Genomic DNA, 144179 nt, shown 5'->3' on the forward strand with positions numbered 1-144179 from the left:
AGCCTTAGGGATCAAACTGAGTATGCTCTGGTCTTTGTAGTACACGTGTGCAAGTAGTGTTAGTAGGTGTTTATATCATACAGGGAGTGGGATGCAAACTACTGACCTCTCCCGTGTGTTTATGCTATACCGGAAGCTAAGTACTCATGCCTACCGGTGTGAAGACTCGGGGATCAAACCGAGCTGATTGCTGTAAAATGATGGGCTCTGGGCCCTGTAGTATACCTGTGGAAGTAGTGTTAGTTTGTGTTTATATAATACAGGGAGTGGGAAGCGAAATACTCACCCCTTCCAGACTTAAGACTGCTGGATGAAACCATGAGCTCATTGCAGTAAAGTCATGTGCTCTGTGTAGTATTCCAATGTAAGACATAGTAGAATGTTATAGGGGGACCTTGGGGAGTTTTTACACGGTGCTGGAGAAGACAGTTGCCTTGCTGTCTGCTCCTGTTGGTGGGTGTTTAAGGTGTCTTGTTTTCCTGCATTAAATCTACTTATCAGATCCACTGCTGTCTGCCTCTTCACTACATAAATTTAGCAACGAGCAGGAGAAGGTAAAAAGAAGCAACACTCACCAATACTTCAAAGTTGCTTGTGTTGTGCTGAAGACCCGTTTTCTTCGTGTAGCTGTTTCTACTGATCCCAGGGTCGTCGGCCCATTGAACTATGTCATCCAACCTCTGGTAGGATTTATATTTTTAGAGTTTGAGCTTCTTCTTCCTCTTCACTACACTCTCGTTGCTGTACTACACGTGTGTAAGTAGTGTTAGTATGCGTTTATACTAACCAATGCATCATGGTCCTAGGGAACACGACCTCCCAGGCGCAGCTCATACAATGTCACGAGGTGTGCATCGGCAGGACATTTGTGTTTGCTATTAGAAGGCGGGTGTATGGCTTCCACCTTGTGATAGCAAATCCTTGTTTGACTTTTTGAAGCGAGAGGAGGAAATCCTCGTATCGCTTTAATAGAGCGGACCTGGATGGTAGAAATGGGTGAAAAAACGCGGGGTCTCCCTTGTTCATTTAAATTAGGCTCCTGGTGGGTAATGTACTGTGGCTAATCCTAATATTATATTGTGGGGTCTCTGTAGGACTGGGGATCTTTATGTCACATGCAAATTAGGCACGGAAGGGCACAGAGATGTTTCGTAGCCTAGGGGATCGCCACCTTCTTGGGTATTGTTTACTAATTGTTCGGGTGGCTTCAAGGCCAACTGAAGTCCGGGAATCACCACCCTCTGGACCTTTACTTAAATATGTAGGGTGGGCCTCTGAAGTCCCTGAAATCGCGGTGGTCCTAGGCAGTGACCTATTGGTTCTGTAATCACACGGGCATTTCTCATGGTGTTATAAAGTGATACACTCATAGAAAGAACCTTTGCAGTTGTAGAATTACGCAGGCTTCATTTATGTATTAGTTTATATTTAGTAAGTGCACCAAAAATTTAAAAATGTTTCGTCTCATAACTTCCTATAAACCGACGATTTTCACAGTAAAGTATAGACAAGTGTTGTCAGAAAAAGAAGATATAATCACAAATAAATGGAAACATATGTTTATTTGAACAAACAACAGTATAAAATGAAATACATGAGTTGGACTCCTGTGGAAGCAGCGTTCAAAACCTGCAAGACAAAAATGAAACATAAGAATGTGTGCCATGTGGAAGAGGTAAAGAAATGAAAGGACGATAGTGAGAATGGGAGGGAGTGGGTGGAAGGGACAAGGGGAGGGAGAGTCAAAAGAACAGAGGGAGGAAGAGACAGGGCGTTAGCCTCCTGTACCCAGCCCTCAGTGTTTGCTCTCCCGTCACCCGTTTGTCTAGGACACTGGGGTCCACGAGAAAGAGTGTGGTCCAGAAAGTCCTTAAAATGAAACATATGAATGAGGCCAGAGATTACATTATTAGCTACGGGAAAATTGCTTGCCTGTACCTGTGCACCCAGGGGGCTGCACCCCAGCCCCTTCCCCCAAACTGTGCTCAATTCTAGGTCCTGCGCACGGAGGCTTCACTGCTCACCTGCCCCCATCGGTGTGTCCAACGACGTGTTCGTGCAAGCTCCAAGTCCAGAGATTGTTTTTATGGTAGGAGAGCAGGTCTCTGATCTGGGGCGGTGACTTGATACCACAATGGAAGGTGTCAGAATGCCCAGGGTGGCATTGCAGGGTCCATCAATTCAGTGTCTGAAAAGGGAGAAATAATTTACTGGTGGAAACATCTGGAGGTAAATGAAGGTTTATTTCAAACTTAATCGAAAACAGCAGTTGAGTGCATCCTTCGTTTTAGAAGTACGATCTACTAACTGTTAGTGGTAATCGTGGTTCCAAGAGGAGTTGGAGTGCACGAGAATACACAAGGTTAAATAATAATATGTTATAGGAAGGTTCACATAGAAAGGAACAGAGCGCATGGTAGAAGCATAATGTGAACCTATAATGCAGTGGCGGAAGGCTGTGTGCATGTACACTAGTAATGAGCTCACTAAAGTGCCCTAAAAGGCAACACCGCGTGTCTATAGGGCAGCACGGCCCGCTAGCTTAGGCCTACAGTACGGTGTAGCAGGTCCTTAAAATGAGACAGAGATGTGACTGAATGAGGTCAGAGATCACATTATTATGCAAGGCAACATCGCTTGTTCGCACCTGCGCACTCAGGCTGATGCACCTCACGCAGCACCGCACTCAACACGTGTCTGTAGGGCAGCCCTGTCCGCTGGCTCAGGCCTACAGTACGGTGCAGCAGTTCTTTAAAAAGAGACAGAGATGAGACTAAATCAGGTCAGAGATCATATCATTACGCACGGCAACATCGCTTGTTTGCACCTGCGCAGCCAGGCTGAGGCACCTCACCCCTCCCGCAGCACCAGGCTCAATTGGAGCCCCTGTGCACCCAGGCCCCACTGCTCACCTGCTGTCATTGTTGTGTGTGCAAACACTACGGGCAGCAGTGCTTACAATTCAAAATGAGTGTTGATTGCAGGATGGTGTACACCTCATGGATTCCCTTGGAAACATGACGTCCAGTAGGGTTCACAATTGATGTCCCTTTTTTTTATTGCGCATTGTGATATGCGAGGTGGATGCGGCCATATCACCTGAGGCAGCGTGGAAGAACTGGGGTATGTGGAGTTGTCATTATCCTATTTATACGTACCCAAAGTGGGCTGGCCAGGCGTACGCCAGGCCAGCGTAAGAGTGTGAATAATTATTCTGGGGACCTAGCTGGCCAGGAAGTGTACTTATGTATGTTTTCGTTTGTAGTTTTGATGTCGCAGTATGCGCAATTTACATTAATGTAGCATGTGTCGGGAGTACGGCAACTATCGCTAATGAGATGCTGTTCAAAAAGATTGAATTGCGAATATCACATGTCGTTGTTAAGGTTGTGGATAGGAGCAGACAAGCATGTCAATGTTGTGCGGTACTATTGAAAGTGTTGCTATAGCAAAGCGCACACTTGTGAATGTGCTCGGATGGAGGGAGCATCAGCAATGAGGCTACGTCATACACAGTGACAACGTTCATTACAGTCAAGCAATGCATGTCAAACCTGAATATGAAAGTCTCATATATGACACACTACTATACTGATAAATCTACACATTGCTGTTTACTGTTGGTCACATGTGAGCTAGGATGTTCACTCTGCCCGTGGCTTCTGATACTTCTTAGAGTCACCAATACCCAGGCCGAAAGGCAGCACAGTAATGCACACACACACACACACCAGGGGCATTGTGTAACACACATTTGTTTTTACGATGTAACGTTTGAAATGCATGGCCATCACACGTGGAAGGCTAATGTACAGACCATGAATATTGATCAAGATGATTGTTGCATGTTGTGTGTAGTATAAGATATGTGTACACAGCAAAACAACTTTTCAAATAAGCTCTCTAAGCAGTAGAGGTGTGTCTCATCAAACGCTGTAGAGAGAATGACTAAAAAAGGGGGGTCCTTCAATTGTTACAATGGGAAATGTTATGAAGCAATCAAATGTTTTTTTAAGGTCACATGGCAATCACGCACCGAGCGCGCAAGGATGCCGCATCTGACGCGATTTTGGCAAAATATATTTTTCATAATATACGTTTATTACAGTTAGAAATATATAAATGTTTAAAATATTTTTGATTACCGCTTGCTGTCATATACTGTTTAAAGTTATTTAGATATACTTTTGAGACATACGTACATGACGTAACGCGTGGCTTGGTACTCCATACCCGTTGGATACCAAAGTAGCAGCTGCAGCAACTTCATGCGTATATCATGTTCCACGGGATGCGGTGTCACTAACCCGTCGGATACTAAATGTGTATCATTTACAAGTTTAATGCGAAGGTAAAAACCCAGGCAAATTAAAACAATTATCTGGCAAAAGAAGATATAATTGAGAGGAAACACAGCAGAAGGAGAAAGGCACTCAAACAAACTATGATGACATGAAAAATGTAATTGTACTTATAAAAATTGATATGAACATATTCAATGATACAGATTATTTTAAAAAAGTTTAAAAAAAAACACAATTCTTCAATCCAATTGATATACAGTAATCAGGGAAATATTAGAGCATTGTGGATTCCCGAAATTAATCGAAGAAGCTGATTCCTGTCCTTCAATCCAATTGATATACAGTAATCAGAGAAATATTAGAGCATTGTTGATTCCCGAAATTAATCGAAGAAGCGGATTCCTGTCAAAGCGTTTCGACACATACATTGTGTCTTCATCAGGACAATTTCAGCAAAATTCTAGAGTTAAACAGATAAAAAAAAAATTTAATTTAAAAAAAAAAGAATTTTTCCTCCTTATGTCTGATACAATACATTCATTACTATTCAACATGGGGGTATTATCTTCTGTTGCCAAAGGGATGGTAATTTAACATGATACATCGCTAATGCAGAAACATATATATTTTGATTCACAGAAATGTTGGTACTCAACAGAGTGGTCATGTACATTCTGGAGACTAATATCAATATTCAGAAAAAGCCATATAGTGGGAAAAAGAGCAGATTTTAGATAGAAGCATTGATGAAGAAAAACAAGTCGAATGAGGGGTCACTGGTGCTCTTTTCTTAACTAATTTTAGATTGAATTCCTAAATTCTTATATATTCACCTTACACTTCCTATGAATGTCACCAATTGATGTCTCTGAGTGACACTACCTACTAATTATTTTTAAGACATATGGCAATCCTATTTTTAAGTTATAGACAAAGGATAAATTAAACCTAAATTATTCATGCTACGATTTATCTGGTTCTATGGATCTTACCTTTAAAATTGACAAAATGAATTTTCTGGAGTTAAAAAGTTCTGACTCGTAAAGATGGAAATTTCGTCTTTATAGCTACATAAAAATAATAACATGCAAAAGAACAGGTTAATATATTTTAGATTTAAAATCAGGGTCAACACTGTCCAATCGTGCTTTTTTATCTATTTAATTTCTGTCTTATAGTGGTACTCTTTAGATTCTCTACATGTATCGTTTGCGAGTAGGCCCCAGATATAACACAATTCCAAAAAAGCAATTAGTCTAGGCATATCCTCACATTTCCGTACTCTAATTACCTGTTTAATATAATAATGAATGGCAAGACGGTTTTGCTTGCTATGATTTAGCAATATGGCGGATCGGATTCATGTGGTGATGGAACTTGGTACGCTACCAGTATGGGAGTGCAGTTTTCTGAACAAAATAAAACCAAAGAGATACATATTTTTTTGGGAAGATATAAAACATTACATAATTTTTAAAGCTAAAAAAAAGGAGAAATAGAGTTCCAAAATATTTAATAATATAATAGAAAAATATAGGTTTTTATAAACATTAAAATATGAAATTATCATTTAAAAAACCTTTGAAATTCACTTAAAAACCATAGGTTTTACAGACGTTATAGTTAGGAATTAGCATTTAAAAAACCTTAGAAATTCACTGAAAAAAACATAGGTTTCAGGGATTTTATAGTTAGTTGAATATCTGGCTCATATAAAACCAGAGAAATTTGCCTGTTATAGTTAGTATATCACATCACTCATGAAATGGTCAGTGACATCACTGATGACATCACTGATGACATCTCAAATGACATCACTGATGACATCATCCACGAGAAAATCTCTAAAATACAGACTACTATTTTTGAAACCATACACACAATAATGCCAGATACTACATACCATCCACTATTTCCAAGGTCTGTACACACATCCAGTCACTTATACATGCAGTTACTCATCAATGCAGTACTATAATATGCAATCATACACCATTACATACAGTAACACTCCGCTACTCATCCATAGAGTTACACACCTAGTCAGTCATGCAAAGAATCACATAGCAATTTACTTATGTATACAGTTATAAACACACACTCCGTTATTTATACACACACCACATCACTTATTTATGCAGATAAACACATACTTACTGTCTTATACAATCACTGATACAAGCAGACACTCATTTGTACATCCACTCTTCAAATAACTTACTCTCATGTATAGTCATTTATATACCCCAACACTCACATATACTGCCTTAAAACATATGTAATTACTCACACATATACCACAGAGACATTAATTCACTCACCAACACACCCATACACACACTAACTCACCCATACAGCCCTTCCCAGATGCACTTTTGAATCCATACAACCAGTGAATCACACACTCAGACATCTATGCACAGATTCACACCCCCCACCCTCCCACACAGACACTCAGGCACCCACACAGATACTCAGACAACAAATCAATAACCCATATAGACACTAATGCAGCTGCTGACCAACCCATGCAGCCGCTTACACACCAACTGAGAGACTAATTCATACTTTCACACAGTTTAGTCACTAACCCATGCATTTAGTAATACACGTTCAATCACTCACTTATACAGTCAGTCACGCACCTACTAAATAATCACTTCAGGCACTTGCAAATCCCCTCATTCTTCAAAGCATAGATATATATGAAAAATATTAAAACTTTACAGAAACAAACATTCACTGGATGATGTCATCAGTGATGTCATTTGAGATGCCATCGGTGATGTCATCAGTGATGTCATCAGTGATGTCACTGACCATGTCATGAGTGATGTAATATGTGACATCATCACAAGTGCATTGCGGGGCGTGAGTTATAGTTAGCTCAACTAAATATAGCAGGCAAATTTCTTTGGTTTTATATGAATCACATTCTCAACTAACTATAACGTCCCTGAAACCTATTGTTTTTCAGTGAATTTTGAAGTTTTTTTTAAATGCTAATTCCTAACTATAACGTCTGTAAAACCTATGGTTTTTTCAGTGAATATATATATATCTATCACCAAACAGCCCCAAGGAAAGCGCTCCTCACATAGTGGGTGTCGATGTCAAGGACTGGCTGGTCCTCGTATTTTCATGTAAACACCCAAATACTTCCAACAGGGAAATCGCCGCACTTCGAGGAAATTGTATGTTCAACCAGGATTTATTGCAATTGTGCAAATAGTCACCACTAACCACCACCAATGCATTTCAACCTGCAATAGGTCTTGCGCGCTTGAAAAGTCGAGGTATATTGATCATTCTTTACAAGAACATGTTCAACATCCACCTTCCTTTTTGTTAGACACTGGTGACATCCCAGATAGAATATATGATATAATTTGGGATGATGCCTATGAATTTATGACTATGAATGTCACCACGCTATATAGGAGGATTTTACATTAGGACAGTTTAAGTGCAACAAAGCATTTCCTAGACAAAAGGCCTATCCACCTTTCTCCACCTTTATCAGCATACACAGGTGCTCCTCCAAATGATGGAATGGTGTCTAAAGAAGAACTTTTTTTATTTTTGGAAAAGAGTTATACAGACAGATAATAGGAACTGCTTTTCCCCTGCTATGCCAATCTGCAAATGGGCAGGTGGGAGCAGCAGGTTCTTGTGGTGGAATATGCCCAGGAATGGGCAGAAAACATGGTCCTATGGACCCGTTTCATCGATGGTTTGTGTATCTTATGGAGGGGTACACCAGAATAGGGCAAAGGAGTCTGCGGAAAAACGTAATGATAATAATCATAATTTCACCTTCACTAGTAAAATTTGTACGAATGAAGTACACTTTCTGGACCCAGTAGTGTTTGTAAAAAAGCAATAAAATACAGAAAATCCACAGCAGGAAATACAATCCTCCATGGAAGCAGCTTCCATCCACCAAATCTCATAAATAGCTTCCATATGCAGACAATCTACGCATTTGAAGGAATTTATTGCAGTGACGACATTACATTAGCAGAGGTTCAGACAGAACTTAACGGCAGGTTCCTAGATAGAGTGTATTAGCAAAAAATATTAAACATAGCACAAAAAAGCAAATTCAAAAACACGAGATACATTACTGTTTCACAGAAATGAGAAAAGGGCGAGTAATTCAAAAAGTAAGGCAAATCATATCTACCCATTGTAACCTAATGAAAAGTGATCCAATAATACGAAAAACAATGACAAATAATCCTCTTCTAACTTTTAGAAGAGCGAAGTCCATGCAGTATGAGCTATTTGTGAGTAGGCCAGAAATGAGAACATCTGATTCTTGGTTGGGACAGGGATTCCAGAAGTGCCACAGGTATAAATCCTGTAAACATGGTCACAATATGAAAATGTTTCCATCACCATTACTCAATTCCCATTAAAACTACATCATGCTTACAACTGTGGAAGTGATTATATGGTATAGATACTACAATGTTCATGTACCAAGATATAAGTAGGGAGTGCAATTCATATGGTGCACGTAAGAATACCTCAGCACCCATGTGCCATAGCTAACTGAGACAAAAGCTACCATGTGGCCCAACATATCCATGAAAAGCATAATGGCGATGGAGCAGATCTCATGTTAGACTCAGCAACGAAAAGTGAGAGAGGGGGAAAAAGGGAATAAAGTCTGAGAAGATTGTGCTGAAAAGCAAAATACCTAATTGTCAAAATTCAGAATTGTATGTGCATTTGTAATGGTCAGGGGTAAGTTTCTGTACTGCTAAAAGTAGTCATGAGTAGAGTGTCTAGTAGTGTTACATAATTGGAATATATTGGCTTTATTTTAGTTTACCGTTATTTTATTATTCTTTGCACGTTGAGTATTTTTTTTAATAAAATGGCTATTCAAAACACAATCAGGAGGCACAGTGTATGATTACAAGACATAGGTAACCATGTGGAACATAATGGAACCAGCCATGGTGGACAGATATTAAGGAGTCCACAATTGAAGTAATTCCCCACTTGGGTTAAACAAATGTTGAAATGCTGTTTTACATTTTCTACCTCAATCAATCATTCATGGGTTTTTTGAGCTTGACTACTCACCCGTAATGGTCTCAAGGCACGGGGTGGGGAGGAACAAGGTCCTAGGACTCAAATAGAAGGAGTTGATATTCTATGTGGCACAATGACAGAGTGGTCTTGTATACAGGAACATGACACCAATTGTAATTACACTTGCCTATAAATGAATCATACTGAAGTGCAAATAGTCAACAAAAAGCATGTAATATTTCCTAACGGCATCAAGAATTCAATCATCTAAAATTAGAAGATATGAATTGTAATTTATGTTTGCACAGAGCACTTCAATTTTTTTCACAGAGAGAAAAATGTCTTCTTTGTCCACCACGCTGAATAGAGTGACATAAGTGCCTTTAAGTAAACATGCTAGATGGCTAAGACACTATGCGAGCAAGGTGGTAAGCTTCCAGCAACATAAAACGTTTGCAACGGATTCCAAGAGTGAATGAATGAATTCATGTTTTTGTTGTTTCAATTAATTAAAATTGTTAAAAAAAACTGGGTGTGGGGTCCACGCACCTTCTTCGATCATTAAAAAACATAATCATATCATATCATTTAACAAGTCAAGCAATCACAAAGCATGACATTAAGAGACCAAAAACATTAGATATATATTGAGCGGTTTGAAGCTGCAGTCAACCTATAATCCATGGCTCGATCTTTACCTATGAGTTCTTTGAGCTGTCAGGCAAATTTCACTAGTTTGGCAAATTCCATTGGAATCTCCAAATTAAAAAGAAGTTTCATAGCATCTGAGCAGGTGTGAGTGCCATATTTTAAAAACATAGGTTTTAGTAAAGTGCAACGTGCATGATTCAGTTGGGGGCAGAGGCAAACCAGGTGAGCCATAGACTCCTCGTACTGATGACACAGTCTGCAGGTGGTGACCAACTCTAGTGGTTTCCAGCTAATAATTATAACTTTTATTGACAGTACCATGAGTCTGACTAACAGAATTTGCTTTAAAATCGTTTTGTTCAAGGCCGAGTCAAGATATAGCTGTCTCAGTTTATCCTTTTAGGAAGTAGCTAATAGCCCAAAATTGCTGGTGGAGGAGTCTATTAGCCTCATGTTGTCTTGCTTAAATTGTAGTCTAACTTGTTTCTTTAAAATGGTTTTAAAAATCCCGGGTGGGTGAATAAAATCCCACCAGTTGGACAGGTCAAGGTGCAGCTCAGTGCAGGCAGTAAGAAGGCCATAGGCCCAGGAATTTTTACGTTTCATGAAGATTTCCTTCATGGGCAGGTTTCTGAAAAATCGGTTTAAATGCTCGGCAGTTGGCAAACTCCATAGTGTTAATTGATGCCGGAGGCAATGCTAATTGGCCATAGGTAATTGAGGGAAGTAACTTAGTTCTCATGACCTTTCGGATGAGCTCAGTTGTCAGGCTGTGCAGTTTGGAGTGGAATTTGCAAAGTGCGTATGCCACCACCTTAACTTTTGATTCTATTGATACGATATGTGCTGTGGACTTGCCGTTGCTCAAGATCCAAACCTCCAGATAATTATATTCAGTTATTGTTGCTATTTTCAAATTGCCCAGTCTCTATTGATGTTTGGGTTTGTTGGCGTATTTTCCAAAGATTACTACCTTTGCTTTGCTTGCGTTTGCTATTAGAAATTTTCATTGTTGTATCTACTTAGTGCATCCAGTGCTCTTTGCATACCCGTCTTAGTGTGGACCATTAAGACAATATCATCTGCATATTGCATTAGGAACACTCTAGCCGACCCAATTGTAGAAGCTAACAGGTTGGCTTTTGATATTGTTTTAAAAAGGTTTGCAGTATATAGATTGAAAAGCAGGGGAGCCAGTACATATCCTTGTTTCAACCCTCAGTCCGTGTGCACTTTCATTGTTGCTGTGCTCATGATTAGTTTCACCCACACCCAGGTTCGGGCTTAGAGGGCAATGATGGCTTTCAGCAGCATGGTCGGGATCCCCCAGTTTTGTAATTTTAGCCAAAGCAGATTCCTGTTGATACAGTCGAACGCCGCAGAATAATCTATGACGCATGCAAAGAGCGGGTGCTGTTTTTTTCTGGGTGGACTGTTCTACCAGATATGCTAGGGCTAGAATGTTGTCCAATGTTGATGCTCCTGCCCTGAAGCTAGATTGATGAACTGGTAAGATTTTGCTCTCGTTAACCCAGTTTTGCAGATCTTGTAAGAGGAGGCTTGTGTTTCCCTCTGTCTCGATATCCAGTGTTGGTGCCTGTTTTGGAGGATATCTGGTGGATACAGATGCAGGAGTGAAATTCATATATATATATATATATATATATATATATATATATATATATATATATATATATATATATATATTACCTACTGGCGGTCGCCAGTAGGTATATATAGTTAGGATTTTTTCCTTATGGGATTTTTGAAAATTCTATGTCTAATAACTTTGGCGTTTGTGGACGGAATTGGCTGAAATTTTCTGGAAAATGGAACATTTTGTTTCTGAGCAGCCCCTGAAAATTTGGGGGGGGTTCGTCTAGGGGGGGCCGAGAAAAAAGGGGGGTCCCAAAACGTGTTTTTAACATTGAGTTTTCCATAGGGCGGTTGGCCTCACTTTTAGCCCGAACGGCTGAATGGATTTGCACGAAACTTGGCAAAATTGTAGGGACTGGTAGCCCGATGTGCCTTTTGTAGGTCTCAATATATGTGCTCCAGTGGATTTTGAGAAATTAACGTTTAAAAAAAGATATATATCTGTAACAGCGGACCGGGCAGCTCCCCGGTTCGCGGACCGGGCCGCGTACCAGAACTTCGCGTAGCGAAGCTGATTGGCTCTCCGGTGTCTGTCAACATTCTAAACAGTCCGGAGCGGCCGCCATCTTGTCTCTCGGTAGGATTGAGAGACAAGAGGAGGCCAAAACAAAGGTGGAAATAACCATAAGGGGGCATAGTAGATCCTCCCTGACCCCCTAGGTTTAATGTGGAGGCTTTAAAAGGGCCCCGCGGGGCAAAAAAATAAATAAATTTTTTTTGTTTTTTTGCGTGGGTAGCACCCGGTCCGCGAACCGGGAAGCGTTCTGGGCAGCGTACTACAATGAAAAATGAATGAGAGACTTTTCAAATGCAGTATGTTAATTGATTGTTGGTTTTGTTGATTATTTTTTATTTTCTTTATTTTTTAAGCATTTTTTTTTATTGTGATTGTGTTTCATAATTTATTAAACTTTCTAACATTTCATTGTCAGAAATTTCATAATTATCATGGAATATACATTGTAGTCTCTGAGGGTGTAAAATGTCCTCATTTGCAAGGAGGTTATCTACTGCTTGTACACATTGCAGTAGTTCATTGTCCCAAGTTTCATCGAAAAATTCAATGTCAATTTGATCAATTGTATCAATCAATTCTTGGCTGCTCTCTTGCAGGTCCATTTCAAAAGAAACTTGGTTTTCGCCTTCCATTTTGCCTGAAATTTGGATTAAAAAAAATATATTAGTAGAGATAGGGCAATGTTGGGAATAATTTTAGATAGGCATTTTTTATCAGTGAATTTATCTTTGGGCAGTGTATAGTATCAGAGTGGAAGTAGGAATATAAAAAAGTGTATGTGATTTAACGTAAGTAAATTCATAATTATACAAGAGAAGCCTAACTCCATCCATAACTAGAACAGAGAAGTCTCTCTAAATCTATAACTACTACAGAGGGATAGTATATATCTATCAGAAAAAGTTTACCATATTAACTTATAGTGCACAATATACTTCAGTTTTAAAAATAAAAACTTACCTTTAGAAAGAAGTTGAAGGAATTAGTGAAAATACTATTGAAATGTACAGCAAGAAGTAGTAGTCAAAATGGCTGTGTTTTCTTCTCTTCCTTTATATATATTCAGGTATATAACCAATGAAATGTCAGGTAAAAAAAGTAGAAAATGAAAGTAACATTTTCATTGGTTGTCAATTCCAACACTTCAGATGTGTTTTGTGAAGTAATTTACCTCAGGGTATTTAGAGAGGTCTACAGGCTAAATGACTAAATGGAATTCCAATCAAATTTGTGAAAATGGTAGGGATTGGTATGTAGTATGAGCTAATCTATATTTGGTGAAATTGTCTCCAGTGGCTTTTCTGTGAACTACTTTCCCACCTTTTTTGATGGTGCGCTTCCCAGGGAGCGACCCGGTACGCGAACCGTTGAGCGCCTCGGTTCGCGGACCTTAAGCGTTCCGGGAGTCCACCATTTTGTGTTTCGGTCGAATTAAGATACAAGATGGAGGGCAAATATTGTTCAGAATGGGTAGAAGGGGGCACGGTAGAGTTATCTTGACCCCCTAGGTTTTCTGAGGGTGGCTGAGGAGGCTTATATGTGCGAAAAAAAAACATTTAAAAAAAAAAATTTCGCGAGGTTAGCTCCCGGTTCGCGTACCGGGTAGCGCCCCAGGGAGCGTACTTTGTTGAAAATTAGTGAAAAATGTTAGAGTAAAATAATAATTGTGAGTGATTAGATGTAGGGTAGCTCTGAGAAGAGCTTTTGGGTTTATGGTACATTTAGGTACTTATAAGTAGGTACCAATGCACATTCTTAAATTCAGAGTGAAAATTCTGTTGCCCTCATCTGAGAAGTGAACTCCATCTCCTCTGTAGATATCTTGCATGTAGTAACGCAAGTTATTGTTGTACAGGGAGCCCATTCCATGGTCTCTCATGTAAGCTGAAACAAATTTGTTTACATGCTTCCTCGACTTCTCAATTTGTGGACAAAATTGGTTTGACCACCTCCATTTCTGTCTTTGGCATATATTTGAATATACCAAGGCAGTCTGAGGAAAAAGTGCCATTAATTGCTCAAAGGTGTCCTTTAAAAGCATTTCCAGACCTACACCAGTCAAAGTGCCCAAGTCATTACCTCCACAGTGCACAATTAATAGGTCAGGTTTGGGCAAATGCATAAAGGTTTTCACCAATGGTATCAATTGGTGACATTTTAATCCTCTGTGGCCAAACCACTTAATTTCCACATCTTGTAAATTGAGGTTAGGTAATTTCCTGTTTTCAACGTACCTTTGAGCCCAGTGAATATAACTATGTCCAACAATCCAGACAGAAAACATGGTGAGAGAAGGTTCTCCTGCAGTCAGATGAAGTGTGGCAATGAAATGGCAGTTGAAAAAATGAGAGTTTAAAATGAAAAAAACTGTGGAGTTTCTGTGTTCATGAAGCAGTAACAGTGATTGGTGGATTTTGATTGCTGAAAACAGAAAGTTAGGGTGCACGGATGTGTTCTTTGAAAGATGTATTTTGAATGGTCAATAAAAAATCATTAAATGAAAGAATGCACTGGATATGCAGGTGCACTGAGAGTTCAGAGTTCAATTGCAACATTGTTGTGTGAACTTGCAAACACCAGAAGTCTTCCAAGAGGTGGTTGCCATGCAGAAAAGGCAGAAAGGGCAGAGGGGGGAAGGGTTTTCATTTGAAAAAAAGTGAGGGAAGAGTTTTGATTGGGTGACATGAGAGATATGTGTGAAGAATTACAGCATTTCTGTGCTTTTGATAGCTGCAGACTCTGGAGTGCATACCTTTTGCTCTGCTGAAGACAAATTGGTGTGTTTCTGAGACTGTTTTCAAACTCAAAGTATTTGCTAAGGTGAGAAAATATTTCTTTAATTTAGATAGAGAATAGTGTGCTTTAAGGAGAAAATTATGAATTATGTGGCGCAAATTGCTTGTAAATATGCTCCCACATGTGCATGGAAAATTTAGATTTTGAATGTTTGTGTTACATAGCCATGTTAAAAGTGATACAAACATGCTGCAAAGGCAATCAAAAAACGCTTTTATGTGTCTTAAGGACATTTTAAGTAATTTTCCCATGTGCAGTGTTTTGAAATTATGATTTGAAAATCGTTTTTGGGGAAAAGGAATTGTTTTTAAAATGTATGACAGGGACATAATGGTGTATGCTTCTTTATACGGCAATTGACTGTCCCTGATGTTATTTTTCCCATTTTAATGTAAGACTTTTCTCTGTGGCGCAAGTTGCTTGTAAATATGCTCCGACCTGTGCATGGGAAATTTAGATTTTAAATGTTTGTGTTACATAGCCATGTTAAAAGTGACCCAACCATGCTGGAAAGGCAATAAAAAAACACTTTCATGTGTCTTAAGGACATTTTAAGTAATTTCCCTGTGGGCAGTGTTTTCAAATTATGAATTGAAAATCGTTTTTGAGGTAAAGGAATGTTGTTAAAATTTATGTGCGCCATATGCCCCCAAATTTCGTTTTCAGGGGTGCAGCAGGGTGTTCTTGAGACACCCCTGCACCTTTGGAAAAATTCCTAATTTGCGATGAGCTAATTGCTAATCGCAAATTGCACCTTCATTCCTATGGGCCTCCTGCTCCATGGAAATGAATGGGTAATTTGCAATTAGCAATTTGCTCATCGCAAATTAGGAATGGTAAAGAATCGCTATTTATTCCTTAAAATTCGCTATTTTGGAAATGCAAAATAGTTATATGATACATATGGCGGTTGATGTCTAACAAGATAAGAAGCTTAGGGATACATTTATGATGACTGGCGCAATGAAGTGGACATCACTTACTTCATTGGTAGAGCTTTACATGTATTATGTCCTCTGTATTCTTCATCAAGCGTAACTTTAATCTGCAATCCTGAGTAGGCCTCACCTTAAACAAACCTCTGGATAGGCCACACCTTATCGTCATCCTGAATTAATCATTTAAAATGCTAGGGACAGATTTATGATAGGTGTATGCCTCTTTTGCGCCACTTACAAAACACTGTCCACGGGGAAATGACTTAAAATGTCCTTAAGACACATGAATGTGTTTTTTTAAAGCGTTTGCAATTTTTTGGGGTGACTTTTAACATGGCTATGTGACTCAAACAGTCAAAATCTAAATTCACCATGCACAGGTGGGAGCATATTTACAAGGAATGTGCTCTATGGGGAAAGGTCTTATAATGTAATATGGGAAAAATGACATCAGAGACACTGAAATGCCTTATAGAGAAGCATACACCATTATGTCCTTGTCATAAATTTGCAAACCATTACTTTTCCCCAAAAACGATTTTCAAATCATAATTTGAAAACACTGCACATGTGGAAATTACTTAAAATGTCCTTAATTCAAAATTTGCTATTCCTTATTTTGCGATTGCACTGAAGGATTTGCAAATTTTGCGATTCCTTAAATGCAATGTATCAAACAAAAAATATGTAAAAAATGATATTAAGGATTTGGAAACTACCACCAACTTCTAGTTTGTGGTAATTTGCGAATTCTTTTCAAAAAGCATTTTTTTCCAAACAACAAAAGGTGCCATATGACGCCTATACATGTCCTTAGGGCATGTATGTGTGCCATATGCCCCCAAATTTCTTTTTCAGGGGTGTAGCAGGGTGTTCTTGAGATACCCCTGCACGCTTGAAAAAATTCCTATTTTGTGATGAGCTAATTGCTAATCGCAAATTGCAACCTTCATTCCTATGAGCCTCCTAGCCCATGGAAATGAATGGGTAACTTGCAATTAGCAATTTGCTCATTGCAAATTAGGAATGGTAAAGAATTGCTATTTATTCCTTAAAATTTGCTATTTAGGAAATGCAAAATAGTTTGATGGTACATATGGTGGTTCATCTGTAACAAGATAAGAAGCTTAGGGATACATTTATGATGACTGGCGCAATAAAGTGGACATTACTTACTTCATTGGTAGGCCTTTACATGTATTATCTCCTCTGTATTCTTCATCAAGCGTAACTTTAATCTGCAATCCTGAGTAGGCCTCACCTTAAACAAACCTTTGGATAGGCCACACCTTATTGTCATCCTGGATTAATCATTTAAAATGCTAGGGACAGATTTATGATAGGTGTATGCCTCTTTTGTGCCACTGTGCGTCACTTTTATGATGCAGCGGCGGTGCTAATTTGCAATTAGCAATTTGCTCATTGCAAATTAGGAATGGTAAAGAATTGCTATTTATTCCTTAAAATTCGCTATTTAGGAAATGCAAAATAGTTTCATGCTACATATGGCGGTTCATCTGTAACAAGATAAGAAGCTTAGGGATACATTTATGATGACTGGCGCAATAAAGTGCACATTACTTACTTCATTGGTAGGCCTTTACATGTATTATCTCCTCTGTATTCTTCATCAAGCGTAATTTTAATCTGCAATCCTGAGTAGGCCTCACCTTAAACAAACCTCTGGATAGGCCACACCTTATCGTCAGCCTGGATTAATCATTTAAAATGCTAGGGACAGATTTATGATAGGTGTATGCCTCTTTTGTGCCACTGTGCGTCACTTTTATGATGCAGCGGCGGTGCAAAAGATTTGCTATGAGGCGACAACATTACAAATTGATGCATTTAGGCAGATATGTCATGGTGTAAAAAAAACGTACCACATGAAACCGATGCAGCAGTGATGCAAAAGATGCACCATGTCGCAAGACAGGCCTCACTTGGGGCCATATGTATCAAGCTAATTAGCATTCGCAAAGATCAAAATTCTACGAATTTCGGCCTTTGCGAATGTTAATTAGACAAATGGTATGTATCAAACAAGTTTGATGCAAAATAAGGAGTAGCAAAATTTGCTATTCCTTATTTTGCAATTGCACTGAAGGATTTGCAAATTTTGTGACTACTTAAATGCAATGTATCAAACAAAAAATATGTAAAAAATGACATTAAGGATTTGGAAACTATTGTGGTAAATTGGTGGTAATTTGTGAATTCTTTTCAAAAAGCTTTTTTTCAAAAAAACAAAAGGTGCCATATGACGCCAACACATGCCCTTAGGGCATGTATGTGTGCCATATGCCCCCAAATTTCTTTTTCAGGGGTGCAGCAGGGTGTTCTTGAGACACCCCTGCACCCTTGGAAAAATTCCTAATTTGTGATGAGCAAATTGCTAATCGCAAATTAAACCTTCATTCCTATGAGCCTCCTAGCCCATGGAAATGAATGGGTAACTTGCAATTAGCAATTTGCTCATTGCAAATTAGGAATGGTAAAGAATTGCTATTTATTCCTTAAAATTAGCTATTTAGGAAATGCAAAATAGTTTCATGCTACATATGGCGGTTCATCTGTAACAAGATAAGAAGCTTAGGGATACATTTATGATGACTGGCGCAATAAAGTGCACATTACTTACTTCATTGGTAGGCCTTTACATATATTATCTCCTCTGTATTCTTCATCAAGCGTAACTTTAATCTGCAATCCTGAGTAGGCCTCACCTTAAACAAACCTCTGGATAGGCCACACCTTATCGTCATCCTGGATTAATCATTTAAAATGCTAGGGACAGATTTATGATAGGTGTATGCCTCTTTTGTGCCACTGTGCGTCACTTTTATGATGCAGCGGCGGTGCAAAAGATTTGCTATGAGGCGACAACATTACAAATTGATGCATTTAGGCAGATATGTCATGGTGTAAAAAAAACGTACCACATGAAACCGATGCAGCAGTGATGCAAAAGATCCACCATGTCGCAAGACAGGCCTCACTTGGGGCCATATGTATCAAGCTAATTAGCATTCGCAAAGATCAAAATTCTACGAATTTCGGCCTTTGCGAATGTTAATTAGACAAATGGTATGTATCAAACAAGTTTGATGCAAAATAAGGAGTAGCAAAATTTGCTATTCCTTATTTTGCAATTGCACTGAAGGATTTGCAAATTTTGTGACTACTTAAATGCAATGTATCAAACAAAAAATATGTAAAAAATGACATTAAGGATTTGGAAACTATTGTGGTAAATTGGTGGTAATTTGTGAATTCTTTTCAAAAAGCTTTTTTTCAAAAAAACAAAAGGTCCCATATGACGCCAACACATGCCCTTAGGGCATGTATGTGTGCCATATGCCCCCAAATTTCTTTTTCAGGGGTGCAGCAGGGTGTTCTTGAGACACCCCTGCACCCTTGGAAAAATTCCTAATTTGTGATGAGCAAATTGCTAATCGCAAATTAAACCTTCATTCCTATGAGCCTCCTAGCCCATGGAAATGAATGGGTAACTTGCAATTAGCAATTTGCTCATTGCAAATTAGGAATGGTAAAGAATTGCTATTTATTCCTTAAAATTCGCTATTTAGGAAATGCAAAATAGTTTCATGCTACATATGGCGGTTCATCTGTAACAAGATAAGAAGCTTAGGGATAGATTTATGATGACTGGTGCATCACCAGGGATGTGTCAGTCATCCTGCGCCGCTGTTCCGCCACCCATGGTGTGCTGCATTTAGAATGCGGGGCATCATGGGGCAAAAATGGCACAGATGCGTGACGTATCTGTGCTGTAAAGGTAGTGATTGCTGGAGTTGTATCGCAAGTGCGATGCAGCTCAAGCAAGGCTCAGGGGTGCCCCATCTCCACAATGTTGCGTCAAGACCTATGCCTGCTTAAAGCAGGCGCAGGGTTTTGACAAAGCTTTCTCCTATCTGATTGTAAATACGGCACACCATGGGTGGCAGAGTAGTGGTGCACGTTAACTGGTGCATGCCTGGGGATGTGCCATTTAACATAAATCTGCCCCTTTACATTTAAGTATGTGCAGGACACACAGAGTCGGTGAGGCTTATCCAAGGTTAAGAAGAGATGAGTCCTGTTCACTGAAAATTTAGACATAGTCTTCACCTGCTCAGCATTGCTGGACATGGCTAAATAATAGCTGCAAAATATTACTCTTGTTAAACAATTTTACTATTATAATCTCTGAGATTTGTCTCTTACTCTGCAACATCTCATTGTTGTTATCTTTCTTTAAAGATAAAGACAACCTCAACATGAGCGACAATCTGCAATCAGTTGATTTTGACCTCATCATTGAACTTGTAATTGAAACATCAGTGGATGTTGATCCCTTGGATGATTTAAATCCTGAGGATGAAGAAGAGCGTGATGAGGATGCAGATTTGTCCGAATTATATGACATAGGATGGGAAGCTGACCTGCTTGAGCCTATGGAAATATAAACATTTATTTTTAAAATTTATAATTAATAAAAAGTAAAAAGGTAAACCGTTTAATTTAAAAATAAAGACACCTTCAAAAGCAGGTTATGTGTAGTGTCTTCAATAAAATATTAAAATATGCTCATAAAATTAGATCAGATTCACATATAAAATAGCACAGGTAACATAAATATAAATGTCATTTCTTTTCTGCTATTTCTGTATTGTAAATTTGCAAGGACTAAAAAATCTTCTATTTAAAATGTCAAGTAGTGTGTTAAGTTTTTGATCACTGTTATTGTTTTACTGTTTGGTAATAATGGTTAATAACATTTTTTATTATATTTTACCACAGATTCAACTGCAGATCATTTCAAGATTTCACCATGCCAACAATAGAAAGACAGAGAAAGGCTGCAAAACGTCAAAGACAGCAGGTGAAAGAAAATAAGCAGCAGTCCTCTAACAAAAAGATTTGTCAAGTCACGAAGAAAGCACCGGGTAAGAGCACAAAATATTTCATAAGAAATATGTGTAGTAAAAAAAATATTACTACAGAAAATGTTTAAGTCCATAAAACGAGAAGGAATTCAAATGGAAAGGAAAGGCCAATCAAAAATGTTACTGCTAGAGCAAGAGATAACTCTGTGCATGATAGTAGAAGGAAACAACAGTTTGGGGAGATTCGTAAACGAATGTTCCGCAACAGGATAATTGGCAATTTGTTAAAAAATATTAAGAAAGGTCAACAGAAACTGGTTTTTTATAAGAGAAAAAAAAAAGTTGAGAAAGTTATTGATCAGGCATTTGAAATTAAACGTAAGTTATTTATTTTGATAATCAATAGAATTAGGAAGCTAAACAAGGCAATTTATGATTTCAAAAGAAATAGTAGATGGAAGAGAATAGTTAATCGTAGTAATTTTTGTGAAGTTTTTTCTGGAGAATGGATGCATAGTTCAAGCTGTGAGGCATTTTTTAATGAGGAGAGTTATTTCCAGGATAATGATTTGGTGCATGCAGTTGACACCAGTGGTCGTGCTTATGAAGTGAAAGATGGTTGTCCAGTTGAAAAAGAAAAACTTGTGACAACAGAGGCAGAAGAGGTGTTAGGTAATGAGGTTTTAGGAAGACGTGCTAAGGGTCCTGTGTACACCTGGAAGTGTAGTAGTATTTGCAGTGTGCGACAGGATTCCATCAATTTGCTTTGTGATTTTGTACGGTCATTTAATAAGAAAAGTTTGAAGCAGAAAATAAGGTTGTTGCAAGAATTAGATCCTTGCAGAGTAAGAGAAGTGACAGGTTTGCATGGTCATTCACTGGCTTGTCTTTCCAGGAGAGTATGCCAGAGTGTTTTTCATCATTTCAGGATGCTAGCAGTGCATCATAATAAAGTGAGGAAATTAGTTAGAATGTTGTATTATGCTAAGAGTCCAGCAATTATGCTTAAACAATTATGCGCTGCTCTTTTGCATGGTTCTGAAATAGATGTGAAGAATATATGTGAAGAAATTGAGTTTTGTTACTTTGGAAGTAAAGAGGAGAATGTTGAAATTGAGCAAGAAGAAGAGGGTCATGTGGAAGATAGTGTACAGGTTTCCAGTACAGATAATTTCCAGAGGGAAATTGCGACGTTTGAGGTGAAATCAAGTGAGAGGCCTAATTTCCCTTGTGTGTGTTGTCGACGCACTTATTATAAGAATCAGACTAAGTTAGTGGATTTATATGCAAAAAGTGAAAGGGAAAATAATAGTGAATGGAAGGATTTCGCAACATACTTGATGGTAGAAAATTGTTTTGATTTGGGATTGGATCAACGTGTGTGTAGTTATTGTTGTTGCAAATTAAATCAAAACCAGATGCCTGCTAGAGCAGTTCATAATAATCTGGAATTGGTTGAGATTCCTTCTGAATTGAAGGATTTAAATACTTATGAATCTATTTTGATTCAAAGTATCCATCCCTTTCAGGCTATTGTAAGAATGGAGCCAAAGACAGGGAAATTGCCTCCATCAGATTTACAGAGAGGATTAAAGGGAAGAGTTGTTTATTTGCCTCTAGATTTGAAGAAAAACATTAACACAATTGGAGTAGAAAAAGTGGAAGAGGAACCTCTGGTTATCTTAGTTAATGGGGTTCCGACAAAGAATAAGAAAATATGGCAAGATTTAGTAGATGTTAGGAAAGTTAAAAAGGCAACATTGTATTTGAAAAAAAATAATAAATACTATAAGAATGTATATGTTGCAGAAGAGGAAGTAAGTGAGGAAGAGGATAGCGATTTGTGTGCTGGTCAAATTGAGAAAGTAGAACCCTCTACTAGTGAAGAAATATATGAACATTATAGTGTTCATCCTTTGCATTCCAAGGAAGTCATGGGGAATGCTATTGAGTTGTTTCAAATGAAACAAGCCAAAGGGAGTCCCATTAGTGTTTGGGAGGAAAGTTTGGAAGCTCGGTGTTTCCCACAGCTTTTTCCAACAGGTCAGGGAGGAAGATATGATGAGCGACCTCATCAAATTCCTGCTTCTGAATACCGGACTTTGCGATTGTATGCAGGAGATGCTAGGTTTCGACAATGCATTCCTTATTTGTTTTATCTCCTGTTTGAAAGCGATCTGTCTGGACTGTCATATGCAGTGAACCACATCTTGAAAAGTGGTATACACATGCAAAACATCTCGGCAAGTGACTTTATGGATAAAGTCAATGTCCAAGACAGTATTTTGGATTCTCACCTGATTAATCTCATGGCGTGTCAGCGTGGTACTAATGAGTACTGGTACCGTCGTCATGGTGATTTAACATGTTTGCGGAGGAACTTAGGTACTCCCACATGGTTCCTCACTCTGAGCTGTGCCGAGTATGGCTGGGAAGACTTACTTGAATTTCTACGAGAGGCAAATGCTAACGTAGATAACATCGAATTCAAGACACCCGGAGAACTGTGCTCTTTGGATCCAGTCAATGTATGTAGGTACTTCAATCATAGATTTGAAGCTATGATGTCTTTCATCACGAATAAGAAGAATCCACCTCTTGGAGAGGTGTTGGATTTCTTCTGGAGAAAGGAGTACCAAGCAAGAGGTGCTCCTCATATACATATGTTGCTGTGGATCAAGGATGCACCTAAATTTGGAACGGATCCAGAAGACTCAGTGATGAGTTTCATCCAACAGTATTCTACGTGTGCTGTTCCAAACGCAAAGGAGAAGAAAAGCCTAAGAGAAAAAGTTCTGCGTTTCCAAAGCCATCGATGTGGAAAGTACTGCCGTCGTAAATTCCGAAACAAGGACAAGTTCTACACTAAATGTCGTTTCGGCTTTCCACGACCGGTGATTTCTAAAGGAAGAGTAAACAGTTTGATGTCTTCGCTGCGACACAATGTCATGAAGAAATCACCTAAAAACACTTACAATTTGAAGAGGAACGAAGAGTCCAAGTACATCAACGACTACAACCCGGTGATTTTGTCCATGTGGAATGCTAACATGGATATACAGTTTGTGGCTGATAACTGTATGGCTGTGGCTCGGTATGTGACGTCTTACATCACCAAAAAAGAGAAGACAGAATTGAAGGATATGTGGGAGGACATTTCCCATGAAAAGAGCCTCAGCAAGAAGTTGTACAGTTTCAGTCTGAAGATGTTGTCGCATCGAGAAATCGGAGCGTACGAATGTTCTGACTGGTTGTCTTCAGCAAGTCTCTATGCCAAGTCCAGGAGTATCGTTTGGGCGAGTCTTGGTCTTGCTGCAACGCGTAATCGAGTTCTCAAACCTGTGCGGGAAATTGAGTATTTGGCGGAAAAGGAGCCAAACAGTACCGACATTTTGAAGACCAACATGTTGGATACATATTATCCAAATCGAAGCATTCACCTCGAGAATGTTTGTCTGTATGAGGTTCTTCAAAATTACATATTCAAGAGGAACATCAAAGAAGATACTGAGAAAGGAGTGTATGCTGTAATAGGAAGTGAGGGATGTCTGGTCAAGCAAAGAAAATGCCACTTGGTAAACCATCGAAAATTGAGTGGCGAATCTCCTGAAAAAAGGAGTTTTTCTATTTAGCACTTTTGCAACTTTTCAAGCCTTGGCGTGCAGAAGAGGAACTGCTTGGAGATTTCCTCTGTTACGAAGACTCTTTCAATGCCGCCAAGGAGACCATAGAATGTCCTGCTTTTCCCAAATATGTAGAAATGTTGAGTGCGGAAATTGAGCAGGAAGCAACGATTGCAGCCGAGATTGCCAGAGACAGTTCTCAGGACAGTCAGAGTTCTGCTTCATTGAGTCAGGATCCACTAGGAGGACCTGTTATTGAAAATGAAGCTGCCACTGCTATGAATGAAGTGGAAAGAGCCATGGCACATGCTCAAGAGGATGCGGTTAACTTAGAAGAGTTGGAAAGACAACTCAACGTTGAGCAGAGGAAAATATATGACGAAGTTACCATGCAAATTGATCATGGATTAAGTCATGATAAGAAAGAGTGCTCATGTACGTCGTTGAAGCCTGTCCGACTGTACGTGAGTGGAGAAGCGGGAACTGGAAAAAGTTTCCTCATTAAAGCAATTACATGCTATTTGCAGGAAAGGACAGAGTCATCGCTGTCTTGTATTGTCACTCCTCCAACTGGACTGGCAGCACATAATATTAAAGGGATTACTTTACATCGTTTACTGATGCTGCCAGTGGAGCATGACAACAAATTACAATATCACAAGCTATCTGGAGATGCTTGTTTTGAAGTTTCAAGAATCTTGAGGAAAATGAAACTTCTTATCATTGACGAAGTAAGCATGGTTTCCAATGTCATGCTTGCCTTTGTGCATTTGAGGATGCAAGAAGTTCTCAAAACAGAGTATGATGTGTTATTTGGTGGCAAACACATCATTGTTTTCGGAGATCTTCTGCAGCTGACACCAGTGAAAGGGCAACCTGTGTTCAAAATGCTCACGCATGAAGATACCAGGAAGTGCCTAGGCAGCATTGGCAACGTCAATATATGGTTAAACTTCAATTATGCTGAACTGCATGAAAATATGCGTCAGGCGAAGGATGAAGTTTACAAGACTATTCTACAAGATGTTAGAATTGGAAAAGTGACCGAGCATGGGAAAGAAGTTTTACATGCACGATTACTGTCAAATTTATATCCAGAACAAGATGTTGTGCCTGAGAATATTTTTCAGAAAATTACTGAGAAGAAATCTGGAATATGTTTGATGCCAACTCTTGCAGAATGTGCCAAATTTAACAACAAAATGTTGCATTTAGAAAAGCAAGAGATTGTGAAACTGGAAGCTATTGATAGAGTAGAGCATATGGGATCAACAATTATTTTGTCTGAGAATCTGAAAACAAAATTGGATTCATTAGAGAAGAGTATATCTAAAACTGCAGGTTTTGAAAAGACTCTGAATGTGTGCTTGAACTGCCGTATAATTTTAAGAAGGAATTTACATGTTGAAAGAGGTCTGGTAAATGGATCAATGGGTAATGTTGTTGATTTTGTGAAATACAGAAATAGAGATGGAATTGAATTTTTAAAAATTAAATTTGATGGCATTGAGGAAGTACAGCTAATTGGTCGTTGTTCTGCTAGATTTTTGCTTGTAAAAGACTTATATGTTCGCCGTAAGCAGTTTCCTGTTTGCTTGGCATATGCGGTGACAATTCATAAATCGCAAGGTTTAAGTGTAGACAGTGCATTGGTGAATATTGGCAGTTCTGTGTTCAAGGAGGGTATGGCATATGTGGCATTGTCACGAGTTAGAACTTTATCGGGATTGTACTTGATTGAGTGTGATGTCACAAACATTTGTGCGGATCTAGATTGTGTTAAGGAATACAATAGGTTAAGAAGAGAGTATGCGCCACATTTGCCTCAGTATCCTTTGTTTGAGAAACGTGTGGTAGGCCGGAAACGAAGAAATGTGACCAATACTGGGGAGGTTGTAGCAAAAAGACAAAAAGTCAATGAACCTAAAATTACAAGCAGAAACAAAAAGGATTCTGTTGAAGATGTTGTTGGTTTTCAGTTTGAAAACAGTTCTGGTGTCAACTGCTATGCTAATGTAGTGGTTAATGTTTTGTTTTCTCTAGAAAATGTAAAAGAAGAGGTTGTGGTCAATTCTGATCAAAGATTTTGCAGTTTGTTAAATTCTGTGTTAGAGAAATGTAGCACTGATAGAAGAAACATAGAAAGTGTGTCTGAAATTCGAAATCTGTTAGACAGATGTTCAGGGCAAACACAATTCTCTCAAAATATTCAGCAAGATTGTCAGGAGTTTTTAATGTATATGCTTGATGTATTACATGCTGAAGGTGTAGATGTAGATCAGCTGTTTGGGCTTTCTTATCAATGGCAGCATGACTGCGAGAACTGTATGGTATCAAGTACTACTAGTGTAGACTCAGAAAGATTTATATATTTAACTTTGCCAGACAGTAAATCAGTCTCTTTTAATAAGCTAGTAAAAGCAGCTGATCACAACATGGAGTGTAGCCAATGTAAATCTGAAATGATGTCCACATTATTTATACGAACATATGGCCAGTATGTAATTTTAATGTTCCAACGATGTAGGCCTGATGGAACAAAATTGACAACTTTAATTAAAAATTTTGTAGCTTCGCAGTTGTCAATATCAGGAAGGACTTTTGTAACTGCAGCAATTATATATCATGACGGCCCTTCAATAACATCAGGACATTACACAGCTTATTTAAAGTCTAGAAATGGCTGGTCATTCTGCAATGATTCTGTTTTAATTTTCAAAAAAAAATTGCCGTATGACCTTAAAAACTCTTACCTGGTGTTTTTAAAACCAAAATTTTAGGGAAATAATCTCAGGATATGCTCTGTGGAATTTCAAGAAGTTCTAATGGCTCCTACACAATTTGGCCTTGAGGATAAGTGTAGTTCAGAGACATAACTTCTAACCATAAGACTGGACGTCATGGAGAAATACGTGCACTTTGAATGAGTTCAGAAAAACTGTTTCTTTTTATAAGCTAATTGAAGCAGCCAATCAAAACATGGAGTAGAGGGAATGTAAGTCTGCAATGCTGTCTACTGTTTTACATTGCTTTGTGATTAAAAGTGATGTAGAGAATTAAATAATTGTAGTAGTCATAGAGGTAGTGTAAGTCTGCTTCATAGTAAGCAGTATCAGTGTCATGGGAAATGTAGAACATGACTGAGCAAGAAGGGGAAGATATTACTATTCCAGGATTGTGAAAATGATCTTCAACATTTTAATTCTGAAAGTTGCGGAAATGCCAAATGACGGGATTGGCTTACAAGAAATCCAAGAGTTATAAATGGCTCTGACCAGATTTGGCCTTGTGGAAACTTGTGGTAGAGAGCAAGAAGTCATTTATTGCATGTAACGTGTTTTTAAAAACGATGGAGATTTTCTTTCAGAAAGTGGCGGGCTGAAAGTAATAACAGCACAAAAGAGTGTAAGCTGTTCATAGGACATCCTTGGACGTCATGGAAAGTAAGTTAACTTTAAGGAGTTCTGAATTTTGATTTCTTATGTTGTATGGGTTTTTTAAACACAATCATTTTGATTGTGTTTTTTTTTCCCCGCTGTTACATGATGAATACCTTCAAGTCACTGTTTTTAGTGAAATTTGATACATTCTGAGAACAGCAAAAATAAACCATTTAACATGTATAATTAATGTTCTACTTTTTGTACTTATGATATACATTTAGAAATGTGAGGTAGATATGGAGAAACTGAGGCTTCTGTAAGTGTCAAAGTTAATGCTTACAGTGCTGCACTTCTGGGTACTGTTTTTTTTAAAAAACTGAATAGGCCTCACCTTAAAGAAACCTCTTGAAAGGACACATCTTATTTGTATCCTGAAAGAATCATTTAAAATGTTAGACACAATTTTATGATGGCTTTACATCTTTTTTGCGCTGCTATTGCATCACTATTGTGAGACATCAGCAGTGCAAAAGATGCACCATGTTCCAAAATAGGCCTCACTTCATCAGCATCAAGATACTGTTTGTTTAAAATATATATCTTTAGGATTGTGTAGGGGACGTATAGCAGCAGAGGCTTCTGTAAATCTCAAAGTTTTTGAAAAACTGTTTCTTCTTGAACCTTTTCCCTTGTCTTTTCAAATTTTTAAATACATGTTTTAATATTTTTGAAATGTTTCTTCTCTCTTTTACAGATTGAAAGTATGAAAAAATATTTGAAAAAGTTAACAAGAATTATAAGGTAAATGTTTTCTACTCTTTTAACCCGCAATCCACTGCTGATGATGTCATTGACTATGTCATGAATGATGTAATAAGTGGACATGACTTACTTCATTGGTAGGCCTTCACATGTATTAATGCATACACTGCTGCACTTCTGCGTACTGTTTCATATGCTGAACTACATCTGCACTATGAGATACCTAAGCAAAGGCAACACAGGTGATGTGATTTTGAAATGAGCAAAAGAAACTCCACGTTTTTCAATTACATTACTTGTGTTTTCTAAGTTTACGGATGACATTGTGCAGATGAACTTTTGGTCTGTCTATGGACACAGAAGAGGTCTGGCCGTTGTTCAAGAGTGAAGTGGACATGTTTTACTTCAATGGTAGGCCTTCACATGTATTATCTCCTCTGTATTCTTCAACAAGCATAAATTTGATATGCAACCCTGAGTAGGCCTCATCTTAAACAAACTTTTGGAGAGGACACACCTTATCGTCATCCTGAATCAATCATTTAATCTATCACATTTAACATCTATTAGTTCTACTGCTTCATTTCTTTAATCCTTACTTTCCTGCGTTTGCTACTTCTCTCATTCCTTTCTCTATTACTTAATTATTCTACTCCTTCCAGTATTTTTCTCAGTCCCTCTCTTCTCATACTTCTTCATTATTATTCACTCATTCTGTCTCTATTAATGTTACTGTTTCTGAATGATCTCAAAAATTTTTTAAAACAAGAACAGTAAGTATAAGGATAGGAAACAGACATTTATGTTACAAGAAAGACAGCTATAGGAAGTAAACAAAAGATACTGTTACTCACAATCCACTGCTGATGATGTCACTGACCATGTCAAGAATGATATAATATGTGACATGATCAGAAGTGGATTGCGGGTAACAGTATGTTTTCTTTACTCCCTGTAGCTGTCTTTCTTGTAACATAACTGTCTGTTTCCTTCCCTTATACTTACTGTTCTTTTTTTAAAAAAAAATTTTGGGTTCGCTCCTGGTTCGCGTACCGGAGTGCGAACTGGAAGCGAACTAAAAGAAATAGAGGTTGGCAGAGTTTCAAAAATTCTACCAATTTTTTTTATAATGGGGAGGTAGTTCTGAAAAGAACTTTTTTTATTGGTTTTTGTTGTTTTAAATTTTTTTTATTATTTTTCTGAACATTTTTTATATTTTTTTGTTTTTTCTGAACATTTTGTAATTTTTTTGTTTTTTGGGGGGAGGGGGGAAACAAAAATGATTCATTGAAAAGGGCTCAACAGGAGCAACGAAAAAAAGAAGAATTTATTTTTTGGGGCGTTTCGGGCAAACATGATTTTTGATAGCTCTCATTATAAGAGTAATGCTACTTTCTCGGTAGCAAAGTGTTTGGCTGCACCACATGCACACTTGCTTTACTTCCCCCATGTCCATTTGAATGTTCGGGATCACCTCCCTCGCCTCTGGTCCCGATACTTCTTTGACAACAGATCTTCTCACCATTGCCAGGGGATTTTGCTGTTCATCACGAAGCTGGGCAGCACTATAATTATTTGGGTGCCACCTACTCATATGCCTGTGCATCGTATAATTTCCGAAGCTGTATTTCTTGTCAGTGCCCCTTGAAAGTCGATCGTCGCAAATACGGCAAAACACATATCTGGCATTGACTTTTTTTTGCCCTGCTGGAAATTTAAAAAATTGCCAGATGTAGTTTTCTTTTCTATTGTACCTCCTGGGCTCCTCTGGCAAAAACTCAGGCTCTTCCTCCTCTTCCTCCTCTTCTTGATCTTCCTCTTCTTCAAAGATTGGTTGAGCAGGTGGTCCTTTCTTCCCTTGAGGAGGTGGGGGTGGTGGTGGGGGAACACTAGCTGAAGCAACAATGGAAGCCATTTCTCTAGAATGTAAAAGGGTCTTTCTCTCACCAAGATGAAAGTCAGAGTGAGGAAAGAAGGAGGGGTTTTCATCATTTGGGAAAAGCAAAAGTTCTCAACCAATGAAAAGTGTTATTTTTAGGTCACCTGACCTAGCCTTCCATCATTATGAAACCAAAAGTGAAATGAACCAATGAAAAGTTTTATTACCAAGTCACATGACCTCTCACGCTCATGTTACGCGCTGCGGAACGCTCCCCGGTTAGCTTCCGGGTCACCCAGCTTCGCGCCTCGGTCCGCGCCCCGGGACACTTCCGGGTGCGCTAACGCGATACGTCACAAGACGCATTACGCGGCAACGCGATACGTCGCGCTTTCTCGACGCGCCGCGGATCGCTTCCGGGTCGCTGCGCTTCGCGCCTCGGTCCGCGCCCCGGGACACTTCCGGGTGCGCTAACGCGATACGTCACAAGACGCATTTCGCGGCAACGCGATACCGTCACTATGTTGATTTCTTATCGGTTCGCGGACCGGGTCGCGGCATCTATTTGAGCTAACGGAAAGCTTCCCGGTTCGCGGACCGGGAGCGAAACAAAAAAAATATTAAAAAAAAATTATTAATAAACATATAAAATATATTTTTGTATTTAAAGAAGAATACATTTTACAGCTATAGATATTAGCTTTTAAAAAACCAATGAAATTCATTGGAAAAAACCATAGGTTATAGACCATATATAGTTAGGAATTTGCATTTACAAAACCTTGAAAATTCACTGAAAAAACCATAGGTTATACACCATATATAGTTAGGAATTAGCATTTAAAAAACCTTATTTTACTCACACAAAACCAATGAAATTCCATATATAGTTAGTTGTACTAACTATATATCACGCACCCGCAATCCACTGCTGATCATGTCACATATGACATCATTCATGACATGGTCAGTGACATCACTGATGACATCACTGATGACATCTCAAATGACATCACTGATGACATCACTGATGACATCTCAAATGACATCACTGATGACATCACTGATAAAATCTCATTTGACATTAATGATCACATCACTGATGACATCATTCATGTGATAATACGATGAACCTCTTCAGACTCTAATATAACCTTAGATACACTCAGTGTAAACAGACACTCACAGACTGTCACTCATCCATGGAGTTACTTACACACCTAGTCAGTCATGCAAAGAATCAATCACAGCTCCACAACTATACAGTTATACACACCTTACTTATTCAAACATATACTAAAACATATTTACTCACTTATACAATCCTGGATACAAGAGCACAATGATCCATACAGCCACTCACACATTCACTGGCTCTTATGCACAGTTATTTATATATGTCAACTCTCACATGTACTGTATTTTACATATGTACTTACTTTGACATGTAGCACTGAGATATCTATTCACTCACCAATACAGTCATGCACACAGTCAACCACCCATACAGCTGTTTCCACATGCACTTTTGAACCCATACATCTATGCACAGAGTCATACACCTCCCAGCCACCCACACACACTCTCAGTCTCCCATACAAATGCTTGGGCAACCAATCAATAACCCATATAGTTACTCATATAGCTACTGATCAACACATGCAGCAGTTTACAGAACAACAGACATAATGATGCACAAATTAAGACAGTTTAGTCACTAACCCATGCACTCAGTGAGACACATTTAACCACTCACTCATACAGTCAGTCATGCACCTACTAAATCCTTCATCCAGACACTTATACATCCACTCATTCTTAAATATGTAAGACATATTTTAACTTTACAGAAAAATACAGTCACTGGATGTTGTCATCAGTGATGTCATCAGTGATGTCATTTGAGATGTCATCAGTGATGTCATCAGTGATGTCATTTGAGATGTCATCAGTGATGTCATCAGTGATGTCACAGACCATGTCATGAATGATGTCATATGTGACATGATCAGCAGTGGATTGCGGGTGCGTGATATATAGTTAGTACAACTAACTATATATGGAATTTCATTGGTTTTGTGTGAGTAAAATAAGGTTTTTTAAATGCTAATTCCTAACTATATATGGTGTATAACCTATGGTTTTTTCAGTGAATATATATATATATATATATATATATATATATCGAAGCTTTCCTCTCCCTCACCTTTGAAGAAGACACAGCACTCACAGGAGGAGGCTTGTTACTCCTTAGCACACGTTTTGATATTATACGTTATTGTTAAATACAAGTGTTTCCACAATACAGTTCATACACCAGCAAAATAAATTTCTTAATCCTTTTGTTCAGGGTTTGTCGCTGTTTATTGAAGGAGACGTCACAGCCAACACGTGTTTCGTCGTACTGGGGAATGTAACCCCCGACTTTTTCAAGGCTGTTTAAATAAAATGGTAATGTTGTAGCACATTACTTTAGATCATAACATTTGATCAGGTTTTATACACAACATTAGATGGTTCTTAAGATTAGGTGGTAGTGCAATATTCTATTTACATTTTTTTGTAAGCATGCTCGTACTGTGACATTATTAGTTACCACATTTGGTACATGCTTATTGGTATTGATAAAGATTCGTTTACAGTGTGTTTTTTCTTAACATCATAGAAAGTATGAGCCCATTAGAAGGTATGGAGAGACCGGTGAGGGTGTCATTATCGTTATCTTGGGGGTGACATGCAAATTCCTTTAGTTGTGATTATTTTTGTGAAGTTTAACGTGGGTTCATGCTTATCTAGGAACCATGCATTTTTGTACCTATTCTCCGATGCTGTATCTCGTTCTGTGTGAGGGAATATGGAAGCAAGATGTAAGCTTGTACTTGTCCTGTTTGGAACATCTAGTACCACATACGCACTATTCTTAAAGATTTTGTAACTTTACTCACGTTAGTTGAGGTGATACTTCCAACCCTCAAAGGGGTTCTGGTGTGGATATCGTGGGTACTATTCAAGCTTCGATGATGTGATGACCAAAATAATGGTTCACTCTCTGTAAGCTGTAATTAATATATCAGACTTTAATTCGGTACACTCAGGAAATTTCTGTTTTTGACAAAATCGTGCTGTCTTTTAGCAAAAAATGCCGCCTGGCGTCCTATGCATTATATTGGGTAGTTGGTAATCAAATGGTGCTATTTTGTTGTTTACGAGTATAAAAAGTATATAAGATATATATAAAGCGTAGTGCTTCCCGATGTATAGTATTTATTTTTTGAGCCATAATATTTTTAGTGAGGGAAGGGCTTTGCCGATATTGGAAGTGCTCCCCGTCTCTTGCCCCAAATGTGCATATCGCCGAATAACACTAGTTTTACTCGTTTCTTTTATGGTGCTCCCCACGTCTCTTTCCCCGTGTCCGTCACTTTATTATTAAAGCTAGTTCAATCGGGTCTGCCTCCTTTTTATATTTTCAACTTAGACATGCACCAGAGTTCCACACGAGTCACACACACTAGCGTGTGGACCCTCACTCGGGTGGTTAGTCATAACCTCCGCGCTCTTAACTCTTACCTTCTCGTTGCTTTCTTACGGGAATAAATTTGTCCCGTCTGCTTCACGTAAGATGCAGCGTTTGTTTCAACGACTGGCGCCGTATATTTAGAAAGGAAGCGCTGCCCAATTACTGGCAGGCGTCACTTCTTGGTTGCTTCACTTGAAAGCCTAGTCCCGGTTTCAACACTCTTGACTTCAACTGCGGCCGCCATTTTAGACTGCCTATTTAGTGTATTAAAATAAATCCTTGTTGTGGTTTTCTCCAATGTTGTCCTCTTTTGAAGTATTCATTATATGCATTAAATACAATTACGTTTTTTAAGACATGAAATACACAAGTTAGGTAATTCCCGCTTGATGTATGTATCTCAATTTTATAGTCGTTCATATGTGTTGATGCTAACATTAATTTATTCATATTGGGAAAATGTATCTCTCAAAGCAAAAAAGTAGTTAAAACGTTTTAGTTATTCCCGGTAGTTGCTTCAATTTACATTGTGCTAATTTATAATAAACCCTGTGTTTCACACGTGAGGGCATCAAATCGATGGTGGCTGAAATCCCACCCTCCCGTGCTTCCAATCGTGCTTGTGTGTTGTGTGATTCTCACTGTTCTCTATAAGTTTTGTATTGGGCCAGTCACTATTGATATCGAATTCTCCATCCCAAATGGGCTCAGAACAATTTTATGTGCCATTAAGTGGCCTCATTCTCGTTCAGTGGTACAGGCATACCATACACTTATTTTCTTTTTTTAAATTGTAGCACAGATTTTCATTACATAATATACAATGTTACTCTTTCGTTGTAGTTCCTCTACATTACAGATATTCATCACTCTATGCATATTTCCTCCTAGGTTCTTCCTATGTTTACAGTGGTCTACATTGTGTATGGTTGTGTTGTGCTTATGTGCCTAAAAAATAATGTAGCTCCTGGTCAATGTTAAGGCCCAGTTCTACACTTTTCAGAGTCATAATCCAGATAGCCTCTCTCCGTCGTAGGGCTAGTTCCCTGTTACCCCCTCTGGGGTGGATAGGTACATGTTCCATCCCAAAGTACTGGAATGAGTGACTCGATGTTTGTGCAGGGCAAACTGACATGTGAGCTGCCACTGGGTAGCGCATGTCACCTTGTTTGACTGCCCTGATATGTTCGTTTATTCTGTCCCTTAGCATTCTTTTAGTGCTCCCTACATATCGTTTGCCGCATTTGCAGTCTAAAGCATAGACCACAAATTTACTACAACAATTGATAGTCGTCTGTATTCGGTATTCCTCATTGTGTGGTCCTTTGAAACCCTTCATCTTTTTGTAGGCCCATTTACATGCTGCACACATTCCACAGCCGAAAAAGCCTGGGTCTGTTAGCCAACAGCTTTTGGTTGTTTTTTGCGGGTAACTCGGGCTCAATATGTTTCTCAGTGTTGTCCCTTTTCTGTATGTTAGTGTTGGCTTTTCTGTTAAGTGTTTCTTCAGTATGGTGTCTTTGCTAAGTAGGTGCCAGTGTTTGTTTAGACTCCTACGCAAAACAGGAGCCCAATTATTGTAACATGTCACCATTCTAATGGTCTCTTTTTTGTTTACTTGTTTAGGCTTTTCTGTTAGTGTGTCTATTCTGGCTAGTTTGTTTACTCTACTTTCCGCTTTCTGTAGTACCTTCTGTTTGTAGCCTCTGTTCCTGAATCTTTTAATTGTTCCTTGTTTTTGTGTTTCAAATTCTGTGTCCATGCTGCAATTGCGGCGTGTTCTGACTAATTCCCCATAAGGGATTGCCTTCTTTTGATGTTCTGGGTGGGCACTAGTCGCATGTAGCAGGGAATTGCAGGCTGTGCTTTTCCTATATAGTCTGCTTTGTATCGTCTTATTCTCAATAAAGAATTCCACATCCAAGAATGGTAATTTTACATTGCTGTGTTCCATAGTGAATCTGATATTTTGATCATTGTCATTTAGGTATGTGTGGAATCCTTGTAATTTCTCTGGTGTACCTGTCCAAATCATAAAACAATCATCAATATATCTTCCCCAATATAGTATATCTTGGTTCCATTCTGAAGCTGGTGGGCCCCAGATTCTCGTTTCCTCAAACCTCCCCATCACTAGGTTGGCATATGAGGGCGAAAATCTGGAGCCCATCGCCACTCCTTGCTTTTGTCTGTACCACTGATCCTTAAAGAGAAATATGTTGTTATCCAAAATTGTTTCAATCATTTCTAAAATCATCTCAGTATGTGACCAAGCACTGGCTGGTCTTTTGTTGAGCATGTGTTTTACAGCTGTCAGTCCCGTGTCTCTTTTGATGCACGTATATAAAGAGACAACGTCTAATGTGACCATTGTCATGTTTTCATCCCACGGCAGGTCTGCCATGGTATCCAGGATGTGTTTCGTGTCCCTTATGTACGATGGGAGGTTTTGTACTAGTGGTTTCAGGAACACGTCCACATACTCTGATGGTGGCTGAAATCCCACCCTCCCGTGCTTCCAATCGTGCTTGTGTGTTGTGTGATTCTCACTGTTCTCTATAAGTTTTGTATTGGGCCAGCAGATTTAGACAAACACAACATGAAGAAAACAGTTGAACACATACACAGAGACAATCTAACAAAGGAAGAGAGGAAAGCACTCAAAGAACTAAGTACAAACAGAGAAATAACAATCAGAGAAGCAGACAAAGGGGGAAACATGGTAGTAATGCAAAGTAGGGATTATGACCATGAAATACTTACCCAGTTAAAAAATGCTGATTGCTATGAACAGATAGGAACCAACCCAATGTGGAGACTGACAGAATATATTAACACACTATTAAAACAATGGCATGGTAAAGGTCTTATTGATGAAAATGAGCATACATATTTAAGGATAGATAGACCAAGATATCCATGCATTTATACAGTACCCAAGGTACATAAACCCCACACTTTCCCTCCGGGTAGACCAATTATATCAGGTATCGGGGGGCCAACTGAGAGACTCTCAGAGTATGTGGACGTGTTCCTGAAACCACTAGTACAAAACCTCCCATCGTACATAAGGGACACGAAACACATCCTGGGGACCATGGCAGACCTGCCGTGGGATGAAAACATGACAATGGTCACATTAGACGTTGTCTCTTTATATACGTGCATCAAAAGAGACACAGGACTGACAGCTGTAAAACACATGCTCAACAAAAGACCAGCCAGTGCTTGGTCACATACTGAGATGATTTTAGAAATGATTGAAACAATTTTGGATAACAACATATTTCTCTTTAAGGATCAGTGGTACAGACAAAAGCAAGGAGTGGCGATGGGCTCCAGATTTTCGCCCTCATATGCCAACCTAGTGATGGGGAGGTTTGAGGAAACGAGAATCTGGGGCCCACCAGCTTCAGAATGGAACCAAGATATACTATATTGGGGAAGATATATTGATGATTGTTTTATGATTTGGACAGGTACACCAGAGAAATTACAAGGATTCCACACATACCTAAATGACAATGATCAAAATATCAGATTCACTATGGAACACAGCAATGTAAAATTACCATTCTTGGATGTGGAATTCTTTATTGAGAATAAGACGATACAAAGCAGACTATATAGGAAAAGCACAGCCTGCAATTCCCTGCTACATGCGACTAGTGCCCACCCAGAACATCAAAAGAAGGCAATCCCTTATGGGGAATTAGTCAGAACACGCCGCAATTGCAGCATGGACACAGAATTTGAAACACAAAAACAAGGAACAATTAAAAGATTCAGGAACAGAGGCTACAAACAGAAGGTACTACAGAAAGCGGAAAGTAGAGTAAACAAACTAGCCAGAATAGACACACTAACAGAAAAGCCTAAACAAGTAAACAAAAAAGAGACCATTAGAATGGTGACATGTTACAATAATTGGGCTCCTGTTTTGCGTAGGAGTCTAAACAAACACTGGCACCTACTTAGCAAAGACACCATACTGAAGAAACACTTAACAGAAAAGCCAACACTAACATACAGAAAAGGGACAACACTGAGAAACATATTGAGCCCGAGTTACCCGCAAAAAACAACCAAAAGCTGTTGGCTAACAGACCCAGGCTTTTTCGGCTGTGGAATGTGCGCAGCATGTAAATGGGCCTACAAAAAGATGAAGGGTTTCAAAGGACCACACAATGAGGAATACCGAATACAGACGACTATCAATTGTTGTAGTAAATTTGTGGTCTATGCTTTAGACTGCAAATGCGGCAAACGATATGTAGGGAGCACTAAAAGAATGCTAAGGGACAGAATAAACGAACATATCAGGGCAGTCAAACAAGGTGACATGCGCTACCCAGTGGCAGCTCACATGTCAGTTTTCCCTGCACAAACATCGAGTCACTCATTCCAGTACTTTGGGATGGAACATGTACCTATCCACCCCAGAGGGGGTAACAGGGAACTAGCCCTACGACGGAGAGAGGCTATCTGGATTATGACTCTGAAAAGTGTAGAACTGGGCCTTAACATTGACCAGGAGCTACATTATTTTTTAGGCACATAAGCACAACACAACCATACACAATGTAGACCACTGTAAACATAGGAAGAACCTAGGAAGAAATATGCATAGAGTGATGAATATCTGTAATGTAGAGGAACTACAACGAAAGAGTAACATTGTATATTATGTAATGAAAATCTGTGCTACAATTTAAAAAAAGAAAATAAGTGTATGGTATGCCTGTACCACTGAACGAGAATGAGGCCACTTAATGGCACATAAAATTGTTCTGAGCCCATTTGGGATGGAGAATTCGATATCATTAGTGACTGGCCCAATACAAAACTTATAGAGAATAGTGAGAATCACACAACACACAAGCACGATTGGAAGCACGGGAGGGTGGGATTTCAGCCACCATCGATTTGATGCCCTCAAGTGTGAAACACAGGGTTTATTATAAATTAGCACAATGTAAATTGAAGCAACTACCGGGAATAACTAAAACGTTTTAACTACTTTTTTGCTTTGAGAGATACATTTTCCCAATATGAATAAATTAATGTTAGCATCAACACATATGAACGACTATAAAATTGAGATACATACATCAAGCGGGAATTACCTAACTTGTGTATTTCATGTCTTAAAAAACGTAATTGTATTTAATGCATATAATGAATACTTCAAAAGAGGACAACATTGGAGAAAACCACAACAAGGATTTATTTTAATACACTAAATAGGCAGTCTAAAATGGCGGCCGCAGTTGAAGTCAAGAGTGTTGAAACCGGGACTAGGCTTTCAAGTGAAGCAACCAGGAAGTGACGCCTGCCAGTAATTGGGCAGCGCTTCCTTTCTAAATATACGGCGCCAGTCGTTTGAAACAAACGCTGCATCTTACGTGAAGCAGACGGGACGAATTTATTCCCGTAAGAAAGCAACGAGAAGGTAAGAGTTAAGAGCGCGGAGGTTATGACTAACCACCCGAGTGAGGGTCCACACGCTAGTGTGTGTGACTCGTGTGGAACTCTGGTGCATGTCTAAGTTGAAAATATAAAAAGGAGGCAGACCCGATTGAACTAGCTTTAATAATAAAGTGACGGACACGGGGAAAGAGACTTGGGGAGCACCATAAAAGAAACGAGTAAAACTAGTGTTATTCGGCGATATGCACATTTGGGGCAAGAGACGGGGAGCACTTCCAATATCGGCAAAGCCCTTCCCTCACTAAAAATATTATGGCTCAAAAAATAAATACTATACATCGGGAAGCACTACGCTTTATATATATCTTATATACTTTTTATACTCGTAAACAACAAAATAGCACCATTTGATTACCAACTACCCAATATAATGCATAGGACGCCAGGCGGCATTTTTTGCTAAAAGACAGCACGATTTTGTCAAAAACAGAAATTTCCTGAGTGTACCGAATTAAAGTCTGATATATTAATTACAGCTTACAGAGAGTGAACCATTATTTTGGTCATCACATCATCGAAGCTTGAATAGTACCCACGATATCCACACCAGAACCCCTTTGAGGGTTGGAAGTATCACCTCAACTAACGTGAGTAAAGTTACAAAATCTTTAAGAATAGTGCGTATGTGGTACTAGATGTTCCAAACAGGACAAGTACAAGCTTACATCTTGCTTCCATATTCCCTCACACAGAACGAGATACAGCATCGGAGAATAGGTACAAAAATGCATGGTTCCTAGATAAGCATGAACCCACGTTAAACTTCACAAAAATAATCACAACTAAAGGAATTTGCATGTCACCCCCAAGATAACGATAATGACACCCTCACCGGTCTCTCCATACCTTCTAATGGGCTCATACTTTCTATGATGTTAAGAAAAAACACACTGTAAACGAATCTTTATCAATACCAATAAGCATGTACCAAATGTGGTAACTAATAATGTCACAGTACGAGCATGCTTACAAAAAAATGTAAATAGAATATTGCACTACCACCTAATCTTAAGAACCATCTAATGTTGTGTATAAAACCTGATCAAATGTTATGATCTAAAGTAATGTGCTACAACATTACCATTTTCTTTAAACAGCCTTGAAAAAGTCGGGGGTTACATTCCCCAGTACGACGAAACACGTGTTGGCTGTGACGTCTCCTTCAATAAACAGCGACAAACCCTGAACAAAAGGATTAAGAAATTTATTTTGCTGGTGTATGAACTGTATTGTGGAAACACTTGTATTTAACAATAACGTATAATATCAAAACGTGTGCTAAGGAGTAACAAGCATTTTGTGGCATCGCCTAACCAGAAGAGGGAAAGTGGTTCTCTTCTCCTTGTAGCACCGTGAAAAAATCAGCATCCAATTACTTGTATACAAGAAAAGTGCACATCTCCCTGTGGCGCCGTTAACCTAGTATAAATTACCACTATACTAGTAGCCAAACTCACAGGAGGAGGGTTCAGATTCTTTATTGCAACCCTCAGAGAACCAGACGCGTTTCGGCTACCGCCTTTGTCTATGGTACACTGGCGCGCCATTTTTTTGCTTTTTAAATACCCATCACGTGCATGTCATAGAGGTAAGCAAAGGACTATTCTATAGTCGCCATCTTGTAATGGTTTTTTGTGATATTACGTTATATAGACGATTTGTTGCTTGTGTGGCGGGGATCCAAAAGCATGGCTGATAAGTACATAGATAAATTGAATAACAACGAATATAACTTACACTTCACGGTGGAACTGAGTGACAGCAAAGTAAACTTCCTTGATCTTGAGATAAGAATAGAACAGGGAAGAATACATACACAGCTATTCAGAAAACCCACGGCAGGAAACTCAATACTTCATTCCAGCAGTAGCCACCCACCTAAGCTAATCTACAGCATTCCTTACGGAGAATTACTCCGGATAAAAAGGAATTGTACATCGGAGGATGATTACATCAGAAATGCGAGAGCTAGCGTAGAGAGATTCAAGGTGCGAGGCTACAATGCCAGATGTCTAGAAGAGGCCCAAAAAAAAGTTAATGCTATGTCACGAACAGAGATGTTAAAAGAAAAAGTGAAAGATACCGAAAAGGAAGGAAACTTTAAATTCATTACTACCTTTTCTGAAGGGGCTGGTGGGCTAAGACAAATCCTGAGAAAGAACTGGAAACTCTTAACCACGGATCCAGTTATTGGGATAGATATTCCCAACCAACCAATGATAACATACAGAAGCGCTAGAGCACGACGGAATACTCTGACAAAAAGCTATCTGGCACGCCCAGTAGACCGACCTTTCGGGGAACATAGACCAGGATTTTACCCATGTGGCCAGTGCAAGGCGTGCAAACATAGCAAAAAAGTAATATCCTATGATGTCAGGGGACAAATGCGGAAAATCAAGGTATTCCTAACATGCTCAACCCCTTTTACAGTATACTGTCTCATGTGTCCATGCGGACTACGTTATATTGGCAGCACTGTAAACCCGATGAAAATGCGTATCTTAGAACATCTCAGGGCCATCACAAACTGTGATCCTGCTTACCCTGTAGCTAGGCACTTTAAGCAACATCATAAGAGTAATAGTGACCTTATTTCCTACTTTGGGTTAGATCATGTACAAGCAAGCCCTAGAGGAGGTGATAGATTAAAAAAATTGAGAAGGCTGGAATCAAGACATATAATAGACATCGGAACGAAGGCACCGGGGGGCCTGAATAGCCATGAAGAAATGACGGTACATTTGGGATAGGGGGCTCCCTGTTTCATTAAGAGAGAATGCTGTAAATGAATAGATCAAAAGAGTTAGTAATGAAATTGATAAGTTGACCTCGTGTTTTAATGACATTTTATGATATTTTACATTCATTTGTTAGAGTTAATTTGATTTGCACAGTGGGTTATAGGAACATGTTTAAGGGAGGTAATTATGTGAGGCAAGCCCATTCAGGGCAATATGTGAAAGTAATGGTATATTAACTATGCATGTGAATTTGCAATAGCCCATCCAGGGCAAGATGAACTGAAATTATTATGGTGGGGCTGGCAATAGTGGCACGACCTGGGAGAACAGTCCATACAGGACATTATGTAACGAACCAATGCTTATAATGCAATGATAACAAATAACGTATTTTGGATTTTCAAAATCGTAATTAATAAGTGTATGCCGGCATACCACCATATGTTAACCATGTTATGTCCATGATGTTATGTTCATAATATATGCATAAGGATGAAATGCCCATTCAGGGCGTGAAACGTAATATCACAAAAAACCATTACAAGATGGCGACTATAGAATAGTCCTTTGTTTACCTCTATGACATGCACGTGATGGGTATTTAAAAAAAAAAAATGGCGCGCCAGTGTACCATAGACAAAGGCGGTAGCCGAAACGCGTCTGGTTCTCTGAGGGTTGCAATAAAGAATCTGAACCCTCCTCCTGTGAGTGCTGTGTCTTCTTCAAAGGTGAGGGAGAGGAAAGCTTCGATTAAAGCGGGGTGATGCCCCCCGCACACAAGCACCCGTGTTTGACTGCGCGACTTGGCGGCACAAGGAAGCAGTGATATATATATATATATATATTCACTGAAAAAACCATAGGTTATAGACCATATATAGTTAGGAATTAGCATTTACAAAACCTTGAAAATTCACTGAAAAAACCATAGGTTATACACCATATATAGTTAGGAATTAGCATTCAAAAAACCTTATTTTACTCACACAAAACCAATGAAATTCCATATATAGTTAGTTGTACTAACTATATATCGCGCACCCGCAATCCACTGCTGATCATGTCACATATTACATCATTCATGACATGGTCAGTGACATCACTGATGACATCACTGATGACATCTCAAATGACATCACTGATGACATCACTGATGACATCTCAAATGACATCACTGATGACATCACTGATGACATCTCAAATGACATCACTGATAACATCTCAAATGACATCACTGATGACATCTCATTTGACATTACTGATCACATCACTGAGGACATCATTCATGTGATAATACAATTAACCTCTTCAGACTCTAATATAACCTTAGATACACTCAGTGTAAACAGACACTCACAGACTGTCACTCATCCATGGAGTTACTCACACACCTAGTCAGTCATGCAAAAATCAATCATACCTCCATTTTCTCAACTATACAGTTATACACACCTTACTTATTCAAACATATACTAAAACATATTTACTCTCTTATACAATCCCTGATACAAGTTCACAATGATCCATACAGCCACTCACACATTCACTGGCTCTTATGCACAGTTATTTATATATGTCAACTCTCACATGTACTGTGTTTTACATATGTACTTACTTTGACATGTAACACTGAGATATCCATTCACTCACCAATACACTCATGCACACAGTCAACCGCCCATACAGCTGTTTCCACATGCACTTTTGAACCCATACATCTAGTGAATCAACTGCTTACACATCTATGCACAGAGTCATACACCTCCCAGCCACCCACACACACACTCAGTCGCCCATACAAATACTTGGGCAACCAATCAATAACCCATATAGTTACTCATATAGCTACTGATCAACACATGCAGCAGTTTATAGAACAACAGACATAATGATGCACAAATTAAGACAGTTTAGTCACTAACCCATGCACTCAGTGAGACACATTTAATCACTCACTCATACAGTCAGTCATGCACCTACTAAATCCTTCATCCAGACACTTATACATCCACTCAAGACATATTTTAACTTTACAGAAAAATACAGTCACTGGATGTTGTCATCAGTGATGTCATCAGTGATGTCATTTGAGATGTCATCAGTGATGTCATCAGTGATGTCATTTGAGATGTCATCAGTGATGTCATCAGTGATGTCACTGACCATGTCATGAATGATGTAATATGTGACATGATCAGCAGTGGATTGCGGGTGCGCGATATATAGTTAGTACAACTAACTATATATGGAATTTCATTGGTTTTGTGTGAGTAAAATAAGGTTTTTTGAATGCTAATTCCTAACTATATATGGTGTATAACCTATGGTTTTTTCAGTGAATATATATATATATATATATATATATATATATATGTATATATATATATATTTCAAACACACAAGGTCGCCCCAAAGAAAGGAGGCCAGCCGGCAGATACATATTCCATCTTTTATTTGGGAACAACTTGCCAAAAGGTAGCAGCGTGGAAAGAGCACCAGCATACAGATTCAGCCAGACGCGTTTCAGGAATCTCGTTCCCTTCCTCAATGGCTTTCCTACTGCCGCTGCAAGACTGTATTCTCCGCACTTGTTAAATTACAGGGTCCCGCCCCAGTGGGCGTAGCCGACAAGGCATTATGGTTCCTGTAGTGCGATAGTGTAATCTCCAATGAGTCAGTCTTGAAGGGCAATATTAAAATCGAAGTAAAACCCATGTGGGTAGATGCAAAGTTCCATGTTGCACCCTGTCCTGCTTTTCAGTAGTCCCCAATGAAACTGCCTGGCAATATGCTGACACCATGTGAGTTTCAGCGTAGTCCCGCTCACCAGCGGTGGCCCTCCTTTCGCGGCTTGGACTAAGCCGCTCAATATTTCAAACACACAAGGTCGCCCCAAAGAAAGGAGGCCAGCCGGCAGATACATATTCCATCTTTTATTTGGGAACAACTTGCCAACAGGTAGCAGCGTGGAAAGAGCACCAGCATACAGATTCAGCCAGACGCGTTTCAGGAATCTCGTTCCCTTCCTCAATGGCTTTCCGACTGCCGCTGCAAGACTGTATTCTCCGCACTTGTTAAATTCCAGGGTCCCGCCCCAGTGGGCGTAGCCGACAAGGCATTATGGTTCCTGTAGTGCGATAGTGTAATCTCCAATGAGTCAGTCTTGAAGGGCAATATTAAAATCGAAGTAAAACCCATGTGGGTAGATGCAAAGTTCCATGTTGCACCCTGTCCTGCTTTTCAGTAGTCCCCAATGAAACTGCCTGGCAATATGCTGACACCATGTGAGTTTCAGCGTAGTCCCGCTCACCAGCGGTGGCCCTCCTTTCGCGGCTTGGACTTAGCCGCTCAATATTTCAAACACACAAGGTCGCCCCAAAGAAAGGAGGCCAGCCGGCAGATACATATTCCATCTTTTATATATATGTATTCACTGAAAAAACCATAGGTTATAGACCATATATAGTTAGGAATTAGCATTTACAAAACCTTGAAAATTCACTGAAAAAACCATAGGTTAGAGACCATATATAGTTAGCTGGACATTTTATTGACATAAAACCAATGAAATTCCATATGTAGTTAGTTGCACTAACTATATATCGCGCACCCGCAATCCACTGCTGATGATGTCACATATTACATCATTCATGACATGGTCAGTGACATCACTGATGACATCACTGATGACATCTCAAATGACATCACTGATGACATCACTGATAACAACATCCAGTGATTTTTTGTTTCTGTAAAGTTTAAATATGTCTTACATATTGAAGAATGAGTGGATGTGTAAGTGTCTGGACGAAGGATTTAGTAGGTGCATGACTGACTGTATGAGTGAGTGATTAAATGTGTCTCACTGAGTGCATGGGTTAGTGACTAAACTGTCTTAATTTGTGCATCATTATGTCTGTTGTTCTGTAAACTGCTGCATGTGTTGATCAGTAGCTATATGAGTAACTATATGGGTTATTGATTGATTGCCCAAGTATTTGTATGGGAGACTGAGTGTGTGTGTGGCTAGCTGGGAGGTGTGTGACTCTGTGCAGATCAATGTGTACTTGTATCAATGATTGTATAAGAAGGTAAGTATGTTTTAGTATATGTTTGAAAATGTAAGGTGCTCTATGTTTAACTGTATAGACAAGAAAATGGAAGTGTCATTGATTCTTTACAGGACTGACTAGGTGTGTGAGTAACTCCATGGATGAGTGGCAGACTGTGAGTGTCTGTATAGGTGTATGAGTGCATATGATAGTGTTGTAAAGATGAGTGATTGTATGTATGAATGATTGTATGGGTGATTGAGTGAAGGTGTGTGTAGACGTAGCAATCAGTGAGTGCGTATGTAGTAACTAGTATTGGTGTGTCAATGGTTTCAAAAATTATACTCTGTATTTAACACTGGGTGAAACAGAGGTTATATTAAAATGTGAGGAGATGCATTGTATTGTCACATGAATGATATCATCAGTGATGTGGTCATTGATGTCAAATGAGATGTCATCAGTGATGTCATCAGTGATGTCATTTGAGAAGTCATCAGTGATGTCATCAGTGATGTCACTGACCATGTCATGAATGATGTAATATGTGACATCATCAGCAGTGGATTGCGGGTGTGCGATATATAGTTAGTGCAACTAACTATATATGGAATTTCATAACGCAAGCCTTTAACACGTCGTACCTATTTCATTCCTCATTGATTGATTGATTGTCCGAACATTGACTGTTTGGGAATTAGATCTTTTTGGAGGTATTCCCTGTTTGCAAATAAACGTAGGAAAATCTTTGCAAGTAGTGAAAGTGTAGGTAATGCGGACCTTTCTCCCCCGTTGTAATCTGTCATGCCTATCTACTCCCCACTGATTGATGCACCTGTTTCACCCGGACCATTTACTAGAGATAGGTCATCTGGCCCAACAAGAGAGCACCCCTAGTGAAAAGGACATATGCAATAATAACGAAGTGATCACTGTATCCTGTTAACAGAAACTTTAGCATGAAACAACCTGGAAAGAAAAGAATAGGAAAACGAAAATCAGTAGGCCACTGATGAACTTTTTATTAAATAACAAACAAAGAAACGATAACAATACGTAATGATAAAACCTATTATTGTCCTAGAAACAAGAAACGTTAGAAGTAAGCCCGTAATAAGAAACATGAAAACATTGCCCCTCACTGCCCCAAAACGTGTCTGTCCCACCGCCTGCCACGGCCAAATAACGGCAAACTGGGAAAGATAGAAGTCAGCAGACATCCGCCCCATTCTAGAAACTTCCAAAGGGCAACAGGTTTTCGGCTACGCCCAGCCGGAAGCAACACATATAAGGCGGGTCCTGCTGCCACGCCTCGGAGATCATCACGTAGGGTGTAGCCGGAGGAGAGGCCGAGGCCGAGGCCAGCGGGACCCGGCCAGGGGGATTGACAACGCTGGAGAGTTGCAGGGGGGGAATGTCCGTGTCCTCGACCCTCCCCTCTCTCTCCCAGTCCGGCCGCGGTGGCCCTTGACAGTTTCAGGAAAAGTCCCGCCGCATTCTCTACCGGTCCGGCCACCAACGGCCGGGGCCGATGGGATCCGGCTGCAGCCGATAAACCAAGGAACCCGTTCATGGGGCCAGAGCAAGGGGCGTCCGGCCGACATCCACCGGAAGCCCGGCCCGAAGACGGACGGAACATTTCTTCTTTCTTCAATAATGGCTTTGACAACACTGGGGGGGATGTCTTGCACATGCCTCCGACCCCCCCCCCTCGTCCACATCGCCTGGTCCGGCCATAACAAATCTCAAGCGAGACGCCGTGGGGTGCACTGGGAGGGAGAGACGGTGCGAACAGGCCTCTCCCGCCTCCCCAGGTGGAGGCTTCCCAGCTGCACCCTCAGCGCTCCAGGATTCTACAGGAGCCGCGGGAGTCTCCAACCCCCGATGGGGAATGACTGCCATGATCGCCCGTGGAGTGACGAAACTGTATCCGCGGGACATCGGCGCTCCCATGCTGGCGCCAGCCTCACTTTGAATTACTAGAATCCTGCAAACCTCAGTTCCGGTGAAAGCACACTGTGACCCGGTAGGAAAAATTGTTGCACCCCCTCCCCTTTTTGACTGATAGTTCAAACCACCGATCCTTTCCTTTGCCCTTTTACCAGAACTTTGGACTGCCTCCCCCTCTTTTACATTTTCTAGAGAAAACAAAACATTAACCACTACATTAGCATAGCAGTTGACACCAGAACTGTTTTCAAATTGAAAACCAACAACATCTTCAACAGAATCCTTTTTGTTTCTGCTGTGACCCTGCTACAGCACAGGCATTGTCCCCAGCAGTAATTCTGCAATGCCGGTAAGAATAGCTGTGGTGCCTACTGGACTCACTCACCCCCGCGGCGCCCCACGCCATTATTTGCTGGGCGGCAACTTACTAGACATCACCTTCGTGCCATCTAGATTTCAGCGCGTTCTGCTGCCTTGGAACTATTCGCACAACAGACTGCTACTGACGACCCACCCCCAGGCAACATCTTCTGAATTTTCATAATTTGAAAGAACTAGTAACATGTCCTCATCAGGAATTTCCTCATGAAAAGTCTGCAATGATGATTCTTGTAACTCTATGGTCTCCAAACATTCGATAAATTCGCCATCAAGAGATTGATCAAAAAAATCATTCAAGTCATCTCCTCCTTGTGAGAATATTTCATTATTGGTGCTGTCAATTTCAATAAATGTATTGGATAATTCAAAAGAAATTGCCACGGTCTCTTCGTTGTTTAAATGTTTTTACTGTTTTTGTTTTGTTGTATATATTTATAAGTTATTAAAGTTTTATAATCCTACTACTTTGTTGGAGTGCTATATATTTTTAATATGACACATAATTGTAAAAACTTTGATGTACAAAGAGTCATCCCTGGAATCTTCCGCTTCAGGCTCGGTCTCCTCCCCAATCACAATACAGGATGGTTTTCAGATAGTAGGAACACGTGTGGTGTGACGGATCTCATCGGGTGTGGGCCTTGATCTACTATAACTCCTTTGAAGAGGGGTGATTCTTTACAGCTGGGGCCATAAACTACATCTGCAGGGCTAGCTGATAGCCTGGACAATCGGACACAGAGGAAGAGGAGTGTCAGAGGGTGCGGTAGTGAATAGGGCGAAAGGGAGGTGTCGGGCGGGCACAGAGTGTGATTCTCAGGGAAGAGCAGCGCAGATGGGGAGAGGTTTATTGCCCATGCATAACACAGAGAGCGGGGGTGACCAGTGCCTGGGGAAGATGCTTGCGAGGGTGGGGAGCCATGCTACGAATCAACAGCGTGCAGAGAGTGGGTCTGGTCAAGGCATCTAAAATGGCTGCCGTGCACGACAAAAGTGTGGCATTTCAAAAAAGGCAAGATGGCGCAAACAATGTTTTTCAACACTTCCTCATTTCCTTCGAATCGAACGTTAACAGACGTTGGTGCATATTACCAAAGTTAAGCGATATTTATCGCTAACGATGCTTACCAACGAATTTTTTACCGCTAAGCATCGTCAGAAATTATCGAAGATAAACCTTGCTATTATCAAGGTTTATCGCAAATGCGATAAAAAACGACCGCAATGCATTAATATCGCTGAAAACTCAGCGATATTCATGGATAACATGGCTAAGAACTGCTCAGGGCAGGTGTTAGTTTTTGGAGATATTCGCGCTTAGCGCGAATATCTCCAAAAGTTGGTAATAGGAGATATATATCTTGCATGTTGTAATGCAAATTATTGTGGTATATGGAACTCATACCATAATCTCTCAGGAAAGCAGAAACTGATCATTTTGGGACCGCCTGAGAAGGCCTAGGGGGTGAGGGGTACTCTACTTTGCCCCCTTTTCACGTTCCGAACTATTTTATTTCACTCTCTTCTGTAATTACACAAAATAGCAGCGATAAGATGCATCAGAGACACACAGTGAGAGAAAGGAGGCCGGAGATGAAGAAGAGATGTCAAATACACATTGGAGATAATATAGTGGGAGAAGGGAAGTAAATATGAGTAAACTTACCATGTAACATAAAAATGTTGCACTCTATACTATAAGTCTCATTTTATACTACAATCACTTCGCTACAACCTCATAAATTAAAAATAAAAATGAATAATGTCTCAAACAATTTTTGATTTCTAAATATAAATTTATTCTTCTGAATTTTCTAAATTTGAAAGAACTAGTAACATGTCCTCATCAGGAATTTCCTCTTCAATCATCTCATCTGGAATCTCCTCATTAAAAGTCTGCAATGATGATTCTTGTAACTCTATGGTCTCCAAACATTCGATAAATTCGCCATCAACAGATTGATCAAAAAAATCATTCAAGTCATCTCCTCCTTGTGACAATATTTCATTATTGGTGCTGTCAATTTCAATCAATGTAGTGGAATCATTCAAGTCATCTCCTCCTTGTGACAATATTTCATTATTGGTGCTGTCAATTTCAATCAATGTAGTGGACAATTCAAAAGAAATTGCCACGGTCTCTTCATTGTGAGCCATTTTATTTTGAAATTGCTTGCTGTAAATTGCAGAAAAAAATAATCACTTTCATTTATCGTTTTTAGTAATACATAATATAAAACTAACTTTATCAAGTATTTAGTATAACAGAAGGACTGCAAATAAATAACAGAAAACATTTTTCAAATTATCTTCAAGTGTACAACATAGTTCCCCTTACAAATTAACAACTCACCTTTTTAAAAGTAGGAGAAGTGTTAGTACTGTGTAAATCAAACACCAGAAATTCACCACCAAAAATTCCTCACAAATGTACCTCAGACAGTAGTATCACAAAATGGCTGTGGTTTCCTCTCATTTGAGATATATACATAACCAATTAACTTTCATCACACACAAATACAAAACCAAAGTAACATTTTAATTGGTTCTAAATTTCAACACTTTCAAATGTGTTTTCCCCATGCAATTTTCCATAGGACATTTACATACGTCTACAGCCTGAATGGCTGAACGGAATTACACCAAACTTGGCAAAATGGTACATCAAACCTAAGAGGTCAGGAAGGATCTACTATGCCCCCTTATGGTCATTTGCCCCTTCGCTTTGGCCTCCTCTTGTCTCTCGATCCTACCGAGAGACAAGATGGCGGCCGCTACGGACTGTTTGGAATGTTTACAGACGCCGGAGAACCAATCAGCTTCGCAAAGCTCCGTAACGCGAAAAGTACGCGAAGCGGAGCGCTGTTACAGATATATATCTTTTTTTGAACGTTAATTTCTCAAAATCCACTGGAGCACATATATTGAGACCTAGCAAAGGCACATCGGGCTACCAGTCCCTAATATTTTGCCAAGTTTCGTGCAAATCCATTCAGCCGTTCGATTATTATTATTATTTATTTTTTTTGCCCCGCGGGGCCCTTTTAAAACTTCCACATCAAACCTAGGGGGTCAGCGAGGATCTACTATGCCTCCTTATGGTCATTTGCCCCTTCGCTTTGGCCTCCTCTTGTCTCTCGATCCTACCGAGAGACAAGATGGCGGCCGCTACGGACTGTTTGGAATGTTCACAGACGCCGGAGAACCAATCAGCTTCGCTTCACAAAGCTCCGTACCGCGAAAAGTCCGCGAACCGGAGCGCTGCCCGGTCCGCTGTTACAGATATGTGGTATATAAATAAATAATACCGGATCTAGGTTTTACTGGACATAGTAATAACAGATAGCTCAATAAATAAGAGTCAAGATTCGAGGTAGTAGGAGTTTGCAGGTTTAATACAGCATAAGGACAGGAACAGGACAACCTGCATAGGAATAGGATGGCAGCGCTGCCGGGGGCAGGATCAGGATCGGCGTAACATTTAATAACAGTACACAAGCATATATACTAAAACAGTTGCATTACAATGAATACAGTAGGCGGAGCAGTGGGTGTGGTCAATAGCAGTCGCGAAAGATAAGGGTGAAAGTAGGTGTAACAGGAGGTGTATACATAGACATGTGATGTAAACGTAACGGAATATGTCATAAATGGGGCGGAAACATGGAGGGGGCTACCTAAGGAGCCGGGACCTCTAACCTAATGGTGCGCGCAAACTGACAATGACGTGTTACTAGGAGAAGCTGGGGGCTATGAACTCTGTGCTAGGAGTAGAGACTGAAGTCTGGAGAGTCAGGGCGACATGTACCTAAACCCTATCTAGTATCTAATGTTTAGAGGACATGTTGATATAAACTAAGAGTCAGGAGGGTAGAGGCTAACAGACTCTAAGACTGGAGCATGCATTATTCTACATGTAGTGCGTGATGAAGAATATTAAATGACCATTAAATGCAGTATTTCTCTTACATGGAGACGTAAAGGCTAGATGATGACGGAAACTATTGATGCGATTCAGTAGCTTAGGAATGCAGAGAAGGAGGGCTGGACTGATAACTAGAATCATAACATACTCTTGGCAGACTCGTAGGCAGAGCCAGGCCGAGCCGGGCACTGTGAGGCAGGAAGTAAGTGAAGGGTCGAGGATACAGGTGGGGGCTGTATCGCTCCTCAGCGAGGGTTCAGGAGACAGGAGCTGAATCTGGTGTCCGGGCCCTTTTGAGGCCTAGAAACGGGGACTTTACAATGAAATAACGTGCACACTGAGAAACGTGGCAACGTAACTTTACATAGGCCTAATATTCGTAGTATTCACGAGAACTGGAAACTGGCATACTAGAGATGGACACAACTGTAATTGCGTCTTTAATCGATCATGGGGAATACATATGCATATTAATCATACACACATAACATAAGATGGGGGACACGTATGGACACAGAACATGGCAAAATTTACTTTTCCACATTCCCTCCTTGTCACTACGTTTCCATCAGGAAACATCAATATTCATGATACCATCTATCATTTCATACAGTATCATTTGCTCGTCTCGAATTTTCTTGGAACGAGATCTAGAACGGGACTTGGGACTAGGAATACAAGAGGTAGCACAAATGCCACAAATCGCAGGGCCACATTGTATACATAGGCAGCAACTGAATATGATCGCTACTGCAATACCTAGAAAGGACAATACTTTCCATCCCCAGGCGGAAATTATATTCCAGAACCAACCGGACCATGTCCAGGTGCCTGGATCTTGGTGTAACATATGGGCAATTTTATGGAGTCTGGTTATAGCTGAATAAACAGACGGCGCGTTATTAGGAATGAAAATGCAGCAACTAGATCCGATGACTCTACATGCCCCGCCCCTATCGGCCAGTATGACGTCAAGGACGAGACGATTCTGGAGCACGACAATTCTCATAAAGGATTGCTCTTCGGTTAAGTTACTTAGAGCAGAAGTAGTCTCAATCACTACTGCTTCAAGGGTTCTGGTTAATCTACGTATCAGTTTACTATTCACAACAGTACCTAAATAAGGGAAGACACCTTTATTGATATCTATGTATTGTTCTAGAGCAGATTCAGTATAATCGACAATCGGGAGGTCTCTCTTGTGTCTAGTATGTACTAGGTGGGAATTCCTATGGTAGTCAGGTGGGGCTAGAAAAACTGGTGGCAGTAGGAATGCAATGTAACAGGTTCCCTCCCAATCGAGGGGCAGACGAACATATGCGGTCTGGCCACAAACAAAATAAGAATGACGTGAAGCTTTGAAAATAGATTTCCCACTGTCACTATACTTGACGATAGTAGTACAATCACTATGTCCTACATGTACGGAACCATTCTTTCGGACACATAATTCACCTTTGACTGGTAATACTGACATAGCAGGTAAGTCTGGAGTAGTATCAGACTGAACATTCAGGACCATGAAATTCGAAGAATAATTACCTAGATTATAAACTTCATTTTCTAGATCTAACCCTGTTCTGTGGGGCAGACCTTGCTTGTCTGGAAAACATGTACTGTTAAGAAAAGACATATCTGTTGAGGATGACGTTAACGTGGACCATGCTCCACACGAACCATTATGTGAAAATGGATAAGGAAAGAGTGGCAGAACTCCCTTCGGTGTCTCGAAAGGGGGGAGTCGACCACACACCCAACAATTAGTGGCATTGCTGGTCTGGTGTGAATAATGTAACATGCGGATAAAGGAATTATTACGCATAGCGAGACGATATGAGAGTTCATGAGGAGGCAGATCACTAAACGTGTGCTCTACTGTAGCAATAGAAGACTTATTTACATGAGAAACTAGAAAATACAAATAAAAAGCATAACCTGTGCAGGTAGTCATAAGGCTGAAAAACAATATGAAACTTAGAAAAACGATACATCGGATTGAGTTTTGACTAACTCTCTCACTATGGGGGTCTATTTTATACATGTCAGAAACCGGTCTAACCGTTTCACCTAGGGGAGGACTTAGACAATCAAACTGGCTGACTTATTTTACTAGACCTTAATTTTTGCTTATACTCCTGTTGCGGAGTTTTCTCTAACAGGGAGGGTTCAGTACCATTGTCTTTTGCGGGACAGTCCTTAAGAATAGTACTTTGGCAGTCTTTCAAATCCTGGGAAATGTTCTTAGAAACAGGCTTCAATCCATAAAATCTTTTCACATGAGACAGGTGGACCCAGCCCTTCCTGCCTTCCAGCTTGACGGCAGTACGGGTGGCCAGGAGGACCTGTCGGGGTTCCTTCCAGCGAGGCTCCAGCGGACTTGAACGATCAAAGTTCCTGACAAGAACCATGCATCCGGGAACGATTTCATGCGGTGCCACCTCGGTATTGTCTGGAAATGCGGCGGCAACCTGTGAACGACAAGAGTGTAGGGCAGACATCAAGGAAGCTAGGTAATCTGTCAGCATATTACTTGAAACATCGGTAATACTTCGGGGTCTAGGTGTACCCCACACATTAGGGGGGCGGCCGAATACGACCTCATACGGGGACAGACCTGATCTGGAATGTGCGACCATGCGCATATAAAACAAGGCGACTGGCAGAGCTACTAGCCAGTCTACACCTTTCTCTTTACATATTTTGGCAATGCGGATTTTCAGGGTCTGATTATGTCTCTCTACGAGACCTGCTGCTTCAGGATGGCGTACACAATGGAACTTCCACTGGTACCCTAACAAAAGGGAAACATGTTTCATAAGCTCAGATGAGAATGGCTGTCCGTTATCAGAATATACGACTCTAGGGAGTCCATAACGGGGGAAGAATTCACGAACCAACTGCTTGGCAGTGGTCGCGGCTGTGTAATCTGGAACTGGATATGCCTCTGTCCACCTGGACAAAGCGCATACAACTACAAGGACATACTTGAAACCTCGACATCGCTCCATCTGAATATAATCCATTTGGAGGACTTCAAAAGGGTGGTCAGGGAGCTGGAATCCACCTTGTTCCACCGGGACACTTTTACCTGGATTGAACTGGCAACATATCATACAGGTACGGACTTTCTGCTTGGCTGCAGCTCGTAAATGCTTGTTGAACCAAATGTTCTGGATACTGTCTAACATAGCTTTTTCTCCTAAATGTGCTGGACTATGTGCGGTATTGATAATGACTTGAATCATAGAGTCGGGGAGAAACCATGTGGCTCTACCCTTAGTTACCCATCCCTGATCTGTCTGGACCCCTCCTTGTTCGGACCATTTCTTGATTTCATCGGGAGTAGCATGTAACTGGATATCTATGACATCTTGAGTAGGGTCCTTAACTGTCATGCATGTAGTCGGATCTGGAGTATGTGTCTGTGTTGGATTAACTGGAATGTCTGGAGTCTGTGCTGTAAGCTTGGCTGTGCGATCTGCTAGATCATTACCTTGAGAAATAATGTCAGTAACTTTCGTATGTGCTTTGCACTTCATGATAGCAATAGATGTCGGTAAATGTATGGCATCTAACAGAGCTTGAATAAGGAGACCATGCTGAATCTTGGTTCCATGAGAAGTCATGAAACCTCTCTCCTGCCAGAGTACTCCAAAGTCGTGGACAACTCCAAATGCGTAACGTGAATCTGTGTAAACATTAACTTTCATGTTCTAAGCGTGTATGCAGGCTTGTGTCAGAGCAACTAGCTCTGCTGCTTGAGCAGACAGGGTGTCAATACGGTGTGTTTCTATAACTTCAGTGTCAGTAGTCACTGCATACGCGGCTACTAGTTCTCCTGTAGTTGTTCTCATACATGAACCATCCACATAAAGTGTCAGGTCGGGATCTGGTAATGGGATGTCTGTCAGATCTTGTCTTGGCTTAGTCATAATATTAACTACTTCCACACAGTCGTGTGTGGCAGGATTCGAATTAACTGACGGTAACAGTGTAGCAGGATTTAGAACGTTGCAGCGTCTGATTTCTATGTGTGGCTGGAACAGTGTCAATTCATAACCTGTTAAACGTGCAATTGTCAAGTGTTGAGTCTGGGTTCGGTTTAAAAGAACTTCCACAGAGTGTGGAACTTGTACTGTCAAGGAATGTCCTAATACTATGGTATCACTTTGTCTGATAGCTAGTGCTGTGGCTGCAACTGACTTGAGGCACGCAGGCAAAGCCTGGGCTACAGGATCTAGTGTGCTAGAGAAATAAGCACAGGGCTTGTATTGACCTGCTTGATCTTGTGTGAGAACAGATAATGCTGTACCTTCGCGTTCTGTGACGAAAAGTGTAAAAGGCTTACTGTAGTTCGGTGTAGCTAGAACTGGAGCTTGGCATAAAGCTTTCTTTAACTCATTGAAACTAAGTGTATGTTCAGATGTCCAAGGGAGGACAGTCGATACGGCTGCCTCCTGTGTCGTTAACTGTATCAGTGGCTTAGCTAGAAATGCATACTGAGGAATCCATTGTCTGCAATAAGAAGTAAGGCCGATAAAAGCACGTACCTCCTTCTGTGTCTTGGGCTGAGGAAGACTTGCTATTAACTGGATACGGTCTGGTGTCAACTGCCTACCCCACTTGGACAGTAAGTGGCATAAGTAGATCACTTGCTGGACACAGAATTGAAGCTTTGAAGGGGACACCTTGTGCCCCATCTCGGCGAGAAAATACAAGACTGTAAGTGATGCTTGCTCGCAAGCACGTTCAGAACGGGCTGTGATCAGTAGATCATCGACATACTGGAGCAGGGCAGTGTCTGTTGGCATGTGAATGTTGTCTAGTTGTCTCTTAAGCGCTTGACTGTAAATACTAGGACTTTCTGTGAAACCTTGAGGAGCTCGTGTGAACATATAGCTCCTTCCATTTAAACAAAATCCGAAAAGAAACTGGCTGTCTGGATGAATGGGTACACTGAAAAACGCGTTCTTGAGGTCTATGACTGTGAAAAATGAGGCTTCGGAATCAATGGCTGTCAATAGGGAAGAAATATCTGGGACAACTGGATACTGGGGAATAATACATTTATTAAGTTCTCGTAGGTCAATCACTAATCGATATACTGGGGGTGCATTTGGATCAGTACGTTTCATGACTGGAATGATCGGAGAATTACATACATTGGAGTCAGTTTCTACAACTACTCCTTGAGCCATGAGCTTGTCAATAATTTTGGATAAGGCTGTTACAGCCTCAGGTGGCAATCTGTACTGTCTGATTCGTGGTAACACACACCTGGTTTGAGAGTCACACGATGGGGTGTGATTTGCATATAACCTACATCAGTTGGACCTTGCGCCCATAGATGCTGCGGAACATTAGACAATCTCGGATCAAAATCTCGTAATACATAGTGACCCTTGAAGTCACGTAGAAACAGGCGTATTCCCTCTGGGGAGCAGCAAATAACTGCACCTAATTCTTTCAGTGTCTTAATGCCTAACAGATTTTCTGGACATGACTTCGTAAGTAACAGATCAGTAGTGCGGGACAATGGACCTACTTCTAGAGTAACTGGCTTAGATATCTCGTTTACAATAGGCTTTCCTGAAAATCCAAGGGAAACATTTCTAGAGCCTGAGAGCGGAGCCCCTGGAACTTCGGCGTGACTGATAGTCGTCCTACTTGCCCCTGTATCAATCAGAAACTTTCTGTCTTTCCCTAGTACCTGACTATGAACATAGGGACCTTCTTGATCTACAGGAATCTCGATGAGAGGCAAGCCTACCTCCCTCTCTAGGCTGTTTCATGAATATGGCTGATACTCTGGATACTCAGACTGTGCATACTGGTACATCTGCTGTGTAACATGCTGTGTTGCAGCAATAGGCTGCGGTGCTGGAACTGTCTGTTGTGCATTCTGTGGCTGAGAAGTCTGTGAAACTTGTTCTTGTCTAGGCGGACGTGGTCTTTCTTTAGTTTTACCAGTGGCTATATTGTGTTTCAGAACTGCACACTCGTTTATGAAATGACCTGGCTGTTTACAATAATTGCATGTCCCTTTAACGGGAGCTGCAGAATGACTGGCTTGATTCGTACCCCTCTTCTGACTGTCTTGAGGAACAGATTGTGCAACTAGTACTTTCATTTTCGTGTCTTTCATACGTTTTCTCTCGTGATCTTGCTCTTCTCTGATTCTATTCTGGTGGTACTGAAGCATCTGTAACATCTGGGACGGGGTACTAGCTTGCCATGTACTTTCGACTTTCAAAACTCGATTCTTAACTTGTGGACTTGAATTCTCGACTAATTTAGTAACAAAAAGATGAGGGTATGACTCGCTACTTGTCTTGAGGCCACTGTTTATAATAAAACATTTTTCAAATCTAGAATAAAAATCACTAGTGTCTTCGTCTTGTTTCTGTTTACAGGCTGAGATTGCATCCCAGTCTTCCTTTTTAGTTGCTAATAATCTGGGCAAAACTTGTATTAACAGTTCTGGTAATTCTTTACATTTCTCTCCTAGACCGGTACCTGGTACTCGTATCTTATCTTCAGCTTCTAGAACTGCCCAATCGATGTTTTTCTCTCCCACCTCCTATTCTTTTTCCTTGAGTTTCTCGTATACCCCTGCGGGCAACAGGACTTTTAACATTTTAATAATATCTGGATACGTGTATTCTCCCATACGGAGCATGTCTTTTAATTCTCGGTGGAACCCTGCTGGATCTTTGTCGTGACAGGGAATTAATTTCTTCATCTCTAAGAGTTCCATCTTTGTAATCGGGGTGTAAACAAACACTCGTTGCATTTCACCATCTGTTGTCCTGACTGGGTGTACTTCTCGTAACGGGTTCTGTCTATCTATGTAAAACGGTTTACTTTCTGGAGGTGAGACATGAACAAAATGCGGGTTCAGAAACATACTATATTTGTGGCGCTGTTCTAGAATGACACTAATTAAATCGGTACCTAAACCTTTCCATCTATACTGGAGTAACTCGTTCAGGACATCGTGTAACGGACCTGGATCAGAATGTTGACCCTCATACAGAGTAATGAGGTGCTGGATCATATACATACCCACCAGTCGCTGCTCGGCTGGGGGCAATTTCAGAAACATTTGTGCCACTATTTCGTCTGGAAAAGTGGTAGAATCAGTAATCCATCGGACTGCTGATCGGGCTAGTTCTTGTTCATGCATAGTACTTAACTCACTATAACCGATTCGTGATTTCAGAATATGATCGGTAGCTTGAAATACTTGTTCTAGAGAACCTTGTTCTGGTGCTGGATGATGAAAAACTGACTTGTGTTCTAGGCGTAAGTGGCGGTCTGGAAATCTAGATTTTCCTACATACGCTATTCTGGCGGGATTCTCGTCGTCTACCTCTTCAGTAGAAGAGTCATTTTCTTTCTCGCTTACTTGTGCTGCTTTACGTTGTTCGTGTAACCTTATTATTTCCTTACGAATTCTCTTGTACATACTCTCTATACTACTGATAGTTCTGTGTTTACCCTCGGCTATATTATCACTCCACCTTGTCAGGATTCTCATTTCGGCCGGATCTTTGGTCGGATAATCTTGTTCCCTTATTAAACAATTAATCAGAAACTTTAATAGCATGAGCTGGATCTCAGCTTTCCTTTGAGACATGGCTTCACCAATACTTTCTGGATCATCCCCTGTACGGATGAAACGATATATTCTGTCTAGATCTTCTTTCATATCTGGTAGGGTGTCCAAATACCCGGTCACCCGTCTTACACGGATGGAATATATAACTGTACTATCATCACCTGCAACTGGATCATAGCGGCATTCAGTAAGGGCTCGTCGGATATCTGCAACGGACTTATATTTGGGCGTACGCTGTAACGCACATTCATGTAACTCGACTAATGTTAAACGTTGGTGTGGTGGCGGGGTACCAGGAGGACCTCCTCCTGCGGCCCCTATACTGGAATCTTCGACTGATACTCTTCGTGCTGGCAGAGTGGCGGGAAGTTGTAATGTAGGCTGGACCGGGGGTACCGTAGCAGGTACTCCGGTGACTGGAGGAGCAGGATTTACCTTATTTACAGGAGCTGGCGGGACAGGATTTGCATATTCTGGGACTGTGTCGTCCAAGTAGGACGAGATGAAAATATCAGCTGCGGTCGGTTTGTGACGTAGCTTGGTCGGAACTAATGGTGGCGGAAAATTACTGGATGCCTCCGGGGTTGCTTTTGGCAAACCCTCGGCAAGAAGAGGATACATACCCTTAATGAGGGCATTCCTCTGTCTGTCTGACTGTTCGGTTTTGACTCGTTCACCTATCTCGATTAATTCCCTTTCGTGGGCTCGTTCTAAGGATTCTCTACTTAATTCTGACTTTCTGATTTCTTTTTCGGTTCTTTTATGAGATTCTTTGCGCCATAACTCGATGGCATCTTTCTGTGACTGTCTGGCTTTCTTTTTCCATAATGCTTCTTCTACTCGCATGATGCACTCGGCATCCCATGTACCCGATACGGGCCATCTATACTTTTCTTCTAACTGTTTGGTATACTCTACCCATAAATCTAGATATAATATGGCACTTATGCCATGCTTCTGATACATAAAATGACCTGGACTGTCCCTAGGCGGGACAGGAACTGCTTCTTCTAACAGACCTTTTCTAGTTCTTAACTGACGTAGTCTGGAAAATAACGGCATGACTGAACTGTAATCTAGACACAATACAATACACAATGAACACGATAATTACTCCACATTCATACCACGACATTAAAATACATGAATGACATTCAAAATAACAGTTCGAACAGAATACTACCTGGAATACTGAAAACAGAATACATGAATTTCTCGAGAACAGAACTGACTAGAACAGAAACTAGATGCACTGCTGAAACAGTACGAAACTTACCGGTCTCATAAAGAGACACGTCAGGACCCGCATCCACCGAAGTGGACACTTCGTTTTGGGATCTGTGTACCACCAAACCCCACGGACCAGAGACAATTAGATTGACCCTGTCTAGATACTCCCCAGCAACGGTACTCACCGGGCAGCAAGAACGGAAGGCCTCGGACTGGACTGGACTGCTTCGACGCCGGACGGACGAACTTCGGACTTCAGTTACGGGTGGGCCTCCGGATACCTCGGACCTTGGACTCTCGGCTTGGGCTCTGGTCGGGACTCGCCGCGTTCCTCCACCGCCTCGTCTGGATGCTGGACCGCCACCTCCGTCTCCTCCGTGGGCCTGAGGGATACTTGAAGCAGAAATATCTGCACGTGCACGGTATGGTTCCGTCACGGCTGCAGAGGGTCAGGGGGCCGGCGTGGCTTCACCGGCGCGTGGGGAAAGGGCAAGTCCCTATTCGGGCGCCATTATGTGGTATATAAATAAATAATACCGGATCTAGGTTTTACTGGACATAGTAATAACAGATAGCTCAATAAATAAGAGTCAAGATTCGAGGTAGTAGGAGTTTGCAGGTTTAATACAGCATAAGGACAGGAACAGGACAACCTGCATAGGAATAGGATGGCAGCGCTGCCGGGGGCAGGATCAGGATCGGCGTAACATTTAATAACAGTACACAAGCATATATACTAAAACAGTTGCATTACAATGAATACAGTAGGCGGAGCAGTGGGTGTGGTCAATAGCAGTCGCGAAAGATAAGGGTGAAAGTAGGTGTAACAGGAGGCGTATACATAGACATGTGATGTAAACGTAACGGAATATGTCATAAATGGGGCGGAAACATGGAGGGGGCTACCTAAGGAGCCGGGACCTCTAACCTAATGGTGCGCGCAAACTGACAATGACGTGTTACTAGGAGAAGCTGGGGGCTATGAACTCTGTGCTAGGAGTAGAGACTGAAGTCTGGAGAGTCAGGGCGACATGTACCTAAACCCTATCTAGTATCTAATGTTTAGAGGACATGTTGATATAAACTAAGAGTCAGGAGGGTAGAGGCTAACAGACTCTAAGACTGGAGCATGCATTATTCTACATGTAGTGCGTGATGAAGAATATTAAATGACCATTAAATGCAGTATTTCTCTTACATGGAGACGTAAAGGCTAGATGATGACGGAAACTATTGATGCGATTCAGTAGCTTAGGAATGCAGAGAAGGAGGGCTGGACTGATAACTAGAATCATAACATACTCTTGGCAGACTCGTAGGCAGAGCCAGGCCGAGCCGGGCACTGTGAGGCAGGAAGTAAGTGAAGGGTCGAGGATACAGGTGGGGGCTGTATCGCTCCTCAGCGAGGGTTCAGGAGACAGGAGCTGAATCTGGTGTCCGGGCCCTTTTGAGGCCTAGAAACGGGGACTTTACAATGAAATAACGTGCACACTGAGAAACGTGGCAACGTAACTTTACATAGGCCTAATATTCGTAGTATTCACGAGAACTGGAAACTGGCATACTAGAGATGGACACAACTGTAATTGCATCTTTAATCGATCATGGGGAATACATATGCATATTAATCATACACACATAACATAAGATGGGGGACACGTAGGGACACAGAACATGGCAAAATTTACTTTTCCACAGATATATATCTTTTTTTGAACGTTAATTTCTCAAAATCCACTGAAGCACATATATTGAGACCTAGCAAAAGCACATCGGGCTACCAGTCCCCCAAAGTTTCGTGCAAATCCATTCAGCCGTTCGGGCTAAAAGTGAGGCCAACCGCCCTATGGGAAACTCAATGTTAAAAACACGTTTTGGGACCCCCCTTTTTTCTCGGCCCCCCCTTGACGAAACCCCCCCAAATTTTCAGGGGCTGCTCAGAAACAAAATGTTCCATTTTCCTGAAAATTTCAGCCAATTCCGTCCACAAACGCCAAAGTTATTAGACATAGAATTTTCAAAAATCCCATAGAGAAAAAATCCTAACTATATATACCTACTGGCGACCGCCAGTAGGTAATATATATATATATATATATTTAAATATATATACATATATATATATATATATATATATATATATATATATATACGTAGATTGATTAAGGCTGTTGAACAGCCGAAAACGTTCTCTCTTTCATCTGCTGGGTCACGAGGTACCCTTTTCATTAAAAGAAGCCGTAATCTTAAAATCTTCGTGTACGTGCATTTTCTCCTGCTGGAGCAAAGGGGTTTTGTGTATGTATATACATATATTTTCTCGAACACGCTCGTTTTTTAAAACAAAAGTAGACGGCACTCTTGAGCTTTAGTTTTTAAGGTGATTTGTTGGCAGACCCCCCTGCCCCAAGACAACAGACACGTTTCACCAGTAAGGCTTCTTCAGTGTCATCCCGTGCATAGGAAATGACACCATTTTATCTCCACCCCTCTCTGAAAATAGACAGAGGACTAAGGCGCCAGGTACTTAATGGCGGCCATCTTTCAGTATGTTATATTACAAAAACATTACGGAAAGGAAACATTCAATTGCTAATACATGGAGAATGGTGTCAATAAAGTGCTTGTGCAATTAAAAACATGTTTTTCAAAAACCACAAACATTCATTATACATTTCTTATAAAAACGCATGTTCTCCCATAATTAATTAAAAGGGGGGAAAAAGGGAAAATTGGCCACTTTTGAGTTGAGACGCAAATATCCATATTTACAGTCACAATTCATGAATGTTGTATGTATCATGAGACAATAATACAATTTCAATCAAGTTTAAATGCTGTGACACTTGTATCATAGTTGCTAGTCTCATTTCAAAGGCCGAATTAGTTGTTTTATCAGCATCATGTTAAGGCGTCTCCCCTAATTCCAAATTATTTGGATTATGACATGCAGATGTTTTGTTTTACTGTATGTGCAATTATGGTTGTATTTGTTGTTATCTTTTTGTATTCTGGAAATTCATTTTATCCCTTTCATTTCTTTTATTTTTCTCTCGCCCTGTGTAGCGGTTCATTCAGCGACTGTCTACCCACCAGGGAAGCAATGAAGTGTACTATGGACACAGCAAACACCCACAAGGGTTTAAATTCAAGGTAGACACTGCAAATACCAGAGTGCCTTGCTGCACACGCCCATTAGGGCGGAACATTTGGACACGCCCTACGAGGCTGTAATTAATTAAAAGCAGAAGGTCTACAGCTACTTTTGCTGTTTTCTTTTCTTTGAGGCTCGTGATCAAGGAGACCTGCTCCGAAACGCGTAGAGCCATGCATGTAAAGATTGGAGGCTGAATGCTGCTTGATGGGCTGCCACGGCGCATGAACGGGATACTTTCTGTGAGGGCGAACTCTAAAGGGCAACCTGTGTTTATAATGAATAGCGGCCTGCCTGGTCGCGAGGACGCCCGCCGCTTGCGAAGGCGGACCTGTGGCGTTGTGTTTGTCGACATGCCACACAGGACAGAAGGCCCATCGCCGATGGAGAGAAGGGCTACATTAGCGGTTCATTCAGCGACTGTCTACCCACCAGGGAAGCAATGAAGTGTACTATGGACACAGCAAACACCCACAAGGGTTTACATTCAAGGTAGACACTGCAAATACCAGAGTGCCTTGCTGCACACGCCCATTAGGGCGGAACATTTGGACACGCCCTACGAGGCTGTAATTAATTAAAAGCAGAAGGTCTACAGCTACTTTTGCTGTTTTCTTTTCTTTGAGGCTCGTGATCAAGGAGACCTGCTCCGAAACGCGTAGAGCCATGCATGTAAAGATTGGAGGCTGAATGCTGCTTGATGGGCTGCCACGGCGCATGAACGGGATACTTTCTGTGAGGGCGAACTCTAAAGGGCAACCTGTGTTTATAATGAATAGCGGCCTGCCTGGTCGCGAGGACGCCCGCCGCTTGCCAAGGCGGACCTGTGGCGTTGTGTTTGTCGACATGCCACACAGGACAGAAGGCCCATCACCGATGGAGAGAAGGGCTACATTAGCGGTTCATTCAGCGACTGTCTACCCACCAGGGAAGCAATGAAGTGTACTATGGACACAGCAAACACCCACAAGGGTTTAAATTCAAGGTAGACACTGCAAATACCAGAGTGCCTTGCTGCACACGCCCATTAGGACGGAACATTTGGACACGCCCTACGAGGCTGTAATTAATTAAAAGCAGAAGGTCTACAGCTACTTTTGCTGTTTTCTTTTCTTTGAGGCTCGTGATCAAGGAGACCTGCTCCGAAACGCGTAGAGCCATGCATGTAAAGATTGGAGGCTGAATGCTGCTTGATGGGCTGCCACGGCGCATGAACGGGATACTTTCTGTGAGGGCAAACTCTAAAGGGCAACCTGTGTTTATAATGAATAGCGGCCTGCCTGGTCGCGAGGACGCCCGCCGCTTGCCAAGGCGGACCTGTGGCGTTGTGTTTGTCGACATGCCACACAGGACAGAAGGCCCATCGCCGATGGAGAGAAGGGCTACATTAGCGGTTCATTCAGCGACTGTCTACCCACCAGGGAAGCAATGAAGTGTACTATGGACACAGCAAACACCCACAAGGGTTTAAATTCAAGGTAGACACTGCAAATACCAGAGTGCCTTGCTGCACACGCCCATTAGGGCGGAACATTTTGGACACGCCCTACGAGGCTGTAATTAATTAAAAGCAGAAGGTCTACAGCTACTTTTGCTGTTTTCTTTTCTTTGAGGCTCGTGATCAAGGAGACCTGCTCCGAAATGCGTAGAGCCATGCATGTAAAGATTGGAGGCTGAATGCTGCTTGATGGGCTGCCACGGCGCATGAACGGGATACTTTCTGTGAGGGCGAACTCTAAAGGGCAACCTGTGTTTATAATGAATAGCGGCCTGCCTGGTCGCGAGGACGCCCGTCGCTTGCCAAGGCGGACCTGTGGCGTTGTGTTTGTCGACATGCCACACAGGACAGAAGGCCCATCGCCGATGGAGAGAAGGGCTAAATTAGCGGTTCATTCAGCGACTGTCTACCCACCAGGGAAGCAATGAAGTGTACTATGGACACAGCAAACACCCACAAGGGTTTAAATTCAAGGTATACACTGCAAATACCAGAGTGCCTTGCTGCACACGCACATTAGGGCGGAACATTTGGACACGCCCTACGAGGCTGTAATTAATTAAAAGCAGAAGGTCTACAGCTACTTTTGCTGTTTTCTTTTCTTTGAGGCTCGTGATCAAGGAGACCTGCTCCGAAACGCGTAGAGCCATGCATGTAAAGATTGGAGGCTGAATGCTGCTTGATGGGCTGCCGCGGCGCATGAACGGGATACTTTCTGTGAGGGCGAACTCTAAAGGGCAACCTGTGTTTATAATATATATATATATATATATATATTCCACAGTTCAGGTAGCACCCACTCGAGAAGCCACAGGTAGCACATTTAGTTCAATGTTTTTAATATCGATCGGTAACTTGCCAGCATACACAGCAACAATTCAGGCATCCTCAGTTAATCAGCCAGACGCGTTTCAGGATTGACTCCTTTCTTCAGTGGCTTGGCAATGGGATGGGGAAAACGCGCTGCTCACGCAGAATTAAAGTTCAAACCTCCCGCCCTGGATGGGCGTGGCCGTGAACACAGCCTCATGGTTAATGTAGTCATGTATTACCCCAGTGGGTGCGTTTTCAATCCTTAATGTTCGTGCAAATAAATACCCAAGTGGGTTGGTGCGTAGTTCGGCGCTGTCTCTGCCCCAGTTTGTAGTTACCGCCCTCGAACATCATGCGGGCTAGAGCCCTGAACTCCAACCTCACACGCCTTCCTCCCGCTGTGTCAGGCTCTAAGCAAGAGCCAAAACCGGACCCGCCGTGGCAGTGAGCTTCTCTTTCCGTCTGTGCAAAGCCGTATAAATTCCACAGTTCAGGTAGCACCCACTCAAGAAGCCACAGGAAGCACATTTAGTTCAATGTTTTTAATATCGATCGGTAACTTGCCAGCATACACAGCACCAATTCAGGCATCCTCAGTTAATCATCCAGACGCGTTTCAGGATTGACTCCTTTCTTCAGTGGCTTGGCAATGGGATGGGGAAAACGCGCTGCTCACGCAGAATTAAAGTTCAAACCTCCCGCCCTGGATGGGCGTGGCCGTGAACACAGCCTCATGGTTAATGTAGTCATGTATTACCCCAGTGGGTGCGTTTTCAATCCTTAATGTTCGTGCAAATAAATACCCAAGTGGGTTGGTGCGTAGTTCGGCGCTGTCTCTGCCCCAGTTTGTAGTTACCGACCTCGAACATCATGCGGGCTAGAGCCCTGAACTCCAACCTCACACGCCTTCCTCCCGCTGTGTCAGGCTCTAAGCAAGAGCCAAAACCGGATCCGCCGTGAGCTTCTTTAATTCTGCGTGAGCAGCGCGTTTTCCCCATCCCATTGCCAAGCCACTGAAGAAAGGAGTCAATCCTGAAACGCGTCTGGCTGATTAACTGAGGATGCCTGAATTGGTGCTGTGTATGCTGGCAAGTTACCGATCGATATTAAAAACATTGAACTAAATGTGCTTCCTGTGGCTTCTCGAGTGGGTGCTACCTGAACTGTGGAATTTATACGGCTTTGCACAGCCGGAAAGAGAAGCTCACTGCCACGGCGGGTCCGGTTTTGGCTCTTGCTTGGAATATATATATATATATATATATATATATATATATATATTCACACGACATTCTCCATCTTTGCTGGGCGCCCCATCCCTGGAGGGCAGCTTAGTTTAACCAGGTATGGAGTGGCCTGTCATAGAATTCACACACAGCACGATATATCGAAGCCCACATCTGTAGAAAACCAGTGATTATTTCCTTCAAAACGCCCTTGAAGAAGTCCACTTTACTTTACTCCTGAGGCCCTCAGGATGCTAGGGGACCTCATCTGCCCACCACCAATGTGCAGCGAGGTGCATTTGCAGAGTGGTGGAGAAATGGGGCGTGGCCTCTGACCACCTCTAAGCAATCCCACTGTGTGGGGCTCACTGGCGGTAACAGGTGGTCTTGTTGGCCCTAAAGATTCTCAGCAGCCAAGGGTACATCATGTCCCAACCAGAATCGTGTCATGAGGTGTGCTTGCAGAGTAGCGAGGAACGGGCACAGGGCCTCCAGTGAGTTGCATTCTTTTTTTTATATTTTAGGAAGGGAGGACATGTGGCCCTCTTTCCAGGGACAATTTTAGGCCTCGGGACCCCATGCCCCTGGGTTGGACCCTTTTTAAAATGTTCTTAATATAAATAAACAGGATGGGGACCGTGCAGCCCCTCGCCAGGTCTGATTTCTTTTTCGGTCAATGCCCTCTGTCTCCCGGGGCTTGCCCTTTTGAAAAAAAATGTTTTCATTGAAAAAGTGCAGGCATTTTTTTATTTTTATTTTTCATGTAGATGGAAGGGGCCTGAGTGGCCCCACTCCTGGGCTATTTTCTGCGACAGTGACCCCATCCTCTGGGGCAAGGTAACTTTGTTGGGGCCACGGGGGGAGCCTGAAGCTCCCTGCAGTCCCTACATGCGCCCCGCTTCCTATGGGAGCCTGCATTGCTTTTACACACAGGGAGCTGCTGTCATGCAGCTCCCTGTGTGTAAAACAAAATGCTCCACTTTGAGCAAATGAGAGCAAAATGTCCTTGCTTGCTCAAAGCGGAGCACACTGTTGCAACAGCATGGTGGGAGCAGTGCTTCAACAATGCCATAGCAACCTGCAATGTCCTGCAGTGGGCACCACAGGACATAGCCGGAACAGGCCCAGGAGTTGGCTGTCCCCAGGGCCATGTACGGCTGAAAATTGGAAAAGTCCAGATGCAGAATGTGACTCAGGGCCTGATTTAGGTCCTGGCAGATGGGTCACTTTGTCACAAAAGTGATGGAGATCCCATCCGCCGAAATATAAATTCCATAGGATAAAATGGGATTTATATTTCCGCCGAAATACAGATCCCATAGGATATATTTGGGATTTATATTTCAGAGTAACCTGTCCGCCAACATCTAAATAAGGCCCTCAGTCTTTCTTTCTGAGGTATAAGGATCTTTGAGCAGAATGCAGCTGAAATCCAATGTAATACTGTGGAACTGCTGGTTGGATTCTTTTTCAAGTGGGTCACACTGAAGCTCTGGAATGTTGGAGTAAAAGTTGTCAAAAGTTTCCAAGCATGGATCTAGTGCCTAATAACCACGATAGAGTACTTCTAAGGCCCATAGGACTGGAGGAAGGCACTAGAATCTCTCATGATGTCAGGTAAAGGCCAAAAGCAGGAGTCAGTAGAGGTCTAGTTACTACTGGTTAGTTTGACACTTCAAGAAAAAGGCCTCTTGTAGCTTCCTGCAGTCAATTTACCCTTGCAGTTCACGTCTCCATCCTGGGTAAAAGTAGGAGCTGGTCTAGCCCATCAGATCTCCTCAGCGGTCTCAAACAGCAGGTGCAGTTCATTTTCTGTTCTTGCATAAGCCTAGTGAGTGTTCTAAGGCAGGTGCTTTAGGATGCCATAGTTATGCTTGTGGGTGTGATGACCTAACCAATGAGGAAAAGGTTCCCAGGGGAAACTATACCTTCTTTTGCATCAGTTCCTGTTTGTCCTAATACAAACAATGCCACAGTGCACCTTATTCCCAAATCCCAGGATAGTGAGGCTATTTGTCTCTTGTGCAGAGTCCCTGTGCCCATCTAAATGCGTGCCAAAGAAAAGAGTAGAGCCTTCTTTGTGGTCAGTCAAAACCAATTCTGAAGTAGCTTTTTTCCACTGGTATTGGAGCCAACCAGCCTAATGGAGCAAAGGCTGTTCATTCCCATGAAACACCTAACATTTACTAGTTATAGGGCATAGAGTTTGAAGTTAATGAAGTTCCTTAGTCCACTAGAGATGTGTTCTTGCAGCCGGGAAAAACCCCATCTCCCCATACCAAAGTCATTTTCCCTGTGCTGGGTTGCAATTTTCAACCCCTCATGAAGGTAAAGCAGCTACAAGGAAATTGCTTTAAGACTATTGCAAATTAGCCTTTGGGAGTCTCAAGCAGGGAAATTTTAACTTTATAAAAGATTGTTTTTTCTGAATATATATTAGTAATTGAAGTTCACCATTGGCTTGCATTTTCTATAAGTATTACAAATATTAAAAGTAGTGGCTGAACTGCTTTTTTAGATTGTCTCAAATCTGAAAAAGCAGCACTAATATTTCAATCTGTGTTCTAGTTTTCCTCATAGGACAGCCTTCCACAGTGAAAATTGTTTTTGGGCCTTATTACTGTAGCGACAAGGTAACATTACATTTCCACATGCTCCACTTTTAAATACCATAAATCCTACTTTGTGGGCTACAAGGCCTATAAAGGGGTGACTTACAAATATTTAAAAGGAAGGTTTTTCATGGGTATAGTTTCTACCACATATAACATGGCCTAACGGGGGAGTTAAATATGGCAATCAGGGGTTAGCCTATTTTTACATGTTTCAGGGTGCAGAATCCACTAACAATAACATTCTGCACAAAATTGAGATGACCATACAAAAAAGGTAATTTTCCCACAATTGTTGGCCCAAATACCCAGTGGTAGCTCAACAGATATCTGACATTGAAATCATCTAAATGGAAAGCACATCATGTTTTGGTCCAGAATTTCATTGACCACATGTTACTGGATGTTTCAACTTCGTCAACCCTACACTAGAAGGGTATGCAAGTATGGTGCATTAAAATTTAAAGACATATTTAATTGAGTTCCATGCCACATCAAGGACCACATTTCCTTTATAGAACCACTTGAGGTTGAGCAATTTAAGAACCTTGCATATCAGAAGACACAACCTCCCCCTTACACTGGATGATTTACAACCATGAATTGTGCTTGATCTAAAGGGATCCAACAAATCCAATTTTCAAAAGTGGTACATCAAATAATGAGCTGATGAGTATTACTTGTGAAATAAACATGAAGTCAATTACATTTGGTTCCAGATTTTCGAAGCCACTCAGAAACCTCAGATGTTTGGAAATCTGAAGCAGGCAGTTTTACAAGGGACTGTTGCTTGATGATGGAAGAGCCCAGCTATTGAGTAGAAACCAAAGCTATATTTACCTAGCTCTATGACACTAACAATCACCAACAAAAATAATTCTAACTCCTTTGTTCGATTATGCCAGCTTTGGTTTTGAGACATAGGTCCAGATTCTGCAACCATTCACAGAATGCAGCACAGCACCCAAAGGGGCTGTGCTGCATTGCATGACAGAGAGAGAGCAGGCGAGTGCTATATTTACAGAGATATGATACTCTCCTCCCCTCCCCCTATTACCGGCACTGATTTCATCTGCCATGCCCCAGGCACACACTTTAGCACCATATTGCTATGGTGCATGCCTCAATCTAGCATAGGTTTAGGTACCCTAAAGCCATTTGTGCTGTGCTTCCTAACTCTAGACTTTGGAATCCATTTGAAACCACCCTTAGAGGCTTGCATCACGCATTTACCACTTTGCATGGTGCAAACGTGACGTAAGCCTCTCATAAATATGCCCCAGCCTCTTTAGAAATTGAACTTTTCATAATTAAGGAATAGTACTTTTAAATTGTGAATATCAATCACAATTTATTTTAAATAACATGATAAGTTGCAGCAAACTTGATTTCATCTCACATTGCATCTTGCACCTTTGTTGATGAGCGTGTGTCACTCTTATCCTTTTCAAAGTGTCTTTTACACCAGGAGCAAGGGTGTTGATGAACTGCGCAGCCAGACTGTTTCCACCTTAATCATGTGGTGTGAAAAAGTACAAAGACTATAACTCATGGAGCCAAGAAGCTGAAATTTAATGCGGTTTCTGATTTGAACAAGTATTACATATTCAACAATGTTTGCCAATATGCTTTTACGGGCATTTTTCTTTTTTTTCTTCTTTTTTTTTTTTTTTTTTTTTTTTTTTTAGTTCAACAAGATTTTATTGAGAGAAATAATGATCCAAATAATAGCAGTCAAAATACAAAAAGGTGATACACTCCAATGTGAGTAAAACGTGAAAAACCAAACATGGATATCATTTGATCAATAATTCAAGTATATGGAAATAAAATTAGAAAGAAGGGAATCAATAAGAAGTTACTAATATAAGTCAATAATGGGTATATCGTGCAGAACGTGGAACATATCAGCCTCTGAGATGAGGGAGGGGGAAGGGGAAGAAACAAGAGCAAAAGGAGGAAGGAAGGAAAGAAAGAAAGGGAAAAAATAGCAGTAGACAGAAAGAACGGGATGAGAGGACAGGAAAGAGGGAGAAAGAGGGAGGGAATCCCACAGGAATAGCCCAATGCAACGTAGCTAGTAGACCAAACATTAAGTAGACAAACCAACAGGAAAACGAGGGACTACACCTTGCGAGGAGAGGTCCATGTATTCATCCAATGATGCCCAAATCCCACTTGAAATGTAAGGCGATAGGTGTGCTAGATCTACTGAGGTGTGAGCACTGCGTAAGAAGGAAACCCATGCCCACCACGTATGGTAAGAGACTGATGAGAAGGATTTCCAATCCATAAGGATAACCTTTACCGCAATAGATAACAGAAGATCTAACAGCTGTAATTGTACCAAATCAAGGGGAAGGGGCGTAGGAGCAGCCCAGGGACCTAATATAACTTCTTTTTTTTCTTCTTATTAATTTACCATAGGTGAGCCACGGAACGCTTTCAGAAACGTGTTTATTCGGTGGACTGGACTGTAGGACAAAGCCCGGCAGTTTAATGTCTCAGAGTAAGGAGATGACAATATGAGGCGAGAGAAGGGCTGGTTATTACAACGCCTTGTCCTGTCCGGAGGTTGTTTAGCAAGCTTTAGAAGGGATGGCACTTTGTCGTTTGAAAAATTAGTGAATTCTGGTTTGAACTTTGCTTTTTTTTCAGACTAGCAAATCACATAAAGGACAAAATAAACTGAATATTAAGCATAAGGCATGCTATCGGTGCAACACTTTAGATGGCTGTGTCTTTCCACTTTCATTGCTCTATTCTTTTTTTATCAGAGCTGTATTTGGCCTCTCCAGTCTCCGATTAATGCCATGGAGCATGATTATGTACAAAACATGAGAATCGATATAAAATCCCATCAGTAGTACGGATTAACTAATCATAGCAAAACGTCTGTTCTGGTGAGGTCTCACCTGTTGTGTGCCTCGATGAGATGAGATAGTGCAACACTATGCCTATCAGGATCTTACCAGGTAATATGAAAATTCCAAAGAGCTGGAAATATGCACAGCAATAATCCTAATCATGTAGTCATTGGATTAATATTAACTCACTAAGAATAAAAACAAACAATACTGTACTAGACGCGTTTTTAGTTTAATGGGGTGTGAGCTCTGGTCAAGGAACAGCCACAATCCCTTGCAGGCTGAACCACAAAAAGTCACTAAATTAACCTGTGCCTAAATTAGAGGCAATGTGTAAAGTATTTATGAAGCACCGAACAGTAATAAAGGGAAAACAAAACACAAGAAAAATCCAACACCTATTTAGAAAAATAGAGTGAAATCTAATAAATTACATGACACCAAAACAACAAAAATTCAATCAGCAGAACCGGAGTTATGATTTTTAAAAACGTTTTAGTAAAACCTAGCGCCTAAAGTATCAAATCACCAACCATGGACATCTAGTTGCGCAAAATCAGGTGAAAGTAAAAAAAGATGGCCGACCATCAAGCAGGCTCATCCCAGTCTATTTCCTGGTTCTCAGATCAGTTTTTAGCCAGACATATTTCCCACTTTTAGATTTTGGCTATCTGGTCACCTTCAGCATCATTTCTAAGGTCCATGTTGAGGGGCACCACTTAAGGGGTCACCACTTAGTTGATCTATGTGTTAGTTCATTGTTTTTATCACCGAAGTCCACAAGGGCCCCCAGGTTGCACTGTATTGTCAAAATCCCTATTTTGCCTTTAGCTAGGTAGATACATTTTTACAACTTGAATATGGTAAAAAAGCGGTTCACCATTGCTGTAGCCTAACTGGTTTAATATCTATCTATTATTTAGCAATACACAAACGAGCTGCAGCATTTTCAATAATTAGAACACCCTTTAAAGCTTCTGTAGTATGTTCATCAAAACCCACCGTAATTATCTGGATTGTGATCTCTACATCTTAACTAATAATTATCTTTCACACATGGATCACCTCATTCCATAACAGCTTGAGCTGTTGGCATTTAGGGAAAATATGAATGTCATTGACGATCATTTCAACGTTTGCAATTGAACAGTTTCTTAGGAGTTTTATACACTTTATTCATTACTTTAAAACTATTGAGCTTCATATCTGCAGCTCTGAAAACCTGATGGACTGTATAGATAGACTGCAATTTTATATCTTTAAGGATTTCAGCATTCATATCCCCGTCTTAGTGCTAACAATTCTAAACCATCATCCAGTGTATTGAAATCACATGATAAATTTAAACATAGCGACTGTAGGCCCCTTAGTTATAATATATTTATTAGTGGCAGAAGCAGTCTGTACAACTATGCCTTCATCACATGCATGCTTTTACCTTTAGAATGCATGGTAAGTATCTTTTAAGGTAAATATTTTATATACCGTGACTCCCGATCAAGAGAACTTTGTTGTTTGCCAGTGCTTTTCTGCCAATGCAATAAACATTTGGATACTACTATAACTGGAAAGTGTGTAGATTGCTTTGTGACTGGCAAAGTCTAGGATTTTCACATATATATGTGTATGTGTGTGTGAATAATAGTAATTTTGGGGGCCATGCGCCCCCCCCCCCACCCTAGTCCTGGGGAAAGCCACCTCTCCAGGGCACATACATGTTAAAAAAAAGGTGAATAGGCCCTACAGCTTACCCCGCTGCCCTGGGGACCACCACCTCCCTGGGGCTTAAATAAAAATGATGCATGGGCAGGCTCCAGTATCCCCCATGCAGCCCTAAGGACCGCCACCTCCCAGGGGCATAAATACATGTATAAAGGGGGTCTGTTATGGACCCCCAGCCCCGGGGACCACCACCTTCCCAGTAGCGTCTCGAGCAATGTCAAATAGTGCCCACCCGGGCCATTGCGGTTTGCTATGCTTGGCAGAAGCTCTACTCCTGCCATGCCAAAGCAAACAAGTGGTCTGTTTTGAACAAGCAAGAATATTTTGCTCTTGTTTGCTCAAAGTGGAGCAGTTTGCTTTTTACACACAGGGCGCTACATGTCAGCTGCTCCTAAGTGTAAAAAGCAATGCCGTCTGGGAACATCGGATCCTTCAGGCTCCCCACGCGGTCCCCAATGTGGAGAATGTGGGTGCCCTGGGCACCCACACTTCAGGCCGGGCCACGAGGATGGGGTCACGGGGCCTACATTGGCTTGGGAGGGGGGCCGCACAGCCCTCCTTCCATTTGTTTCTTTTAAAAAGGGAAATGGGTCCCAAGGGCCAAAATCGGTCCTGAAATGAAGGGCCATGCTTTGCCCTTCTGTCAATAATACTATATCTTTTTTCCACGTGGTTGGAGTCGCAACTCCATCGCGGTACTCTGCATGGCCCCCAAAATAAATAAATAAATAAATAGTATTCAAACATTTGTTTACTCAATAATGTATTGACTCATACACTTATACAAACAGTGACACATGTACTCACAGACAAAATCATAGACTTATGTACCCATTCACAGAGTCAACAAGACACTGATGCACATACTTATCAATCTAATCAGACAGTGATGCACTCACATCTAGGCAATGATGCACCCACTTAAAGACCTACTGTGTTACTGACATATCCACTCACTAACCCACACAGAGACTGATGCATCCACTCATCAATCCACTCACAACTAAAACATCCACTGACAAGCTGACTCACACACTGATGCACCCTCTCAGAGACTTATACAGACACTGGGCTTGATTCACAGAACTAACTTAAGACAAAATCCTAAACTTACTATCATTTTAGTATTCACAGAATGCACTTACTCCTTTTGGTATTCACAGAAGGCACTTACTCATTGATGAGTAAGTGCCTTCTGTGAATACCAAAATGGGTAAGGGCACTTACTCATTTTGGTTTTTACTGAAGGCATTTACTCATCAATGAATAAGTGCCTTCTGTGGATACCAAAATTAGTAAGTGCCTTCTGTGAATACCACATTAAGTAAGTGCCTTCTGTGAATACCAAAATGGTATTAAGTGTAGGATTTTGTCTTAAGTTAGTTCTGTGAATCGGGCCCACTGATACATCCTTTCACAGAGCCTACTGAGTTATTGATGTAGCTAGTCCGAGACCCAGTCAGATACAAATGCACTCATTCACACAGGTGCTTAGACATTGACCCACCGACTTCGACTCCGATGCACTCACTGACCAACCCACACAGATACCCACTAAGACATTGACGCCACCCCTTATAGACGTACAGAGACACTGATGTATTCTTTGAGAGATCAACTGAGTTATTGATGAAGTTAGTACGAAACCCATTAAGAAGCTAATTCATGCATTCATACACCCAATTACACAGCCCTTGAGGCACTGACATACCCACTCAGACAATGATGTAACTATAGACAGATCCACTGAGAGATTGAGATATCAAGTCACAGACCTATTCAGATACTGACACATGCATTCACAGACTGTGAAACATCTATTGTGAAGCTGTCTTATAGACTGTTCTACCCATTTACAGATCCACTCAGAGACTGATGCACCCTTTGGAAAACCCAGTCAGATAAAATCCCCAGATAAGAGAAGGACTGCACCTTGCCTAGACAATGAGATCCAATTGTATATTTGTATGATTTACCTGCCTTTTTGCCCACCTCCATGACATAAGATTTTGCCAAATTGGGAGACAGGTGCAGATTCTCCATAAAGAAAAACAAATACATCTATTAGGATCTGCAGACCTTTGGGAGTGTGTGCGAGAAGTACCGCGTCGTCTGCATAAAGCAGAATTGGAATTCCACGGGTACATATCCTTGGAGTATCGGCGTGGAGAGTATGATCAAGACCGTTTATATATAAGGTAAACAGAAAGGGAACTAATATGCAACCCTGTCTAACACCACTGGAACACGTAAAGGGTTTTGTTTTATTTCCAGCCTGGCAATATCTAACCGTAGCAGTGGTGTTCAAGTGCAGAGTTTTTAAAATATTAATGAACCCAGGGTCCACCCCAAGCCCACCCATTAGTGCCCACAGTTTCCCTCTATTGACTCTGTTAAAGGCGGCGGTTAAGTCCATAAATGCTAAATACACCGTCCCGGGACTTGTCACTGTGTATTTGGCTGAAATAAGGTACACATTGAGACATTGGTCAGTAGTAGATTTTCCTGGCCTGAAGCCAAATTGAACATCAGTTATGACTTTGTGCTCATCAGCCCAATATATTACCCTACTTAAAACCACCCGCCCTAGTACCTTTGCTGATACACTTACATACTCATTCCGACACTCAAACGGTCACCCACTGACCTATACATACAGCAATGCAACTATGTAGACATTTAGCCAGACACTAGTGTAGCTAGTGACACAGCCAGTGTCATACTGATTCACCCACTCAGAAAACAGTTTGATCAGTAACTGAGCAACATATAAACGGATGCACCCACTCACATTCCCACTAAGACATTTGTGATGGCTATCAGAAAGCTACTCAGATAGTGTACACCTATAAAGGTAGGTAGAAAACCATTTTAATATGTATGTAGTTAAAAATATAACACATTTTTTTTAATGTGCTGTTGTGCATTGAGTTCATGCTTTTGCTTTGCTGGTCTGCGATTGGTTCGTTGAGCCCGCAAATATATTTCAGAAATATAGTTTTAAAGATATATACTTTCTGGTGTTGGGTTATAGCGTGGCTCTGAGAAGAGCCTATGTGTTTATAATGAGTTTGTTGCAACTACATGTACGTGCAGATGCACAGTTTCAGGTTGCTGAGAAACACTCTGTTTAAACTGTGAAGTGAATTCGATCACTTTTGCAATCAAAATCAAACGGTACACCACTGAAATCTTGCATATTAAACAATAATAAAGAACAGAATCAGTGTCAAAAAAAGTGTTCTCCAAGTCTGTTGATCACACAGCTTCATAACTGTGTGCCCTGTATAATGAGCAGAAAGTGACCCATGCAGGTTCTTGTAGACAAATTTAGAGGGCATATGGTGTAAAACAGAGGTATTCTTATAGTTATAGGCTTCTTTACATGTTATGCCTTGCCCCAAAAAAGGGCCTGCCGCTTATTGAGATTACTAGAAACATGGTGAGGCTCAGAAGAGTGGCAACGGCAGGAGTCAAACTTTTATTTTGGCTTAGGCCTGCATTACGATCTCTGAACCCCTTATGAAACTGGTGGAGAAAATTGGTGTTTAAAAGAGGTTGCCACATGTATTAATCTGTATCCTTATACGTATAAGTGTCAACAATGGTACACTGCAAGTACGCTAGAGGTGGTAAGGTGTGTGCTTTAACCTGAAAGCCTACTCTGTCAAGTTTGAAGTTGTGACTGCTACCATGTTTCAGGTATGTCTGTTCTTTTACATGTACTCCGACAAAAACTATATGTTCTGTTGTAACCCTAGATAAATATTGTGAGAGGTACTTCACCTTTCATTCCCACACGCACAATGCTGTTTGCAAGGTAGGTTTTGTGGACATATTTGAACAGACAGCTTCAGCTCTGGCTGCCCTGTATAATATTTAAAAAGTGATCCATGCAGCTTCTTCTACAGACATTTACAGAGTTTGCGGTGTACAACAGAGGTAGTGTAGTACCTCCACGCTTGCTTATATGTGTTATCCTGCCCATAGGAAGACACTGGTACATGCTGATACTCAGAAGAGTGACATGACAGAATTGGGCTTCGAACTTTTATGGAGTCAGAAACAGCTTAATACATATGACAACATGCTTTAAACTCACTTTCCTCTTCCAATTTCATTAGAGAGGAAGAGCTCCCAATGCCAAGCCTACACCAAAATGAGGCACCTCAGAAGGTAGCAGGAGCTAGCCCTGGTTGGTGGCGGTCCCTATGGTCACCTATAACTCAAGGAGGGGGGCCTCATCCATTGCCGGTCATAGCCCTAGGTAGGTGGTGGTCCCCGAGGCTGAAGAGGGTAACGTGACCCCCCACTTTCATTGTTACCTATTGCCCCTGGACAGTGGCAGTCCTTGGGACAGTGGGGGGCCAGAGCCCCGTCATTAATATTACATTTAGCCCTGGGAAGCTGGTGGTCCCGGGTCCACAGTGGGCCACGCAGGCCCTCTGCATTATTACAACATTTGACCTGGGTAAGTGGCGGTCCCCATGGCAATCCCCACATAAATTATTAACAATGCCCCAGGGAGGTGGCAGTCTCAGGTCTTTAGCACTCCTAGGAAGGGGCCCCATGTTCCCCCATCCTACATATTTTGTAAATGCCCCTGGGGGCAGGATTTTTTTTCACGACCCCCACTTGATGGATCACCCCAAAACTTTCAAAACAGCAGATGAAATGAGTGAAAAATTAGTTTTGAAATGTTTGTGAGAATTTGTTAAATGACGCTAAAGTTATTGGCAAAAGAAAAAACACTCTTCCTATGGAAACTACATCCTTACTATAGCTGCCCACTGGTAACTGGGACATTCATCGGGGGATTTAATACTCACAATAATGATGCCATGAAGATCCACATTGTCAACACATTACAGTACACAGAGGCAACCTCCATACAACGGTTGAAACGTTCCTTCCCAAGTAGATTTCCTCATTCTTCTCTTCTAACATTTGAGACTTTTTTTAAATTATTAAGAGAGGCAGAAAACTCTTTCTTCTCTCCAACATTTAGTGTCTACAAATGAACATTATAAACACTGAGGGTTGTTAATAACAAAACCAGGGAAAGGGACAATCCCTCAAAAAGTGCAGCCACCTTTCTTAGCTGCAAGCTTTGACTCCCATACATGGAGTTTCAATTATGAAGAAGTCATGCAGTGCAGCCCTGCAAGGCACCTCCCTGCGCTGCACCACATGACAGGTAAAGGGCAGGAATGCATCATCATTAAGGCAATATGGCAGATTCCTGTCCTTTACCTTGTGCCGGTGCTCTTTTGGCTGCCAAGCACCAATTCAGGTGCCAATTCGGGCCATCTTGCGCAATGGAGCAAGGGGGCCTGTGTTGCGTACTAGATTGTTTTTGCGCCGGAAGGCACACCTTCCTGCATAAACCAGTCCTGGGAGGCATAACTCCCTGGGAAGGTGAAACATTTTGGCACATTCCCAGTTTTTCATGTTCTTGTAAATATTTGGAAACGTAAAAATCTGTGGGAGTTGTGTCGGAAAACCCATGCAATGCCCATGGGATACCATTAGCCCTATTTTACTTTCAGATCATGCTGTGTTAATGAGGAATTTTGATTTTTTTCCTCCTCAATCTCAGTGTAGTCATTGGAGGTGTTAGACCTGGTACCATTGGCGCGAGTCTCAGTTCCACTTTTACTGTTTGCCTCCTCTGTTTTTGATATGTTTTGCTGGTTTAGATGCTTTGGGCACTGTGCCACTGCTATTCAGTGCCACAGTGCAGGTGCTCCCTATGTTAAATTGATGTATTGATTAGTGGCTCCATGATTGGCTTGTGTGTAAATCTAATGGTGCTGGTGGGCTTGCAGCACTGATTGTGCCACCCACAGAAGCAGCTTGTAAAGTGTGTCTCAGGCCTGCCATTGCTGAGCATGTGTACAGTCTGTGACTGCCATGTCGACTTGGTAAGTGCACCCACTTGCCAGTCCCTAAACTTTCCCTTTTCTACATATCAAACAACCCTTAGGTAGGCCTTCGGGCAGGGTGCATTGTATATAAAAGGTAGGACATGCCCTGATGTGTATGGCATGTCCTAATAGTGAATTACAGCCATTTTCGTTTTTCACTATTGCAGGATTACCTGTCCCCAAAGGCCAGAATGGGCAGTTTGATTATAACATCTTATAATCCTAACTGACCCAGGGAACATGGTAGAAATTCAAATTGAGTATGCCTGAACGCAGAATGATAAAATACATGTTTTAGTAAAGTTGGTTTTAACATTCTTTGTTTGAAAATGCCACTTATAGAAAGTAGGTATTTTTTTGACTTACCATCCAGCCTGCCCCTACTAGGTTGTGTATTGTATGTCTGGTTTTGTGAGTTACAGGGACTGGGGTGTCTCCAGGAGACAGGGTGAGTCAGCACATGGCTGAATAGACCTATGTGCATGGAGAGTGGTTGAAGGAGTAGCACGTGGGCCTGGATAGGACTGTTCCTGCCTTCTACAATGCTCGCTCCACCTCCTGTGGTGTGACTGATGACCCTGGCCCACCATGGCAAAGGAAAGAAGTAATATTTACAAAACAAGGGTACGAAGTTCCTCTGGTTGAGTGGAATAATGGGGTACTGAATGAATCTGGTAGTGTGATCCACGGGGGAGCAGCAGGGTGTTTAATAAGGAGAGGGAGTTCTCCTTGCTGGAACTAGGGCTCTCACATACCCAGCAAGCTAGGTGCCATGCTTCATCATTTGAGCCTGCCACTTGTCAGGTCGGTGCCGCAATACCTGACGGGCACCCGAAACCAGGGCTCTTTATCGGGGATCTTTTGTTCCTGCTGGTGGGTGCAGTGAGGGTGAGAGGCCACGTGTGTGTAATAGAAGGGGGGTGAAAATTAAAATAGGTCAGTTAGTCCAAACCAAGTTTTATTATCAAGGTAAACTGCCTAATTAAAATGACGTGGAGAGGACCCACACCTGGTCATCAGATGCCTAATGGTAGGGGTTCTACTCTCTCCGATGATCAACATGTTTTGTGTCTCAGTAGTCAATGATGATCAGGACACTTCTTCAGGATCAGTGTTTATGCGATCTACACTGGGGGGTAAGTGTGTAACTACATACCCTGTCTTGTCTCGGTAGACCTGCAAGTGGGGATAAAAACAAAAGATACAAGAAATACTGTTTAAGGCACACATTGGGGAAGTCAATTATAGTGATCAGAGGTCAGTTACTATCCGGCTTAACTGGAGTCATGAGTGATCATGTCCAAGCGTTCAGTTGTGGATCATTATAGTGGAGGTAAGGTACAAAATGCGGGTATTCATCAAGCTACCTACTATAATGACGTCACTCTTAAAAGGTAAATGCACTGCATAGTAAGGTGATTTGCTAAAGGATTTGAATAAAATAAAATAAATTGAGGTAATGTGAAGAAACATAAATGCCTCATAACCAGGGTGTGTGTGGAAGGACTCACCTAAACTAACTGCACAACATGTGTGCTACAATAGTCGACGGGTCAAGGACACCAATTGGGTCCTATTTAAGGGAGAGAAGAGAATGAATGAGTTAGTTATCAGCATGATGTAACACCAAGGGATGGTATTTGGTGTTGCTAGGAAGAAACCAATTCCGTTGGCAACTATGCTGCAATTGAAGCCATCCGTGTGAAGGAACCCCGGGGGGGGGGGGGGCGGCACCGGATTGGCACTGAGGCAGGAGAATCGAAAAAGGCCACACACACTGCACCCGTGGCACCTCCAACGAGTTAAAGGGTCTCACGGAGGCACAGCGCCCTGGGTAGAGTTGTCCGATCCCGCCGTATCTCAGTGAAAACGGTACCACCACAGGTAGTGGGGCACTCGAACAGAGATCACAATCTGCACTAGACACTCACCTTCATTTGGTCGAGGTATGGAGAGACTCACCCACGTGCAATGCACGTCTGTCTGTGGCACCTACCCGGCCGCCGACCCCCGAGATGGTAACAGGAGTGTAGATAGCATAAACAATGATCTTGAAGAAGTGTCCTGATCATCATTGACTACTGAGACATGAAACATGTTGATCATCGGAGAGTAGAACCCCTACCATTAGGCACCTGACGACTAGGTTTGGGTCCTCTCCACATCATTTTAATTAGGCAGTTTACCTTGATAATAACTGACCTATTTTAATTCACCCCCTTCTAATACACACACTTGGCCTCTCTCCCCACTGCACCCACTGGCAGGAACAAAAGATCCCTGATAAAGAGCCCCGGTTTTGGGTGCCCGTCTTGTATTGCAGCGCCGACCTGACGAAGGCCAGGCTCAAATGATGAAGAATGACACCTAGCTTGCTGGGTGTGTGAGAGCCCTAGTTCCAACAAGGAGAACTCCCTCTCCTTATTACACAACCTGTTGATCCCCTGTGGATCACACTACCGGCTTCGTTCAGTACTCCATTATTCCACTCAACCAGAGGAACTTCGTACCCTTTGTTTGTAAATACTGTCTCTTGGGCTTGTACACTGGACCTCTTTTAACTAGCTCTTAGTCCCTCCCTTTGTTTAATATATCTAGCACGGGTTCTCCCCGTGGAACGCTTCAATTAGGATAACAGTGGATCACTCTTTGGATCTCACCTGGCCCATAGCTTAAATATACTCACCCATCATGGATTTCCACCATGGTCTGAGCTTTGATGACAATGCAGTCAGTGACATACTGGATAGGACCCCTTCACTACTAGGGACAGATGGCAGTGCAGCTTCAGGTTCCAATTCGAATTATTGGACCTCACTTACTGCTTTAAAAAGAGAATGGGTCAAGATCACCCTCCACGGTGCTCTAATGACCGAATACCTGCGAGCAAAGATCGCTCCTCCAGGTCTAATTGTTAACACATTCCCCAGTTTATTCCTGGATGACCCAACTTCAAAGAAAGAATGGTCCCTAGTTGCATGGAAGTGCACTAGGGACTGGTAGGTTTTAATTATCAATACTGCAAAAAGGTTAGCGGACGGTCTTCTGGTCAAAATCCAGATTGCTGAGGGAGCGCTGAAAACCGTGGTCCAACTAACCACGTATAAGACTAAACTTGCAGAGATAAACGTGGAAATCACAGAGAATAAGGACTACCTAATGAAACAGAAAATAAGCAAACTTGGGAAAGACATCAAAAAGAAAAGGTTTATCCTTATCTTAAAGATGATTACACATCAACCAGAACTGGTTATTCCTCTGATGATAACTCGGATAGGAGTGAATCTAGCGACAACTCTAGCACAGGGAGCAGGGGCAGCGGCAACAGCTTGATGAGAAATCAACGCCCCAACCACTATGAGCAACAAATATATCCAGGGCCTTCACACTATCAAGGACCACCACAATACAATGGACTACCACAATATAATGGTCCTCCTCCTCCTTTCTGGCAGTTTCTCCAATACCAACAGTGCTCTCCTCAATACTTTAACAGCAATGGCAACCTACCTTCTTTAGGCAGAGGTTGGGGTGGAGGAAGAGGGTGCAACAGAAGAGGTTCCAAAAAACAGGTCCAGTGGCAGGATCAGACAACCGGAATGGACACCAGGAGCAAGACACAAGGCAGGAAAACCTAGTGGTTAACCTTTCACATCAGACACTTTCCGAGTCTGAGGAATCGGTACTGCAGAAGGGCCTTGGTTTTTTCCCCACCCCCAAAATTGACCAGTTTAAGACACATTGTGAAATACACAATTGGTTCCGTACCATGCGCCTGAAAGCCTACTTCAAAGACACCCCCCCTAACAAACAAGAGAACCCTGGTTTAAGGAATCCGTCTACCTTTACACCTTACAACAACATGGTCCCGGTTGAGGTGCTAACTTTTGAACAAGCAGTCCTGAAAGAGCTAGACCAACCTTCTGTGCAAGCACCCTTCCATAATGTGTCCAACGTGGAGAAAGACCAATCAGCACCTTAGGAAATGACCTGTCCATCACTATAAAACAGGCTGACAAGGACGGTGCAATAGTGATTCAATCTACCACTGACTATGATTCAGAATGCAGCCGCCAACTCACCAATGGGAGATACTACACTCCAATTGCCATTGACCCCATACCTCGGTTGGCTGCCACAATTTCCTCACTGGTCTATGAGGCAGAATCCAACAGCTGGATCAGCCAGAAAGAGGCAGACTTTCTAATTGCTAGAGAACCGAGGGTCTCATACTTCTACACCTTACCCAAAATTCATAAGGGTGTGACACCGGTCCCTGGCCGCCCTATCGTGTCAGGGATTGGCTCCATTTTGGAACCCATCTCCATCTTCTGTGACCACTTCTTGCAACCAGTAGTCAGAGATACTCCATAATTTGTGAGAGACACCACCGACATCTTGCGATTGCGACTCATAGATGGGATTACCAACACAGATGAGATTGACCTCCTCATCACACTTGATGTGGAGGGCCTCTATACGAATATTCCAGGGAGGGCCACCCTAGAGGTTGTTAAGTCAGCCCTCAGGTAACTTGACTTGTCATCCCACACTCCTGTTGCATTTATAATGGAATGTGCTACCCTGGCTATGACAGAGAACTTCTTCGAGTACGAACAACATTTGTTCCATCAAAGCAAGGATACATCTATGGGTAGCACCTTCGCTCCAAGTCTAGCCTGTATCTACATGGCACATTTCTAACAACACTACATCTTTGACACCAATAACCCATACCACAGTAATTTATTGCTGTGGAAACGCTTTATTGATGATATTTTGATTTTCTGGCATGGGACACGAACTGACTGTGACGAGTTTGTGAGGTGAACCAATAGACTCAATGACTACCTCAGGTTTTCCCATACAATTTCTGATACATCAATTCCATTCCTGGACATCAACATTACATTAACAACAGGGCATCTACATACCTCTTTGTACAAAAAACCCACCGATGGAAATAACTTACTTTTGTACACCAGTCACCACCCTAAAACACTGACAGATAATCTACCAGTGGGCCAGTTCTTACGAATAAGGCGTAATTGCACAAGAATCACCGACTACAAAACAGAAGCTAACACACTGGAAGACAACCTCAGAGCTAGAGGGTACCCTGAGAAACTAATAAGAGACTCCCTGAAAAGGGCCAGAAACAACCCCAAGGACACCTTATTAGTAACCCATTCTAAACCACTGACTGACAATTACCATCCTTTACTCCTGATTCGGCACGGATCAAGAAGTTAATTCTGAAACAATGGCATAATTTGAAAACTGGGGACTTACAACTACCCAGACCTAGATTTGCATATAAGCTCACTTGCAACCTAAAGGGTGCTCTAGTACACACTAGACCCAAAAGAGCCAACCCTGAAACCCAAAGGACCCCATGGAGTTTGCCACCGGTAACCGGACACTATCCCTGTGGTTCGTGTATCGCATGCCCACTTACAGTTGCAACCAAAGAGTTAACATTACAACCTAACTTTAAGTGGACACAAAAGAGACACACGAATTGCAACAGTAAACAATGTATTTACATGCTCACATGTCCGTGTGGAATGAAATACATAGGCATGACTATGCAACCAATAAAGACAAGACTTAGTGAACATGGGAGCAACAAACGCTGCCAAAAGGTTACCACTAAGTTATACACTCACTACAAAGAAACTTCACATAGCTCTGACGATCTAAGTTGGACGATATTGGAAGCCTTTCAAACAATCACCCAGACTGCGTTGTTTAAGATCGAACAAAGATGGATACACAGGTTGTCTACACACTTAACTGGATTGAATGATGACATTCCATACAGATCAATACACTAACTGTGGGCCGCGCGGCCATACCTATGAACATTTAATTTTGACATTGTTAACCACCGTCACTTTCTGTACCAGGCAAATGATCTATGACATACCGATATTCTTGACACAGGCAGGTTGATACCTATTGGTCCCCTACCACAACCTTGTTTACAGCTACCCGATGTGTCATCACTGTGAGCACTAGCAATTGAGCTTGGTACTATTGTGCTTCTCTCTGTATAACTATTTCTCTTACATCCACCGACAGCCACTAAACCTTTAGCAACCACCTACAGCCACACCACCTTTGGCTTATATACTATCACCATCCTTAAGTAATATATATACACTGTACATGGATTATATACAAACCCACTTTACATCAAGAATGACTAGGATTCATTTTAGTGGTCCCGCATTGTTGTTTCCTCCAGTACCGGCAAGGTACACTAATTAATGTGGACGCTTACCAGTGTACACAGAACTATTAACGCGCACCACTACCTAACTTAGACATTTCAAAATGGCCACCACAATAGCATGAGGTTTAGACACCTCAGCAGCGCTGTCTTGCATTGCCATGCACTGAAGGCACACGTGACAGTGAAGCCCGGGAAACGTACTCTTTTTCTACGCCCACCACCAAGTCTCCTGTTACCATCCTGGGGTCGGCGGCGGGGTAGGTGCAACAGACAGACGTGCATTGCACGTGGGTGAGTCTCTCCATACATCGACCAAATGAAGGTGAGTGTCTAGTGCAGATTGTGATCTCTGCTCGAGTGCCCCGCTACCTGTGGCGGTACCGTTTTCACTGAGATCCGGTGGGATCGGACACTTCTACCCCGGGGCGCTGTGCCTCCGTGAGACCCTTTAACTCGTTGGAGGTGCCGCGGGTGTGCACCCCCGTGTGTGACCTTTTTCGATCCTCCTGCCTCAGTGCAAATCCGGTGCCCCCCTCCCCCCATGGGACTTTCACACGGATGGCTTCAATTGCAGCATAATTACCACCGGTATTGGTTTCTTCCTAGCAACACCAGATACCATCCCTTGGTGTTACATCACTCTGATAACTAACTCATACATTCTCTTCTCTCCCTTAAATAGGACCCAATCGGTGTCCTTGACCCGCCGACCACTGTAGCATACAGGTTGTGCAGTTAGTTTAGGTGAGTCCTTCCACACACACCCTGGTTTTGGGGCTTTTATGTTTCTTCATATTACCTTAATTTATTTTATTTTATTCAAATCCTTTAGTAAATCACCATACTATGCAGTGCATTTTCCTTTTAAGAGTGACGTCATTATAGTAGGTAGCTTGACCAATACCCGCATGTTGTACATTACCTTCACTATAATGATATACAACTGAACGCTTGGACATGATCACTCATGACTCCAGTTAAGCCGGATAGTAACTTACCTCTGATCACTATATTTGGCTTCACCAATTTGTGTCTTAAACAGTATTTCTTGTATCTTTTGTTTTTATCCCCACTTGCAGGTCTACCGAGACAAGACATGATATGTTGTTACACACTTACCCCCCAGTGTAGATAGCATAAACACTGATCCTGAAGAAGTGTCCTGATCATCATTGACTACTGAGACACGAAACATGATCATCGGAGAGTAGAACCTCTACCATTAGGCACCTGACGACTAGGTTTGGGTCCTCTCCACGTCATTTTAATTAGGCAGTTTACCTTGATAACAAAATTTGGTTAGGATTAACTGACCTATTTTAATTTTAACCCCCCTTCCACTACACACACTTGGCCTCTCACCCCCACTGCACCCACCGGCAGGAACAAAAGATCCCCGATAAAGAGCCCCGGTTTCGGGTGCCAAGTCAGGTATTGCAGCGCCGACCTGACGAGGGGCAGGCTCAAATGATGAAGAATGACACCTAGCTTGCTGGGTGTGTGAGTGCCCTAGTTCCAACAAGGAGAACTCCCTCTCCTTATTACACAGCCTGCTGATCCCCTGTGGATCACACTACCGGCTTCGTTCAGTACCCCATTATTCCTCTCAACCAGAGGAACTCCGCACCCTTGTTTTGTAAATACTGTCTCTTGGGCTTTTACGCTGGACCTCTTAAAACTAGCCCATAGTCCCTCCCTTTGTTAAATAAAGGAAAGAAGGAGTCATGTAAACTAAGTGTTCTAGGCCTGCACAGAACTGGTTTGGGCTAGGTACAGGGCCCTATGCCTTCAGAGGACAAAGGTTTTTGCAGGATAAATATGGGGACCCAGACCCCAAGACTTTAGATCACTTCTGGGAAAACAACACAAATATTTGCGAAGGAGAAGAACCAAGGAAGCTGCAGGAGTTTGACCTGTCCCTCGCCAGTGTGCTGTTTGCTGATTTGGCCTGCAGTGGTCTCTTCATTGCCAGGGAAAGGAGAAGGAACTTTTAAAGGACTTTCATTGCAGAATATTACTCCAAGGGCTTGATTTGAGATTGCCTTCTGACCAAAGACTCAGAGATACCAGACTTCACCCCTTCTGTTTGCCTGCATCTGGAACTTGTTGTTCTAACTGTTACAGAATAAATTCTGCACCACCAACGCCGGTGAGCGACGCAGTCATCTACATCATATCTATGAGCGCTGCTCTGACTCACAATGTATACCTGAAGCCTCCTGCCATTCCAACTTGCGACGTAGGCCGGATGCCTGCTGCTGTGCCACATCAACTCCAAAGCCGACATCATTGCGGAGCCGATCATCCCCGTGGATGGGCAAGAATCCATCAACATCGTACTGAACTGTGGTTTAGGCGCCATCATGACGTCACTTCCTCTCCGGTAAGGAACCACCACCTCTTCTGCCTGCGCAAGCATCCAGGTCCCGATGCATCACCCACCCCCAAGCAAAGAACTGACGCCGCAACACGCCAACGACACCACTCCTACCCGGCGCCATGAGCTGTCTTAGTTTTTACTTTTCCAAGGTACTGTTCTCTGTGGGTCTGTTTTGACTCCGGGCACCTCGCGGCTAGCGCCATACTTTGACGTCGTGATAACTCCAGTTGGGGTTACCTGTTGCTAAAGGCTGCTTTCAAGTGACTAACCTATTTTTTAACTAGTCCTACCATCTTGAAAAATTAATATTGATTACAGTATTGTGGATTTTTGTCGCTTATGGTCTTGTGATAAGTCTATATAAAAAATACTTATTTTAATAAAAACCTGTGCGGTGTCCATCTGTAGTGTTTTCACCGTATTACTGTATGTGTTCACAAATGCTTAACACACTGCCTCTGACATGAGCCTGTCTGCTCGTGCGAAGCTACCAAGGGGGTGAGCAGTGGTTATCCAGGAGTCTAATCCCCTTTTCCTGATTTAAAAGCAAGGGTCCCTATTTGGTCATAGGTACGTACCTCTGCCAACTAGAGACTCCCAGTTCTAACAGGAGGTTTAATAAGTACTTATCACAGGACATTAAATTCTCCTCATCTTGTGTATCTTTTGCTTCTGAATTCTTCTTGCTTAGTGACTTCCCTGATACTTCAGCTCAACTTTTATGGGACACCTCTAAATATGCTGCTCGAGCTTTTATCATTGGCTATGTTTAAAAAAAGAATAAGATTCACACCAAAGGAGCAGAATTTATTGCTGGCTTCAATAAACCTATTATTCAGTCGTATTATGCTTCAAACAAGGATCTTCAAATGTTCCTCATAGCCAAACCACAGTTCGGTGACCTTTCCACTAAGGAAGCCTCTTCTATCTTACTGAAAAGTCGTGCACAGTTTTATGATGAATGGAATAAAGTTGGTAAATTACAGGATAATTATGTTCAGATAAAAAAACTATTCTTTAAGATAAACTCTTTGACTAACTCTAAAAGGACCTCTTAGCTTAAAGAAAAAGATATCTCAGAGGAATCTACCAAGCTTTTTATATACTGGAATCCCAAACAAATTAAGTCTCTATTGATTAGTCTCTCCACAATACCTCTAAGCCCATTCCCACAAATCTCCATTCCAATTCTTTAGAAGGAGATGTTTCCTTGATAGAAATTTCACAAGCGCTTAACTTATTACCAAAAGGGAAATCATCTTGTCTCCATGGTTTAACAGTAAAACTTTTCCTACACTTTGAAAATATTCTTCAACCCCACCAATTAAATCTCTTTTGTTGTTTAATACAACTGGATACACTTCTAGAAGATTTCAGGAAGCCACTACGGGCCCGATGTAGGTAATAGGGAAATACCGAATTCTAAATACCGAATTTTACCGATTCGGTATTTAGAAATCGGTATTTCAGATGTAGGTAAGTATTCGGTAAAAAATAACAAATTCCTAATATTCGTTATTACCGAATCGGTAATTGATATTCGGTAATAACGAATACCTACCAATTCATTCCTATGGGCTTGGAGACCCATAGGAATGAATGTGAAGACATTCGGTTTTACCGATTCGGTATTACCGATTCGGTAATACAGGGAGGTATTTCAAGGGTGCCAGGGGGTCCAAAGGACACCCTGTTGCACCCCTGAAATGTGCATGTGTGCACATGTGGCACAGATACCTGCTTTAAGGGCATGGATGTGTGCCACATGGCACATTTCAAAAAGCAAAATAGTGCTTTTTGAAAGGAAATCGCTACTTACCACCAACTTGAATTTGGTGGTAAATAGCGATTTCTTGATGCTGAGGTGCACTGTTTTAAGTGCTACCTACATTGCATTTAAGGAATCGGTATTACCGATTCCTTGAATGCGAGGCCAATAAGGAATCGTTATTAAGGAATCGGTATTTACCGATTCCTTATTACCGATTTCTTCCCTACATACCACATGGCTAAATACCAGTCGGTAACGGTGAAATTTACCGAATTTCACCGTTACCAACAAGTATTTGCCCACCTACATCTGGCCCTATATCTCTTATACCTAAGGATGGCAAAGATCCGGCTAAATGTGAAAACTACAGACCTATCTCTTTAGTAAATGTAGATTATAAAATCTTTGCAAAAATATTAGCATCCTGCATTGAATCCTTCCTTCCGCATCTTATTGGTAAAAAACAATTATGTTTTATAAAAGGAATATTGGCATCTGATAATACGACTTTATTTTTTAATGTATTAAGTAAAGCCCCTCTTCTTCCATTCTCTCTCACGGCAATCACTGTTGGTGCCAAAAAAGCTTTTGATAGAATAAATTGGGTCTTTATCAGGAGGTCTGACCTCCTCATATTTTTCTCTTCACTGTGGAGTTCACCAAAGTTGTCTACTTTCCCCATTATTATTTGCTTTAATGTATGAGTCTTTCATCACTAGTATTAGACAGAATTCCTCCATAACAGGTGTTCCGTATGAAGATCAATTTTTAAAACTGGCTGCTTATGCTGATGACATTCTTTTTTTCTCTCTAATCCTGAGGAATCTCTCTTTGCTTTACTATCAAAAACTGCCTCTTTTTCTGAAGTCTCAGGCTACACGATTAATGTTGATAATACTAAAATGCTTCTTTATAGTTATAATAAATATATAACCAAACAATCTTTTAACAGCTATTTTTTCAATGGACACCTTCTAGAATAAAATATCTAGAATAAAATATTGAGGGATCTGGTTTACATAATTTGTTAAGGATTCTGTTTATAATCATTTTAAAGAATGTATTTTTCATATGGAACTAAGGAAGCCTCTTCTATCTTACTGAAAAGTCGTGCACAGTTTTATGGTGAATGGAATAAAGTTGGTAAATTACAGGATAATTATGTTCAGATAAAAAAACAATGCTTTAAGATAGACTCCTTGACTAACTCTAAAAGGACCTCTTAGCTTAAAGAAAAAGATATCTCAGAGGAATCTACCAAGCTTTTTATATACTGGAATTCCAAACAAATTCAGTCTCTATTGATTAGTCTCTCCACAATACCTCTAAGCCCATTCCTACAAATCTCCATTCCAATTCTTTAGAAGGAGATGTTTCCTTGATAGAAATTTCACAAGCACTTAACTTATTACCAAAAGGGAAATCATCTTGTCTCCATGGTTTAACAGTAGAACTTTTCCTACACTTTGAAAATATTCTTCAACTCCACCAATTAAGTCTCTTTTTTTTTTTAATACAACTGGATACACTTCTAGAAGATTTCAGGAAGCCACTACGGGCCCGATGTAGGTAATAGGGAAATACCGAATTCTAAATACCGAATTTTACCGATTCGGCATTTAGAAATCGGTATTTCAGATGTAGGTAAGTATTCGGTAAAAAATAACAAATTCTTAATATTCATTATTACCGAATCGGTAATTGATATTCGGTAATAACGAATACCTACCAATTCATTCCTATGGGCTTGGAGACCCTTAGGAATGAATGTGAAGACATTCGGTTTTACCGATTCGGTATTACCGAATCGGTAATACAGGGAGGTATTTCAAGGGTGCCAGGGTGTCCAAAGGACATCCTGTTGCACCCCTGAAATGTGCATGTGTGCACATGTGGCACACATACCTGCTTTAAGGGCATGGATGTGTGCCACATGGCACATTTCAAAAAGCAAAAAAGTGCTTTTTGAAAGGAAATCGCTACTTACCATCAACTTGAATTTGGTGGTAAATAGCGATTTCTTAATGCGGAGGTGCACTGTTTTAAGTGCTACCTACATTGCATTTAAGGAATCTGTATTACCGATTCCTTGAATGCGAGGCCAATAAGGAATCGTTATTAACGAATTGGTATTTACCGATTCCTTATTACCGATTTCTTCCCTACATACCACATGGCTAAATACCAGTCGGTAACGGTGACATTTACCGAATTTCACCGTTACCAACAGGTATTTGCCCACCTACATCTGGCCCTATATCTCTTATACCTAAGGATGGCAAAGATCCGGCTCAATGTGAAAACTACAGACCTATCTCTTTAGTAAATGTAGATTATAACATTTTTGCAAAAATATTAGCATCCTGCATTGAATCCTTCCTTCCACATCTTATTGGTAAAAAACAATTATGTTTTATAAAAGGAATATTGGCATCTGATAATACTACTTTATTTTTTAATGTATTAAGTAAAGCCCCTCTTCTTCCCTTCTCTCTCACGGCAATCACTGTTGGTGCCAAAAAAGCTTTTGATAGAATAAATTGGGTCTTTATCAGGAGGTCTGACCTCCTCATATTTTTCTCTTCACTGTGGAGTTCACCAAAGTTGTCTACTTTCCCCATTATTATTTGCTTTAATGTATGAGTCTTTCATCACTAGTATTAGACAGAATTCCTCCATAACAGGTGTTCCGTATGAAGATCAATTTTTAAAACTGGCTGCTTATGCTGATGACATTCTTTTTTTCTCTCTAATCGTGAGGAATCTCTCTTTGCTTTACTATCAAAAACTGCCTCTTTTTCTGAAGTCTCAGGCTACACGATTAATGTTGATAATACTAAAATGCTTCTTTATAGTTATAATAAATATATAACCAAACAATCTTTTAACAGCTATTTTTTCAATGGACACCTTCTAGAATAAAATATCTAGAATAAAATATTGAGGGATCTGGTTTACATAATTTGTTAAGGATTCTGTTTATAATCATTTTAAAGAATGTATTTTTCATATGGAACAATTAGTATTATCATGGAATCCATCATTTATATCTCGGTGGGGATGTGTGAATTCCATTAGGATGATGGTTTCACCGCTGTCACTATATATTATTTCTATGATGCCTGTATGTGTTCCTAAACATATTTTCAAAAAGGTTGACTTGATTCTCTCCAAGTTTTTTGGGCGAAATAAGAAGGCTAGGATCTCTCTAACTTACTCAAAAATCTAATTTGGATGTTGGAGTAAATGTGCCTGATTTCAGTTGGAATCATGAACCTTTTGGTCTACGTCAAACTTTCCTTTGGACTTCAATATCCACTTCTCCTTTCCATCCTCTTTGGCTGGATATCGAGAAGAAAGTACTTCACCCTTTTCATCCCACAGAAGGTGTTATCCTTTTCCTCTGAATCCTCGCTTACCCCCCCTTCATCATACTTGTTCTTTACTTCGGTTAGTAAATCAACTTGTCATTATCTCTCATACTAATCTTTTAGCCATGCCTATATGGTATAATAACATGTTAAAATTCACAACAGGCCTATCTCCTGGAAATCTTGGAAAGATATTGGTATTATGTGGATGTTGCAATTGTTTGAAGGAGATGTTCCTTTTTCTTTTCCTCACTCAGACACATTTTTAATTGTCCACAATCCTTTCACGCTGGTTTTACCCTGCTTATCAATGCTCTTTTAGATGTATTTTTGTATTTTAAAGGATAATTTATCCTTACTTGATTGCACTTCCATTTTGTCTCATTTCCTCCCTTCCAGTCCTAAAGATGATATGATTTATAAATGTTTTCTACCTCCAGCTACCATATGAACCAAGTCCAATATTGAAAAGTTCTGGGAACAAAGGTTAGGGAGTACTTGGAATATTATGTTTGGGAATAAGATTTGGCTTCGTATTTATAAAGTCTCCAAATCAGCCAGCACCACTCAAACATTATTTTGTATTCATCACACCTCTCAAGTGTGCTAAGTTCTCTCCTGACAAATCACATCAATGTTGGTATTGTGACTTTCCCTCCAGTGACTTTACACATATATTATGTTGGTGTCTTAACACTTTATCATTTTGGCATAAGGTTTGGGCTCAAATCAAATAGGCATTTAAGCTTTCTCAATTTTTAAATGTCATTACTCTCTTATTAGGGACTTTGATTAATGCGTTTTCTCCATACTTTCCTACAACTAAATTGATTGATGAGTTGTTAGCACTAGCCCTTCAAAAGATTGCAATTAATTGGAAATGCTCTTCTAAAATTTCATATAAAGCTTTCTGATTCCTTTTGGCACCATCATAAACTTGATACTATTTGCATAATAGAAACTCTTTATGGTTGCCACTGACTTCCTTCTTACAGAATAATGTTACCAATGGCTTGTCTACTTCTAGCATATGCTTAGAAATTGTTTAGCCACCATGAAGCTATACCTTCCTGCTTCTTTTTCTTCATTATTGATTATTTATTAATTACGGGTTAAGGACCTGTGTTATTGCTAATTAATATGCATCAGTTATGCTAGATGTGAGGACGATATTCAATGCTATTATATACTTATAAATCCTTGCCTTGTGTTCTCCCCCCATTTTCTTCCATTTCTCCCCCTTTTAATGATTAAATGTTAGAAAAGCTTTATCCTTTTTACATTTCTGATGTTTATTGTGTAACAATGCTAGATGTTTTATACTTTATCAGGTTGTTTATGAACTTCACATATGTTTAAAAATAAATAAAGCTTTTAAACCTTAAAAAAACAGAATTACATAATGTTAACTGCTGGAGTTATGACTAAGAGGTCAAAATGTGTGTCCATACAATTGTGGTGATGTGTATTTCAAGTGATAAGCAGTTATTATGAATATGAGAGGACCCGATTTAGATGTTGGGATACTGTGTCTGGAAATAACTATTCCTGTTGATATTATACACCTAAATCTATTCATAGTGTTTTTCACTGGGATGGGGAATAACTTGCTGACCTGGAATTGCCAGGCCCTAATCCATTTGTGGAGTGTAAATTCTAGGACAGATCTTCTCCATTTAACCCCTTGCACTAATCAGATAGTAAATGAGAATCAGATGGTTGTGTGGGGCTTGGATGGTAATTGCATCAGGGGGCAGGAGAAGCTGTAAGCTGGCACATGAAGTCTTCCATTCTCCGCCCATGCAGCCATAAAATTGCTGGAACCGGGCTGCACTTGCTGGATTTCCCAGTTGGTGAATTGGGACTAGTGTTCCTATATGCAGAGAAGCCAGAAAAAATAACATCAGGCATTTTCTGATGAGGCACAGTAATGTCCTGCACGGTGACCCCAGTCCCCTGAGCACTTAATATAGCCCAAGCCATTTATCGGTATGAGGTCGGTAAATTGAGCACAATGAATGTAATATTAGTAAAATCTTAGGGGGTTATTTATGAGAGACTTGTGTCACCTCTCCACCACATAAAGTGGTACATGCATGAGGCAGGGATCTGAATCAAAATTATGAAGCCAGGCAAAGCCACGCAGCGTGGCTTTGAGTGGTCTTATAATTTTGAGTAAGGCAACGCAGCTCAAATCACTGTGTTGCCTTACTCTGCACTAGGGGCACGTTTCATGGGGGTTGTGGTGGGTGTTTCCATGCAACATCCATGGATTTTTATGCTGCCCCAGATTTACAAAATAATGTAAGCCTGGTGAAGAACCAAATCCTTATGCCTTCCAAAGAGCGGTGTAACGGGGGAAAATATCTTTTTTTTTTTCAATTTTTTTTCTCTTTTTCTGCTTGCTGCATTCTGCTAGATAAATAAACATTATCCCAACAGGTAATGTTTTTAGGCGAATAAACATGTATGCAGCAGGCATTACAATGACAGAAATAGGGAGACCACTATTCAATTGATTTCAGATTGTTATTCATCTTGTATTTCAACAGAAAAAAACTTTTTCCATGGTCAGGCATATACAGTTATTGCAGCACTGTATAAGAAAAATCATGTGACAACCAAAAAGCACTTGGTGCTCAAGACGTGTAAGTGAAGAACGTGGCAACGCAAGTGGTAAGTGGAGAAGTGTGGCTCACTGGTTAGAGCAGGCAGACCCTGAAGCAGAGGTCAGACCCGGGACCAGGGTTCAATTCCCGATGCGGCAGGGTCTCGAGCTCAAATGTCCACGGACTCGATAATTCTCGCTTCGGTGCCTGACCTAATCATGGGTTCACACTCTGCAACTCTGGGCATTAAGCTTGCTTAATCTCCACAACGGCCCCCCGCGGCGGGATGCCTGGTTTTCACCTAGGGGATGCCCTGTAGGGGCTATCTCACAGGGAAAAGCCAGGACGGGTTCCCAAGGCAAAGCGCTTAGAGACCCCTGGGTTATAAGCGCTATATAAATCCAAAAAAAAAAAAAAAAGGTGAACAGCGTGGACGGCGCACAGTGAACATTAGTGCAAATAATATACACCGGGTGGCTCAAGAATGGTGACAAAATGACATCACTGTATAAGGTAATTTTTTATTTGCATTGAGCCACGGTAGAGAATGCGCCTAGTATTGCGCGGCATTCTGCAGCACAAATAAAAGGAGGACATAGCCTCTAGGATTATTTATGTGCATGAAGGTGCACCTGCCTGCACAAAAACAATCCTGAATCAAATGGAGGTGCCTACGTTGGCGTTAGGCTGTCAAAACGCTGTTAGCATAGGGAGAAAGCAAAGGAATGCACCATATTGCATTAATAACTGTCCTTTCACTTTAGCATAGGGCAGAGCAGCACTGTGAAGTGCCGCACTGCTCAATGCTAAAATCCCATAAATGAGGGCCTTATAATGGGAAGATGCATGGCTATTATTAGTTGGTCACAATGTGTCTCTTAAAATTTGGAAAGAACTTGATCAACATGAAATGTTAGAGTTGTCAATCTGACTTCAAGTGAGTGTCGTACTGCTGTCATCAATCAATCAATCAATCAGGAGTTTGTTAAAGCGCGACTACTCACCCGTAAGGGTCTCAAGGCGCTAAGGGTGGGGGGGAGTTGGGGGGGTGCAGGTTCCATTCCATCAAGGAGGGGGTCTGTCGAAGAGCCAGGTTTTGAGGTTTCTTGCGAAGATGGGGAGCGATGTTGTCTGTCTGAGGTGGAGCGGAAGGACGTTCCATGCTTTGGCCGCGAGGAAGGAGAAGGAGCGGCCTCCCGATCTGGTCTTTCTGGTGCGGGGGACCACAGCGTAGAAAAGCTGGGCTGATCATAGGGTCCTTTGGGGTGCGTGGAATTTGAGTCGGCTGTTCAGGTATGCTGGTCCGGTGCCGTGGAGGGCCTTGTGTGCGTGGGTGAGCATCTTAAAGGTGATTCTCGCCTCGACGGGGAGCCAGTGGAGTGTGCGCAGGTGCTGGGAGATGTGGCAGTGTTTTGGCAGGTTGAGGACCAGTCTTGCGGCGGCGTTCTGGATGTTCTGTAGCTTGCGGATGAGGTTTTTGTTTATTCCGGCGTAGAGTGCGTTGCCGTAGTCGAGTCTGCTGGTGACCAGGGCGTGAGTGACTGTCTTTCGGTGTTCGAGGGGGATCCATTTGAAGGTCTTACGAAGGAGGTGGAGGGTGTGGAAGCAGGAAGATGAGACAGAGTTGATCTGGCGGTCCATTTTGAGCTCGGAGTCCAGGATGATTCCCAGGTTGCGTGCGTGGTCTGTGGGGGTTGGCGGGTTTCCGAGGGCGGTGGGCCACCAGGTGTCACTCCAGGCGTCGGGGTTTGGGCCCATGATGAGTACTTCTGTTTTGCTGGTGTTTAGTTGTAGGCAGCTGTTTTTCATCCAGTTGGCGACGGCTTCCATGCCTTCTCGAAAGTTGCGTCTGGCGGTGTTGGGCTCGTTGGATAGGGAGAGGATGAGCTGGGTGTCGTCTGCATATGACACGATGTTGAGTCCGTAGGTTCTGACGATGGGGGCAAGTGGAGCCATGTAGACGTTGAAAAGCGTCGGGCTGAGGGAGGAGCCCTGGGGGACTCCGCTGGTGATAGGTGTGGAGTCTGAGAGGAAAGGTGGGAGTCTGACCCGCTGCGTCCTGCTGGAGAGGAAGGAGCAGATCCAGTCGAGGGCCTTGTCCTGGATTCCTGCATCGTAGAGTCTGCGTATTAGGGTGCGGTGGGAGACTGTGTCGAACGCCGCTGATAGGTCGAGGAGGATGAGGGCTACTGTTTCTCCTTTGTCCAGTAAGGTGCGGATGTCGTCTGTTGCGGCGAGGAGGGCGGTTTCCGTACTGTGGTTTTTTCTGAAGCCAGATTGGGAGGAGTCGAGGATGTTGTGTTCTTCAATGAATGTGGCGAGTTGGCTGTTGATGGCTTTCTCGATGACTTTCGCTGGGAACCGGAGCAGGGAGATGGGTCTGTAGTTTTTGAGGTCGGTGGGGTCCGCTGAGGGTTTCTTTAGGAGGGGATTGACCTCGGCGTGTTTCCAGTCGTCGGGGAATGAGGCGGTCGCCAGGGAGCGGTTGATGGTTTGGCGGAACATGGGTGCGATGGTGTTGGCGGCTCTGTTGAAGATGTGGTGGGGGCAGGGTTCAGTGTGTTGGTTGTCTTCGTCGAAGTTGTCGTAGATGCTCTTGATTTTGTGGTGGAAAAAGATGCTGAGTTTGTCGCAGAGGTCTTGTGAGGGAGGGATGTCGGTAGACTCGCTGGTGGGTTGGGCGAACTCCTTGATGATGCTGAAGAGTTCCTTGCTGTTGTGTGCGTGGGTGGAGATTCTGTCTTCAATCGCTTTTTTCCTCATTTCTCTGATGAGTTGATGGTGGGCGTTGGTGGCGGCTCTGAAGTTGTTGTGGGCTTCTGTGGATTTGGTGTTTCTCCAGGCCTTTTCGAGGCGGCGGCATGTGCGCCTGGACTCTCGAAGTTCGGTGGTAAACCATCTGGCTTTCTTGGCACGGGTATTGTTGTTTTTCTTGAGGGGGGCTATGGTGTTGGTGCTGTCCGAGATCCATCTATGCAGGGTTCGGGCTGCGGTGTTGGGGTCAGCGTTTTCCGCGATGGTTGGGGTGGAGTTGTTGAGTGAGGAGGCGAGCTGGTCATTGGTGATTTTGGTCCAGTTTCTTTGTGGAAGCAGGTGCTGATGTCTGTGGATGGTGGGTGTTCTGAAGGTGAAGTGGACGCAACGATGGTCGGTTCATGGGAGTTCGGTGGTGTGGCTGAAGGTGATGGAGTTTCCTGTAGTGAAGAGGGGGTCGAGGGTGTGTCCTGCTGAGTGCGTGGGCTCGGTCACGATCTGGCGGAGTCCAATGTTGTGGAGGTTGTCCAGGAGGGATGTGGTGTTGGGGTCCAGTTGATTGTCGAGGTGGAAGTTGAGGTCTCCCAGCAGGGTGTAGTTGGTGGATGCGATGGCCTGCGGGGAGATAATGTCTGTGATGGAGTTGGCGAAGGGTCCGCGGGGTCCAGGGGGTCGGTACATGAGGGTTCCTCGGAGGGCTGCGGTGGGGCTGGCCAATATCTTGAAGTGAAGGTGTTCCATCAGTTCTGTGGACTCGTCAGGGAGTGTGCTCAGGCGGAGGCTGGATTTGTGGACGATGGCGATTCCTCCTCCTGGGTGGATGGGGTGGTCCTTCCTGGAGATCTTGTATCCTTGGGGGATGGCGATGGCGATGTCCGGTCCCGAGGTGGTGTTGGTCCAGGTTTCGGTGAAGAATGCTACGTCTGGGGTTGTGCTGTCGAGGAGGTCCCAGATTTCTGTGGCGTGTTTGTGGAGGGATCGGACGTTGAGGAGGATGCATTGCAGGGTCTTCGGTTCGGTTGTGTTCTTGTGGGCGGGTTGTGCTGGATCCGTGTTCTTGGCGGTGCTGCAGGTGTGCCGGCAGCAGTGACGGCTGAAGGGTCCATGGGTGTCGGCTGGTGATGCTAGCTTGCAGTTGTTGTTGCAGCCTGGGTTGAGTGCGTGGAGTGCTGCTGGGTCGTAGCATTGGCGGGGCGGAGGTCCAGGGTTCCTGGTGCTGGTCGCGGACGGGTCGCAGACGAGTGCAGACGGGCGCAGACGTGCTTGCCTTTGACGCGCCTTCGGTGCACCAGCGGTGGCCGCCATTAAGTAGGGGTCGGGGAGGGCAGCGGCGGGGAAAGGTAAAGGGAGGAAAGAAGGAATAAAGAAAAAAGGGAAAATAAGCAGAAATAAGGCACAGAAGAGCAGAGATGCAGAAAAGAGCAGAAAGGTGAAAGATAGAAAGGGTAAAAAAACGAGTGAAAACGAGTGAAGGAGCAGAGGGAGAGAAAGGGAAAATGGGCAGAAATAAGGCACAAAAGAGCAGAGGTGCAGAAAGGTGAAAGATAGAAAGGGGAAAAAAACTAGTGAAAACGAGTGAAGGAGCAGAGGGAGAGAAAGGGAAATGGGCAGAAATAAGGCGCAAAAGAGCAGAGGTGCAGAAAGGTGAAAGATAGAAAGGGGAGAAAAACGAGTGAAGGAGCAGAAAGAAAGAAAGGTGACAGAGGTCCACTGGACCACCAGGGATGAGGCGCAGGGAAACCTGCGGGTGGAGGAGGGCCTCGATCACCAACACTCAAGAGTGCAGGGGCAGGGGCACCTCACTTAATGGTGGAGCTGCGAGGGTGGGAGAGCAATTTCACTGACAATGAGTCAGTGGTCTTGCTCGCCTGTCCCCGCAGTGGCCGCCATTAAGTAGGGGTCGGGGAGGGCTGGACAGCTGAGAGGCGGGAGCGGGGAGGGGAGCTGGATTGGGCCGGTCGTGCTGGGGGGGGAGGGGCCGCGGGGGCAGCAGCGGCGGGGAAAGGTAAAGGGAGGAAAGAAGGGATAAAGAAAAAAGGGAAAATAAGCAGAAATAAGGCACAGAAGAGCAGAGATGCAGAAAAGAGCAGAAAGGTGAAAGATAGAAAGGGTAAAAAAACGAGTGACAACGAGTGAAGGAGCAGAGGGAGAGAAAGGGAAAATGGGCAGAAATAAGGCATAAAAGAGCAGAGGTGCAGAAAGGTGAAAGATAGAAAGGGGAAAAAAACTAGTGAAAACGAGTGAAGGAGCAGAGGGAGAGAAAGGGAAATGGGCAGAAATAAGGCGCAAAAGAGCAGAGGTGCAGAAAGGTGAAAGATAGAAAGGGGAGAAAAACGAGTGAAGGAGCAGAAAGAAAGAAAGGAGACAGAGGGATGAGGCGCAGGGAAACCTGCGGGTGGAGGAGGGCCTCGATCACCAACACTCAAGAGTGCAGGGGCAGGGGCACCTCACTTAATGGTGGAGCTGCGAGGGTGGGAGAGCAATTTCACTGACAATGAGTCAGTGTCATGACAAGAGGATGCCTGTTACGTAACGTCCCTAGCCCTCATAACATAAGGTCATGACCAAACCATATTTATGTGCCCATTTGTAAAAGTTAAGGATACTTGAATATGATGAGCTGCGGCAACCTCACTCCCCAGTCAAAGCAGTACTTACATTTCATAATAATGAGTGCTGGTATCCAAAGCCCTACTCCGAAGCCCAAAGTTGAAGCGCTGAATGCACCCAAGGCATCTTTAAGCACCTGCCAGACTCTCCTTGTCCCTTATCTCACTCGGGCATGTTCCCACCTTCTCACTTTGTGACAGTGTTTCCATCTTTCTTTTCCCCTGGCTTACTACGTTGTGTGTTTTCCTTCTCTTGCGGAAATGTTTGATTAGGAAAAATAAGTACCGGTCATCAAAATTGAATGCTGGTGGTCCTCACCAGAAACCACTGGCTCAAATTAACCTCTGATTCTAAGCAAGTCATTCTGAGCTTTTTGACTTTGTCGGAAAAGGAAGGACAAATGCCAGGTCATTAGCAGTTCCTGCATGGTTTGTGAGATGTATTTCTTTCTGGACGTGGAGGTGGCTTTCTTGCATTGGAAAGGTGCCTGATTCCCAGGTCCAAATAGAAAAAAATATAAGGAGCCTATTTACAAGCACAGTTGCATTCATCTTGTACCATGCAAGGTGGTGAAAGAGTGACCCAAGTCCTAAATGAGATTTATGAAACCAAGCAAGGATACTTTAATGGCCTTGAGTGGCTCCATAAATCTGGAGTAAAGCAATGCAGAGAAAAATGTTGTGTTACCTTACACTGCCCTAGGAAGGTGTTTCATGTGCATTATGTGGGTGTTCACAAGCAACTCCTATGGTTTTTATGCATTCCCAGATTTCACATAACTGGTAAAAGTGGGAATGTTGCAAAAAGATATGCCTTCCAAGGGGAGGAGTAACAAGGAGAAATGTCTTTATTTCTCCTCCTTACTTCCTCTTTCTATGTGTGCTGCATAGAATATACCTCTCCTGGTTGTTTTTTGTGCAGGAAGGTGCCCCTTCCTGTTCAAAAGTATTCCTCATGCAACGGAGACAGCATTGCACCATGGTGCCAAAAAGGCACCAGTGAAGGGGAAAAGGCAGGAATGTGCCACATTGACTTAAATCAGGCACATTCCTGCCCGTTCCCTGTCACACAGTGCAGCTCAGCAAGGTGACTTGCTGCACTGCCCTGCTACAAGTTTGTAAATAGGCCTGCATGATTACGAATAAAAATGCCTTGCTTCCTTTAAGATGTCATTTTGCAATCTAAGGGGCATATTATCAAGAACTACGTTAAAAATGATCGCTGGCTAAAGCGGCGACAATGGGCTTGATAATATGCCCTTGAGAATTCCAATTGAAGTCCATGTTCTGGTGTGAACATGGACTTCTATTGGAATTCTCCAGTGCATATTATCAAACCCTTTATCGCCGCTTTAGCTGCAGTTTTCTGCCGCTAAACAGGCGATAATTTTTACTCCGTCCTTGATAATATGCCCCTGTATGTTAATGGGCTGTTTGCCAAAATATCCTGTTTCCGTTTTTTTATTTTTTATTAAAGGATAAGTTCCATTACGTGATTAATGTATTTTTTCTAAATGTATTAAGGTAGTTCCCTTGGGGGTTCTGTTTCGTTTGGAAACATAGAGACAGAGAGTTAATATATTTTAGTAGTGTTCATTAAAATTGCAAATGAGGCAGAAGTACCAAGAGAACGTACTTTATGCATGTATCTTCAATGTTGAAAAGATTAAAAATATATTAAAAACATGTAAATACATGAGCAGTGATAGTTTTTGCATATAATGGTTCCTTATTATCATTATAAATTGTATCACTTGTTTAATATTTTACTTCATTTCTTCTGGGTACAGGCTGTCCTTTGCCTTGTGTACAAAAGTTTCAGCATAACAATATTTCTATGGGGGTGTATCCTTGCAGAACAGCACTATCAGATATAACGCATTTTACCGAGATAATTGCATTAGTGCTAAGTAGTTAAGTTATTAAAAAGTTCCTGAAGAGTCATGCTGCCATCTATTGGTCATGGACACATCCTGTGCAATCGATTCTTTTTTTTGTACAAAAATAGTTGCAATTGTTTTTTCTTAAAACACGTTTCTTGTTTCTCATCACCAAGAAAGTAACACAACAATATTCCATATCCAAGAAGAAATTGAACAATATTTCTCTTGGGTGCCTGCTCTGAATCGAAATAAACTGAAAGCAGAAATGAAAAGAACAGGCAGTTCGATGTTTATATGCTACACACATGTAGGCCTAGTATCTGGAACTGGATTAAAAGTGTCTGTCTAGTTTTAAGAACCGTGTAGTAGCATTAGTGGTTATGGTTAAACTTAACTGTCGCTAGTTTATTCATCTTTCATGCCCACCAACTCTGAAATAGGGAAATCTCATTGCTATTTTAGATATTTCCGGGGCAGGTTTACAAGCCCCTTGCGTCATCTTTACGACACTGCTGCGTCACTTCTCTGACGCAGTGGGGTCCTAACCATGCGCCACTATGCGACAGATTTACAACGTGACGCATAGATGTGTCACGTTGTAAAGCCCTGCGCTACATTATACCTGCATCAGGTATAATGTATATAGGGTGGGCTATCCGTTGCAAGGAAGCGCTGTAAAAGTCACCCAGTGAAATACACAACATTTCACGGAATCACTTTTACGTCTATACTGCGTCAATACCTTACGTCCGCTTGTTGCAGGCGTATGGAGTGACGCAGCATTGCAATAATAGGATGCCCCTGAGCAGTGTTGGAGTTGCGTTGTGCTTGCAACACTACTCCAGCACTGCATCACCTATACTCTGACAGTGGAGTCACACATCTGTCTCTCCTTGCACCAGGTTGCGCCGTATTCTAAATACAGCGCATCCATGGTGGCGCAAGGGGTTCCTAACACCAGGTAAAATAACTGGTGCATCCCTGCTGATCTGCAGGGATTAGCCAGTTATGATAAATCTGCCCCTTCGTTCTTAAAATTGAGGTTTTAGGTTCACACTTTCAGATTGTATCAGTTTTAAGTGACGCAGACCAAACAATTGTTAAAACATAATGATAATGCCGAAAACAGAGTTTCTCGTTTTCTCATATTCTATATTAATACGCTCTTTGTGACACACTAACAAATATGAATTATTAATGTTCTGGTTTTTTTTTTGTTTTCAATTACAACAATGGGGCTGGATCAATCACAAGGTATTGGATTACAATAAACTGCCCAGGAGAGCTCCCATCATTATTCCAGTATTTAGCGCCGTATTGCATGCTGAGAAGGAATTACGGGGCATATTAACAAGCCCATTATCGCCACTTTATATGCCGTTTTCAGCCGAAAAGCGCCAATAATGGCATTGCAGTATCAACAAGGACAGGTTAGCGCTTGTTTCCTTGTTGTAGCACCGGTTTTGTATACTACTTGCATCCTATCTCTAATGAGATGCAAAGTAGGCGTTCCCGAGCAAAACCACAGGGAATAAGTTGCCAACCGTACATCGCGGTATTTACAAGGCCTGCCCTGACACACATAGTGATGTCAAAACCCGTGGTAACCGCGGTATCGCTGAAAGATAACGTCTGCTGAAATTCAGACTCAGCTATATGTGTAATGAAGGGTGGAATCTCAGGCTACAACCACCATGGGCTATTTACAAGTAATTGCCTATAGCTGCAGGAATATCGCTGGATTTCCAGCGATATTCCTGCATTTTGCTGGCTAATGTTGGATTTTTATTGCCTGGTGATAAGCGTTGTTAATAACGAGCTACCCGGGCGATAATATCCTGCGATATAATTATCATTGCGCTACTTGCGCAAAGCGATATTTAGTGCCCAATGTTGGTAATATGCCCCTACATTATTTTCAATTTCTTGTAAAAAGGGTTAGTGATATTTAGGACCATCATTAAGCGTATGTTCCACGATGCTGCGATCTCCAGACATTTATGCCTGCAAACAGAACTTCTAGCTGGGCAAATTTTCAGTAATTTCAGCAACTCTAGAATGCAAAATGCAAAATGGATGGCGCACTCTAAAAGTCAAGAGCTTTGTGGGCATTCGCGTTTTGCTTGTCCATTTGCATATTGGTAAATTATGTAAATTTGCTCCATGAAAACTTTGAAGTAAGTGCTGGAATGGAACGCCGTCTCAGTTCATTTAATTAACTCCATAGGCTCATGACGGTTTGACGTCTAGTCTCCTGAAACAGGCTCCTTCACCAATATTCACTCTTTACCTTTACTAACTTCCAGCTGATTTCCTCATGTGTTCAAGTGAGGCTAAGTTTTAGCATTATCAGAGAAGTCTTCATAAAATTTGCAAGATTAAAAAAATGGCCATCCTATTAACAAAATAGGTTCCAAACTGCTGTTATCCTAAATGGCTCAACCGCTGAGACAGCCATTTACGGATCATGGTGTTGGATAATGTATTAAGTATTCCGGATAAACAGTGGTAAATATATATTGCTTAAAAGTCGTGGAGTGCAGCGGGTGTGAGCTAACCAAATGCCAGTCAACTTTTCAGCAAGAGATATCAACCCAGAGCAAAAAATGTCACCTCAGCTTTCTTCTCTACCACACAAAACACCTCGCTCCTGTGGAATCCCCATCCCTCTGCTATTTGACTGGTTCCTTACCACTTGGACCTTCAAAAAAGGGCTTTCAAGAAAGATCGGGGACCTCGGTCGTGAGGTTTTGATGAAGGGCAGCGCCGAAAGGAATCTGCCTTACGTCAAAAGAAAAGGGGCGGAATGCGCCGTATCCATAAGATACAGTACACTCCTGTCCTTTTCCCCAGCGTTGGCGCACAAAGGGCTGCTGTGCGTCAACGCAGGCACACTTACACCATGATGGAATGTTGCCTGTGTTGCGGGGCTGATTGATTTTGGGCAAAAGGGTACACATTCCTGAACAAAATCAATCAACTCAGGTGATTTCCTCTTTCTATGCGTGGTGCAGTATGCAGCACACATAGAAAAAGGAAAAACAAGGAGAAATTAAAATATTTCTCCTCGTTGCTCCTCCCTAACGCCACCCCTGGGATGGCGTTAGAGTCTGATGCATTCCCAGGTTTACGATTTCTCATAAATCTGGGAATGCTTCAGATTCCATGTATGTTGCATGGGAAAACCTGCAGTAACATCCATGGAACGCCACTTTCATACAGTTTTCTGAGTGAAAGGGGCACATATTTACATGGCCATGCAAAGGCAGGTAAAGTGGCTTTTAAAAGTGATGTTCCAGTGCCCCAAGGGGTCTTTTCCATGTGAATACTATCATAACTAAGGGCCATATTTATCTCGATGTAACACAGTGCAGCAAGTTACCTTGCTGCTCTGCTTTACATGGAGAGGACAAGAATGTGCTGTATTTATCCCAATACTGCACATTTCTTTTTTTTCCCATTTCTGTTGCACAATGTGCTGCCTAACACCAACACAGACAGTCTTGCACCGTGGTGCAAGGGTGCCTGCATTGTAAAGAGGATTGATTTCACAAAAACTGTTCCCTGAGACATTTTCCTCCATCTATGTGTGGTGGACAATGCAGCATATATAGAAAGAGGAAATAACGAGGAGAAAAAATATTTCCCCTTGTTAATCTTCTCATGAAATGGCGTAGCATTTTGGCGCATTCCCCTGTCTACCAGTAATGGTAAACCTGATAATGCATTAAAATCCATGGGTGTTGCGTGGAAGCACCCATTCAACAGCCATGCAATCCCTTCCTGGGCAGAGAAACACAACACAGCAATTTGCGCATCATTGCATTACTATAGACTCATCAAGCCACTTTAGGCCATGCAAAGTAGCCTTACAAGGCTTAATAAATCGCTTTTTAGGGTTGAGTCGCGCATGCACTAAGTGGCACAATGCAACCCATAGATAAATATGGCCTAAGTGTTTATTTCATATGAATGTTGTGGTCCAGCTCGTTGCAGTTATTTTTACTTCAACTTGTATTGGGTGTTTTCTCTGTTTGCTTTCACTGAATAGGCGTGCATTCATTATTTACTGTTGTACAGAGTGACCTTTTTAGGGTGAGGATTGATCTATAAATGTTTAGATCTATAAAAAAATAAGGATTTAAATTTTTGTTGACACAAAACGGTTCTAACAACCGCGAACAAAAAAAGAAAAAAAGTATGCCTTTAAAGAATGATGAACAGTGAACCCATTCTATGGAAATTAGCATGTCTCAGGCCTGAATTACAGAAGAAATAGGGTTTCCTATTAAAGAATACACTTTTCTACACCTCTAAAAAGTGAAAGATTAATCTACTTTGAGGCAATCTCAGTTTGTTTAATTTCTTTTTAAATATGTTACATGGAAGGGGTGGTCAGATGTGCAAGATAGTGGTCACATTGTTAGAGAGCACCTGCTCCACTGCCGCCATGTAGCAAATATTTTAGGGCAGGGCTGGTTCAACGGGGCAACAGATCTTTGTGGTGCAACCACTCAAGGATGTGAGCTCACTGTACATGCAGCTAAGATGTGATACTGAGGGCCATATTTACTAAGGGCAAGGTAATACCAGCCTTTAACTGGGATTTACTAAGCCTGGCATGCAGACGTTGGCTGGCTCTGTGTGGTTTAGTAAATCTAAGGTAAAGGAGGGCAGCACATTTCGCTACCTTGCCTTAACATGCAGCATAGAGGTGTTCCATGGATGGAGTGTGGGAATTCCCATGGATCCACCCATGGATTTAAATGGATTACCAGATTTGCAAAGAGTAATAAACCTGGGAATACATTGAAACAGTTCCAAATCACACACAATGAACAGGAAAATGCCTCTAAGGATTGTTTTAGTGGAAGATGGGGTATCTTGCTGCTCGAAACTAATCCTGATGGTAACACAGGTACCCATGCACCATAGTACATAGGTGCCTTCACTGACATTAGGCAGCACACATTGGAAAAGTGCAAGAAGAGAAGGCAGCAGAAATGCTCGCTATCTTTGTAAATATTGCACATTTCGACTCACTCCATTGCATGAAATGCTATGCAGCAATTTGCTTTCCTGTGCTGCATTGCATGAAATGTTAATAAAACTGCCCCTCATTCTGGAACAGCCACTTTGGTGAGTGTAGAAGGGTTTAGTAAGTGAGTGATGTAGGGGGATGCCACACCCGAGCGTACCAGAGGGTTTCATGAACTACTGTATTAAAAAATGAGTGACAGTCCATTAAAAGACATATCACACAACAAGAAGCTACCCTGACTCAGTATCTGATTCTTACCAAAAGTTGAGGCACAATATGCCGATAAGTAGGTGGTGATGGACATCTCATAAAAATGTATTGACTGGCATCACACACCAACAGGTGCCATGCTTCATCATCGGCTGTCCTCGCCCTTTAAAAACCACGTTTGATAAAGGGCCGACCTACACCTGGAGACAGGAAGGCACTTCTATAACTAAGTGGATGCCCGTGCTGCAAAAAGTGAGTAGGGGTGTTAAAAATCGATGCACGATCCTGCGAGAAGGCTTTATTAGTGCAGAGCATGCTCTATAATAAAAATAATGGTGGAGATTAGGGGGTCTAGTACCTCATCTGGAAGTGTGTTGCCAACATGTTTCTGCAACTACGGCCAGGAGGCTCCATTGCATTCATCAGGGCGTAAGTGAAAGTAGGGCTCCTATCTTGTCTCTAAGTGACAAAGACAAATCTACTCACATAGGTTGGCTCTAGTCCAACTCTACCATAACATTTTCGGAACACCTGTAAGACAATGACATATCACAGTATAAGTAGAACAATTTTAAATACCCTCATACTGGTCAGGAAGGTATTTGATGAAGAAACATCATGCACGTGGTACTGCATACATGGTGCTCAAAAAATAGTTGCTAGACCAGCTCAAACTCTTACCCTATGAGAGGTATGGGCATGTCCCATGGGAAGGAAGGAGTAGACGGACCCCTATAGTCAAACTCTGTATGTCAAATTAAGTTGGAGAAAATTAAAAAGGGGGAAATTAAAAGAATGCATACAATTGCATTTACTCTTATTTGTAGTGGTTGCTTGTTCCACCAAGCAGCTCAATCACACATCCATTCATCCCCTTCCTATATCAAGGTGCATCCCTCTTGATGCCCTGAGGTCCTTCCTCGCTGCTTCCCCACTGGTGAAAGGCTTGGGGAGGCAGTGTTGTATATTACCTACTGGCGGTCGCCAGTAGGTATATATAGTTAGGATTTTTTCTCTATGGGATTTTTGAAAATTCTATGTCTAATAACTTTGGCGTTTGTGGACGGAATTGGCTGAAATTTTCAGGAAAATGGCACATTTTGTTTCTGAGCAGCCCCTGAAAATTTTGGGGGGGTTCGTCAAGGGGGGGCCGAGAAAAAAGGGGGGTCCCAAAACGCGTTTTTCCCATGTTAATTTCCATAGGGCGGTTGGCCTCACTTTTAGCCCGAACGGCTGAATGGATTTGCACGAAACTTGGCAAAATTGTAGGGACTGGTAGCCCGATGTGCCTTTTGTAGGTCTCAATATATGTGCTCCAGTGGATTTTGAGAAATTAACGTTTAAAAAACAGATATATATCTGTAACAGCGGACCTGGCAGCGTCCCAGGACGCGTACTTTTCGCGCAACGGAGCTTTGTGAAGCGAAGCTGATTGGTTCTCCGGCGTCTGTCAACATTCCAAACAGTCCGTAGCGGCCGCCATCTTGTCTCTCGGTAGGATCGAGAGACAAGAGGAGGCGAAAGCGAAGGGGCAAATGACCATAAGGGGGAATAGTAGATCCTCGCTGACCCCCTAGGTTTGATGTGGAGGTTTTAAAAGGGCCCCGCGGGGCAAAAAAAAATAAAATAATAATAATCGAACGGCTGAATGGATTTGCACGAAACTTGGCAAAATTGTAGGGACTGGTAGCCCGATGTGCCTTTGCTAGGTCTCAATATATGTGCTCCAGTGGATTTTGAGAAATTAACGTTCAAAAAAAGATATATATCTGTAACAGCGCTCCGCTTCGCGTACTTTTCGCGTTACGGAGGTTTGCGAAGCTGATTGGTTTTTCGGCGTCTGTAAACATTCCAAACAGTCCGTAGCGGCCGCCATCTTGTCTCTCGGTAGGATCGAGAGACAAGAGGAGGCCAAAGCGAAGGGGCAAATGACCATAAGGGGGCATAGTAGATCGTCCCTGACCCCCTAGGTTTGATGTGGAGGCTTTGAAGGGGTCTCGCAGGGCAAAAAAAAATATACAGTTTTTTTAGTTTTTTTGCGTGGAGTGCGCCCGGTTCGCGAACCGGGAAGCGTTCTGGGGAGCGTACTTTCTTGAAAATTAGTGAAAAAAGTTAGAGTAAAATAATAATTGTGAGTGATCAGATGTAGGGTAGCTCTGAGAAGAGCTTTTGGGTTTATGGTACATTTAGGTACTTATAAGTAGGTACCAATGCACATTCTTAAATTCAGAGTGAAAACTCTGTTGCCCTCATCTGAGAAGTGAACTCCATCTCCTCTGTAGATATCTTGCATGTAGTAACGCAAGTTATTGTTGTACAGGGAGCCCATTCCATGGTCTCTCATGTAAGCTGAAACAGATTTGTTTACATGCTTCCTCGACTTCTCAATTTGTGGACAAAATTGGTTCGACCACCTCCATTTCTGTCTTTGGCATATATTTGAATATACCAAGGCAGTCTGAGGAAAAAGTGCCATCAATTGCTCAAAGGTGTCCTTTAAAAGCATTTCCAGACCTACCCCAGTCAAAGTGCCCAAATCATTACCTCCACAGTGCACAATTAACAGGTCAGGTTTTGGCAAATGCATAAAGGTTTTCACCAATGGTATCAATTGGTGACATTTTAATCCTCTGTGGCCAAACCACTTAATTTCCACATCTTGTAAATTGAGGTTAGGTAAATTCCTGTTTTCAGCGTACGTTTGAGCCCAATAGATGTAACTATGTCCAACAATCCAGACAGAAAACATGGTGAGAGAAGGTTCTGCTGCAGTCAGATGAAGTGTGGCAATGAAATGGCAGTTGAAAAAATGAGAGTGTAAAATGAAAAAAACTGAGGAGTTTCTGTGTTAATGAAGCAGTAAGAGTGATTGGTGGATTTTGATTGCTGAAAACAGAAAGTTAGTGTGCATGGATGAGTTCGTTGAAAGATGTATTTTGAGTGGCGAAGAAAAAATCATTAAATGAAAGAATGCTCTGGATATGCAGGTGCACTGAGAGTTCAGAGTTCAATTGCAACATTGTTGTGTGAGAGGTCTTGCAAGAGGTGGTTGCTATGCAGAAAAAGCAGAGAGGGGGCAGAGGGGGGAAGGGTTTTGCTTTGAAAAAAAGTGAGGGAAGAGTTTTGATTGGGTGACATGAGAGATATGTGTGAGGAATTACAGCATTTCTGTGCTTTTGATAGCTGCAGACTCTGGAGTGCATACCTTTTGCTCTGCTGAAGACAAATTGGTGTGTTTCTGAGACTGTTTTGAAACTCAAAGTATTTGCTAAGGTGAGAAAAGATTTCTTTAATTTAGATAGAAAATAGTGTGCTTTAAGGAGAAAATTATGAAGAAAGTTGTGTTTTTCAAATGTTGCTTTGTCTCAAGTGTTTCACAAATAGATTTTGTTTCTTTGAGAAATTGTTATTGGAGAAAATGTGAAGTATTAGTACTGACAGGGCTTTTATGTGCATAGGAGCTGTGGAGTGTTTTCAAATTATGACTTGTAAATCGTTTTTGAGAAAAAGCAATGGTTTTAATATTGATGAGAAGGACATAATGGTGTCTGCTTCTTTATAAGGTAATTGAGAGTCTCTGATGTTATTTTTCCCATTTCAATGTAAGAAGTTTGTCTGTGGAGCAAATTGCTTGTAAATATGCTCCCACCTGTGCATGGCAAATTTAGATTTTGAATGTTTCCGTTACATAGGCATGTTAAAGGTGACTGAAACATGCTGCAAAGGCAATCAAAAAATGCTTTTATGTGTCTTAAGGACATTTTAAGTCATTTCCCCATGTGCAGTGTTTTCAAATTATGAGTTGAAAATCGTTTTTGAGGTAAAGGAATGTTTTCAAAATTTATGTGCGCCATATGACCCCAACTTTCTTTTTCAGGGGTGCAGCAGGGTGTTCTTGAGACACCCCTGCACCGTCGGAAAAATTCGTAATTTGCGATGAGGTAATTGCTAATCGCAAATTGCACCTTCATTCCTATGGGCCTCCTGCTGCATGGAAATGAATGGGTAATTTGTAATTAGCAAATAGCTCATCTCAAACTAGGAATGGTAAAGAATCGCTATTTATTCCTTAAAGTTCGCTATTTAGGAAATGCAAAAAACTTTGATGATACATATGGCGGTTTATCTCTAACAAGATAAGAAGCATAGGGATAGATTTATGATGACTGGCGCATCACCAGGGATGTGTTAGTCATTCTGTGCCGCTGTTCCGTCACCTATGGTGTGCTGCATTTACAATGCGGCGCATCATGGGGCAAAAACAGCACAGATGCGTGACGTATTTGTGCCGTAAAGTTGGCGCATTGCTGGAGTTGTATCGCAAGTGTGATGAAGCTCCAGTAAGGTTGAGGGGTGCCCCTGTCGCAGGGTTTCTGTTCTGACACAGAACTGTGGACAGAGGATTGGAACCTCGGCGAATTAGGGTGTCCCAAAACTCACCTTAGTAATCAAAACCCCTTAGCAAGCTAGGTACAGTGTCACATTGGATATAACAAACTCTCAATGTTTAGACAATCCAGAATATGAACTTATAGTACCTCAGGATACGTGGAACTCATGAACAGTCGGTCGTTATATATTTCTTAGAAACGAGAACATGGAGTTAAGAAGAACACATGTGTATTTGAAATGTTTATTTACTAATGCCGTCTTCTCAGGCGTAGTATCTTAGATTATACAAGTACACATATTATCAGTAGCAAAATTACCAGCTCAGTCAATAGTACATAAAAAGCGAATGGTGACAGTATGTTAACATGCTGTAAATGAATAAGAGTTAGCAACACTTATAAGCAGCCGCGGGCCGTGGAGGGAGTTACGGTGGGCAGGGAGGCGGGGAGGGGGAGGGGCAGGGTGGAGAGGGCTCCACCCTGCCCCTCCCCCTCCCCGCATCCCTGCCCCACCGTAACTCCCTCCACGGCCCGCGGCTGCTTATATCTCACCCTCCCTAATACACATAATATATTATTTGCTAAGAAGGTCTCTTTGTGTTGGTTTAGGGCGTGCCGATACTTTAGTGTCTTAGATTTGAAGGAATCACATCAGCATAGAAAAGATAATCCATATGCCGTGCTTAATATCGCCAACGGCATTGTGCCATAATATTCTAGCATGCGATTGCGGAACAGTGTCAGCAGCTGCAGGGCGGGAGCTTGCACAGGAGGGACATCCATATTTAAAAATGTAAAAAAGCACAAGAGCGTCCGCTGGTAATGCAAGTAAAAATGGGAATCCACGAAGCAGAGTGGAAAAAATAGAATGTAAGAAAGCAGGGATGACTCCAAAGATTTTCTCAAATGAAGTCACGAGACCACTGGTAACAATTTTAAAAAAGTGCGCCAGGCCCTTTGTGGAGGACGCGTTAGAGATAGTCCGAACCATCTTGCTGAAATGGAAAGGCGAATCTGTATTTAAAAGGGTCTGCACCTCTGTACGGGTGTTCGCTGTGTGAAGCACGAAAGTTTCACGGGCCGAACTCAAGGCCACCTCTCTCTGAGACAAAATAGCTCTTATTCTTGCCATGCCGTTGAAATGTGCTGCCAAGGTTGGTATTTGTGGCCAGATTGAAAACTCCCTATGTTCATGTGTGGGAGGAAATAGAACATTTCTGCAGCAAATAACCCGTTCATTTACTGTTACGATAAAATGAATACTTTTAATTAACCCAGAACAATCTTCATTATTGAGCATCAAATAACTACCATTTTCCAAGAACTTGAACGTGGGGATGATAGCAGGAACTGGTGTGCCTTGCAACACGCAAGCCATATTTGGTCGGTGTTTGTTGCATGAACCGTGTAACTGTATGTGCCTACACATTAGTGAATGATCTGGCGTCTCAGTGCATTCCTCTCCATTCAGATAAAGTTCTTGATCATCTTTGAAAATCTGTATGTGTATGGAAGCGTCCAGACTTCATGAAGAAAACCACTACCTAAAGGTTAATAACGACCTATTGGTATATATTTCATACAATTTGAAAACTTATATAAAGCAAAAGGCAGCGTTATTAAACCGTGGATAAGGCACGTTGCCAAAGCAGTCAACCTTTTGGATTTATACTGGAAATGTTAAAGGAAGAATTACGGAGTAGGGCCTGTAAATCTTTAATAGACAACGAGTAAAATTACTCCAACCATCATATTCCTCTAACTCCGGGATAGTAGGGGTGTTTAATTTTTTAGAAGTAGCCAATCCAAAGCATTTGGTCTGGGAAATTGTTTCATTCACAAACCACATATGTTTTGGGATGAGACATGCACGGTGGAAAGCCTCAGTGCCTTGTACCTGCCAGGTTCGTGAACCCCAAACTGATGTAGATCCTGGATATTTTTACTCTGTATTACGTTAGCATGGTCTCATTACTGGTTTAAACGCCATTTTTCCTTTTTTTGTAACTTCTGCACATGACACTTAGTTGTTGCTTTAGCTTTCAGCCTAACTGCGTCAAGATCTATGCCTGCTTCAAGCAGGCGCAGGGTTTTGATGTAGCTTTGTCCTATCTGATTGTAAATGCGGCACACCGTGGGTGGCAGAGCAGCGGTGCACGTTAACTGGTGCATCCCTGGGGATGTGCTAGTTAATATAAATCTGCCCCTTTACATTTAATTATGTGCAGGGGACACAGAGTAGGTGAGGTTTATCCAAGGTTAAGAAGAGATGAGTCCTGTTCAGTGAAAAATTGGAGATAGGCTTCAGTATATTATATACTTAAGTAGTGTGTTAAGTTTTTGATGACTGTTATTAATTTACTGTTGGGTAATAGTGGTTAATAACATTTTTTATTATATTTTACCACAGATTCAACTGCAGATTATTTCAAGATTTTAGGATGCCTAGCAAAGAAAGAGTAAGAAAGGCTGCAAAACGTCAAAGACAGCAGGACCATGGAATAATGCAGCAGTCCTCTAACAAAAAGATTTGTCAAGTCACCAAGAAAGCACCGGGTAAGAGTCGAAAAACAGTCATAAGAAATATGTGTAGTAAAAAAAATATTACTACAGAAAATGTTTCAGTCCAGAAAAGGAGAAAGAATTCAAATGGTAAGGAAAGGCCAATGAGAAATGTTACTGCTAGAGTAAGAGATAACTCTATGCATGAAAGTAGAAGGAAACAATAGTTTAGGGATATTCGTAAACGAATGTTCCGCAACAGGATAATTGGGAATTTGTTAAAAAATATTAAGAAAGGTCAGCAGAAAGTGGTTTTTTATAAGAGAAAAAAAATAGTTGAGAAAGTTATTGATCAGGCATTTGAAATTAAACGTAAGTTATTTATTTTGACAATCAATAGAATTAGGAAGCTAAACAAGGTAATTTATGATTTCAAAAGAAATAGTAGATGGAAGAGAATAGTTAATCGTAGTAATTTTTGTGAAGTTTTTTCTGGAGAATGGATGCATAGTTCAAGCTCTGAGGCATTTTTTAATGAGGAGAGTTATTTCCAGGATAATGATTTGGTGCATGCAGTTGACACCAGTGGTCGAGCTTATGAAGTGAAAGATGGTTGTCCAGTTGAAAAAGAAAAACTTGTGAGAACAGAGATAGAAGAGGTGTTAGGTAATGAGGTTTTAGGGAGACGTCCTAAGGGTCCTGTGTACACCTGGAAGTGTAGTAGTATTTGCAGTGTACGACAGGATTCCATCAATTTGCTTTGTGATTTTATACGGTCATTTAGTAAGAAAAGTTTGAAGCAGAAAATGAAGTTGTTGCAAGAATTAGATCCTTGCAGAGTGAGAGAAGTGATAGGTTTGCATGGTCATTCACTGGCTTGTCTTTCCAGGAGAGTATGCCAGAGTGTTTTTCATCATTTCAGGATGCTAGCAGTGCATCATAATAAAGTGAGGAAATTAGTTAGAATGTTGTATTATGCTAAGAGTCCAGCAATTATGCTTAAACAATTATGCGCTGCTCTTTTGCATGGTTCTGAAATAGATGTGAAGAATAATGTGAAGAAATTGAGTTTTGTTACTTTGGAAGTAAAGAGGAGAATGTTGAAATTGACCAAGAAGAAGAGAGTAATGTGGAAGATAGTGTACAGGTTTCCAGTACAGATAATTTCCAGAGGGAAATTGCGACGTTTGAGGTGAAATCAAGTGAGAGGCCAAATTTCACTTGTGTGTGTTGTCGACGCACTTATTATAAGAATCAGACTAAGTTAGTGGATTTATATGGAAAAAGTGAAAGGGAAAATAATAGTGAATGGAAGGATTTTACAACATACTTGATGGTAGAAAATTGTTTTGATTTGGGATTGGATCAACGTGTGTGTACTTATTGTTGTAACAAATTAAATCAAAACCAGATGCCTGCTAGAGCAGTTCATAATAATCTGGAATTGGTTGAGATTCCTTCTGAATTGAAGGATTTAAATACTTATGAATCTATTTTGATTCAAAGTATCCATCCCTTTCAGGCTATTGTAAGAATGGAGCCAAAGACAGGGAAATTGCCTCCATCAGATTTACTGAGAGGATTAAAGGGAAGAGTTGTTTATTTGCCTCTAGATTTGAAGAAAAACATTAACACAATTGGAGTAGAAAAAGTGGAAGAGGAACCTCTTGTTATCTTAGTTAATGGGGTTCCGACAAAGAATAAGAAAATATGGCAAGATTTAGTAGATGTTAGGAAAGTCAAAAGGGCAACATTGTATTTGAAAAAATATAATAAATACTATAAAAATGTATATGTTGCAGAAGAGGAAGTAAGTGAGGAAGAGGATAGCGATTTGTGTGCTGGTCAAATTGAGAAAGTAGAACCCTGTACTAGTGAAGAAATATATGAACATTATAGTGTTCATCCTTTGCATTCCAAGGAAGTCATGGGGAATGCTATTGAGTTGTTTCAAATGAAACAAGCGAAAGGGAGTCCCATTAGTGTTTGGGAGGAAAGTTTGGAAACTCGGTGTTTCCCACAGCTTTTTCCAACAGGTCAGGGAGGAAGATATGATGAGCGACCTCATCAAATTCCTGCTTCTGAATACCGGACTTTGCGATTGTATGCAGGAGATCCTAGGTTTCGACAATGCATTCCTTATTTGTTTCATCTCCTGTTTGAAAGCGATCTGTCTGGACTGTCATATGCAGTGAACCACATCTTGAAAAGTGGTATACACATGCAAAACATCTCGGCAAGTGACTTTATGGATAAAGTCAATGTCCAAGACAGTATTTTGGATTCTCACCTGATTAATCTCATGGCGTGTCAGCGTGGTACTAATGAGTACTGGTACCGTCGTCATGGTGATTTAAAATGTATGCTGAGGAACTTAGGAACTCCCACATGGTTCCTCACTTTGAGCTGTGCTGAGTATGGCTGGGAAGACTTACTTGAATTTCTACGAGAGGCAAATGCTAACGTAGAAAACATCGAATTCAAGACACCCGGAGAACTGTGCTCTTTGGATCCAGTCAATGTATGTAGGTACTTCAATCATAGATTTGAAGGTATGATGTCTTTCATCATGAATAAGAAGAATCCACCTCTTGGAGAGGTGTTGGATTTCTTCTGGAGGAAGGAGTACCAAGCAAGAGGTGCTCCTCATATACATATGTTGCTGTGGATCAAGGATGCACCTAAATTTGGAACGGATGCAGACGACTCAGTGATGAGTTTCATAGAACAGTATTCTACGTGTGCTGTTCCAAACGCAAAGGAGAAAAAAAGCCTAAGAGAAAAAGTTCTACGTTTCCAAAGCCATCGATGTGGAAAGTACTGTCGTCGTAAATTCCGGAACAAAGACAAGTTCTACACCAAATGTCGTTTCGGCTTTCCACGATCGGTGATTTCTAAAGGAAGAGTGAACAGTTTGATGTCTTCGCTGCGACATAATGTGATGAAGAAATCACCTAAAAACACATACAATTTGAAGAGGAACGAAGAGTCTAAGTACATCAACGACTACAACCCGGTGATTTTGTCCATGTGGAATGCTAACATGGATATACAGTTTGTGGCTGATAACTGTATGGCTGTGGCTCGGTATGTGACATCTTACATCACCAAAAAAGAGAAGACAGAATTGAAGGATATGTGGGAGGACATTTCCCATGAAAAGAGCCTCAGCAAGAAGTTGTACAGTTTCAGTCTGAAGATGTTGTCGCATCGAGAAATCGGAGCTTACGAATGTTCTGACCGGTTGTCTTCAGCAAGTCTCTATGCCAAGTCCAGGAGTATCGTTTGGGCGAGTGTTGGTCTTGCTGCAACGCGTAATCGAGTTCTGAAACCTGTGCGGGAAATTGAGTATTTGGCGGAAAAGGAGCCAAACAGTACCGACATTTTGAAGAGCAACATGTTGGATACATATTATCCAAATCGAAGCAGTCACCTCGAGAATGTTTGTCTGTATGAGGTTCTGCAAAATTACATATTCAAGAGGAACATCAAAGAAGATACTGAGAAAGGAGTGTATGCTGTAATAGGAAGTGAGGGATGTCTGGTCAAGCAAAGAAAATGCCACTTGATAAACCATCGAAAATTGAGTGGCGAATCTCCTGAAAAAAAGGAGTTTTTCTATTTAGCACTTTTGCAACTTTTTAAGCCTTGGCGTGCAGAAGAGGAACTGCTTGGAGATTTCCTTTGTTACGAAGACTCATTCAATGCTGCCAAGGAGACCATAGAATGTCCTGCTTTTCCCAAATATGTAGAAATGTTGAATGTGGAAATTGAGCAGGAAGCAACGATTGCAGCCGAGATTGCCAGAGACAGTTCTCAGGACAGTCAGAGTTCTGCTTCATTGAGTCAGGATCCACTAGGAGGACCTCTTATCGAAAATGAAGCTGCCACTGCTATGAATGAAGTGGAAAGAGCCATGGCACATGCTCAGGAGGATGTGGTTAACTTAGAAGAGTTGGAAAGACAACTCAACGTTGAGCAGAGGAAAATATATGACGAACTTACCATGCAAATTGATCATGGATTAAGTCATGACAAGAAAGAGTGCTCATGTACGTCGTTGAAGCCTGTCCGACTGTACGTGAGTGGAGAAGCGGGAACTGGAAAAAGTTTCCTTATTAAAGCAATTTCATGTTATTTGCAGGAAAGGACAGAGTCATCGCTGTCTTGTGTTGTCACCGCTCCAACTGGACTGGCAGCACATAACATTAAAGGGATTACTTTACATCGTTTACTGATGCTGCCAGTGGAGCATGACAACAAATTAGAATATCACAAGCTATCTGGAGATGCTTGTTTTGAAGTTTCAAGAGTCTTGAGGAAAATGAAACTTCTTATCATTGACGAAGTAAGCATGGTTTCCAATGTCATGCTTGCCTTTGTGCATTTGAGAATGCAAGAAGTTCTCAAAACAGAGTATGATGTGTTATTTGGTGGCAAACACATCATTGTTTTCGGAGATCTTCTGCAGCTGACACCAGTGAAAGGGCAACCTGTGTTCAAAATGCTCACGCATGAAGATACCAGGAAGTGCTTAGGGAGTATTGGCAACGTCAATATATGGTTAAACTTCAATTATGCTGAACTGCATGAAAATATGCGTCAGGCAAAGGATGAAGTTTACAAGACTATTCTACAAGATGTTAGAATTGGAAAAGTGACCGAGAATGGGAAAGAAGCTTTACATGCACGATTACTGACAAATTTATATCCAGACGAAGATGTTGTGCCTGAGAATATTTTTCAGAAAGTTACTGAGAAAAAATCTGGAATATGTTTGATGCCAACTCTTGCAGAATGTGCCAAATTCAACAACAAAATGTTGCATTTAGAAAAGCAAGAGATTGTGAAATTGGAAGCTATTGACAGAGTAGAGCATATGGGATCAACAATTATTTTGTCTGAGAATCTGAAAACAAAATTGGATTCATTAGAGAAGAGTATATCTAAAACTGCGGGTTTTGAAAAGACTCTGAATGTGTGCTTGAACTGCCGTATAATTTTAAGAAGGAATTTACATGTTGAAAGAGGTCTGGTAAATGGATCAATGGGTAATGTTGTTGATTTTGTGAAATACAGAAATAGAGATGGAATTGAATTTTTAAAAATTAAATTTGATGGCATTGAGGAAGTACAGCTAATTGCTCGTTGTTCTGCTAGATTTTTGCTTGTAAAAGACTTATATGTTCGCCGTAAGCAGTTTCCTGTTTGCTTGGCATATGCGGTGACAATCCATAAATCGCAAGGTTTAAGTGTAGACTGTGCATTGGTGAATATTGGCAGTTCTGTGTTTAAGGAGGGTATGGCATATGTGGCATTGTCACGAGTTAGGACTTTATCGGGATTGTACTTGATTGAGTGTGATGTCACAAACATTTGTGCGGATCTAGATTGTGTTAAGGAATACAATAGGTTGAGAAGAGAGTATGCGCCACATTTGCCTCAGTATCCTTTGTTTGAGAAACGTGTGGTAGGCCGGAAACGAAGAAATGTGACCAATACTGGGGAGGTTGTAGCAAAAAGACAAAAAGTCGATGAACCTTAAATTATAAGCAGAAACAAAAAGGATTCTGTTGAAGATGTTGTTGGTTTTCAATTTGAAAACAGTTCTGGTGTCAACTGCTATGCTAATGTAGTGGTTAATGTTTTGTTTTCTCTACAAAATGTAAACGAAGAGATTGTGGTCAATTCTGATCAAAGATTTTGCAGTTTGTTAAATTCTGTGTTAGAGAAATGTAGCACTGATAGAACAAACATAGAAAGTGTGTCTGAAATTCGAAATCTGTTAGACAGATGTTCAGGCCAAACACAATTCTCTCAAAATAGTCAGCAAGATTGTCAGGAGTTTTTAATGTATATGCTTGATGTATTGTATGCTGAAGGTGTAGATGTAGATCATCTGTTTGGGCTTTCTTATCAATGGCAGCATGACTGCGAGAACTGTAGGGTATCAAGTAGTACTAGTGTAGACTCAGAAAGATTTATATATTTAACTTTGCCAGACAGTAAATCAGTCTCTTTTAATAAGCTAGTAAAAGCAGCTGATCACAATATGGAGTGTAGGCAATGTAAATCTGAAATGATGTCCACATTATTTATACGAACATATGGCCAGTATGTCATTTTAATGTTCCAACTATGTAGGCCTGATGGAACAAAATTGACAACTTTAATTAAAAATTTTGTGGCTTCACAGTTGTCAATATCAGGAAGGACTTTTGTAACTGTAGCAATTATATATCATGATGGTTCTTCAATAACATCAGGACATTATACAGCTTATTTAAAGTGTAGAAATGGCTGGTCATTCTGCAATGATTCTGTTTTAATTTTCAAAAAAAAATTGCCATATGACCTTAAAAACTGTTACCTGGTGTTTTTAAAACCAAAATGTTAGGGAAATAATCTCGGGATGTGCTCTGAGGAATTTCAAGAAGTTCTCATGGCTCCTACACTATTTGGCCTTGAAGATAAGTGTAGTACAGAGACATAACTTTTTACCATAACACTGGACGTTATTGAGAAATACGTGCACTTTGAATGAGTTCAGAAAAACTATTTCTTTTTATAAGCTAATTGAAGCAGCGAATCAAAACATGGAGTAGAGGGAATGTAAGTCTGCAATGCTGTCTACTGTTTTACATTGCTTTGTGATTAAAAGTGATGTAGAGAATTAAATAATTGTACTAGTCATAAAGGTAGTGTAAGTCTGCTTCATAGTAAGCAGTATCAGTGTGATAGGAAATGTAGAACATGATTGAGCAAGAAGGGGAAGATATTACTAGTCCAGGATTGTGTAAATGATCTTCAACATTTTAATTCTGAAAGTTGCGGAAATGCGAAAAGACGGGATTGGCTAACAAGAATTCCAAGAGTTATACATGGCTCTGACAAGATTTGGCCTTGTGGAATCTTGTGGTAGAGAGCAAGAAGTCATTTATTGTATGTAACATGTTTTTGAAAACGATGGAGGTTTTCTTTCAGAAAGTGGCGGGTTGAAAGTAATAACAGCACAACAGAGTGTAAGCTGTTCATAGGACATCCTTGGCCGTCATGGAAAGTAAGTTAACTTTAAGGAGTTCTGAATTCTGATTTGTAATGTTGTATGGGTTTTTTAAACACAATCATTTTGATTGTGTTTTTTTTCCCCCGCTGTTATATGATGAATACCTTCAAGTCACTGTTTTAGTGAAATTTGATACATTCTGAGAACAGCAAAAATAAACCATTTAACATGTATAATTAATTCTGTTCTGTTTGCATTTATGATGTACATGTAGAACTGTGTAGGAGGCATGGAGAAGGTGAGGCTTCTGTAAGTGTCAAAGTTGTTGCATACAGTGCTCATATTCTACGTAGTCTTTTATATTTCATTACTTTCACTGTTTCTGACTGATCTAAAATTTTTTTTTTAAAAAGAACAGTAAGTATAAGGGAAGGAAACAGACAGTTATGTTAAAAGAAACACAGCTATAGGGAATAAACTAGGGATACTGTTACCCGCAATCCTCTGCTGATGATGTCACTGAGCATGTCATGAATGATGTAATATGTGACATCATCAGCAGTGGATTACGGGTAATAGTATCTCTAGTTTACTCCCCTATAGCTGTCTTTCTTTTAACATAACTGTCTGTTTCCTTCCCTTATACTTACTGTTCTTTTTTTAAAAAAAAATGTTTTGGTTCGCTTCCGGTTCGCGTACCGGGGAGCGAACTGGGAAGCGAACTAAGAGAAATAGAGGTTGGCACAGTTGCAAATATTGTACCAATTTTTTAATAACGGGGAGGTAGTTCTGAAAAGAACTTTTTTTTAAATTGTTTTTGTTGTTTTATATTTTTTTTATTATTTTTCAGAAAATTTTTTTACTTTTTTTGAATTTTTCTGAACAGTTTTATATTTTTTTTGTTTTTTTTTCGGAGGGGGCAACGAAAACGATTCATTGTAAAGGGCTCAACAGGAGCAAAAAAACAAAAAAAAAGAATTTATTGTTTGGGGAGTTTCGGACAAACATGAGCATGATTGTCAATAGCTCTGTTGATCAGAGTGATGCTACTTTCTCCGTAGCAAATGAATCCACTGCAATGTACGCAGACTTGTTTTACTTCACGAAATCTTGTTTGTATATTTGGCACCATCTCCCTGCCCTCTGGTCCCGTTACTTCCGGTACAACAGATCTTCTGGCCATAATAGGGAGATTATCTAGGTCGTCCTGTTCCTCTTCTTCCTCTTCTTGCTGAATTATAACTTTAGCAGGTGGTCCACTCTTCCTTGGATGTGGTGGAGGTGGTGGGGAAGCACCAGCTGAAGCTAGTAAAGAAGCCATTGCTCACTGGTAACAAAGGGTCTTTCTCTCACAATGATGAAAGTCAGAGTGAGGAAAGAAGGAGGGATTTTCACCATTTGGGAAAAAAAATAGTTCTCAACCAATGAAAAGTGTTCATTTTAGATCATATGACCTAGTCTTACATCATTAGGAAACCGAAAGTGAAATGAACCAATGAAAAGTGTTATTACCAAGTCACATGACCTGCTGTGTTTACGTTACGCGCTTTGCAGGGCCTCCCGGTTTGCTTCCAGAAACCTGTGCTTTGCGACTCGGTAAGCGTACGAGTTCGCTAACGTAGCACGTCATATGACGTATCACGCGACAACGCGAAACGTCATGCGGACGGGACGCGTCACGATGTTGTTTTCTAACGCGGCAGTTGCGGTAAAGAAACGTTTACCGGCTCGCGGTCTATTTCGCGGCATCAAGGTCAGCTAACGGGAAGCTTCCCGATTCGCGAAGCGGGAACGAAGAAAAAAAAATATTTTAAAAAAAAGTTATTAATAAACATATTAAATATATTTTTGGATTTAAAGAAGAATACATTTTACAGCTACAGATATTAGATGTTAAAAAACCAATGAAATTCACTGAAAAAACCATAGGTTATAGACCATATATAGTTAGGAATTAGCATTTACAAAACCTTGAAAATTCACTGAAAAAACCATAGGTTATAGACCATATATAGTTAGGAATTAGCATTTAAAAAACCTTATTTTACTCACACAAAACCATTGAAATTCCATATATAGTTAGTTGCACTAACTATATATCGCGCACCCGCAATCCACTGCTGATGATGTCACATATTACATCATTCATGACATGGTCAGTGACATCACTGATGACATCACTGATGACATCTCAAATGACATCACTGATGACATCTTACTTGACATCAATGATCACATCACTGATGATATCATTCATGTGATAATACAATGCATCTCCTCACACTCTAATATAACCTCCGTTACACCCAGTGTTAAATAGAGAGTATCATTTTTGAAACCATTGACACACCAATACTAGTTACTACATACGCACTCACTGATTCCTATGTCTACACACACATTCACTCATACAATCATTCATACATACAATCACTCATCTTTACAACACTATCATATGCACTCATACACCTATACAGACACTCACACTCTGCCACTCATCCATGGAGTTACTCACACACCTAGTCAGTCCTGAAAAGAATCAATCACACTTCCATTTTCTCATCTATACAGTTAAACACAGAACACCTTACATTTTTGAAACATATACTAACACATAGTTACTCTCTTATAGAATCACTGATACAAGTACACATTGATCTGCACAGAGTCACACACCTCCCAGCCAGCCATACACACACTCAGTCTCCCATACAAATACTTGTGCAACCAATCAATAACCCATATAGCTACTTATATAGCTACTGATCAACACATGCAGCAGCTTGCACAACAACAGACATACTGATGCACACTTTTAGACAGTTTAGTCACTAACCCGTGCATTCAGTAAGACGCATTTAATCACTCACTCATACAGTCAATCACGCACCTACTAAAACCTTCATTCAGACACTTATACATCCACTCATTCTTCAATATGTAAAACATATTTAAACTTTACAGAAACACATAATCACTGGATGTTGTCATCAGTGATGTCATCAGTGATGTCACTGACCATGTCATGAATGATGTAATATGTGACATCATCAGCAGTGGATTGCGGGTGCGCGATATATAGTTAGTGCAACTAACTATATATGGAATTTCAATGGTTTTGTGTGAGTAAAATAAGGTTTTTTAAATGCTAATTCCTAACTATATATGGTCTATAACCTATGGTTTTTTCAGTGAATTTTCAAGGTTTTGTAAATGCTAATTCCTAACTATATATGGTCTATAACCTATGGTTTTTTCAGTGAATATATATATATATATATCACTAAAAAAAAGTTTCACACACGTTCTAGTTAGGAATTAGCATTTAAAAAACCTTGCAAATTCATTGAAAAAACCATAGGTTTCACACACGTTATAGTTAGGAATTAGCATTTAAAAAACCTTGCAAATTCATTGAAAAAACCATAGGTTTCACACACGTTATAGTTAGGAATTAGCATTTAAAAAACTATGCAAATTCATTGAAAAAACCATAGGTTTCACACGTTATAGTTAGCTGAACATTTCTCTCATACAAAACCTTTGAAATTCCTCCGTTATAGTTAACTCGGCTAACTATAACTTGCGCGCCCGCAATGCACTGCTGATGACGTCACATATTACATCACTCATGACATGGTCAGTGACATCACTCATAACATCACTGATGACATCTCAAAGGACATCCCTGATGACATCACTGAGGACATCATCCAGTGAATGTGTGTCTTTCTGAAAAATATTTTTTTATATATATGTATATCTAAAGGTCGATGGAAGAATAAATGGGTAAATAAGTGTCTAAATGGATGTTTTTTTTGGTAAAATTGATTCTATAACTGACTTATTAAGTATATCTTAGTGAATAGGTGTACTAGCGAGTAATCTTTAAATATTTAAATATCTATCTGTAGATTTATGCTGTAGCAGTTCCTTATAGTTCTGCACTTTCACATTCTCCATACACTAGTAACATATTCATTCATTTATGAACTACACATTCATTCTGACAAACTTTTACACACTAGAGTAGAAATATAGTTCTTTCTAAAAAGAACAGTTTTTTTTGTTTTGTATTTTTTTTGTGTTTTCTCAACAAATTCCAAACGGAACAAAAGAATGAAAAAAAGAACAACTAATGTCGAGGACAGCAATGATCCTGCATCCTGCGTTTCATCAAGTCTATAGACTGTTCCCCATAACACAAAAGTTTATTGCAATAAATGCATAGAATTGTAACTTTAGCAAAGTCAGAATCAATATGTGGGTGTGGACTGCTTGCTGAAAAATGCTGCTGCCGCAGTTGATCTGCTTGGTGTAGCAGCAGGTGGGTTCTCGTGCAACCTCCGTCTTGCAGCTCGAGCAAAGTTCTTGGGGTGCAAGTTCTTCACGTGTCGCACCATATTTGCTGTGCCAAAGGACTATTTTTTACATGATCACCCCTTGAAAGAGTTGTTTGGCAAATCTTACAGGTTACTTTTGGAGCATTAACCTTTTTTTGACCTTCTGGAAAAGTGAAAAAACTTCCAAATTAGAGCTTCTTTCCTCTTCTTTGGACGTTCCTCAGGAATTAAATCTCCCTCTGAAGAACTGCTGGAAGATGACTCCATTGCTCTGATTATTGTGATCTTCCTTCTATTTGAGAAGATTCTCAGAACAAATGCTTCTTCTTAGAAAGTCAAAGTCGAATAATTATAATGGGACGGAACTTTCAACAGTCGCAATAGGAAAAGTTATGAACCAATCAAATCTCTACTTTCAAAGTCACATGGCTTTGCGCACGCTTATGATGCGCTTGCGCAGCTCTTTCAATATGAGTACGCATGATGTTCTACCGCGATTTGTGTAATTCTTTTTTAAAGTATTATATGATTATTACAAGTATTAAAAAAATCATAGTTATCCCAAATGTCTGCCCTTAGTATGTACATTAAATACATACATGTTTTAAACCAAGTAGAAACATTGCCCCCTTTCGCATACAGAACTCCGTACATGACGTCACACCGAAGCTTTAAAGCGACGCGTAAAGTCAAAGCATATTTGTACCGTATGCGCGGGTACGCGCTGAGTATGATAAGCAGTACTAACTATGGTGCGATCACCCTCTCAGTGACAAATCAGAGCTCAGGGCGCGCTAAGGAGAATGATTAGAAGTGCTGACTCATTGCATATCCGATTCTGGGCCTGCCTCTGCGCACATTATAACACCGCCCCCATCTCTCTTTGTTGTTAATTGTTAGTGCACACACTCATACTTGCACATGCGGGGTGCAAGCCCGCCCACACTACCCACATGCCACCACCTAGCATGCTTGCTATCATTTAGCCTGGAAACCAATACATTACCCAATGGCATGTCCCCCAGGGCCATCATTCTTACAGACCGCGAAAACGCTACCAATGACGGCCCTGGGCTTGGTTTGTTCAGCCCAGGCGGTTCCCATATAATGCGGGCACTGACTTGAGCACGCTCTCCTTTGCCTACCTCTGCTGCGGTGACAGACAGACTGTCAAAAACACCCCAGACTCAGTGAAACCGCAGCCTTTGAAGACACGACAAAAGACGACAGAAGCAAAGGTAAGAGAAGACGTCACAACATCAGCCTCCACTGTACATTGTATATGCATATTGCTATTTTTTTATCCTTCATATGGCTTTCCTACCCCTCAATGGTTTTAAGTTGTACTTACATAATTGAAATATTCCTTTATAAGTCACAAGGTACTATACACCTCTAATCTTAAAAATTGTGCGTTCATAAATTTCTGTGTCGTATTTCTGTACTACGCCACGTGCTTAGGCCTCTATTATTATTAATTGTGCGTCCATGATAGTATTTTTTTCTTCTGCGTCACAAGGCCATCCCAGGCCTCTATTAACTTATTGATCTTCCTTTGTTTGCTGGAGCTGCAACAGTCTAACTGCGAAATATTAAGAACCCACATTAAAATTCACTTTTGATAGTAGTTACGCAACTCAGTTTACGATGACTAATCAAAATGTCCTTTTTTTTCCTTCACCAAACATCATTCAGAAGCAACCACGGCCTATCGAGCAACAGCAAAGGAATTCTCTGCAACTTATTGAATATACTTTGACGTATAGAAGCAGAGTTCAAGTCGAATGGTGAACTCCGGTGGCCGCACTCTTTATACAAGGTAAGCACAGCAGCCTAGATCCACAAAGCCTTCATAGCAATGCATTAGAAATAAGTCGCCATAACGGGCGTTAGTAACGCAGTAGGCACTTCCATAAAGACACCACTTGAACACGGCACTATAACAAGTAAAATGTACCAGGTACACTGCACTCGTAAAACTGTAGTGTTCGCTTTATTTGTGAAACGAGAGAGGGCCATATTATCAAGCCTGGGGGACAAAATTATCGCCACTTTATCGACAGCAAACTGCAGCTAAACTGGCCATAATAGGTTTGATAATATGCTCTATTGAATTCCAATCGAAGCTCATGTTAGACGTGAAGGACATCTAACATGAGCTTCGATTGGAATTCCATAGAGCATATTATCAAACCCATTATCGCCACTTTTGCAACACTTTACTGACGATAAAGTGGCGATAATTTTGTCGCCCAGGCTTGATATTATGGCCCAGAGTGCGTAGTGTACAGCAGCTTCTCTGTAAAATCTATAATTACCTCCAAGCAGTGACAACAGATACGTTACAACAGTCTGACAAACAGATCCACAACCTTATCACGCCACTTTTGAGTCACTTTTAACATGGGTAAAGTGATGCAAGGAGCTAGTAAATCTACATCTCACTTTTCAAGAAAAAATCTCAACTCCAGACTCTGCAACACAATTTTAATGTTGTTTTCTCTCTCTCTCACTCTCGCTCTCTGTGACATCATTTCTCTTTCTCTCTTAAACTTAGACACTGCTGTCTTCGACGTGTAGACGTGTAGAAGAATTGTTCAAAATAAGTTGTGACACTAACTGCCTGAAATCTTTACCCTCAAGGTTTATACAACGGTAAGCACAGTGGCCTAGATCTACAAAGCCTTCATAGGAATGCATTAGAAATAAGTCGCCATAACGGGCGTCAGTAACGCAGTAGGCACTTCCATATAGACACCACTTGAACGCGGCACTATAACAGAACTGGAATGTACGAGTCACACTGCACACGTAAAACCGTACAGTTACTAAAACTTGTAGGGGCATAGTATCAAGAACGGCGATAAAATTATCGCCATTTCAGCGGCAGGAAACTGCCGCTAAAGCGGCGATAATGGGCTTGATAATATGCCCTTGTGAATTCCCATAGTACCCCAGGTTAACAACAGAACCTGGACTGCTATGGGAATTCACAACACCATATTATCACAGCTCTTTTTTTTGACCAGTAAACTTAGGTGCATATTATCATGGACCGGTGTTAATATTATCGCCGTTGTATTGGCAGAAAACTGCTGTTAAAACGCCGAAAATGAGCTTCATAATACGGCCTTGTTATTTCCCACAGAAGCCCATGTTAACACCAGAGAATTGTCAAGGGCGTATTATCAAGCCCACCCTCCCAACATTAATAAAAAACTCCAGACAATGCAGGTACCCGGAGCTGGAAGGTCATTTTACATATCACTGCCCCAGAAATGTGGCTTTCCCCGCAACGTGTATGGGGAGAGAGAGAGAGAGCTAAAAACATTTTTTTTTTAAAAAGACCCGAGGGGTGCCACTCACGAGACTGCGGGAAGTAGGGCCGTAACCCCCCCCCCGCATACTTCAAAATTAAAACCAGAGGAGTGCCGTTCCCCAGTGCTCGGGGTACCTTACAAGCCCCCATTATGCAGAAAAATTGCCCCCGTAATTTGCCCCCCCCCCCGGGACCTAATGAATAAAACGGACTTCTACTTTTTTTCACCTTTTCCACCGCGTACGATAGAAACTGTACCAGATGCTTTGATATTGCGTCATACTTCCGCTGTCCGCATAAAACTGCCTCATGTAAGCATCATTCTTGTGTTGCTGTTGTCATCGGGACGAAGAGATCATGCACGCCAATCTGGTTTAGTTGTTTTATGAACAATGCATGCGCAAGTGACAACCGGAGTGTTACGAGTGTCGCGCATTCGTTTTACATCCCAGAACGAGTGCGGGCAGAGAGTGGTGTGCTCTCTTGTTAGTAACTGTCCCCGGATTGCCACTACCCAGGGTGAGGGTGTTAGTTAATAACAACCTAGCGCAAAAGGCTAAAGATACAGCGGATGAGTTCCAAAGTTTTGAAAAAGAGCAAGCAACAATGATCGCTCAGTTTCTGATTAAACATGCCTTAAGACTGCTCCTAAAAGCATGGGACCCTAATGGAGGTGAATAAATAGACTGTAATAGCACTCATAGTTTGATGTATGGGTAAAGTGAATGGACGTGAGGGACCACATACTTAAGGTGCATGGTCCAGCTGCATATATGTCAACGCAACTATTTACAGAAGGTTTTTTTTATATATATATATATTTATATGCATATCATTGCCTGTCTCTAGTCTGAGTGGTTTGTCATAGAGGCCATGGTGTCATATGGGTCTAACCTATGTGGAGCCATGGTATTTCGTTGTTTAACCCCTAGTCATTAGATTTTAGGCAGTACACCCACCTCTGTTCTCGAATGTGCATTCTTTTTTGTAGATTGGGACTGCCAGGATTCATTTTCTCCAGCACTGCCCACTCAAGGTGTTTGTCGCAATGTCCTTGCTCTAGAAAGTGACGTGTAAGCTTTGTGTTACTTTTCTTGCATCTTATGGTGCAACAGTAGATCGATGTCGGAATCTATATATGATGGTCAGTAAATATTCTACCGCCCGATCAGGAAGAATATATTTGGCGTTTATGGATTTATCATCCTCCTTTGACTGAGTTGACAGAAAGAAGTTATGGGAGACCTTGTTGCTCATAGGTGTGGAAAATATCATTGTTTTATTCTATTGAGAGCTGCATAGGGACGCCAGAGCAGAGGTGCGGTACTCCAGAGACTGTAAGGTTACCCAACAGTTTTCCATTCGTAGAGGGGTTCGACAGGGATGTATCTTGGCCCCGTTTTTATTTAATTTATAAATTAACAGCTTGGAGAAAGTGTTAGTTGACACCCAGGCAGATTTCCCCCAGGAAGGATGGAAGGGGTCTGCCTGTAATATTATATTATATGCAGATGATGCAGTCCTTAGGGCCAGGACGGCGAGGGAGCTGTAAATTCTGCTTAATTCCTTTCTAGAGTTTATGGGGGATCGGGATATGCTGGTCAACAATTCTAAGTCATATGTGATGAAGATGGGGCCAAGTTCTAAAAACGATTTTAACTTTAAGGTCGGGGACATCCCTATCCCTAAGACTAGTGCCTTCTCATATCTGGGAGTTATGATGGATGCTAAACTTAACTGGAGCCCCTTGAGAAATAAAAAGAAGGGAGATTTTTTAAGGAGTAATGCAGCAATTTTTAACTTTGCCTCACGGTAAGGTAGTAAACTGGTTGGGGCACTTTTGGAGATTTATAGGGCTAAATGTCTAACTCAGGTCTCCTATGGAAGCGAAATACACCTTTCATGAGGAATTGCAAAGAGTAGAAAATGGGTTTATGAGATACCTCCTATTTGTTCCACAGGTAACCCCTTCTTTTATGGTACATGAGGAATTGGGTATGCCTTATGTGACTGATATGTTGTAATTCCGCACCCTTTCTTTCTGGCTCAAGGTCTGGATGAATAAAGGATCTGCCCTAAACAGAGAGATCCTTAGGGATTGCATGGCTTTGGACCATGCTCATCATATTCCCTGGTTAAAATATATCTGGGAGGAATACAGAACCCTGGGTAGGTTAGACCTGTATTGTAATCGGGACTACATGGTAAGAAATTGTCTTCCATGGGCCAAGGAGACCTTTTTCAGACAGAGGTTGGTGAAGAGGGAGGAGAGGAAGTTAATGAAGACCAGTGTCCACAAATATGTGATCCTTAAAACCATACACACATCAGAACAATATCTCTTATGGCTCCGTAACACGTATGATCGTTTTTTAATAACTAGACTTTGATTAAATTCCTTTAATCTTCTCCTTGCTCACCCGCAGGGGTGCAGTAAAGGTGAGTCCCTGTCACCATGTAGTTACGATGGTAAATCCCCACAGAATATGACCCATTTTCTCATGTTTTGTAACTTTTATGAGTTGCCTAGGACATTTTCTATAATACCTGTTTTACAACAAGCAATTTTTATGCAAGCATGCCCCGCTTTTATCTTTTTAGTTATGCTCTTCGGGTCCAAATTATGCCATGTTCTTAGCGTTTTAAAGGTCACAATCAGCTGTGATTAGTATTGCATGTTAACCCTGGGCTTAGGACTACCCTCCACTCGCGTAGTTTGCGCAAATACGTGCTGCGCAATTTGCATATAGCACAGTGCAAAAACACGTAGTAGAGCGTGGCTAGCATATTTTGCTTGCTCGCGGTCCTCAGCGTCAAGTTGGCGACCATGAACGAGCAAAATGACATCCCGGTGAGACTTTTTCCTCGTTTGCGATCAGCAACATCAAATTGCCGATCGTGAGCATGGAAAATAAACCTCCCAGCAAGATTTTCAACGCGGGGAGGTCAGGTTTCTCATTCCCAGTGGTCGCGTATGCTTGCGACCACTCGCGATGAGAAACTACCAGTCCGCGTTGAGAAAACTGCGCTTGAGTACAAATCTACTGACCGCTTGCACTGTGCAAGATGTCGTTTGCAATGATTGCACAGTGCGGACAAGCATTCGTTACTGTGCAATCAGTGCGAACTGCATTTTCCCTACCGCACAACGCAGTTCGCGACTACGCAAACTACGCCCAGATAATTGCATGTATGATGTTAGCCAGATAATGTGTCTTTTGGTAACCTAGGTACATGGTCCTCTTTTGAGAACGTATTATATCAGGAGCTTTTACCTATTGAACTTTGGACTTTTATGGTTTTAAATCCAAAAGGCAAACAAAGTTGATTTGATTTGATTTGACTTTCGGAGTGTTCTGAGTGTCATACATGCGTTTTAAAGCCCATAACAACTGCGGGCAGAGAGTGGTGTGCTCTCTTATTAACAACTGTCCCCGGATTGCCACTACCTAGGGTGAGGGTGTTAGTTATAAACTACTCAGCACAGAAGGCTATATCAATACTAAATATGGAGCGCATGAGTTCTAAAGTTTGAAAAAGAGCAAGCAACAATGATAGCTCTGTTTCTGAGTAAACATGCCTTAAGACTGCTCCTAAAAGCACTGGACCCTAAGGGAGGGGAAGATGTAGACTGTAATAGCACTCATAGTTTGATGTATGAGTAAAGTGAGTGGATGTGGGGGACCATGCATGGTCCAGCTGCATATATGTCTTGTTTTAATATTCATGTGCACACCATTGCTGGTCTCTAGTATGACTTGTTGGTTTGTCCTAGAGGTAATGGTGTCATATGAGTCTAACCCATATGGAGCCAAGGTATTTCGTTGTTTATCCCCTGGTCATTAGATTTTAGACAGTACACCCACCTCTGTTCTCGAATGTGCAGTCTTTTTTGTAGATTGGGACTGCCAGGATGCATCTTTTTCAGCACTACCCACTCAAGGTCTATGTCGCAATGTTCTTGCTCTAGAAAGTGACATGTAAGCTTTGTGTTACTTTTCTTGCATTTTATGTTGCTGCGATGTTTATCGATTCTGACCTTTACTTTATGTAGTGTCATGCCCACATATAGGAGGTTAAAGGGGTACCTTAACAGATAGACTACACTCTCACTGTTACAATTGGTCAGATTCGTCAACACCCATGGTCTGTCTGTGTTGATTTTGACCTCTTTAGTAGTATGAGTGAATTGGCATGCTACGCAGCTGCCACAGGGGCTGTGGCCAACAGGTCTTTTCTGATCCCGCAAAGTGGTTTGTGTCTGTGGTGGAGGTGGTGTAACTTTGGAGTGGACAAGTGCATGCCGGATGTTCGAGTTTCTCTTGAAAGCAAATAATGGTGCAGTCCATTGCTTTCCTGCTCCGTTCAGTATATGCCAATGTTTTTGAATGATGTTTTGGACTTTGTTGAAAATTCGGGTGTATGTTGTGACACACACTATCCTGTTACTCTCTTGTTTCTCATTGTGCTCCAGCAACGCCTCTCGATTGTTGTTCCGGGCTCTTTTTCTTGCCGTACTGACCATTTTTTGATGGTAATGTATTTTAGGGGTTGGGCTTGATGGTTGTAGGTTTCTAATGATGAACATTTGCTCCTCACTTGGAGATTCTGTCTGAGTGCTTCAGGGTGAAAGCTTTCGTACATGAGAAGGCTGTTCTTGTCAGTGGGTTTGATGTGTACTTTCGTACTCAGTCCTTCTTCATTCAGGGTAATCACGAGGTCCACAAACACCACTTCATTCTTGTTAATGTTGCACGTAAATTTGAGATGTTCGTCTCTTGTGTTGACCTACTCGCAGAAATCAGTAGCGTGTTGGTGATTCCCATGCCAGATGATGAGTATTTCATCAATGTATCGGCACAACATCTTCAATTGTTGTCTGAAGGGGTTTTCCTGGTTGTATATGAAGTCTTCCTCAAATTGCTGTACATAGAGGCACGCCATACTGGGAGCAAAGTTGCTTCCCATAGACGTACCCCATATCTGGTGGTATATGGTGTTGTTGAACTCAAAGAAGATTTCTGTCAGAGCCATTTCTGCTCATTACATGATAAAACTGTCAGGGGTGATGAAGTCCTATTGCTCCTCTTGGAGTATATGTTCCACAACGGCTAGAGTGCGCCTCTGGGGGATGCTCATGTACAGAGTCTCTATGTCCATTGTAATTAACCAGTCTTCTCCTGGGTCAATCTCCATGTCTCTAATGAGGCATAATACATCCTTTGTGTCTTTCAGATATGATATAGATGTTTGAAAAATTGGTTCTAGGAACCAGTCGCAGAACTGTGAGAGGGGTTCTAGTACCGAACCAATATCTGACACAATCCGTCTTCCAGGTGGTGGATCCTTGTCCTTGTGGATTTTCGGTAGGGTGTATGTATGTATGTATGTATGTATTAGCATACTTGTATAGCGCAATGACTGTCACCCAACGGGTCTCCTGGCGCTTAGACTTCAGTAATCCATACAACGATGTTTCCAGCTACTGCCATGCTTACATTGTCCTGGGGAAAAGATGTGTTTTTAAAGCTTTCTTAAAGAAAGGGAAGTCTCCCATACTTCTCAAGGATATCGGTAGAGAGTTCCACAGTCTAGCTGCGGTAAACATGAAAGAGCGACCTCCCCTCACAATCTTGGGAACTACTACCAAGCAAGCTGAGGCAGAGCGGAGAGATCTAGACGGGATATACCAGGAGAACAAATCCTGCAATGGAGACTGACCCTGACCATGTAGGGCCCTGAACACCAAACAGAGGGCTTTAAAGTCAATCCACTGAAGAACTGGCAACCAGTGAAGATTCGTGAGTGCCAAAGAGGAAGAGTCAGAACGCCGGCGCAAGAGGGCCAATTTAGCAGCGAAATTCTGTACTCGCTGCAGTTTTCCCACCAAGGTGACAGGCGCCCCCAGAAGTAGTGCGTTACAGTAGTCCAACCTACTTAAGATGATACTACGCACTACCTCTGGCCTAGCCCGCACGGGAAGAAGAGGTAGAATCTTCCCCTGCGTGCGTAGTAGTGCCATACAGGTGGCCACCGTTTTATTCACGGACACATCCAGCTGAAGGTTGGAACCGAACATCACCTCCAGATTCCAAACAGAGTCAGCCGGGAGAATAGTGCCCTGAAATGAGGAAGGCCAAAAATCTTGAGGAAGAGGCCTAGGGGTGCGGTCCATTGAGCAGTGCAGCACCTCGGTTTTGGAGCTATTAAATTGCAAGGAATTGTGACTCAACCAATCCGCCATAGTTGTCATACAACGGTGAAATATCTCTTGTGACACAGCATTCTTTCCCTCAAACGAGAAGATAAGTTGGGTGTCGTCAGCATAGTTGGTAACTGCTATGCCAAAGGATTTTATCAACTTAATCAGGGGGCGGAGGTAAATATTAAATAAAATAGGGCTGATGGCCGACCCCTGGGGCACGCCCTGCCCAACCCCTCTGATTTTGGATTTGAAGGGTGGCAAGTCCACCACCTGGTGTCTGTTACCAAGGTAGGATACTAGCCAATCCAGGGCCAAGCCAGACACCCCCACTTCCTCCAATCTCCTGATCAAGATTGTATGGCTGACCGTGTCGAATGCGGCCGACATGTCGAGCAGCACTAAAAAGGCTGCTAGACCTTGGTCCACACGCGTCCGAAGATCGTCCAAGACAGTCACCAATGGGCTGGTCTAAAACCGAATTGAGCCACGCCCAGGCAGGCATTGGTCTCTAAGAAGCTGGATAGATGTTTTGTGGCCAATTTCTCCAGAATTTTAATTGGAATCCTTGGGATCCGTGGGGTGTCACCCACTAGAAATTAAACCTCGTATTTTGTTATCCAATGGTTGCCGATACCTTCTTCAACAAGGGTTTTGATCTTGGTAGAGAGTCTGGATGTGTCGTCATTTGTGATGATTTCATAGCTGTCTTTATCCCATAGAAGGCGCATGCATTCAGCATGATTGTTGTCTTGGTCCATAATGATGATCGCTCCCCCTTTATCCGCTGGCTGGATTATCAGATTGGTGTTTCTCTTCAGGTGTTCTAATGCTGTCTTCTCACCATGCTTCAGATTTTTAAAACCCCTTTTCTCTGTACAGATGATTGCATCTCTTTCAGGACTGCTTGTTCAAAAGCCTGTATATGGCATGGAATAGCCTGGGTGGGGGGTACAAAAGTGTATTTTTTTCTCAGGCCAGTGTTGTTGGTCGGTAGTTCCCTATCATGTTCTTTTCCCCTGAAGAAGTCTTTCAGTTTGATTTTTCTGAAGAATTTTGCCAACTCAGTGTGGAGAGTAAAATGGTAATTCTTGGACGTGGGTACAAACCCTAATCCTTTAGTGAGGAGGCTTTCTTAATCTAGCATCAAGGGGTGACTGCTCAGGTTTACCACATTAGGGGCTATTTGCTTGTTAATGGTCCTTGTTCTCTTCCCTTGCTTCTCGTCACCATTATGTTGGGTGTTTGGTCTTGCCACTGGACTCTGGCGCCTTGTCTCTGATTCCTTTGCAATCCTCTTCCACATGTCCGGCCTATGAATAATAAAGGCGGCGGTCCCTGTTGGTAAGGGAACCCTTGTGGATTAAAGGGCTGCTGCCAGTACCCAAAGGGGTGCATTGGAGGGGGTAATTGTGGTTTTTGATAGGATTGTCAAGAGAGTGAGTAAGCAGAATTGAAGACTGTGTTGAAACATCTAAAGAAAGGTAGTGCAGCAGGAACAGACACCATCCGAAATTAATTCTAAGTTTGCGGTGGCTGAAGAGATCGCTCTTTGTCATGGGATGAGGCTGCAGTTTCTTTGATTCTTAAACCAAATAAAAACCCAAAGAACTGCTAGTCATACCAACCTATCTCCCTGCTAAATTGTGATTATAAAATCTTTGCGCAACTTTTAGCAGGGAGGCTGAACCGAGTAATGAGTTCCCTGGTTCAACCAGATCAGAAGGGTTTCATCAGGGGACGTCAGCTTCATGAGCTAACACAAGAGCTAATTTTGGTAATTGATATGGCTACAGCCCATAGCTGTCCCCTCTCGATTTTCTTCTTATTCACGAAAGCTTTTGATCAAGTGAACTGGCCTTTTTTAACATATATGACTCGACGGTATGGGTTGGGTGACTATTTTATTAGAGCGATTAAAAAAATCTACACAACGCTCACTGCCAGACTTATTATTAATGGAAATCTCTCTAAATCTATTAAGCTAGATCGAGGGATGAGGCAGGGATGCCTGTTATCCCCTTTATTTATTTAATTCATATATAGAACCCCTGGCTTTTAGCATCAGCACCAACAATATATTTACACCTTTTAGATGGGAGGGTTGGGAGAAAAAAGTGACCTTATATGCATATGACTTGTTGATCTTTTCTTGCGACTCCCCTGATAGCTTACCCTGCCTGGAGAATCTACCGCCATGTTTAGGAAGGATCTCAGGGTATCTAATTAATCCTCAAAAAAAGAGATTATGACATGGAACACTATTGTAAGTTCAGTTACAGCAAAACAGCAAATTCGATATCTTGGCATCCATTTTACTCATGACATTACTAAGATGACCCTAGTAAATTTAGATCTTAAACAGAAAGAAATGATTATATTAATAAATTCTTGGAATATTCGTGCGCTATTTATTTTGGCCTGTTCTAACTTAATCAAGATGTCAATTGTGCCAAAGTTCACTTTTATCTTTAACACAATCCCTTTATCTTTTGCTCAATCTGCTTGAAAAAAAGTACAAGAGTTAATAATAGTTTTCTCTAGGCTAATAAGGGGGTGAGGATTGCTTGGCGGAAGTTGAGATGCTCAAAGCTAGAGGGAAGTATTGCTAGCCCGGATTTCCGCTTTTACTGTCTACCGTTTCAACTGCTGCTAGCCATGTCTGAAAATGAGTTCTTTTTAAGTTTGGGCACCTAAAATTCTTAAAAAAAATAAAACGAAAGGTTTTAAGTTCGGCATGTGAAGTTTAGTTTCAAATCAGGAAGATCCTGAAGATCTCTTATTATAGTGCAGGGGCCTTCATGTGGAACGCCCCAGGTATGCCAGTCTTCTTAAAAGACTGCCTATCTACTGTATTACAGGAGGAAGGTATTATGAGTTGGGGTCAACTGCTTCAAGGAATTAAACTCCTCCTGTGGGACGTGTTGTATAATGCTACAAATCAAATACATGCCAGATTTAAGCTTTATCAACTATCTAGTTGGGCCTCACATTTGGACAAAGAAAAAGAAGATAGTGTAGATCATGAACTCTCTCTTCGTGGCCGTCTATCGCAACAAAAGGAGGTTTCCAAATGCTACTAGCTTCTGATTAGGAGGGAACGCCCTTTGGTACCTATGGAGGAGTCCTGGACAAGAGACCTGCCCTCGACCAACGTAACATGTCTTTGGCAAGTATCAATGCACACTTTTTGGAAAGTGGTAAAAGCTGCCTATCTTAAGAGAAACCATCTGCTCACCCTCCATAGGGCATATTGGTCTCCAAAGAAGCTGGACAAATTGGGAGGTGCTTATCGAAAGGTTTGTCCAAAGTGTGAGTCTGGTGATGTGGATGATCTGCACATGTTTTGGCAGTGTCCTTCTATCCAGGGCTTCCGACAAGACATAGGTAAGACTGTTTCGGAAGTTTTGGGGCGAGAGATTAAGGTAAGCTTAAGTCTGGTTATATTTGGGGTCCTATTGGAGGAGGGTATAAGTTATAATTTGTCTAAGTCACAGGCTCCTCTTTTGTTTGTTTGGGTTCTTTTAGCTAGGCATGAACTTTGCCTTAAATGTATTATACCACAATCACAGATAATTTTGGATTGGGTGGCTTCGGTTAGGCGCATTCAAAATTTAGATATGGCTAGTTCATCAAGGAAAAGATTTAAAATATGGAGGGATTGGGTTGATTGGGAGAATGAGGTTTGGTAAAACGTATTTCGCCTTTTGATTTCTTACACATAAAAGTCCAATGATTATTAAGTAAGTGAGTGCAGAGTTAGTCTATTTATCTTGCGGGCGGTGTGAAAGGTATCCCCCACTACACCTATCACGAATCTCTTTCAGATTCTTGGCAACTGGTTTCGTTGGATCCCCGAGGGCTGAACAACTCGAAGGTATCATTATATATGTACGGTGATCCTTGAATAAACAATGGTTTGCATTAAGATTTCTCACTTATTTATGTTGAATGAGGACAAAAAAAAGATTTTTTGAGATCCTCTCGCTGATGTTCCCTTGTCTCCAATTTCACTGCTGATCCTCTCATCTCCTAAACTGAATGTCCAGTTCATTGCGGTTGGTCTGGGTCTCTGTTGTTTCTTATTCGAACTCAGAATGGATGTAAAAGTGACTCAGTGTAATCTTTTACATTTCACTGCGTCACTTTTACGAGGCGTTCCCGAGACAGAATGCCCACCCTGCGCTGGTACACCCACATGAAACCTAACGCAGGTTTCATGTGGTGCAGGAGGATGTATGACATTACAAAGCATGCTTTTACATCGCATGCCTTTACAACGCGGTTTTTACAACGCAAACCTTTACAACGCATAGCGCTTTGAGGTGCTGGATAGTGAATAGTTTAATTTAGTATTCCAATTCCAGTCCCCGTGGACACTAGGGAAGGTGTTGGATAGTAAATTAAACTTATTCCCTATCCTAGAGCGACCCCCAGCGCAATGCCTTGTAATGGTTTGCGTTGTAAAAGTTGCGTCGTAAAGGCACTGCGTGGTAAAAGTTGCGTTGTAAAGGATGTTTCCCGGTGCAGGACTTTACAACGTGACGCATCTCCCTAGATGTGACACGTTGTAAATAAGGCGCAACGTGGCGCATGGTTTACGCCGATACTGCGTCACAGAAGTGACATAACATCGGAGTAAGTGTCGCACATAATGGCTGGTAAATCTGCCCCACAGACTTCATGCTTATGCACTTCTGTTCTCTCATCAAAAACCTTCATTTGGGATTTCTGAATGTGACCCTTTACCTTATTTTGCTACATTTAAATGCCGTTCGCATTCAAATGTTCTTTAATTTAAATTAGGGATTTTACTTTATAGAATACATTTGCTGTATATTTAACATGCTAATTGTAATTCTTACCAATGTGCTATCTTATTTATAAATATTGACTTTTAGATTATTTGAGTCTGTAATACCGATTACTAAAATTCTTCTTGTCATTTCCTGTGAAGTCCAAATTGGTCTACACTGTTTATGGAAATTAATTTAAATGAAAGCTCCTTATCCTCTCTCTTTGTTGACTAAAATTGGTTCACACAACTAATAGTGAGGGTTGTATGGCCATTAAACCTGGTAATTGAGATAGAAGAATTCCCAACCCTGAAGTACTAACAACATTATTTTTAATGTGAGTAAAATCTGTTATCACTCTTTTAATGCGCTCCTTTGTGTTGCACCTTAAAACCTGTCATTCAGTACAATGCATTTTAATGGAGGTCATGGCAGTAATAACATATTGTCCATATTGTGGCTAAGTAATCAACAGGGTTTTTCTTTTGGGACCACCAGCTCCCAAATGCCCCATAGGTCATGCTGTTTTTACCTTTCCTCCTCATCTAATTTTTTTAATTAGTTTTCAGAATACAGGAACAATGTCCTTAAATACCGTAATGGGTGCCACAACATATTGTTCAGGTTTTGGACAGGCATTATGGATTGACTTGTTCCCTTTAAATTGGCCAATCGCAGGATATCTGAACACCAACTATCCAGATATACCTAACCTTTAACCCCTTCATTACCACTTTGAGCACCTCTTTAAGCAAAAAGTTCTCAAAAAGGGCTCAACAGATTTCTACTAAAATCATAATGCATTCTAAAATCAATAAAAATTCTCTGAACATAAAAAAACATAATGCATTCTTTCGCAGTATAACGTTAACATGATGCCAAATTTGGTGTAATTCTGTTCAACAGTTTTTTGGTATCACTTCCCAAAATTTCCAATAGGAAATCAATGTTTTGAGACCCCTTCTTTTAAAAGGCCCCCTTGCATCTTTTCAAACAATGGTACACAAACAGGAGTTATCAACTTTGTACAATAATGGCGAGCAGCTTTAAGGTGTAGTTTCATTTTTCTAGCCACACATAGGGGTTAAAAAGCCCCAGCATGATTTATCACTTCTCGTTTTGAAATTGGGCCTGTCAACAAAAACATACTATAACGAAATTCATAGGTGGAATTAAGAAAATGTAAACTGTTCCTTTGTCAATTCCTGCACACACATGTCAGGGAAATTGACAAGCATTGCTTTGTGTGGTCTGATCTAGGGTCAGAAGTATTACATTTTTAGGGTGAAATGTACTAGGAAGTGGAGGAGAGAGGTGTTGGCCGTCATGGATTTATGCCTCTCTCCTCCACTTCTGAAACGCAAGGCTGCACCATCTTTACAAGAATGTAGTGCAGCCTTGCATTTCCCCCCTACAATGGCGCTAAGTTTAACAACTTAGTGCCAACGCAGGCACCCTTGCACCAGAGTGCAAGGGTGTCTGCATGCAGGGGAGGATTGTTTATGTGTAGGAAGGTGTCCTTTCCTGCACATAAACAAACCTAGAAATGCCATTCTGACACTTTAATGCGTGCTGCTT

Source organism: Lissotriton helveticus, chromosome 2_1 (genome assembly GCF_964261635.1).
Source record: "Lissotriton helveticus chromosome 2_1, aLisHel1.1, whole genome shotgun sequence".
Classification (NCBI taxonomy): domain Eukaryota; kingdom Metazoa; phylum Chordata; class Amphibia; order Caudata; family Salamandridae; genus Lissotriton; species Lissotriton helveticus.